The following is a 139,085-nucleotide window of genomic DNA, read 5'->3' on the forward strand; positions in this document are numbered from 1 at the left end:
CTCTCTCTCTCTCTCTCTCCCTCTCTCTCTCTCTCTTTCTCAAAATAAATAAACATTAACAAAATCAACAAGCAAAAATCAGTTGCGTTTCTAGCACACCAACAATGAGCTGTCTGAAAAAGATTATGAAAACAATTCCCTTTGCAATTGCATCAAAAAGAATAAAATAATTAAAAACTAGCTTAACCACAGAGGCAAAAGACTGAAAACTACAAAATACTGCTGGAAGAAAGTAAAGAAGACACAAATTAATGGAGAGACATTCTGTGTTCATGGGCTGGAAGACTTGGTATTGTTAAGATGTTAGTACCACCCAAACCAAACTACAGATTCCGTGCAATCCTATAAAAAATCCCAATGGTATTTTTTTATAGAAAGAGAAAAATCCATCCTAAAATTCATATGGCATCTCAAAGAATTTCAAATAACCAAAACAATCTTGAAAAAGAAGAATAAAGTTGGAAGACTCATACTTCCTGATTTCAAAACTTTTTACAAAGCAAAAATAATCAAAAAAGTGTGATGCTGGCATAAAGACAGACATATAGGCCAAAGGAATAGGATAGAGAGCCCAGAAATAAGCTCCCGCAGATGTAGTTAAATGATTTTTGACAAGAGTGCCAAGACCATTCAATGGGGAAAAGGACAGTCTTTTCAACAAATGATGCCGGGAGACCTGGATCTCCTCACACAAAAGAATGAAGTTGGACCCTTACCTCACACCACATACAAAAATTAACTTGAGGTGCCTGGGTGGCTCAGTCGGCTAAGTGTCCAACTCTTGGTTTCAGCTCAGGTCATGATCTCACGGTTTCAAAGTTTGCGCCCCACATGGGGCTCTGCACTGACAGTGAAGAGCCTGCTTGGGATTCTCTCTCCCCCCACCTCTGTCCTGTGCTCACTCTCTCTCTCTCTCTCTCTCTCTCAAAATAAATAAACTTAAAAAAAATTAACTCAAAATGGATCAAAGACCTAAACGTAAGGGCTGAACCTATAAAACTCTTAGAGGAAACATAGGGGGGAAGCTTTATGACATTGGATTTGGCAATGATTTCTTAGATATTACTGTAAAAGCACAGACAACAGAAGACAACAAATTTGCCCTACAACAAATTTTAAAACTTTTTTTACATCCAAGGACACAATCAACAGAGTGAAAGGCAACCCATGAAAATGGGAGAAAACATTTGCAAATCATACATGTGATAAAGGGTTAGTATCCAGAATATACAAACAACTCCTATAATTCAACAGCAAAAAATAAACAACCCAGTTCAAAACTGGGCAATGGATGAGAATAGGCATATTCAAGTGGAAATTCAATAGCAGTCTCCAAAGAAGATACACAAATGGTCAATAAGTACATGTAAAAATGCTCAACGTCACTAATCATTAGGGAAGTGCAAAATAAAACGACAAATGAGATACCACTTCACGCTCATAGGATGGCCACTATCCCCCAAAAAGAAAAAAACAAAACAAAACAGGAAATAAAATGTGTCCGTGTGGATGTGGCAATTGAAACACTTGTGCACTGTTAGAGGGGATGTAAAAGGGGGTATGATGTTGCTATGGAAAACAGTATGGTGGTTCTTCGAAAGAATTAAATATAGAATTGCCATAGGATCCAGCAATCCCACCTCTGCATATGTGCCCAAAAGAATCGAAAACAGGATCTTGAAGAGATCTTTGTATACCCACATTCCTAGCAGCGTTATTCCCAAGAGCCAAAAGGTGGAGTCAACTCAAGTGTCCATCAACGAATGAATGAATTAAGCAAAACGTGGCGCATCCATACAATGGAATATTGTCCAGCCTTAAAAAGGAGGGAGTATCAGGCACCTGCTACAGCATGAATAAACCTACAGGACATTATGCTGAGTAAAATAAGCGAATCACAAAGGGACAAGTACTGGATGATTTCTATCCGGCCCGCATGCAATGGAGAAGGAGCCGTTTCTGAAATAAAAAGTGGGAAGTGTACTGAGTATAAAATAATGACAATCCCCACAGATCCAAGGGGACTGCGACCAAATGGCAAGCACCCACAGGACCTCAACAGACCTCCCTACTGGGGCCCAGTCTCACTCCCACCCTCATCGTCCTGAGCAGACTCTGCCCAGGACTAAACTCATGGGCTGTGTGGCCCCCACGGCAGCCATGTTTGAACCACCCAGCTCGGACCTGACTTGGGTTCAGAACAGAGCATAGGACAGACTCAGCAGACATTTCCCCAGACGGTGGAATACGACCAAGAAAGAATCTATTGTCTTCCGGGCACCTGACCCTGTTGGTTCATGGAAATCTAACAGCTCTAGGGGCCACCGCTGTGAGTGGAAAAGTGGAAAGCAGAGAAGTCTAATTGCTAGGAAACAGGAGGGAAGGAGATGCCTGGAGAAAAGGCACAGGAAGGGGAAACAGTACCTTCCAGGCTTCTGGGCAGCTTTCCACTCCGGTGCTTTCCAGGAGTCCGGCTGCTTTCTGGCCTCGGGTTCCATGAGGTACTGCTGAGTTCATGGGATGAATTCCTTTCTTGTAAGCTACCTGAAGTTGATTTCTCTTACAAAATCACAAATAATATAGATTAATGGGGATTTCAGGGTGTCGATCAGGAAGGAAGGCTGTTCTTTGTTGTTGTTGTTTTTTAATGTTTATTTACTTTTGAGAGAGAGAGAGCAAGTGGGGAGGAACGGGGAGGCGGGGGACACAGAATCCAAAGCAGGCTCCAGGCTCTGAGCTGTCAGCACAGAGCCTGACGATGCAGGTGGTGACTCACAAGTGGTGAGATCATGACCTGAGCTGAAGTTGACACTCAACCAACTGAGCCACCCGGGCGCCCCTGCAATGGTCAAGGCTTTAGGTTCTTTAGAAGCAGGGCCTCCCACATCCCCTGTGACATCAGCCGGAACACGAGGCCCCAGGCTTGGGACAATGGTCTAGAACACCAAGTTACAGCTTAAGGGGAAAACATCGGTCTGAGACATCTGGTACAAGGGGATATTCCTGGGAGGAGAGCACCCAGAGTCTGCTCATCCTGAGGACTAAATTCTGTAGACATTCTCCCCCTAGTTCCATCTCAAGGGAACCAAATAAGCTGGGCTCTCCAGAGCGATCCCAACTTCAAATGTGCCACCGATATCCGACCCTGTGTCAACATTTTTGGTGAAGAAATATGGTCACCATAAATCTATCCCAAGAGGCTTCCAAAGGCTTTTCAAAGACGTCTCTCTCGGGGCGCCTGGGCGGCTCAGTCGGTTAAGCGTCCAACTTCAGTTCAGGTCACAATCTCGAGATTTGTGAGTTCGAGCCCTGTGTTGGGCTCTGTGCTGACAGCTCAGAGCCTGGAGCCTGTTTCAGATTCTGTGTCTCCCTCTCTCTGCCCCTCCCCCTCTCTCAAAAATAAATATTAAAATTTTTTTTTTTAAAGACATCTCTCTCAAGTACATAGTACTGCTTACCCCCCAGAGAAAGGACCTGGTGATCAGAAGATTCTGGGTGGCAGGTATTTCACAAGGACCAGAGACCTAGTGCTGCTGTTAGTTTTGAAGCCAGAAAGCACCTTCTGTATTGGGCTAACTTTTTATATAATATAAGTACACAGGAAGAGGATGTACCTTGGATATTGTACGTTAAGCTAGGCAAACCGACAGTGACAGTGAGAGGGTAAACAACTGAACAGATCGTGAAGCTTCCATGAATGATAATGTTCAGAGTTACCAAAGGCCTTCCAGTGAGCACACTTGAAGGTTGCCCCTACATTAGGCTTCTAAAATCAAAGCATTTTTTTCTTCTAAGAAGGTTTTTCCAGAAAGCTTCTCCACCCCCTGCCCCCAACTTCCACCAACCCCCAATCTCATTCTCTCTGTAACAGGTGCCCCACCTGCCCAGATACTCAAGCCAAAACCCAATCACTCCCACTCCCTCCCTTCTCTTAGCCCTCCCCTCTCTCGACTACTCACAAATCCGCAGAAGTACCTTCCAGATGTCAATTCTACCTCCTAAAGTTTACAAGGTTTAGAATCGAGCCACTACACCCTTGGACAAGGGTGACAGTAATTTTAAAGCAGTTGAAATGTATCATTTTTATGCCGCTTAATTTATCAGAGAAGCTCAGAGTCCCCTGTCCTCACGTTCTCCGGGCAGTTGCCGCCTCATTTCCGTGAGCCCCTCAGGAGAGACGCAAAGGACTGGCCTGATGGGTCATAGACAGTCACTCAGCAAACTTCGTGGAAATAGTGTTTTCAAAATGGAGTGTTTGCTGTTTGTGGGTTCGAGCCCCATGTCAGGCTCTGTGCTGACAGCGCGGAGCCTGGAGCCTGCTTCGGATTCTGTGTCTCCCTCTCTCTCTGCCCCTCTCCCACTCATGCTCTCTCTCTCTCTCTCAAAAATAAACATTACAAAAATAAAATGAAATGAAGTGAAATGAAATAAAATAAAATAAAATAAAATAAAATGGAGAGTAATATGGAGGAAAAATCCTATTCCCAAGTCACTGCTCAGACAGTCTAGAACATTACCTCCTCAGGACACTGTTTAGAAACTATAAAAATGGATATCTCAGAGCCTGTCTATTTGGATGTCTGTCTGGTCTTCTAAATGGGGGATGGAGACTTGGCACAAGTCTTGGCCGCTTCCATGCTGGTCTCCAGTGCAACATGTGTGACCCATCAGAGAGAACGATGAACTCATGGCCAAGGGTATAATGAGTGTGGAAATAGGAGTTTTGGATTTGGAGACCCCATTCCCATGGGGAGGGTTTTCTCTGAGGTGTGCTGACAAGTGAACCTGTTTATAAAAGTCCTGTTTCTGAGTATCAAAAAGAGATGCCTAGAGGCGCCTGGGTGGCTCAGTCAGTTAAACGTTCGACTTCGGCTCGGGTCATGATCTGACAGTTCATGAGTTCGAGCCCCGCGTCGGGCTCTGTGCTGACAGCTCAGAGCCTGGAGCCTGCTTCAGTTTCTGTGTCTTCCTCTCTCTCTGTCTCTCCCCTGCTCGTGTTCTGTCTATCTCTCTCTCTCTCAAAAATAAATAAACATTAAAAAATATTTAAAAAAAAAAGATATCTATCTTTTGAAATACCCAAGAATTGCTGACCTTGGGGGCTGTCTCCTCTTCTTAGGCTGAATCTGTACTGAAGAGATTTTTATTGATTGGTATGTTTTGCTTACAAATGTTTTAGATGCTTTTTTTGTAAGGCGCATAAATCCAAGCAGCATGAAATTGCTCTCATAGGACTGATACATAAAGTAAAATGTTCACGTCCACTTGTACGGAAGTAACCCGTCATTTTTAAGGCTCTGCTGGAATTCTCTTCCAGAAAAAAAAACACATTTTTTTATGTTTATTTATTTACTTTAGAGAGAGAGAGAGAGAGAGAGCAAGCATGAGCAAGGAAGGGGCAGAGAGAGAGAAAGAAAGAATCCCAAGCAGGGCCCACACTGTGAACGCAGAGCCTAACTCGGGGCTTGAACCCATGAACTGTGAGGTCATGACCTGAGCTGAAATCAAGAGTCGGACGCTTAACTGACTGAGCCACCCAGGCGCCCCTAAAAACACATGCTTCTTTGGAAGCTGGTTTAGTTCCTGGAAAATAACTGATGTATAACACAGGATTCCTTTGTTCAAGGTCAAAAAAGAGCCTTTGAAGATGTCTCACCCCTTGAAGCCCATGGGCTTAGTTCTGTCCCATTGGCGTGGTGTCTTCTCCGAGGTCTGAACAGTCCTAATTGTTGCTCTTTGGGAAACTTGACTCCCTGGAGGTGAGGAGACACGGTCTCCTCTCTCTGATGTAGGAAAGGGCCACCAGGATAAAGCACCTGCTGGGCTGGAGGCCAGCTCTGGGAGAACTTGAGAAATGCAGTGGGAGAAGACCTTGAAGGGAGGGTCCAGCTACATGGTCTGGCTATGGGGAAGGGCAGATAAAGTTAGCGTGGGGCCGGGAGGGGCCGGGACCCACCTCAGCGGGGCTCAGAGCCTGAAATGGGAAGGCAGAAACTTGGGCTGCCTTGGCATCCGGTACAGCCCTAGGGTCTGGAACAACACTCACAATATGTTATGAGACACAAAACGCATCCGGTGGATGAATGAATGGAGCGTTTGCCTATAGCACAAGCACCCTGCTTTAGGAGAAACTCCTAAATATAATGCCCCATTCAAAGCAGCGCTGATGTCACTCGAGGCTTACTTCCTCCTGCTCTGAGCAGACTGCTAGCTCAGTTTGTCTGAGGTAGTCAGCATCAAACGGGCTAACGTTAGTTGCTAAGCCTCAGAGGTTTCCCCCTTTTACGAGACCACTTCCTGACCAGGAAGCTTTCAGTGTTTCATAATTGTCCAAATGTTTCCATTTGGAAACGCCTCTAAAGTAAAGGGCGTTACAAGGGTGTGATGTTTCTGGAAGCTTCCCACAACCTTCCCACCTCCAGGTGTTCAGCAGCTCCTCTGCCTGTAGTTAACCAACAAACGTGACGGGACGTTTGTACCTTGAGAGGCTTCAGTGACGGGTCGTCCGTGCCCCATCTTCATGACAGCGACCTCATTCAGATCCTACCACCCCCAGAGTCTGTACAGAACTCGAGACAAGAAGAAAGAAAGGTAGTGAAGAAGGCAGAGGAGAGAACGAAACTGAGGAAGGTAAAACCCACAGAGGAGAAAGCTGGCTTCATTTTCTGGAAAGACTCTCACACAGGAGTTAGAAGAATCCATTCTTGACCCGATTCATCTGACTGACAGAGGCTAGCCAGATTCATTTAGTTTGATTAGTACAACATGCAACTACGCCAGCTGTGAACAGGACTTCAAGCCTCAGGATGAAGCCATGTCGTCCAGGGTCCCGGATGCAACCAGGGGAACGAATCCCATCAACCGTCAGGGATTTCTACCTAAGAAAGCAGGCGGCTCTCTCCTGAAGTTTCTGTATTGACTGTTCTTGGCCCGAGGGTATTAATCCGGGCTTGACAGAATCCCGTAGCAACCTCAGACACCGTCTTAGGCTGCAAGGAAGAAGGCCAGGGAGATTCCACCATCCAGACCAACCCGGCCAGTGAGCTGAGGCTGCCCTGAATGTTTTCGAGAGCCGAGGAAGTATCACTGATCACTAGTTGATCAGCTTGTCCCTGATCAACTAAAATCAGGGACAAATGTCATATCATCCCATCAGGACTCAAACCCAGATCAAGACCACCATCTCCCAAAGAAAGCGGCTTTCCCGGTTTATCAAGACCCCACGGGGACGGCTCTGGCCCCCACAGATCTATGCTTCTCTGTCCCCCTGGCTGCGGTCCTTGTGGTCTCTGTGAAGGACCAAGACTTTCCCTTGGTCAAGGCCAACGACCAACTCTCAGCTACATCCTGCTCACCTCCCTTTTCCTGTGTTTCCCCTGTTCCTTATTCTTCACTGCCCTCCCAACAAAAGCACCTGCACACTTCATCTGTGCTGGATGCAGTAAGGGCTCTGTCACTGCCTTCTACGGTGTCCAGGGATATCTAGGCTCCGTGGCCCCGGGGAGCACCGCCGGGGCTCTCCTGGCCAGGAGTCTGCCTGACCCCGTCAATGAAGCCAAGTTCAAGCATGCCGGTGCCCCGCAATGTCTGGGTCACCTCCCTCCTCGTCGATCACAGCACCAAGGGGAAGGTCAACGGGGCCATGGAGATCCTTTCTGTCTTGGCCTCCAGCGCAGAGCTACTAGGCTGCCTCTTTGCCCCCGAGGGCTTCCTTATTAATTTCTTCCTAGCTCTGGTAAGAACACCCTGCAAGAGGTCCCAAGGAGGATGATCACCTGTTAAACGAACAGAGAATTTCACATAGAAGTGTTAACCAGGGTGTGTGTTTTCTATTGCTGCTATAGCAAGCTATCGCAAGTTTAGTGGCTAACAACAGCACACATTCATCATCTTTCAGTTCCGAAGGTTAGAAATCTGACACAGAGGTCATTGGGCTGTGCTCCTTTCTGGAAGCTCTATAGGGCTGAACCCATTTCTTTGCCTCTTGCAGCCTCTACAGGTTTTCGGTCCCGCCCCCTATCTCTCAGGCCACTCCCCCTCGTCACAGCTCCCTCTGATCTTCTGTTTCCGACTGCCGCTTTTAAGGACCCTTGTGATGAAGATGGGGCCCACCCAGAGAACCCAGGATAGTCTCCCCATCGCAAGTCCTTAACGTAATCACGTCTACAGAGTCCCTTGTGCCATGTAAGGCGACTTATTCAAGGCCCTGGGGATTAGGTCATGGATATCTTTGGGGGACAATTATTCTGCCCACCACACCCAGCAACTGAAGCACTGAAAAGGCAAAACAAGAGTTCTCCAACAATTACAGAAAGCCGCCCCTCTCCCTAGGGCTGGAGGAGGAAAGGAAAGAGGCTAAAAATATTAAAACTTGGAAGCCCGGGAGGGGGGCAGGAACGCAGAACTCTGACAAAGGGGTGCATCTCAGCTGGCGGCGGAGTTCGTAAGGGGGCTCGGCAAACTGGTTCTGTAAGTGCTGGGAAACCCCCAGCTGCACACACCGCCCCCGTCCCCAGGCAAAGGCAACGGTACCAACCTAGATGCTGAACACCCAGTTCTGCTTCCTGCGTTGCTCTATACGATTGCCTCCCTTTTATCCTCATTGATGATCGACTTCCATGTACGTAGGGATATGAAGCTTCCCTTCTTAATAAATGCCAGTGTTTAAAAAGAAGCATATAGGGAGGCTCCTGGGGGGCTCCGTCGGTTGAGCGTTCGACTCTTGATTTCGGCTCAGATCATGATCCCAGGGTGATAGGATCGAGCCCTGCATCAGGCTCCAAGCCCAGCTTGGAGCCTGCTTAAGATTCTCTCTCTCTCTCTCTCTCTCTCTCTGCTTCTGCCCCTCTCCCTTGCTCACATTCTCTCTCTAAAATAAAAAAAAAATTTTAAAAGTCAGATGCTACTCATGCAATGAGAAAAAACTTTTTTTTTTAAATGAAGCATATAAAAGTGTTTTTAATTAAATGATGAATAGTGGATAATGGCGAAAGGACTGTTCCGTTCATCTGTTGTCACATTAAAAAGACACCCCCAAACCGTGGCTTGAAACACCAGCGCTGTTTGGTTCTCTCATGAATCTGGGGCCCACTGGCTAGGCCAGGCAGCTGTTGTTTGTAGGGGGGTCTCCTAAGGTTCCAGTGAGAGGGCGGCCAAGGCTGCAGTCACCCCAGAAGTGTTCTCATTCACGTGCTCAGGGTCTGGGCTGGGAGACCCAAACAACCAGATCCCCGATGAGCTGGCTCCACTGGGCGTCCACCTCTCTCTCTGTCTGCTGTCCCTACACGGTCTCCCCACATGGCCGCTCAGGGTGGCAGACTTCTCTCTCTGTGGTGAAATGCTCCCAGCATGGATGTCCAGGGGAACTGGCAGAGGCCACGTGAGCTTCTGGATCCCAGCCTCACAAGGCTGGTGGCCTCTGTCCCACTGCATCGTCAAAGGCCAAGGTTTAAGGGCAGGGGTTTTTGCCTCCGCATCTCGATGGGAAGAGGGAGAAAGAACTGGTGGGTGTTTGACAACCATCATGGGGACAGAGGACAACATCGTAGGAGGGTGAAAATCGGGAAATGTGGGAAAAGGCCCCCACGGGTTTTGCAAGGCTTTCTCCCCTTGGGTTTGCCTGACTTCTCCTTGATTCGGTTCCCAGTTCTCCACATTCTGGGAAAGCCGGGCCCTTCCCCACTTCCCGGCCTCTGTCCCTGCCTTTCCTTCTGCCAGGCGTGCCAACCCCCCGCCTGGCAAATTCATCCCTCGAGTTCCAGTTCCACGGTGCCATCTGCCAGGACGCAGCCCTCCCTTCCTGCCCTGACCACGAAGACTGTGAGTGCCTCCTGGGCTCCTTCTCCTGCAGCGAGCAGGACCCCACGCAGGACGGGACACAAAGAGCCGCCCAATCACCGATGCCCCCCTTCCTCGGAGGCAACGGCAAGGTTCAGTGTGCAAGCACAGGGTTGGTCTCAGCTCAGAGGCTGGCACCTGCGTTTATCCCTGAGGATGCCTGGGGCCTGGGACTGACCCTTGGCCACACCCGAATGAAATGCACGAACTCGTGATTAAGAGGGTCCTACACTGGTGTCAGAGACAGACCAGAGGCTGCCGGTAAACAGCCTGTCTGCACCATTTACAGAGCGGGCACCAACTGATGGGCTTTTTTGGGTTTTGAGAGAGAGAGCATGTGTGAGTGGGGGAGAGGGGCAGAGGGAGGGAGACAATCTTAACCAGGCTCCACACCCAGTGTGGACCCGACGCAGGGCTCAGGCCCTATGACCCTGGGGTCATGACCCGAGCTCGTATCAAGAGTCAGATGCTCAAGCGACTGAGCCACCCAGGCGCCCCCACCAACTGACAGTTTGCACCTGGTTCCTCTTACGTTCTTTTGGTTCCTGAAACTGAGCCTGGTGCGGCCGTATGACCAGCAGGGTGTAGAAGGTCCCTTTGGATGAAGCAGTGGCCCCGAGACCTGGGTCTCAGAGAGGTCCCGTGTGCATTGCTGGTCCCCTGCTCTCTTCTCCCACCACTCGTCTCCTGAGGACTGCAGATGTGGGGGGTGGCAGGGGAGCGCTTGCCTCTGAAGGCAGGCCTGGAAGTGACAGTTGGAAGACTGGGTAAGACGAGCAGGACTGCTAGCCCTTCCCCACACACAGACCCAGGCCCCTCCCCGACCCGGGCATAGCCGCCCCAGCTCAGGACACACAGAGGAAGAGCCTCAATGCTGCCCTGGGCAGACCAGCCTCTGCAGGTCCTTTCCAGCCAGCAGAGCAAGGGAGGGGGTCACTGTCCCCAGGGAAAATCCAGGGCAGGACTCATCTGTCCCCAGCCACCAGCAGCCTTCACCCAAGGGTACTCCAAGCGCTCTGGCTAACTCTGTGTCCCCCCCACCCCTGCACTGCCCAGCAAGCGTCACAGGACTGCTTGGCCCGGGGGTGAGGGGGGCAGCTGAATACTCCCTTAGACCCCCCTTCCCCTTCACAGCCTCTCCCTGTTCTCTGCCCCCGGGGTTCTGATTTGCTGATGAGTCAGGGCTGAGAGATCTCCTGTTTGGCAAACCTCAGATGTGAATTTCAGATAGATACGAGGCTTCAAACCCTCCTTACCAACCCCCGCCCCTGGCGCCGGGGGAGAGAGCCCAGACACCGGCGGGCCGCTCCCCAACACAGGGGACCAGCGGGTCTTACTTACTTCCACCGGTTTGGAGTCCCAGCCACGCTCAATGAATGTTTCTGTTTAAAACCGCAACAGGACGCTGCAGGGGCCGGGCCGTAGCCCCCAGCCTCAGGTGGGTCATGAATACTGTACTTAGTGACTCCAGCCCCGTTCTGCAAACTGAGCCCTTCTCTCTAGCGGCACCAGCACCACATCTGGAAGGGGTCGCTGCCCGGGCACCTTCACGGCGCCAGACCCCCAGCCTCACCTCTTGCCCACTCTTCCCTTCCTTCCCCGGATGGCAGAACAGTGGTCTTGCACAGTGAGGGTTCTTAGAGACAGCAAACAAGACCCAGTCTGGGGAGGGACTGGGCCACGGTCACAGGGACACCAAGGCCTTGGCAGCCTGGCCCCCACCCCTGGTTCCGGCCCACAGCAAGAGTCAAAGCCAGAGCTCACGTCCACACAACCCTGGGCGAGGCCAACCAGTAAAGTCCTGACCTGGACCAGGACCCTGAACTGACCTGAACCTGACATTTCCTCTCACTCTAACCTTAACTTGAACTCCAACCTTGACCCTTATTCTAATCTGACACTGACCTTGCTTCTGACCTTAACCCTAACCCCTGACACTGACCTTGACTCTAACCCTGAACTTACCCCTTCCCCAGTGGCCACAGGAGGGCAGTCCCTGCCCCTCACTGGTCCCATGGTGGGTGGCCATCCCTCTGGGAGAGACGACAGCTGAGGCCACGAGGCTCACTTAGGTCCCCGCTCAGGGAGGGCTGGCCTCCCTTCAGCATTGCTAAGGCTTCTCCAGCAGCCCCACGCCCCTCTGGCTGCCCCCCACACTCTCCCTCCAGCCTTGTCCAAGGCTGCAGTGGGCAAGGGGTTTGTCTGGGCCGTGCCCTGGCTCCCAGCACCCTTGGGGGCGATCAGAATAGAGGCCTAGTCAGAACTGGCATCCCTCTAGATGCCTGGCAGCTCCCATTCTCAGTAGCTGTGGACTCGGCTTCTCCCCCTTCCTCTACTCCCTGTCATTGGTCCCTTTCTGGGAGGACAGCTGGCCCTTCTCACCTGAAGAGGGCTGGGGCCTTGTTGGCCACGTCCCAGATTGTAGCCTGTGCAGGGAACGGGGCTGGCATCCAAGAGGCCCCTGGTGAGGCTCGCTGACTGAGGGAGGGAGGCGGGGGGCTTCGTGGGGCCCCTCTGTGCCCTGACCGATCACCAGCCACAACTGGTCAACAGGTGTAACCTGGCCGCCTCGTGACATTTCCTGCTGTGGGAGCGCAACACCCGCAACAGATTAGCGCCCAGAGACAACCTGCTGGACCGGCCACATTGCTGCCGGGTGTGGTGCCCCGGGGACAGGAACCTGAGCCCCAAACAGAGAGGGCGTTGTCTTTTCCCCCCTTTCTCTGAGGGTTTGGCAACAACTTCCCGGCTGCTCCTGGCCTGAGCGTGGCCAGCCCTCCGTTCCACGTGGGTCCCTGCCTGTGCTGGTCACACCCGAGGGGCTTCTGTTTTCACAGATGCCACCCCGGCCAGTCTTGAATGCGGACCCGGCCCGGGGCTGGGGTCCTTCACAGTCCAACCTTTCCCAAGTCCACCTGTTTCCACCCTCACGCTCACTGCCATCGCTGCCGGCCGAGGGAGAGGCGGAGGGCATTGCTGCACCTGGAGATCGAGGGCGGGGGAGCAGGCACCCACCGTCAGGCACCAGTAACACGACTGGGCCAGGGAGCGGGCCCTGGAGCGGGGCCGGGGGGCTCATTCCTTGGGACATGAGGGCCTCACGTGAGCTGGGCCTGTGAGGACGGAGCAGCTGGGACCCAGGGGACCGGAGGAGGGCGCGTGTGGGGCACAGAATGACGAGGGGCGGGAGCTGGAGAGCAGGCGGGGAGGAAGGGAAATGCGGGTGCAGGAAGCAGGAGTTGAGGGGCACCATGGGAGGCCGCATGTAGGCCCAGGGCTGCCGTGGAAGGGAGGGGGAGGTCAGGCTGTGACTCCAACGCGTCTGCTCACTGAGAGGTCATTTAATCTCTCGGGTGTCTCTCAGCCCCAAACCCAGGCCCCCGGGGACAGGGCTGGTGCGGCCCCGTGCAGCCTGTCAGAAAGCCGCCTGCAGGTGTCAAGGAACGGGGCCCCCTTGGGCTCGCAGCTCTCCGGCACAGGGGACCATGAGGTCCTGGTGGCCAACCTGACCTCCCGAGACGTAGGACCCTGCAGCCAAAGGGGCTCCCGCAGCAGCTGGGAGAGGTCCTCACTGGGGTCCCCACAGGTGACCCGTCTCCATCAGCCTCCCGAGGCGCCCACGAGGCAGGCGGGCTGCCCAGTTCCAAGCGTCTCTTATGCGAATGCAGCACTGACCTCGGCTGGCAATGTCCTCACTGTCTCGGGTTTTGGCTGCCACAGCGCGGCCGCCCTCGGCCTCTCCCGTCCCTGCCCAGAGGCTCCAGCTCCGCTGGTACTGGGCAAGGCCCGGCCACAGGGCGGGTGGAGGGGTCCTGGTGAATCGGAGCTACAGTGAGAGTTCTCGGATCCTGACGGAGGCCAGGTGGTGTGGGGGGCTGGAGGGAGCTTGGGGGGGCAGCCTCTGGGGTGAGGCTGCAGGCGTCCTACCACTCAGGGCCACCTTGAGGCAAAAGCGTGTTCTACTCGTCAAGGGACAAGAAGGAGCTGGTCACCGTTGAGAGGATTAAATAGCAGTGGCAGCGTCCTGGGTAAGCTCGAAGGCCCACGGCATCCGGATATCCTCACTCTTCCTGCCCTCCATCCTCTCAGGGTCTGTGGGTGCCCCCAGCCACCACCAGCCCCCCACCCTGAGACTCCTGGGGGGCTTCCGCCTGGGGCTCAGGAGTGGCTGGGCTTTCTGAGAGCCTCCCTCACCGGCCTCGAGGTCAGTGGTCATTTACGGAGAACACACCTGGAGCCAAGGACGGTGACCTGAGTTGCTCACGATCCAGGGCACGGTGGCAGGGCGGCTGTGGCGGCCGGGCCCAGCTCTCCCTCCAGGGCTACATCCCTGCATAAATCCACCCTCTCCCCATGCTTCGCCCCTGGACTTCTTCAGATCAGTCACCCCGCCTATTGTCACACGTCTCCTGTGACAGGGCAGGGGGGGCCCCCGCAGGTCGCCAGGTGGAAGCCCCTCGATGTGGGGAGAAGAAACCGAGGCCAGGCAGGGGTGAGGCTGCCCCAAGACGGAGCTCCCGTGTCTCTCAGTCCCACATGGAAACCATTGTGGGAACAAAGTCCTCCCCTCCCCAAGGCCCCTGAGACCCCCTGTCCTCCCCCTGCACCTGCAGGGTCTTGAGCCTGGACAGAGCACAGATGGCCCCATGCCACTGCTGTCCCCCTGCACACGGGCCCGTGGGCTGCAGGCGTGTGGCTCTTAGGACCTTGCCGGAGGCCACCCAGCAGGTCAGGGTGGACTGGGGTTTGTCCAGCCCCGCAGCCCAGAAAGACCAGCTCAGTCCCGGGGCAGAGTCGGGAACGAGGCAGGACCCTAGGAGGCCACCCCTGGACAAAAGGCCTCGTGAAAAGCGGCCTCACTAGCAACGTAGAGCCTCTGACCAGGAAACAGGGAACACCACCGACGATGATGTGAGAATCTCAGCCCGGCAGCCTAAAAAGTCAAACTTCCAGGACTCCGGGATCCAGCAAGACGGGCGGAAGGCCCGTCACAGACCATCTAGTCCACTGGTAAACAGACGGCGACGCCGAGGCCCCGCGAGGTCCGTGTGGGAGCCAGGCTCGGGCAGCAAAAAGGCCGGTGAGCCGCTGCAGGTCAGGGAGGTCATCCAACACCGACCTAGGGGCAGGGCGAGGGGGAGGGGGAGCCCCCCCGCTCCGGGCCCACGCGTGTCACCCTCGCCCTCGGCCCACTGCAGGCAGCAGCAGCGTCTCCCTGGAAGAAACTAACTGCCCCTCCCCTCCGGGAACCGCCTCCAGGGGCCCCTCCTGTCCTCCGCTCTGTGGGCGACGAGGGCCAGGCTGGACCATGGCGGCCCCTCTCAGCTCTGCGGTCGGCTCGGGAGCGGCCGGGCTACCAGGGCCGTCTGGAGTCCCCGCGGCCGGGAAAGCGGTGCAGCCTCATATCTTCCTTCTGGATGTGCTCGTAACAGGACTGGCCGGAAAGAGGCGAGGCTGAGGGGGGAGCTGGCCTGCCGGCCCCCAGCCCCACACAAACACGGCCCAACACCAGGGAGCACAGCCGCCTCCCGGGCCGGGAGCACCATGTCTCCAGCTCAGCCCCCAGCCACAGTCTGCAAGGAAGTGGGGCCTCCCTCTCCCGGTCCGCTCAGGGATGCAGCCTGGAACATGCCCAGGGTCCCGGGGCCCCAGGGGTGGGGTGAACTGCGGGGCCTCCCCGCCCTCAACAAGGGCAGGCCTGGAGGCTCGGTGAGGCCCGCCCCGCAGAAGCACACACGAGCAGTGAATTTGGGTTCATCCCCACTATGCACTTGGGTCTGTCCCACCAACCAGGGTATTTTGGCCCCAGTCCACCACCTCTGTCCCTCACCTCCAGGGCCGTGAGTAAGAAGTCATACAGGCCTCCCGTGTGGATGGGGTCCATCATGTCACGGATCAGGTGGATCTCGGCTCCCAGGTGCTGGATTCTGGAGGCATCCACCCCCGCAGTGAGAGGGAGAAGGGGCCCATCAGGGGCAGGCACCACGCGGCTGGGCAAGGAGCCCTGGCCTGGGTGGCTGGACACCTGGGAGGTGGTCCCCGCTCTGCTCCCCATCCGGGACCCGAGGCGGGCCTCTCTGGGCCTCCGCCTCCCGCTTTGTACCAAGAAAAGCTGTGCTCAGAAACCCTGATGTTGAAGGCTTCAGCCTGTGTCCTGGCTGGGGGCCGGGCAGGGTGGGAAGGGATCGTCCTGCAGCCCCCCCACCCCAGCTCCCGGCCTGGCCCGGGGCTCACCGGGCACGTGACACCACGTAGATGAGCAGCGGCAGCAGGTCGTCCATGGGCAGCTTGTGCTCCTGGCCCAGCACCCGCGACACGGTGGCCTCAATTTCCCCGTATGTCCTCTCCAGCACCTCCAGCTTCTCGCGGGGGTCCACCGTGGTGCTGCGGCAGGGTAGCGGGCTCCAGATTGAGGCCCCCGGGTTCAGTCCCCACCAGGGGCCCCATCACTCCCGCCTCTGGTCCCCCACCCTCCCCAGGGCGCAGACTCACATGATCTTCTGCAGACACTCAGTGGCTGACAGGAAGCACTTGTCCCTGACCAGGGAGAGTCTCTGCATGGTGGGGGGCGGGGAGCGCAGGTTGGATGAGGCCACGGTCCGCCCCCCAGCTCCGTCCCTCTGGCCCTCCCGGGGCTGGAGCTCTTGCTGCCCACCTTTCCCCATCACTGGCTCCAGCACAGCCCCGCCCAGAAGCTCGAGTGACCCAGGGTAAGTCACAGCTCCACCGTGAGCCTCAGTCTACTCAACTGTGAAGTGGGATAAATGGTCTCCAGGCGGTTGGGGGGACCAAAATGGATAGAGAAGATAATTATTCCAATAGCCGATAGTCACTGGGTCCCTATGGGTACCTATTTCGGTGGCCCCCGGACCCAAGGGCTTGTTGAAACACAAAGAGGCCTGAGCAAACCGTGAGGGGCCCAGCTCAGGGTTCAGGCCTCCCCCCTACCTGGGGCAGCTAACGGACCCACCTTCTCACCTGATTGGTTGTCAGCGTGAGGTCCTTGAGGGGCCACAGGTGCCTGAAATTAAACAAGTATGACACAGAGCCTCTGCCAGGAGGAGGGGGCAGGGTCTGAGGTCAGAGGGCAACCCCCCCATATACCGTGTCCCGTAGCAGGACTGAGCGCAGGGAAGGGGTCCGCAATGGCACCTTGGAGCTCCCGCATGGAGACCAAGGCAAGGGAGGCTGGGACAGATCCCTGGAGAAGACGGCCCCCCCAAAACTTGGATAGGGGTGAGGGGCAGCGCTGTGGGCCAAGGGACCCTATGAGTGAAGTCCCAGGGGTTGGGCCAGACAGAGAATGACAGCAGAAGAGACTGTTCTGGAGGCTCGGTGAGCCAGTGCAGGCTGGTGAACAGGGAGGGATGTGGGTGCCATGCAGTGCAGCACAGGGCAAGGACTTGGGGAAACAATGGAGCAGGGAGGCCAGCATGGAGGAAGCAGCACAGAGGCAGCAGCAAGAGTTGGGGAGGAAGGAAGCTTGGGAAGCGGTTGGCAACCAGGTGTCTGGGCTGGTGACCAGTCAGATGCAGGAGACATTCACGATGAAAGGGGAAACAGGGTTTTGGAGGGGGTGGGTGGGAAACACCATCGCGGTGTGACAAGGGAGACCAGGTGTGGAAGGAGAGGTCCCATGCCCCCCATTGGGCAGGCGGTCACTCATAGTATCGACGGATGAGAAGGGGCACTGAGGGTAGAAGGGACCTGCTCCCAGAACAGTCCTCAGTTTCCCCTTGAGGATCTCCCTTCCCCCCACTCTCAGTCCAGCTACTGGGAGCAGGACGCCTGCCCCAGCCCCAGTGGCAGATATTGAGGCAGGCTGGCCGCTGTGGGCCACAGCCAGCATTTAGGGGCAGGCTCCAGACCCCAGCCAAGCCAGTGAGGGACAGCTCCCGGCTGGAGCCGGGAAGGTGACACCAGCTCCCTGGGGCACAGTGCGGGGACTGAGCTGGTAGAGTATAAACCTTGAATGGCTGGTACCCTGTGTTTCACCATAAATGGGAGCCAGAGATACATCAAAAGAGACGGTGTTTCCCTTCACCGTGAGGTTAAATAGCTAGATCCAGCCACACCTGAAACCCGCCACACCAGCATAATCCTAGAACTTCATGGGCACTCGAGCCAATTACCACCACCCCCTTTTTTGCTAGACAATTTCAACTGCATTTCGTATCCTGTGTTCATGGGGGCCCTGGCAAACATGGCAAGGAGGGAAGGCTTACTTCTGCACGTCCAGGAACTCAAGCAGCTTGGTGTCGGGGAAGAGGCTCAGGTGGGCAATGCCCTGGCTGTAGAGACCGTCCTCCGTCTCATGGAGAAGCAGGTAGAGCGTGAAGAGCTCCGAGTAGAAGCTGGGCAGTATAAGGGGCAGCACCAATCCGTGCACCTGCACGTCCCTGAGTGAAAGTGGCCAGGACAGGTTGGGGCCAGCAGGGTGGGAGCCTAGGGGGTAGGGACCGCTACTTGGGCTGCCCCTCAAAAAGCCCACAGAGCCCCTTGTCCCCCGACAAAGTGTCCCCGCCCCCTCCATTCTCTAGAAAGCCCTTCCTCAGTCTGTTCTTGGTCATTCCTTCATTCGGTTGAAATCTGGGGCCTCCTGATTCTCTCATTTGACTCACAACCAAAATGGCAAGTGGGGTGGGATTTGATCCCCATTTGACTGAAAGCAAAACCCGGGCCCTGGACAGACAAGGGACTTGCGGCAAAGCACTCAGCCGTCATTCCAGGCTAGACCAGTTCTGCCGCCTGGTTTTCTAGGCTTTCTAGGACTCCAGAGGGGAAGTTCTACCCAACATCTAGCCCCGTTTCCCACGCATCCTGCAGTGGGATCTCTCAGCCTGAAACCTAAAGGCAGGAACGGGAAGGTGTGGTCTTGGGGGACTAGGGAGACAGGCTTAATGACGAAACTCCCACTCTGCACGACCTCGGGCTCAGCCCCTGCCAGGCCTGTCTCCCCATCTGTGTGCAGGGAGGAGGGTGCCCGGGGCAGCTGCTCACCCCCTGCACACCCGAGAGATGAGCCTGGGATGGCACGTCCCGAACAAAGATGCATTTGATGCATTGTGGCGGGGCCTCCTCCCAGGTCGCTCAAGGAGCAGAGGTCGTGGGTCATTCTGATCTTCGTGGTCAATGAACAATGCGTGGTCGATAGCATGAGCCCCGAGATTCCCCCAGAAGCCCCCTCTCCCCCTATCCTCCGAAGGAGGCTCCAGAGGCTTCCCTGGACCTAGCCCCAGGGGAGCAATCACCTTGTCTCTGTATCTTCGTCTTCCTCTGGAGCCTGGCCCTTGCGCTGTAAGGCCACCTGCAGCAGACCCCTGCAAACCAACGAGAGGGAGAGCTGGGCTGCCACCTCCCACGGAACCCGAGTCCCCAAAGGACAGGGCAGCGGGCTCTGCATCCGCCCCCACCACCAGAGCCGTGGAGCGTGAGGCCCAGAGCCCCGGCTCCCAAGCCTCTGCAGTTAGGAAGCTGGGAATACAGGGCGTCAGCCTGACAGCGCTGGAACCCCACAAGAGAAGGAACTACAGCATCTAGGGCCCCCATCTGTGACGTTAGATGGGGTCTGAGTCCAGAGTCAGGCTCAGCCTGCAGGGGGTTGGAGCTCCCCTGGGGTCAGGGGTCAGCTCAGGGCCCGTCGAGGCTCCGACTCTGGCTCCAGGAAGTCCGTGCTATAATCTCCCTGCCTTCTAAGCCCTTTGCTCGGCCTCCGGCTCTTTCTCAATCCAGAGGCACCGTTCCTGCCCAGGGGGCTAGGCAGAGCACCTGACATCCGGGAAGAGCAGAGCTCTACCTCTACAGGGCTGTGGCTGTCCCCAACAGGCCACCGAGCTCACCTGTAGGCGGCCCAGAGTTCCCGGGCATGCTGCTTCACCTCCTCCTGGGCCAGCGCCTGCAGGTGCTTGTTGGCCCCGATGCCGGCATACGTGGCCTGGAAGGTCAGCATCAGCGTCCGGAGCAGCTTTCCCAGGGGGTGCAGCGAGTTGCTCAGAGCCTGGCAGGTGCAAAGGCAACAAAGGGGTGACCGGGGCCAGGGGCTGGAGCCCCGACAAGACTCCCAAGACTGCTCCCGTTTCACAGATGAGAACACTGAGGCCCCCTGAGCAGAAAGGGTCCCCGGGCTGGCCCCTCAGGCCAGCACCAGGGGCAGTGAGGAGGCCCCCTCCCCACAGGCCCCCCTGCCCGAGGGCCCTCACCTTCCTGAGGCACTGCCGCAGGGCTCTGGGCTCCCGGTGCTGCAGCAGCTCGTCCAGGACGTCTTCCATTCTGCCCGCGCGGTCCTCGGGCTGGGTCCTGGGGCACCGCGCACACACATCTCTCACCCACACCTGGGTCCTGGCCTGCCCCCTCCAGGAAGCCTTCCTCCCCAGCCCACGCGGGAGTCCCACAGACCCCCAACCCCGGCCCTCCGGATGCCCCGCTGGGCACACGCGTGCCTACACTCACGCACACGCCCGCGCCTCACCTCTCGCAGCACAGGTACTCCTGGGACTTGCGAAGCTCCCTCGAGTTCTGCACGTGGAAGCCCAGCAGGGCCTCCTGCAAGTCCCCAGGGCAGCCGGCGCTAACGAAGTCCCGGAAGGGGCCGTAGACGCCCTGCCAGCGGCTCTCCGCGGGGAAGGCGCCCACACCTAGCTGCCTGTGATGGAGGTGGTGGAGGGTGGGAGGCAGGGATTGGAGCTGCGGTGGGCAGGACCCCGTCCGGGCCCTCGGGGAGAGGGGGATGTCCCACCTGGCCTAGAGTCGGAGCCCAGGAACAGGGGGGCGGACTGGGAGGGCTGACCTCCAAGGCTCCAGGGAAAGAAAGGAGAGGCAGAGAGAGGGACAGAAAGAATCTGCTCCCCGGTGGAGAAGAGAGAAAGGGACACACAGGGCCCTGGAAAGGAGACAGAAAGATCTGAAGAGCTGGAGGCCAAGTCCAGACAGCAAGGTCTGGCCCTAAGAGCTAACGGGCCCAAAGTCCAGGATCCCCCTGCCTTGAGACCCCGCTCTCCCTCCCACCCCACCTGGTTCCTTCCTGAGCTCCGTCTTATCTCGGCCAACGGGCCCGGGGGTCTGGCTGCATGTGCCCCGTGGAGCGCTGCACTCCCACATCACGCTCACAGATTTGCCTACACCTGCACCCCACCCAGGCTTGGTCAGGCCTCTGGGGTTTGCTGTCTACTCCCAGGTCCTGCTGTCAGGGAGAAGAAGCAAGCAAAGAGGAAGGGTCTAGTAATCAACTCTTCTCCCCCCACCCCCCCACATCTGAAATGCTGTGATCCGTACCTTGACAGACACAGCAAGAGTCGCCACTTGAACTACGGTTCCCCAAGGAAGAACTCTGTCTCCATGGGAAGAAGTCTATCCTCTTCTCAAATACCCCATGAGAGTGACAATAAGTCCACTTAGCAAGTTTCCTTCTTCACCTTGGCTACCAGGGAACTCAGAGCCAGGTTCATGCTCAGCCAAAACCACTGTGAGGCCTATTTGTATGTTTCTTTCCTTGAAGTCCAACTCGCACTTTTATTTTCCATTTTATTCTTGTCTACGTGTGTTATTTCACAAACTGTCTTGTACCCTTCCCAGAAAAAAAGCAGGGTGGAAGCAAAGCCTGTGCCTAATATTTTTCTCCGGTTTTGTGGTGTACGAAGTTAGGCCATAGCCCTTGATTCCAAGAGTCTCTGACTTGAGGGCTGTGTGACCTGGGCCCTCGGAACTGAATAAAGAACGAAGAGAATGTACAGAAAAGGCCCTCTGACGAGACCTGAGCCCTTGGGGTGGAAACAGACACACACAGACACACCCAGTCAGGCTCCAGAATGCACGGGCCGGGCGGCCAGGCTCTTACCTCTTACGGGTGCCACTTGGTTCTGGCGGGAGGGCGGCCGTGTCCAGCAGGCCCTGGGTATGCAGCCCTCCTCCTGGCCCGCTGCCAAAAGAGCCCTCCAGGGTGAAGCCATTGGGGAAGGTGATCTTGCCCTGCAGCCAGGGAAGGAGACAAGGTCTGTCCGTCCAGCTGCCTTCCCATCCAGTCATGACAGGCCTCCTGCTTGTCCATCCTGGGTCACAGAGGCTAGCCTCTGGTGGGTGGCCTTCCCACCATCCGTTCACTCTGCCCCACCCTGAGGGGCTCCTAATCCCCTCACCTTAGAAGCCCTGACCTAGAGCCGTGCCAACGGCCCAAAGGGTCACCTCAGGTGGGAGACTGGCAGGGAGAGAGAAAGGGACTCTCAGGTCACAGCAGGGGAGCCACTACTGTGGGACTTGGTGGCGGGGGACAGGGGGAGGAGGTAAGTCCAGAAGTAGGAAGAGGCCTCGGCAAGGCCTGAGGGCCTGCTGGCCCTCGGAGGGACAGTCCCTTCCTCATGAGTGTCCCATTCATAGCACTCGGGGCCCACCCATTAGATGCCTTAGTGCCCTCCAGTCACCAGGAGACTGAAACAGCCCCACATTCCCAAAGGCCCAAGCAGGGACCCAACTGCCTTCTTCTGGGTCAGCCCAGGCAGGAACATTCTGAAGGACACTAACTCCAAGGCGCCAATGCTGGTGGAGGGGGTGGATTCCCAACGAGGGGCCTGTAGGGAGACACGGCCAGGCCACCAGCACCCTGTGCACCAAGGCAAACCCACCTGTCCCCTCTTGACTCTGACCAGGGTTCGAAGTCCACTTCCACGGCAGGGGGTCACTGTGCCCACCCTCTGGACGCAGTGGACATGGGAGAGGCACCTCCCTACCTTCACCCACCGCCCACACCCTCAGCCCTGGGTCCAAGTGGGGAGATTACAGGCTCCAGCCAAGGCTTGACCAGGAGGGGATAGGTCTCAGTGGCCCTCACCTTCCCCACAAGGGTCAGGTCCCTGGTGAAGGTGCCCTCATACAAGGAGTCATCTTCAGAGAGGAGGATCCCTGGGCCCTAGGGAAGGAAGCCGGAGAGAGTCAAAGCAGTCAGTTAGGAAGGGCCAGGAGATGGGGCCCGGGGAGGGGCCAGCAGGAGGAGAGGAGGCAGGCGTCAACCCGGGTCCTGAGCCCTGTCACACCTCCCAAGACCGTGCCTAGGTGGGATGCCAGCCCTTGGCCTGCTAAGCCCTGAGCACCCGTTCCATGGACCTCATCCCTGGGTTATCCTGAATGATTCCCTGGGACCTGGCTCCTCCTTTCCAGTGGCTTCTCTCAGCAGGCCTCCTGGGTGACCTCCCTTCCCCACCCACAGTTCAAGAAGCCCTGGGCTTCTCCTCACCCATCCCCACTTCCCTATCACTGACCCAGGGGGCACAGTGGAACCAACCAGGCTTCCTTGTGGCATTGGCCGCCAGGAAGCTCAGAGCCAAACAGGATCCAATTTGTGTCCTATCTGAATCTATTTTGTGTCCATTCTTATCTTATTGTCCCCCTTCAATCCTTTCCCCATAAACAAATGCACAAGCCATAATAACAGTAACAGTCACCAGGCCAGACATGGAGCAGGGCACCTGGCAGGGTGTGAGTGAGGCAGGAGGCAAGGGCTGGTGTGCCCGGGCTCAGGAGACCTGGTGACACTAGGCAGGTTTTCTGACTTCTCTGAGCCTCACATCTGTCAGTCATACACTGGGGACGATGACATGATCCGTGGGACTACGGGGAGGATCCCACGAGATCGTGCTGGGAGGCTGAACCCAGAGCTGAGTATCCAGTTAGGAGTCTATCAATGTCAGTTGCAGTGACTGTTGGCATCATCCTCACCATGCACTTCATTCTTGCTGATTACACTGTGCTTACAGTAAGTAGTTAACCTGAGGTGCTGATGGGGAAACCAAGACGGGAGGGGCAGGGACTCGGCCAAGGCCAGGGTAAGTGGCAGGTAGAATCCTGCTGAGGTTCTGTCTCCCTCTAGCACCTAGGAACCCAGCTTCCGCCCCATCCAGCGCCGTCCAGCCTCTGCTTAGCATCCGGACCCTCAGAGCCGGGGGTTCAGCCCCAGTGCAGGGAAAGGGTGGCTCAGGATACACGCGGGTCACCCCACTCACCACCATCTTGTCCGCCTGGAAGGTGCCCTGGTAGCAGACACCTGCCTGGGTGACCATGACCCCTGGGCCATGGCGCTGGTCAGCCTGCCACATGCCAATATAGCGCTCACCCCTGGGGGAGGAGCCAGAGTTGGATCAGAGTCGTTCCTGGGCACTTTTAAGCTGGCAGGGCTGGGGTCAGGGGGTGAGGGTGGTGAGCGGATAAGGAGCAGTGATATCGCCTGAATCTACTCAACTCAGACATGGGGCAAGTGAGGTCAGGACCTCCAAGAGAAACAGAAAATGGGGGAGGGAGGGAGCCTGCCTGCGGGGCAGGGCGGGGGGGGGGGTATCCTGGCAGGCTTCCTGGGGCGAGGTGGCAGGAAGGATGATGGAATGCAGAGCCATGGAGGTAGGAGCCTACAACAGGTACGACAGGTACAAGGGGACAGTCAGTGGTCTAGGAAGCTGGTCTAGGAGGGACACGCAGGCAGCACGGCAGGGGTGAGGTCAGAGAGACAGGCAAGCCTCAAATACAAGGCCAAGGACCCCGGGCTTCCTCTCACAGCCCAGAGGGCCTGGACGGGCTGTGATCCCTACACGGGACTAGACTGGGGGGTCAGAAAGTCCTCCTGGACAGCGCGAGGAGGGGCCAGTCTGGGAGGCTCCTTAATCAAGGAGGTCAGGGCTCCCTCATCCTGAGCCTCAGCAACAACCAAGGCCACGGAAAGGAAGTGAGTGACTTCAGAGAGACTCTGAGGGGGCAAACGGACGGGATGCACTGACCACAGGACCCACGCCCTGCTCAGTCTGGTGTGTGGGGGTCTCCTGAGCCCCCTGACCCTGCGGGGGGCGGCCGTGGAACGCTCACCTGTCACCATCCTCCTCGATGCCGTAGCCGCTCTTCTGGCCCCTCTCCCAGTGGCCCGTGTACTTGCAGGGCTGCGGGGCCTGTGGGGGGCTCTCAAGGACCCCGAATCCGTGCCGCAGGCCCGCCTGGAAGTAGCCTTTGTACACCTCGTCAGTGCTGTACCTGCAGAGGGTCACCAACAGCTGGCCCTGCCTCCCGGAGCTCGGCCCAGGGGACGTGCCCGCCCCAAGAGCCCCCCTTGCCATGGCGCCGAGGGTCACTTACTCACAGATGCCGTAGCCACACATGCTGCCTTCCCACCAGTGGCACTTGTAACAGTCAAACTTGTCCTCGGAGGCCTGGGGCACCAGGCGGATGCCGAAGCTGTCAGTGTGGGTGCGTGGGGGGGGCGGTCAGCACCAGGCTACCACCTTGACCAGGACACCCCGTGACACCCCTCCCTGCCACCAGAAGCGTCCCCGCCTCCAAGGGGCCTTCTCAGACAATGAGGAGAATCGCCCAGGTGCTCAGCCATCTTTTCTTCCCAAGGGCCACTCTGAGGACGCCTCCCCCTGTCCCGCCCCCCTGTGCATCCTGGGAGCACCTTCCGGTCCTGACCACTCTTTCCATGACCCACCCCTCCTCGGGGCTTTGGTTTCCCGAAGCGCAATAAGGGGAACTGGACCAAATGGCCTTAAGTTCCTGCTTGAGGTTCGGGGATTTAGGATGGGGCCAGGCTGGTGACGGTGGCGGGAGTGAAAACCACTCCCCCGCCCGCCACATTCTCCCGCATCAGCCCCAGCCTTACCCGTGCTCCAGGCCCTGGCAAAAATTCCCCACGTGATTCCGGCCATCTGGCCACTTCAGGGTGCCCCTGGAAGACAGTTGAAGGGCACACACATCAGGCCCACTCGACCCGTCCTTCAACACGCACACAGCCCCCAGCTGACCTCCACCACAGACACTCTCAGAGCCCTAGCTCCCCCCAGACTGGTATTCCCTGCCCCCACCCAGCCCTTCTCTCTGAGCTCCATGACCCGCAGGGGGCTCTCAGTCCTTCTCGACTCCTGGCACAACTAGCCCAGCAGCCTCAGGCACACTCACCACACCCCACAGGGAAAGCTCTGGAAACATCCAGGTTCCCTTTTTCCCTTGACCAACAGGAAGCTCAGAGCTAAACTTCAAGCTTAAGTCAAGCGCTAGCCAGTGGCTTCTAGCATCCTCCTCCCCTCTTCTGACACGGCATTGTTTTTTCTGTTGTTTTTTTTTGTTGTTCATTTGCTTCCTCAAGTCCTTTCTGGAAGCAGGCAAGGTATCAGAAACTAACGTGCTTATAAGCATAACCTTGGCAAGTCCCTTCTGCTTTCGGGGCCCTGGCTTTTCCAGCTGGAACATAGGGTGGGGCCACAGGGTCTTGAAAAGCCCACCTCCCTGTGACTGAAGCCAGACTCACGCTATAACCTGCCCTGAGGCCTTGGGTAGGTCATGCCAGCCTCTGGGCCTCCAGAACGGGTGATGACACTCGCCCAGGGGGGTCTTGTAAGGGCTGGGGGAGGCCAGGTATCTGCAAACCATTTCCCCCACCAGACGGTGCTACGTGAATATGAGCATTATTCTCCCCCCGCTTCCCGAGAACAGTCACTGCAGCCCTGCAGGCCAGCCGCCTGAAGCCTGTCCCACGCCTTCTGGGGTCATCACCCTCACCGAGACTCTACATGGCACAGACCTACTATGGGCCAGGTCCTGTCCAATAGAGCTTAAGAGAGACCGGGGGACAAACAGGCTTGACCAACTGATTCGGAGTAACAGCCTTTGGTTCGTGCCCTCGGGTGATTAGGTCCATGTGGGTCCCATCTGTCCTCAGACTCCCACAACGACCCCTGCCTCGCTCGGCCCGGAGCTCCGGTCACTCACTTGCCATGGGGCCTGCCCCGGCACCACTCGCCCTCGTAGGTGGCCTGGCAGAGCCGACCCTCGGCGCGGAAGGTGTATGCCACGCAGCGGCAGGTGGGGGGCTCGGGGGACTCCAGGCCCGCCCCCAGCATGGGGAAGTCCTTCTTCCCCCGCAGGGCCTGGCACACAGCCTGAGTCACCTTCCACTGCCAGACCATCTGGTGGGGACAGGGGAAACACAGGATAGGTCACTGCTGTGGAGGCAGCCCCTCTAGGAAGCTCCAGATAGTACCCCCGCCACGCCCCTCCCCTTCTGTTCTGTCGTCTGGGGGAAAAGCCAACTAACGGCTCCATGCTGCTCTCTAGGCCCTGCATCAGACCTCATGTGCGGTTTCGGTGCCTGCCGGGGGAGCCAGACAGAGCCGCGGGGCAGGCACCCGCAAAGGCCCCAATCCCGGCTTCACAGGGCCAAGTACCCTGTTCTCCACGGCACTCTGAGGCCCGACCCGGGCTGACCGCCGACTCGCTGTGGCCATGGTCCCAGAGCCTCCGGGGGGGGGGGGGTACACCTGTGCCCTCCCCCTGCCCTCCTGCTGCCTTCCCTCACTCCTCTGGCCCCACCCCACCCCGATTCACAACCCACCCACACTCACCTGGCCCTGGGGGTCCTTGGAGCAAAAGGAGAGCTCTTCCTCAGGTGTGAGGAGATCAAACGTGCACCTAGACAGATGGAGGTGACGAGTAGGCCCCAGCTCCGTTCCGGAGGGTGTTCCGGGAGGCCCAAGCCCTGGGGTGCGGGCGGTGTCAGGTGGGTGGAGGGAGAGAAGGCCTGGGGTGTGATTGGAGGGGGCCGCTCACCCGTCCTGCCCAGGATCCACCCACACCAGCTTCAGATCAAAGGTGTGGACGCTGTGGCCCTGGAAGGAGATGGGGCACTGGTGTCACCCAGGGCCCAGACCAGACGCTCCCCTCCTGCTCTGGGCCAGTCGTGCTCCAGGCACCAACCTGCTGCCACGCGGCCGGGCGTCCCCAGGCTACTCAGTCCGGCTCACCCAGCCTGCTCCCCATCTCCCTTCCCATCCAAGGGCCTGGCTGGGAACCCTGGAGCAGCCCCTCCCTCGCCTCCGGCTCCATCCATGACCCTGTGCTGCTCCTTCTATCTGGAACGCCATCCCTGCTCGGAGAGTTGACCCACGCCCCTTCCTCTACAAGATTGCATGCAGCGACCTCCTGCCTGACCTAGGTCACTGCCTCACCGCCACAGGGGGAGGAGGCACCAGGCCCAGGCCCGAAGGGCAGGAGGAGTGTGCCAGACACAGGCAGGGACAAGAGTGGGCCTGGTACAGGACATGCAAAGGTCCAGAGGTAGGAAAGGGCACAGAGCATTGAAGTATCTCATCGGTGTACCTGGGGCACAGAGTGGAGAGGAGCTCAAAGTGAACCAGATTTCAGGAGATACAGGTTTAGACAGGGCAAGTAGCAGCCCCCCCCTCCCCCCAGGCCTCGGCCTCCCAGTCTGCAGGGGAGCCCCAGCCTGGCATTCTGAGGGGACAGAGAAGACAGCGCTATGGCTATCACAAGGGCCATATGACTTCAAGGGTGGGGGATACTACAGGCCAGGAAACAATCCCAAACCCGAGCCCTGGCTCCCCCCGGACTTCTGCAACGTCCAGAGCCCAGGCCCTGGTTCTTTTTTTTTTTTTTTTTAATTTTTTTTTCAACGTTTATTTATTTTGGGGACAGAGAGAGACAGAGCATGAACGGGGGAGGGGCAGAGAGAGAGGGAGACACAGAATCGGAAACAGGCTCCAGGCTCTGAGCCCACGGCACAGAGCCGTAGGGGGGCTCGAACTCACGCGAGATCACTCGAGATCTCGCGAGATCGTGAACTCCCGGACCGCGAGATCGTGACCTGGCTGAAGTCGGACGCTCAACCGACTGCGCCACCCAGGCGCCCCCAGGCCCTGGTTCTACACAGTACTTTTTTCTAGAAGCCTCTTGTGTGCCCGGATCCATCCAGCCCTCCTCAGTCACCAAGGGCCACCCCTGACCTCCCATCTGGGGCTCCCCTCCTAAGTAAGGAAGAGAAAGAACCAAGAGTTGTCCGGCACCTGCTGAAGACCAACTCACTCACAAGTGTCCCGTTTTCCAGATGAGGAAACCGAGGTACAGATGGTTAGCAGCGATGGCAGCCGGGACTGAGATGCGCTTCGCGCGGCCTTGCCCGATAGCTCACCCTGCTCCAGGGATGGCGGGGCCTGCCGCCCCCCACCCCCAGCAATGACTGCCTCTCGGCCCCCATCACCTCCCCAAGTTCTCGCCCCCCACTCCTTTCTCAGCCAGGCCCCCGACCCCCGCTACGGCCCCAGGACCTCTGGTCAGCCCCACCCCAACCTGCAGCAAGACCAGGGCATCATCGAAGAGCAGCACGCGCTCCGCCCGTAGCGGGGTGACCGTCACAGGTATGTCCTGGCTGTCTTGCAGGAGTCTGCGAGCAGGGGTGCAGAGCACATCCTGGGGAGGAGGGCGGGGAGGCACAGGGCTCAGGCGCCCCTGTCCCCGACTCTAACCATCTCCCGGAGGCCCCCAGCTCTGTGACGACAGTGGGGCTCCAAGGTCTGGAGGGGGTGGGGGCAGCAAACTTGTCTCAGAGCTTCGCTTTGAGGCCCGTCCCACCTCGAGCCACGGCCCCCGCCGAGCCCCCCACAACACTCACCGGGGCTCTGCGGTCCCTGCCTCTCGCTGGCGATTCTTGTCCCCTTTCTCTGTTCCCCTAATTCTCTACACTGGGTCCCAGGCCTGCCACACCCTCTCAGGGCACAGGGGGCTCCCCCGCCGACCCCGGTAGGGGCAGTGCGTGCCACAGTGGGTGGTGACATGAGGACGTGATCGCCGGGTGGCGTCTCAGGACAGAGTCAGTTCTGACTGCTTTTCCCCAGAGCCGGTTCACGGCCTGGCCCAGGAGGCACTCAGCAAGTGCCTGAGGACGGCTAGACACACGGACCTCACAGCCACCTGGTCCCTGCCTGATAAGAGTCCCCTTTCCTGACCCGCCCTGAGGCCTCAAACTCACTCTCAGCCGGCTGCTCAGGGCGTGCCAGAGGGCCTGCGTGGCGGTGGCCTGGTCCAGCGCCTGCCTCATGAAGGACTCTAGGTTCCCAAAGAGGGTGGCCGCGTGCACCACCAGCTCCCGAGTGGGGTGACGCTGCAAGGACACAGAGCAGCTGGTGAGTGGGGGACGGGGGTGGGGGGGGCCTGTCAGAACCTTCCGCCACCCTGTGATGGTTGCCCCGGCCCTGGCCTGGCCCCAGCTGGTCAGAAGGTTTGGATCTAAGCCAAAGTTTGTCCTTTTCTCCCTGCCAGCCCTTCCTTGAGGGAGAGGCCAGCATGAAGGTGCTTCCAGAGGACCACTGGGTGACACCCCCCCCCCCCAAAGCTGGACCTGGGCCAGGTGTCCGCACACCCAGTACATGATTCTCCATCTGCTTCCCGGGTCTCCGCTGGCTCCACTACAGCAGGGCCATGTACCTCAGACATGCCAGGGCAAGGCCATGTCCCTGCGAACCCCCCAGAACAGGGCCACGTCCCCAAAAGCATGGCTGTGTCTTTCTCAAGCCAGGGTTCCTGAGTCAGATGGGTCCCCTGAGCCAGGACCGTTCCTCTTCCTCCCCCGGCGTCCCTACAAGTGACAGGCCTATTGAGCAGCACCTGGTCGCCCGACCTCCCTGCTACCTACCTCCCCAATGGTGTCCCCGAGGCTCAGCAGGAGGAGCAGGTACTGCTGCACGTGATGGGCGAGCGGCTGGCGGAGCGCCTGGACCAGCGTTGTGCCCACGGAGGCCTCTGAGCTCACGCCCGACAGGAGCTGCCGCAGCGCCTTCCGCTGGCCCCGCCAGTACTCGCTGAGTGGAGGAAGGGCCACACGCCGCCTTCATCCCCCTCCTACGTTCTGTCCCTGCCACCATCCCCCACCCAAACCCAGCTAATGCCCCCAGATCTCAGGAGCAGTCCCAGACCCCAAACCGCTCTCATTATCACACGAACACGGTCGCCTGATTGGAGGAGATTCAACAACAATATCTCGGGGTGAAGGGATCATCGAGGACAACCATCCACCCTGAACAGGACGGCCCCTCCTTCCCCTTCCCAGGGTCGGCCTTGGCTAGTGGATATCTGGATTTGGCTCACAGCCTCCATAGACTTCCCCCCCGCCTTCCGGTGTGGATCAGCGTGGAATTGTTAGAACCAGGAGTGTTCGGGATGAGTCATGGGCTGTGACACGGGCTGCTGTGGCCATGGGACTTCCCCAGCCTTCCCTCCCGGACACCCCCACCGACTCAGAGCCCCCACCCCACCCCCATCCCCGCAGCACCCTGTGCTCACCTCCTCTTCTTTGCTGCCTTCTGAAAGGCCTGCACCACCACGCAGCTAGTGTAGGCTTCGATGTACCTACAGACAGCACAGGAGACACCCTGCAGGCCCAGCCCACGGCCTCAGACCCAAGCCCCTGCCCTTCCGGGGTCCTCGGACCCCACTCACCGAGTCCCCGCAGCCCTGGCCCAACCAGGTAATTCTAACTCAGTCTTTCCTCCCTGGGAGGCCCCAAGGCTCAGGTCTGGGGTGTCTGTGATTGTGCCAGGCTAAGGCCCCAGGCCCTGAGGCTGACCCACCCCAGACCGAACCCAAACCTAAACCTGACCCGGGGAGCCCTAGGCCCAGGGCGATCCCCCGCCTTCCTCGCCGCCGTACTCTACGTGCACCCGTAGAACGCGGTCGGCGCCGCACAACAACAGCAGGGATTCCAGCCCGACGGAGTCCTGGTGGCACAGCCTCCTCCTCAGCGAGTGCAGGCTCTCCTCCGTCACCTCCCAGAGCTGCTGGGAGCTCCTGTGTAGCTGCTGCAAGAGCCGCAGGCACTCTCTGCCCTGGGGGTCCGAGGGCTCTGGAGGAGGGGGGGCGGGGCAACCACGCTGTGAGGGGGCGGGGCCTCTCCGCCTCGAGGGGAGGGGCCCCCACAGCCCAGGAGCCTCGGCCAGGGTTCTGCATCCTCCTCGGGGTCTTTGGCTCTGGATAGGAAGCTGATGTGGCCCCCTGGAACTCAGCAGGGACAGGCAGCCGGAGAGCCGGGCAGCACCCTTGAGGAGTAAGTGGGGCACATGTCCACCCCCCCACTAAGCAGGGACACCACGCACACTAACTCCCCCGAGTCTCTGGACTTCCTGGGGTCTGGGATGCGGGGTCTGTAAGGTCCTATGGTCCCCTCCCTCTCACAGATGAGTGGACAGAGCCCCTCAGTGGAAGGCACCTGACCAAGGTCACTTCACAAGTGAGACCCAAACTGGAAGTAAAAACTCAGCATCCTGCTTTCCAGCCGTGCCCTGGGTGAGAGCAGGCTGAGAATCCAGGCAGAGCATCAGGCCTGTGCCCTGGAAGAGGTGGGACTTTGACTCTATGTACAGCTGAGTCTGGGCTAGGGGTCCGTGGCCTGGCCCCTTGGGGTCCCTTTGAGAAGGGAGCAGCCAGTGACCAGAGGCGGAGCCCCAGTCCCGTGTGTCCCCACTCCCGTCTGAGGCTGAGCAGGCTGTGCGTGCCTCGAACAGTCTAACGAGCTAGGTCCCGGGGTCCCAGGATGGTTCCTGCGTCCCCCGCCCTCCCACTGCAGAGCTGAGACTCACCAGCCGTGAGCAGGGGCTGGAGGACGAGGCTGTTGATGCGGGCGAGGGTGGAGGAGAAGACCTCCTCCAGCCGCAGCAGGGCCTCCTCCTCAGGGCTGCACATGGCCAGAATGCTGGACTCGGGGCCTGCGAATGGGGCACAGACCAGAGAGAGGGCGCCAGGGAGAGCACGGTCAGTGCCACGCTCTCAGCCCACGTGCCCGGGACTGCCCACAACAGAACGGAGTGGTGAGCCCGGGGCCGCCTCAGAGGGGAACGCCCAGACCAACCACTGACCCCTGCCCTGCTCTGCACCTGGGCCCAGCAGAGGGGACCTGATGGAGAGGCAGTGAGGGCTCAGAACTGCCTAGGGAAACACCTCTTTTTAGCCCAAAAGGCAGGTGCTCCTCAAGCCCAGTTCTGGCCTGCTCATTCCCCTGCTCAAACATCCACCATGGCTCCCAAGGTTCAGAGTAATATCTAGTGGTGCTCTGACCTAGCTCCCCCTCCACAGAGTCTCTGGAAACAAGGACACACTGTCAGAGGAACCCAGCTTTTTTCTCAAGGCCATGGCTCAGGCCATGCAGATGGACACAGTGAGAGCAAAGGATCATGGGCACAGTGAGAGCAAAGGATCATGGGTACAGTGAGAGCAAAGGATCACGGGCATGAGGGCCCAGGCTCTGCGCGTGGCCCACCAAGAGTGGCCTACGTGGCCAGTGGAGGAGTTATGGAGGATCTCAGGGCAAGGGAGCGTGGTAGGACCCAACATCAGACTTGGGGAGATGGATGTGGTGACAGCTGGAGAGGAGACAGGGCCCAGCAGTGGCAGAGTGAGGTCAGCAGGGGTGAGAGCCAGACCTTCCGTGCCCCTCAACCTGGCTGACCCTGCTGTGCCCAGAGGAAAGAGGTAGGGGTTATGGGGGCGGGCAGGTGGGCTTGAGTCTTTGGACTCCCCACCATGGAGTGAGGAACGCACCAAGCAGGCAGAGATCCCCTGAGAATGTGGCTTTCTGACGAGAGGGAGGGTCAGCAAGGGGCCTGGGCTCCAACCCACCCCCACAGCCAGGCCGCAGCCTCCAAACAGACACAGCACTCTCCCACCAGAGCCAGGTGCCCTCACCGAGCAAACTTCATCTGCCCGAAGGACCAGACCACACATCTCAGGGTCTCTTAGCCTGAGACCCTCAGACTGCCTGTCCCTGGCTCTGACACTCAGAGGCTCTGCCGTAAGCTGACCTAGGTGGGGTGGGAGATATCATCGGGATCGCCGGAATGGGCAGGTGACACAGGTGGAGCCCCAGCACCCTTTCCAGGCCCCTGACAAAACCTACAACTCCCAGGGAACAGGCTCTGGGGCAGCAGGGCGGGTGTCCCAGAACTCTGGCCAAGGGCCCAGGCCCCGGCATTCCTGCCCCACCTTTCCTGCTGCTGCTGCTTCAGGAGGGCGAGGCCTTGGGAGGGACCGACAGGAAGGGGAAGCGGCCAGCTGCCCAGCTGTGGCCTGCTCTGTGGGCCCCTGTGGCAGCCCCAGTACCTCCCCCCACCCCACCTGGGGCAGAGGGACAGGTGGCTCCACGTCAACTCAGGCAGATCCACAGAGCTCAGCTGAGGGGCCAGGGGTACAGCAAGTGGGGCCCGCCCCCCCCCCCAACCCTCCCCCATAGCTGCAGAAACTGACAGAAGGGAAAGGCCCTTTGGGGGGTGGGGGTGACCTTTCCATCCTCAGTTGGCAGCCAGTCAGTAGGGGGTGTGAACTGAGAGGTGAGGACACTGGCTAAATAAAGGTGGAGGAAGAAGGTGCAGCCAGGACAGGAGGTGTGGACTAGGAACCAGATCAGGGCGAGTGGGGACCTGCAGTCAGTAGCTCGAGGCCGAGGGGCCCTTAACACCAGGCATCCCCCACACTCACACTGACCTGGGGTCCACCCCAGCCACGTTGCACCCCAGATAGAGCTCTCTGCCCCTCTCCACCTCAGGCGTCCCCCGCCCTTCGCTGGGGGGCTGGCAGCTACCCTTACCCTGGACCCATGGCCCATACCTCAGCTGCTCCCACAGGACCCCCTGCCAACCCCCTACCCACTGCTCAGTCCTGGCCATGCTTGTCCAGAGCCCTGCTCCCCTCTGGGCTTCAGTCACCTCCTCTGTGAAATAGGGGTGCGTTTAGATCAGAGCTTTCAAACTATGTGAGTCCTCCTTAGAAATGATAAACTGGTGTGGGGAGTTGCTCTGGGTGCAGAGACCTGGTCCTCAGCCTCCTTCACCGCTCAAAGCAGCCTAGGGACCCTCCGGATGAGTCTTACAGACCCAGACTGGCATTTACTCCAGGACCCTTCCAGATCTGTGGCTCCAAAGGGATGTCTACCTCTAAGGAACTGAGGTACACTGCTCAGAGAAAAGGCCAGAAGTTAAGCATGGCTGGCGAAGCAGTGGTGGGGAAGGCTGCGGCTGAGGTTGGGGATCTGGTCTGGTGGTGCCCAGGGTCCCCACTCTCCGGCTAGAGAGCTTGGGCCTTCATCCTGGAGGCAACCAAGAGAGTGAGAGCAGGGAGCAGACCACGCACGAGTATGCAGGAGTGTGTGTGTTTGGGGGTAGGGGGAGGTGCTGAGCCATAACGTGAGAGGGACCCAGCAGGAGTAACCCCTGCTCAAACCCTTCACACCCCTAACCCACCGGGCTCTGGTCACGAGTATGGCCTCCATACCCTCTCCCTCCACCCAGTTCTAAAGTTCCTTAGTGTTAGGCTGCACATGAAGTACCTATGGAGAAACTGAGGCCGAGGAAGGCAAGAGAGGGGCTGAGACGCTATCTGTAGAGCATGTCTGTAGAGCATGTGCAGGGCTCAGACCCAGGCCTCTGGCTGCCGGTCCTGCCAGGTCACCTGAGTGAGGTGGTTCAGAAAGGCTGGGCGACTTGCCTCAGGGCACACAGCAAGTTCCCAGCAGGACCCAGCCTCCTACCTCCTCAGGCAGCCTTGGTGCTCACTGTGGGGCAGGGTGAGGACAGAACTGGCTAGTCTTGGCGTGCCCAGGTGAGTCAGCTGCCCTTCCCCTGTCGATCTAACCAGCCGCCAGACCTGCTGTCTCCCCTGCATTCCTGGCCTCTCTCCACGCCTGGTCGCTCTCAGGCAGGGTCACCGAAGCCTCCCTTGCCCTCTCCAAGACCTGCCCCCCCCCCCCCCCCGGCCCCCTCAGGCCCCTAGGCCACACCCTGTCATGGCACCCACTCTGGTATTTCCTGGTGTGGACAAGCAAGGAAGTTTTGCTTGCTCTGGACGTCTTTTTCCTGGGCTGCCCCAGAGTCCCCTAAAACAGCCCAGTGGTAGACACAGGACAGAGGAACTGCCCCAGGGTGGGGGTGCTCAACTGTCACAGCTGACCCCTCAGTCTCCACTTTGGCTTCTCCCCCCAGCACTCCTTCTTGGGCTCTCCATGCCTCTAAGCTTCTTGTCCTATACGCCCCCACCCCCAACCCTTCTCAGTCTCTGACAGCTTCCCTGCCCCTCCCTGCCTGGCACACGCACAGTCACTGGAGTTTCCCAAACATGGGATCCTGTCCCAGCCACCAGGCATTGCCCATGCCGGTCTCACTGCAGGCGTCACCTCCTCCTGGCAGTCTCTCAGGCTGGATGGGGTCCGGGGGCGGCCCTCGCACCCCAGCCCGGGACCGATCCCCTGCGCGGTGCACGAACCCCGGGCGCTATCTCTGCGCTGCCCGTAAATCCGAGCCGGGTAACCGCGGGGCAGGGAGAACGAGGCTGAAAGGCCGAAGGGCCCTGGCACGGGGCGGGGAATGGGGAACGGGGCCGGTGCCTTGGGACAAACTCAGACGGCCCCCATGTGAGCGCCGCCTGGGACCGAGGAGCCGTGGAGGGACGGCGACGCGGCGGCCCGAGGGGGCGCTAGGCGAAAGTCCCACCTGGAGTGAGGGGCAAGCGGGAGCACAGGAGCCCGCCCACAGACGCGCGACCTCCGCCCCGCCCTTACCTGCGCGGTGCCGGTGCCCAGAGCGGGGAGCGTCGCCGCGGCCGCTGGCTCCCCGCCGCCCGCACGCCGCCCCCTCCCCGCTGCCCCGGAGCCCGCCACGCCCACTGCCCCGCCCCTCGCCACGCCCCCACCGCCGGCCCCGCCCACCCCGGGTTGTTGCTCGAGGAAGCTGGGGCGTGAGCCGACCGACCCGCCTAGCGATCTACGCGACCCCCGCACCCCCGCCCGAGGTCTAGTCCTGAGGCCTTCCCTGGAGACCTCCGGGTCCGAAGGCTTCTGGGACCCAGTGGGAGAGGGAGGTAGGGGCCTGACCCCTCCGCCGCCTTAAACACACACACTCACTCACTCAGGCCCAGGCTCGCCTAGCTTCCCAGGAAGGGCTCCCAGGACCGCCCGGCAGTGTCCGGGAAGCGGCCTGGCTTCTTCGTCCTGGCGGGGCCTTCCCGGGCATCCGCCCCTATTCTGACCGCTCTGGGCCTGGGTGCAACCCCATGACCTCCTCCACCCGCACCGAATCCCAGAGGCCAGCACAAGCGCAGCGCTGGGTGGGCTCGAGAAATGTACCGAAAGTGGGGTAAACCGAGGCTGCCCCGCACCCCCTTGGGCCAGATGTGTATGGCCAGCGACCATTTCTTTCTGTGTGACCTTGAGGAAGTCCCCCTGCCCCCACTCCTGGTTCTCATCATGGCCCAGTAGAGCATGCAGCCTGCGCTTGTCTGCTCCAGGGCCTGTGACCTTGGAAAGGGTGGCGGAAGCCTAGTCCCAGGAGGGGGGCGGGGAGGACAATGGTTCAGCCTGTAACAAAGGATCCCGCTGTCTGCTGCCTGGTCCCCCTCCAGCCACCATGCCTATGCCCCCCCCCCATCACTTCCCGCAGTACACGGGTTCCAGAGGATGACTGGAGTCATCTCCCCTTTCAGGGTTGACAACACTGAGACCAACAGGCCCCATACGGACAGTGGAAGGGCAAAAAAGGTACCCCACCAACCCCATACTCAAATCTGAGGGGGTGGAAGTCATGCCCCACCCTGCCAGGCTGAAGAAAGATCCCCAGTGGAGGGGGCACATGGCAGTTCAAGGGGATCCTTCTCAGATGAGCAGGGTCTTGGTGGGTCTGTGGGTCCTCTGGCACGTGGGTGTGGTCAAGCAAGGGGTTTCTGGGGCTTGGGGGGAAGGGTCAAGGGCCATGGAGATATGGCCACATAGAGAGAGCAAGGTTGTCCAGGAGGGTGTGGCGAGCAAGGCAGGCAGGACAGAGCCCTGAGCAGGAGGAAGCAGATTCAGTGAGTGGTGTCTCTGCAGCAGCCCATCCCCTCTTCGGGCCTCAGTGTCCTCATCTGTACCTACAGCTGAGGGAGGGCAGCGCTGGCTGGGCTCAAGCAGGAAGGGAAGGGCCCCCTCAGCTTCCTCCCCACAGCCCAGCCTTCCTGTTCGGCCATATCTAGGGGAATCAGAAAGCTGGGGCACATCTTCCCTTACCCACCCCCCCCACCGAACCCTAGAGTGGGTGACCTCACCAGCATTGCCAAGCCCAGTTTTACTATCTGCCAAGTGGGGCAAGACCTGCCAGGCCTCGCTCCCTCTCTCTCTCTGCCAGGGCCAAGTAATCTGTAGTCCCCTAGTAGTGCCCAAAGGACAGCCTCCACTGGGTCCACCCGCCCACACAGCCAAGGGCCCTTGCCCAATCCCACCGCAGATGTGCACACACACACCCACCCCACTCTCGCATGCCACAGTCCACAGGAATGTGCGGCGTGTACATTTACTTGTGCCACACAGACCCATCTACTATGAACACACTGGCAGGACTTCCAAGTTGCACAGCCCAGGAGGCAGCCCTGTACGTGGGCACGGGCAGACGCTGTGCACATCCACATGGACACGGACTTACATACTGCTCCATGGAACACACACTAAGACTCACAGACACACAGAGAGGCAAGTGCAGAGTGTGCATGCACTCCTGTGCACACCAGAGCCTGGGACACGAGCGCATGCTTCTGTATACACAGGTCTCACCAGGCCCGGCCCAGCCCCAGAGCTATTCTGGGCCAGGCCTGGGGCCAACAAGGTCAGAGATTGCCAGCTCCCAGCAGGCCCCAGCCACCGTGTCTCAGGCCTAGACAGCCCAGCCCCCACTCTCAGCCCAGGCCAAGTCCAAGATGTCCTGGATCCCAGCCTGGCTCCGTGGCTGGGAAGATACCTACTCCCGACCCTATGCTTCCCCAGAGCTGAGCCTTGAGCCCTGGCATTTCTGGCTCCAGGAGAGAAGTGTTCACAGGTTCCCCTGGCCACTGTCGACTGCACTGCCCATGGCTTCCAATCCAGCGGTCCTAGAGACTGGACTGGGCCCCTACAGGAAACCCACAGGAGCTAAAAATAGCACCCGAGGGACAAACAGGGTTCCACAGGCCAAGCATTCATGCCACCATGCATGGAGGGGACACTGTCTTCCAGGGGAACGAGGCTGGGGAATCTGGGCACCTAGAGCTCTGCCACCCCAGACCTGATGGGCCTTACTGGTAGTAGGGTGCAGGAGAAATCAGGGGCCTCATAAGAAATAGAAAAAGTGGGGCACCTGGGTGGCTCCGTCTATTGAGCATCCGACTTTGGCTCAGGTCACGATCTCACAGTTGGTGAGTTTGAGCCCCGCATTGGGCTCTGTGCTGACAGCTCAGAGCCTGGAGCCTGCTTCGGATGCTGTGTCTCCCTCTCTCTCTGCCCTTCCCCTGCTCACGCTCTTCTCTCTCTCAAAAATAAACAAACATGAAAAAATCAAAAAAAAAAAAAAAAGAAATAGAAAAAGTACTGGACAGGGGACAGAGGCCTGGGTTAGGGGCCACAGACTGAGTTTGAGGCCTCAGTTCCTGTGTGACCTTATGCAGGGCACAACCCCTCTCTGGCCCTCAATTCCTCATAAGTCCACAGAGGAGAGGAAGAAAAGCCTTCGAAGATGGAAAGGGCTTTAGCTTCAAGGATGTTTCGCTCACCGTAGTGTTTCACCTTTTGGAGAATTGGAAAAAACACCAATGTTTGACAACAGGGAATTGAGACAATACCCACAACAATCATAACGACTAGCATTTCCTGAAGGCTTGTGATGCACAGATGCTGTGGTACCATAGTTATACCCACTTTACAGATGAGGGATTGAAGCTCAGAGAGGTTCAATCTGAGGTCTGAAAGCTGTCGATGTGATCATGCCCCAGGAGTCTTAGTGTTAAGCTTCAGTACCTTTAGAAGTTATAAAGTTTAAAGCCACAAATCTATAGGAAATCTAATTTGAAAGTTTCATTTCTTAAAATTTCTTCGTGCTCATTTAGTTTTGTGAATTGGGGATAATAACTTCAGTTTTGTTCAGTCAACTTTCACCGCCTTCAGAGAGCGAAAAAGGAAATTTAAATCATTTTTCCTAGCAGGGAAAGCTAGCGACTCAGCACTCCATAATCCTTAGTTCAATATAATCCTCCTAACAGCCCTTTGATGAAAGTCTTGCCCTCTCCATTCCGTAGACGAGAAGTTCAAAGCAGAGAGGGGTAACAGCTTGCCCACGGCCACTGTCAGGCCCACTAACCTCAGCCCAGTCCAGCCAAGGCCTCTCTGACCCTGTGTCCCAAGGGTGACCTCTCTGGCTGGTCAGTGCGGCTTTCCCTAGCCTGGCCCATGACAGAGGCATGAGGAAGCAGAAGCTTCAGCAAGTCATCTGGGCTTTAATAGAATCCCTGTTTGCCTGGCTGGGGCAAGCCTGGGGAGGATGGGGTGGCCCAGCCCACTGAGACCCCAGACTTTGCCACTTACTGTTGAGGATCCCTCAGGCCAGCTGTCCTTTGCCAGTGGCTCTCTTGTTTCCCTGCCCGCCTGTGATCTCCCACCCCTGTCACCTGTGGGTGTCCATGGCTGGCCCTCTGCTCTCTGCTGTAGCTCTCACCTTGGCCCTTGCCCATCTGCTGCACCTCCAGGCAGGAGCCCTACGAGGCTCTGAATCTACAGGGTCCGGAAGGAAGGAAGGAAGGAAGGAAGGAAGGAAGGAAGGAAGAAGGAAAGAAGGAAGGAAGAAAGGGAGGGAGGGTGGGAAGAAGGAAGGGAGGGAGGGAGGAGGGAGGGAGGAAGGAGAGGAGGAAGGAGAGAGGGAGGAAGGCAGGGAAGAAGGAAGGGAGGGAGGGAGGGGTGGAAGAAGTGAGAGAAAGGATGGACCAGAGGAGTCTCCCCACCCCAGACCACCCTCCTCCTCCTCCTCCTCCTCCTCCTCTTCATCCTCCTCCAAAGCCCTCTGTGTCTCCACAGCTTCTCAGACCCTCCATTGCTCCATCCCTGGGTTGTCAAGGCTGATCCTGGGGTCAGGACCAGAGTACATGTGGGCCAGGTTCAGGGCGAGGCCAGGATCATGGCTCAGACTGGAGTAAGAATTGGGGATCAGACTGGGGCAGAGGCTCAAGGTCGGCCAGAGTCAGAAAATGGTCCTCCAGCCCTTCCAGGGGGAGTCGTCCCAGTCCCGTGGGGCAGCAGGTGCTGGCTTCTTCAGGAACCTTCCATAGCACCGGGAACTAGCAACTCTGACCATACCATCCCCTGGTCCCCATCCCCCACTCTAGCTCTGGTGTCCAGAGTGACCAGAGCCATTTCTGGGCAGGAAGCCAGCCCAGGACATCCCTGAGCGCCTGTCACTATGGCAACCTGCCTGCCATACCGTCCCCCCACCCCCCACCCCCACCCCCACCGCCAGCCTGGGTCCAGCAGGGTTTTTCAAATTCAGAACGTCAGACTGGGAAGGGCCTCCCAGATCGGCAGATTCTAACTCCTCCCCTTGCCCCAGATGGAGAAACTGAGGCCCAAGTCGGGCAGGGGAGCCGGGGCCTGTTCAAGGACCTGACCCCAGCCTGTCACTCTCACTCCTCTCTGCCTGGCTGGATCGGGTTAGGGGAGGGAGACCTGGACTCGGATCCACCGGGAGGGGGGCGGGCCCTCCATCCGCGGTGATGTGGGGGCGGGAGGCAGGGAACCAGACACCGACGATGAATAAATGATGCCCACTCGCGGCCTGCGACCAGATCGTCACCGCGAGCGCCGGCTGCCTGGCGGGGCAGTCACCGGGCCAACCGCGCCCGGCCCCCCGCGTCGCTGGCTCCCCCCACCTGCGGCCTCGCCCGCCCGGAGCCGCGGGGCGCGAAGATGGCCGGGCAGCGGCGAGGCGCGGGGCCCCTGTGGGCGCTGGGCGGCGTCGCGCTGGGGGTCTGCCTCGCGGGGGTCGCCGGGCAGCTGGTGGAGGTGAGGCGGGGCGGCGCGAGGGGCTCGGGGAGGCTGTGGCCGCGTGGCAGAGGGCTGGGGACGCCCTTCTGCCTTGGGAGCTGCCTTTTTCCCTGCCTCCTGCCCTCGGGGACCTGGATTAATGGGGTGACACAGCCCTCCCCCGAGGGCTTCCAGGCTCCGGGGGGGGGGGGGGGAGACTCAGCCCCCAATCTTAGGGTCCCTGGTCTAATGGGAGGGCACAGCCCCTGACTTCAGGAACATTAGTCGGGTGGGGGAGACTCACCCTGATGGTAAGGATTCCAGGTCTGACTGGGGATACAGCCTTGCTCAGTCGCTGGGGGACACAGCCCTTATCCTCTTGGCTTTGCCCTAATGAGGGCGGGGTGTGGGGGGGTGTAGGGAGAGGCATGATCTTTGGTTTCAGTGACCTCTATCTAGTCTGATAGGGGAGATCTAGTCCCTGATCCTAGGGTCTGCCAGAGGAAAGAGCTTCTGCCTCCAGAGATCCTTCAGGGTCCCCTGACTAATGGGGGAGACATAGCCTTAGGAAACAGGTGAGGGCTTTCCAAGCTGGAGGGTAGGGGCAGGAAGAGGAGGAGACCCTTTACAGAGCAGCCGCGTGTTGAGTTCATCTCCATGTGGAGCACTTGGCCCTGGAGGGGAGAGGCAGGCAGGCCAGGACCCAGGGATTCACTCAGGGGTCTTACTTGGTCCTGGTGATAACGGAGAGTTGGCAAAGGTCTCTGAGCAGGGGAGAGTCGTGATGGGTCCTGGTGTGGAAGGAGGAGGGTAAGTTGGGAGAGGGCGCACGGCTGAGAGAACTGCGGGGAGCTGCCGTGCCGCCCAGCAAGAGGGAAGGAGGACAGCCGGGGGGGTTCGGGAGCTCAGCTGGGGCCAGGCAGGAGGGAAGGCAAGAGTCGGGGCCACCTGCGGCCCCCCTGGCCCCTCCGTACCCCATTCTTGCTGAGCTGAGCAGGGGAGCCAAAGAGGCAGACCAGACCCAGAATTCTGAAACACGAGGCCGGAGGGAGAAGGCCCAAGAGGCAGGGCCAGGGAGGAGTGGGGGTTAGAGCCTGTGCAGGCAGAAGCAGAGAGGAGAGGCCAGAGAGACAGAAAGGCAGGAGTCAGCAAGGTGCCCAGGAGAGCCCTCGGGGGCAGGTGCCAGCAGACAGGATGGAGAGGGAGGACAGAGCCTTATCCTGAGGGTCTAAGAAGACACAGCCCTGAACCTGAGGGTCCGAGGGACATGAAGACAGAGCCCTATACGCCGATACTAGCCTGTCCCTGCTGCAGACCAGGGGGTGTGATCAAAATGCTGGGCTGGAGTCGGATGTCAGCTCCAGTGTCCCTGTAAGGGGAGCCAGGCTGGCTTGAGCCCCGCAGAGTGTACCTGGGCCCCTTAGTGGCTGCCCTGAGGCCTCCGGGGCAGAGCTGAGCTGGCCTGGGTGTGGCAGAAGGCTGAGGGTGGGTGTTGCATCACTTCTGAGCCAAGGACTCTTCCCCTCAGCCCCCAGGAGCACATCTTCTCCCGGCTCGTCAAGGAAAATTGCATTTGGAGTCCATCCGCCTGCCATCTGCCTACAGCCTGAGCAAGGGCCTGGCTGAGCCCAGGGGACCCAGGGAAGCACCAGAGAGATGGGGAGGGCTGAGTCCACGGTACCACCCACCACGATCCCTACAGCCATCATCCTCCATCTGATGGAGGCCGGAGCTCCCAAGCTTTAGAGTTCAGACCCCCCAGCAGTGCCCACCACGAGGAGGTGCCCCACTCTTACGTGTCACCCTCTACCTGAGATCCCTGTCAGGGAGAGATCGTAAGCTCAATTCCACCCAGAACAAGGCTGGAACAAGGTGTCCGAAGTGGGCTCTCAGCTTCCCCGGGCTCAGAATCCAAGATCTCTTCTCTGGACCTCGGAGTCTTCCAGCCACACAGCCCAGCCAGGCCAGACACACTGAGCCTTAGGACCCCGGCCCTGACTCTACAGACATATGTCTGACCACACGCTCGTACTCCAACCACACGTGTGCCCTGTACCCACAACTATGTGCCCAAACCCTATGTGCTCCAACCCACACACACGTGCCCTGAACCCCCAGATGTGCCTGACCCCACACACATGTGTCTGACCCTGCAAACGGATCCAGGCCCCTGGGAGGATGCTGAGGAGGGTTATCTTCTTGTCAATTTTCCCACTCTACTTGGGTAGAGAGAGCTTCCCAGAGAACCTTGGAACCACCCCACGTTTAAGTTACAGATGGAGAAACTGAGGCCTAGAGGAAAGGAAACTCCCACCCCAGTTTACCCTGGTTAAGAGAAAAAAGCTGAGGAATCATGTATCGGTCCCAAGCACAGAGATGCCCTGTGTTACCTGGGACAGGTTGCCGATCCTCTCTGAGTGTCCCCAAACATGCCGAAGGGTGGTGTGCATTAGATGAGGAACTTGTGGTAGGTGCCAATCCATGCTCATGTACCAGGGGAAAGACTGGACGGATGGTTGAGTTGTGAGTTGCCTTTCCTTCCCAGAGAGCCAGAAAGGACTCCTCAGGTCGGTCCATATTCAGTTAATCAGGAGACAATGAATTCCATAGATGCCCCAGGGTCCTCTCTCCCTCTAAACGCTAACCGCCTCCCCCTCCATCCCTCAGCCAAACTTGGTGACAGAGATAGGGTCATATCCCTCTCGGCCCCTTAGGTCAGGGAGAGGTCCTGCCTAGACCCACCAGGATAGGGCTATGTCCCCCAGGGCAGGGCCTTGTTCCCCTAGACCCCCAGGGCAGGGCTGTGTCCCCTCAGTACCCCAGGGCAGGGCCGTGTCCCTAGACACCCAGGGCAGGGCTGTGTCCCACTGGGAAGGTGGGAGGTGGCCTGCTAAGCTCTGCACAGGCTTGTTCCAGTCATGCTTATAGCTTTCGGCCTCTAGGTGTCGCTGCCTCATTGCAGACAATTTATCTGGTCCTGTCCCAGGAGACTCTGGCCTATCCTTCTGGTCAGAAGAGGTGACTCTGGCAGGATAGTTGACTGTTGAGGTCATCTGGTGGGGGTCCTGGCCAGACAGCCGAGCCACGGGCCCTGAGTCCAGCTCCACAACCCACCCCACACCGAGGGTGCTTGAGAGCAAAGTCCCCCAGGGCAGCACAGGCCTTGCCTTGTCTCTGGCCTTGGTCCTGAGACCCCATCTGCCTGTGGGGCCCAGGACTGGAGCAGGAGGAGACCAGCAGGCTGCCGGAAGGGGCCTTGAACCTCATTGGGACAAGCCATCCACCTTTGCCCCTTCAGGCCTTGGTGTCCTCAAGCATCCCAAGTACCCTTGTACCCCAGGTCCCTGGCTCCATGGTTCTGGAGCTGCTTTCTTCCCTTGCTCTAAATCCGGAACTTCCCAAGGTCTAGGACGTTGACTGTGAATGTCGAAGACTCTAGATTCTAGGAGATTCCGAAACACTTGCGCTGAGTCCTTGCTGAAACCTGGGCCTCTCTCGGCCCAGCCCCAGCCCCCGGCCTCTGCCTGGCTCATTCTTCTCTCTCCTGACCTGCAGCCCAGCACGGCCCCGCCCAAGCCCAAGCCGCCCCCATTGACCAAGGAGACCGTGGTGTTCTGGGACATGCGCCTCTGGCACGTGGTGGGCATCTTCTCGCTCTTCGTGTTGTCCATCAGTGAGTAGCTGCTCCCCGCCCTCTCCCACCCCACGCCACCCCCTGCACCCCACCCCCGGCACCACCCCCAGGGGCTCAGAGCAGCAATTCCGGGCAGTACAAGCAGGCCAGTCGCCCGCAGGAGGCCCACTGTGGTTTCTGGCACCTCCTGATCTACACAAAGTCCCTGTGGAGGGCTGACAGGCTGGTGGTGACCTGAAGTATTCTGCCCAACTGGGACACAGCCACATGGCAATTACGGTAATTACAGGGGACTCCACTGAACCAGGATGAGGACGTGTCATTTTTCCCTATCGCTGGCCTCCTGATGCTTCTCCTGCTGTTTGGCCAGGCTTAAAGGGCCCACACCCAGAAGCCCCAGCAAGGCCATCCTTGGCCGCAGCCCAGCCTGGAGGCTCCCCAGACACCCGGCAGATGTGGCTCCCAGGCTGCAAACCCTGCCTTGTCAGATCCCATCCCCGTGGAACGACTCACACCCACCTCCATTAAGAGCAAAGGACCCCTTCCTCTCCTGGGACTGAGTTGCTTGACTCCAGCTCGCAACAGAGATGGGCTTGGCGTGCCCCTTTCGGCCCTTCCAGAGCAGGGGTCTGGAGTTGGAGAAAGAGGGCAGAGAAATGTCGGTGGATAGGGAGACCACCAGGGTGCAAAGCAGAGTCTGACGAAGGTTCCTACACATCAGAGGTTTGGGGGAGACGCAGGCAACGAAGGGACAGAAAACCCCCTCGCCCTGCACAAGCTTCACGGAGGAGGGTCCTCTCCACTGCGGATGCATGCGGAGACGCATGCGGTTTGGCTGGGTAGGCTGCCCCCCAAGAATTCCAGGCAGAGGGCATGGTGCGGGCAGAGCAGGGACGGAATGGCCTCCACACAAGGTCTCAGGTGACCCCTAGAGGACTTTTACTGCGTGCCCCCCAGGTCGGATAAGTTCGAGCTGGAGCTGGCTCAGGATGAGGTCCCCTGGAGGGCAGCGCCACAGCAGAGGGCCCACCCAGATGTGAGGACTCCGAGGGAGACAGGGACATCTGATTTGCATCTGTTTCTCCCGGCACCAGAAAGGCCCTCCTTGTGGGAAAGTCTCCACGCACACCCCCACCACCATTTCTTCATGGCTGGGGTGGGAGCAGGATCTGAGCAAGGGGCTGCATTTCATTCCTAGCCAAGGTGAGAATCAGTCAGGCGTCTTTCTGGAGGCCCTACTGACACACCGTTGTGGCTACAGCCCCAGCCCAGGTGCTCAGAGAGGAAATCGTGCCCCCCAGCCCGCAGCACCAAGAGCATCTGCCCATAAGGAGCAGTTCAGGGTGCGTGTCCAGGGAGCAGCTCCGGGGCACTCCACGGAGCAGGGGTGAAGGCACTGAGGGGCCTCTAAACACAGAACGGCCTCTCCAGACTCTGCTGGGCCCCGGACAGTGGAGGTGCCCAGGGCCACACAAGCAAGTTGCAATGACAGACCTGAAGAGAGGCTTGGACATGAAGCATGCAGACCAGCCCCTACTCCTCACCCTGCTTCCTAGGAAAGAGGAAGGGAGAGTAAGGGAGAGTCCCAAAGTCTTCTGAGCAGCAGGGCACCACTTGTTACCTTCCCTGCAGGGCTCCATGCAGGGCCCTGGGGAGTAGGGATGGCATCTCCCGGAGAGGAAACCTCTTTCCTGCTTTCCCGGCTGCTTGGGCCCAGAACCTCATGCAGAGGGGCTGGGGTTGGGTGGGGGGTGCCTCTGGAGGTCCTTCCAGCCTGGGGACTCACATTCCAAGCCCCTGCCTGGGTCCTGGGACTCGATCCAAAACACGTTGTTTTTTTCCCTTCGTTGAAGAGAAGTGACCGGGCCAGGCTGGGTGGGGCAGGCAAGGGGCGGTGTGTGGGCCCTGCTCCAGCTGCCAATGGCTGAGCTCCCTGCAAAGCTGAGGCCTCATAGAGCCTGGGACCAGCCTCTGTGGAGAACCTGAGTAAGCACGGTCAGAGGATGTGCCTGGTGGGGTGGCTGGAAGAGACGGCCCAAGCCGGTAGGACTAGGGCCATAGGCCTACACACAAGGGTCTGGAGAAGACCAGAACCCAGCTCTCCGGATAAGAAAGGTTTGCCGTTTACCCCTGGACAGCAAGGTACCGACCTACTGCGGGGTACTCGTGCAGCCCCCCAGAGTGCCCGGATGCTGTTAGCTCCCCCTACCCACCCATTCGGGAGTCTAGTTCTGTCCTCAGCAGCAAAGGCTTTGAGGCCATCTCATGCATGCATGCATTCCTTCCTTCCTTCCTTGTTTTTCATTCTGTGAACCTGGGGGAGACTTAGCGGGGCCACGATATTTGGCTGAAAGAGTCACACCAGTTGACTCCAAAGGGTGCTCCAGCCCTGGCTACATTGGTCTGATGCATCTTCCCTAAAATAGGCCTGGCTTGTCCCGCTTGGCCGTCCTGCCCCCAGGAGTCTGCCAGGAAGTTATGTCTTGTCATCTGATTTATAATAGGAAGCAGCCCCGTCCCCTCCCCTGAGGCTGGGGCCAAGGTGGTCAGACTGTGGGGCCTTAGAAAAATAAACTCAGTCCAGCCGGGCCCTGGCAGCCCAGCACTGCCCTGCCCATCACCAGACAGTCCAGCTTCGTTCCCTGGCCCAGCTCGCGTGGGCACAGCTGCCCTGAGCCGGAAAACCGCTCCCGGAATAACTGTGGGAGGTGAACGCCCCAGGGCAGGGTCTGTGCCCTCTCGTGGGGTCTCGTGGGCTCTCACGGCCAAGAGGAGCTCAGGCTTGTCCTCAGGGGGGCTGAGGAGGACACAGCTACGTCCTCCAGTGTCTGAGGTCCTCTCAGGAGCCTGGGGAGGAAAACCTAGGAATTACTAGGAGCCGAGAGACCTGGGTGGGAACACAGGACAGCCTCCAGGTAGCTGTAGCGTGAGTCACCGTGCAGTCCTCTGCCCTGCCCTCCAGGGGCCTCAGTCGAGTCAGAAACTGAGACCAGTGACATGATTTAGGATCCAGGGCAAAACGAAAGTATGAGACCCCTTGTTCACAAATTGCTAAGAACATTGACGGCAGAGCATTAAGCCAAGCGCGAGGCCCTTCCAAGAGCGGGCCCCCGTGTGAAGCCAGTCCTGCTCTGGAAACTGCTGAGCTGACCTCGGAAATCCCAGAGCCCACAGGGGTTCTGTCCAAACACAGAGCCTTCTGCCAGAGTCTCTTGGGTGAGACACATTTAGGTAGATGAAGGCAGGTCTGCAATGTGGGCACCATTCCTGGGGCGTCTGAGCTCCAGCCTCGGCCAGGCCTGCTCTGTCGTCCCTACAGTTATCACTCTGTGCTGTGTCTTCAACTGCCGCGTGCCACGGACCCGGAAGGAGATCGAAGCCCGGTACCTGCAGCGAAAGGCAGCCAAGATGTACACGGACAAACTGGAGACTGTGCCGCCCCTCAACGAGCTCACAGAAATCCCGGGAGGTGAGCAGACCGGGGAGGGGCCCCCAGCTGCACCACCGCCTGTCCCTGCCGAGCCAGCCAGACCCTCAGTCCTGCCACCAAGAGTGGCCCTGCTCCCCGCCTCTGCCCCAAACCTGTCCCTGGAGGCCAGAGCACAGAAATGGGCCCGAGTGAGAGAGACCCAGAGGCAAGTAACACCCGGAGCTCTTCTGCAGGCAGGAGAAGTTCGGTAGGAAGGAAGAAGTGAAGGGCTGGATGTGGGAGGCTCTGGTGGGGGCCCTAGGACCCTGCCTCACTCCGCTACCTGCCTTTCCTCTACCCCACAGAGGAGAAGAAGAAGAAGAAGAAGGATAGTGTGGACACAGTGGCCATCAAGGTAGAGGAGGATGAAAAGAATGAAGCCAAGAAGAAGAAAGGAGAAAAATGAGAAGGGCTTCCTGGAGGTGGCAGCTGGGGCTGGATAGCCCTGGGGCTCAAGTCCAGGCCAGGGTCCAGGCATCTCGGACTCCAAGCTCACACATGGACCACAGAGGTTGCAGAACACCCTCTTCTCAGCTCCGACAGGGTGGCTGAGGCCCCATCGTTACGGCCCGTCAGGGGCAGAGACAGGACTGCCTCAGGTGTCCTGCCTCCCGGCATGGACTCAGCCCCTGTCGCCTCACCCATGTGGCTGTTCAGCCAACGTGGTCTCTGGCCACTGTCGCCCTGCAGATCCAGATCACACCCACCCGGACGTGCCTCTGTCCCTTCCGTCAGGAACAGCAGTGGCTCTACAGGGTTGACGGGAAGCAGTTTCCTCTCTCCGAAGGGGATGGCCAAACTGGATGGGCTGCAGTGTGAGGCCATGCCCAGAACAGCCACAAGGAGGCAGAGGGTGTCTGGGGGAAGCTTCAGCTCTCAGACCTGGCTAGACAGCAGCCCTGGTGGCCAGAAAACTGTTCTAGGCCCCGTGGGGGTGCTGGCCAGGATGGTGAACAGAGAGGCCCAGAGGCAGGGGCTCCAGCCCAGCAGATACCCTGTGCCGAGCAACTGCAATGGAGTGGAGGCTGCTGGGGGCCTGAGCGGAAGGCCTGGGGGCTCAGGGCTGGGAGCCGCAGGGCTGGGTCAGGGGTGCAGAAGGCTGAGACCAGCAGGCCAAAGGGAGAGGGGAAGAAAGCTGGTACTTGGGCCCCATCTTGGGGATCCAGGGAATCAAGAAGCCCAGGGGAGGCTTGGGCCGTGCTGGCGGTCCCTTCTCTGTGGTGGCGGTGGGGAGGGGGTGTCAGGGCCCTAGGGGATCATCGCAGAGGGCAGTCAGGGGCCGGCCACCCCCCGGCTTGTGAAACAGAACAGCACACAGCTTCCTCCTCTACCATCTCAGCTCTCATGCCTCAAAACATCACTGCTGTCCCGAAGGGGAAGGCCCAAATACCACCTAGAGACTGAATCTTTGGGGACGGGACACTCAGAGGGGTTTCCAGATGGCAGCGAACCTCTGCTGAGGCGCTCAGGTCTGAGCCTGGAAACCAGAGGCTCCTGAGCTGGGGAAGCTGCTGGAAAATCTCTCACTGCCTCGGCAGCCTGCAGACACTTGTAAATAAAGCTGAGTGCCTTCTCGTACCCGAGTGACCTGAGATGACCCCTCAGGATGCCCTATCCCTGAAGCATTTATGTGGAGGGTGACGTGGCAGTGACGGGTGGCACGGGCCAAGCTGAAGCTCCCTCCCCTGACTATTCTCCCAGCCTGAGTTAGGATGAGCTGGAGGAAGAGGTGGCGGCCGAGAGAGGCAGAGGGACAGCCGCAGCCAGCTGGGCATTAAAATGGGGGAGGAAGCCGCCCGCTCTCCGCTCCCCTCCCCTCCACTTTGTGGCTTTCAGTAGGCCTTCCGTGGCCTGAGCCTTGTGCTGGGGACACGGAGGAGTCAAATCTGGATTCTGACCTACAGCTGGATCACTGTTCTACAAGAAGACACGAGTCTACAGGCAGACACGAGTCACGGAGCAGCGAGGGGGCAGAGAAACTGCAGAGGACCCGCTGTGGGCGCTGAGAGCTCAGTCCGCCAGGCAGGAACCCTGACTCTGCCCTCAGGGTCCAGCCTTACGGGCTTCTCATACAGCAGGTTCAGGCTGTGGCAAAGGTCATTAGACCCATACAGGCCTGGGCCCTCCTGTGTGGCCCAGGCAACAGAGGCCCAGAGGAGCAGGGGCCACTTGAAGTCAAACAGAGAACCAGCTGGTAAAGCCTCGGGGGTCCAGGCCTGAGCTCCATCTGCCCTGCCAGCTGCTCCCTGGCCTCTGCCCCGGGGCCTCTGCTGCTCTTTTATGGACAGGCATGGCTGCTGGCGGATAATGTCTGGTCCCAGTGGGCACCTGCCCCAGTCTCTAGGCAGGGGGCGGGGCTGGACGATCAGAGTTCACTACGGTGCTTCAGGGCAATGACAGGGTGTGTTCCAGCCACCAAAGTCAAGGAAAGTATCACAGAAAAGAACACACTCGCCTGCGAGGCCCAGACAGAGCTGCACCTTTACCCCAGCCTCACTCTGTGTCCTGGCAGCCCAGCTTGAGCCCGGACAGAACATTCTAGGCCATCCATCACCCCAGTATCGTCCCTATACATTCCCACCTTCTGCGAGAGCCACCCCAAACCTAGAGATGGAGGCAGACCCGGGGGGAGGGGGGGGCTCTGCGCTTTTCAATAGAGACGGTCTGGAGTCCCCCCATCAAACCCCCGTCTGGCTTGCTCACCTCCCACTCGAGCGCACCCAGGAAGGAGGAGGCTTGTGGAAGAAAAGTGTTTAATTGAGCACCTCATCTCTGCCCCACTTTGCGGGGCTGGGAGAGCTACACCTGCAGCATTCCGGGCTCAGAGAGGGAGGACGGCACCCCCCGGGGACGGCACGAGGGTGTCAGAGGGCAACGAGGAGGCTGAGGGGCAGCGCTAGCACCAGGAGCAGGGCCCTGGACGGGGCTGGCAGGGCCTGCCCATTGACGCGTGCCCAGATCCAGTGACGGTAGGAGGTGACCTGTAGGTAGATGGGCGGGGCCTTGCTCTTTTCGCAACCCGGGCCCCAGCTCACCAGTCCCACCAGGTACCACGTGGTGTCCACAGGACAGACCAGGGGCTCACCGCTTATCTCCTGTGGGGAGGGGTGGCGGAACAAAAAGGGTCAGGGGAGCCGGGTGTGGCTGGAGGGAGACCTGCCCCAGCTCAAGGACAAGCAGGGACCTCGCAGCACATCTCTCCCACAGCCCCCCACCACCCTGCCCGGGGGGTGCCCTCGAGATCCAGACTCAGGAGACGCTCCCTCAGAGGGCTTCATCTCCCCTCTCTCATGCCAGGTCCCGACCCCCGTCTTCCTACTGCCCCCCCCTTCTCTCTCACCCCTCCCTCCGTGCTCCTGTCCCTTCCCCTTCCAGCCCCGCTGCCCTGCACCCCAGCACCCCTCCTGGCCATGCACCCTTGGAGGTGAGGGAGCACGAAGAGGAGCACTCACATAGCAGAAGTGTTCCCTGTCGGAGTCCTCGGCACAAACCATCTGGGAGTCCACGATCTGGACCATAGAGGGGACTTTGGAAAACTTGTGGTAGAACTGGTTGCATTTTTTGTTGCTCAGGATGGTGACCTCCTTCTCCTGAATGGTCCGGAACTGGGGCCACATGCCTGTGGGGCAGGCACCCCCCCCAGCTCAGGCTTGGTGCTCTCACGGCTGCAAGCCTGGCGGCCCTCCTCCCTGCTCCTGGCCACTCTTCCAACCTCTCAAACGGCCCCCCGTGGACAGCTTGGAACAGGCTGCCCTCAGTCTGGCCTTGCTGGGTCTGCTCTCACCCCTGCAGAGTCCAGTCCACGGGGTCCGTTCCTGCCTCAGCGGCTTGGCTTCTGACCCTTCTGCTCCCAAGGGCCGGTCCAACTCTCCGCTTTGCTCAAGCCCTCCCCAAAGGCCTCTTCTGCCCTCACTAGCCCAGACCCCCCTCTGTGGGCCCCAGGCACTGTGTGCTTCTCTCTCGACTCCTCCTCCTCCCCCTCCTCCCTCTCACCAGTGTGTCTTTGTCTCTAGCCAGGAGCCCCTGGGGGACAGACTTCCAACCATCCCCAGCCGTTCCCCAGACAGGCCACGGCAGGAAAGACAAACAGCCACCCCCACCCCCAGGGTGGAGCTGCTCTTTTTAGGCAAGTTGGCTCGGTGAAGCCACAGGCAAGAGCACCTCTCTTGTGAAAAAGAGGAGCTCCCTAAATGGACTGGGCACTCGTCAGACTCCTAAAGAAATGCCCCCTGGGGGGGCCTGGGATGACAGGCTGCTCTTTGGGCCTTGCTCCATCCCTTGGGGGGACAAAGGGATTGAGGCCCACTGGGGGCAGGAGGCAGCCACACGTGGATTCTGAGTGACTCCCAGCCTTTGGGTGCGGACTGCCCTTAACCAACCATGTGAGGCGTCGGGGGATCTTTTTACAGAACCTCATTCATGGCACTTCAAGATGTCCTGCTTTAAGTCCTGATGTCCTACGACTGCGTGCAGTCAGCAAGATATTACTCTCCACTCCCTCTGCCTTCAAGGAAGTCCTGTTTACATGCCCCGGCCTGGGGCAGGGGGTTCATGGGCACTCTGGGGCCTCTAAGGTCTGAACGGTCACGGCGCACTCACTGCCGAGACCCCCAAGGGGAAGGAGATGAGAGCCGGACAAGAAGATGTCTCAGACCCGGGCCTGCACCTGGGTCCTCTCCCACACGCTCCCCACCCACCCAGTCTGGGGAGGCTCTGACTCACCATCAACCCTGGGGAGTCCCCAGCCTGTCACAGTGCAGACAGAGTGATCCTTCACCTGGAAGTCCAAGTTAGGCAGGCAGATGGGCCAGACGTACGCGTTGTACTTGAGTGCCCATGCAAGCTTGACAAGGGCAATGTTGTTGGCCTGGCCCACCCAGGACCAGTACCGATGAGACTGGTACCTCTCGTTCACGATGACCTGGAGTGCCGGGACGTCGGCGGTAGTCTGAGATATCTGGTCAATCCTTGGGCTCCCCGCCCGCACTGAATAGATAAAATCATTCCTGGGAGAACCATGAGGGGGGTCTGTCATCAACTCCAGGCACCCCACCCCCGCCCCCACCCCCCTGTTGTACTCTGAGCAAACCCAGGCAGGCCACCCACCTGCTTCAAGCCCCCCGGGCCTTTCTCTCATGACAGATGTGGACAGGGCCCTGCGCACAGACCGTGTGGTCCAGCTTTCACAACAACCCTTGACTTTGTGGAGAGGAAAACCGAGGCTCAGAGGAGCCCAGCAAACAGCTCAAGGCTACACAGCTAGGAAGTGGCAGAGCTGGGATGTGGACCATTTTTCTCTGGTTCCAAACTCTGGACTCTCTGTCTGGCAGCCCGTGCTGGGCCCTGGAAGTGACAGGGGCCCAATACACTCAATCAAGACAAGCATCCGTGGCCTCGCCCTCCAGCCTCCTTTCCCGGCATGCCCCTGAAGTCTCCACCTCGGCCTTCAGGCGTGGAGCACGCTTTTCCGTGGTCAGCCCTCGAAGCCAGCACGGATGTTGCATCTGGGCTGCTGCCCTGGCCCCCTGGAACATGTGCAGCCCCCTCTCTTGTCCCCACACTGCCCAGACTCCCCTGTCTTCTCATCTGTGTTTCCTGGCACCCCAAGAGGAGTGATGTGTCCCCTCCCTGCCCCCAGCACCCAGGCCGGGGCCTGGCTCCAGAGGAACGTCAAAGGCTTTGAGTCGAACAGAGGAAGGAATGGGTAAGTAAAGCAAAGGGTGTGAAACAAAAGAATTGGGAGCTCCTTTCTGTGGACAGGAGGAAGGAGGCCTGCTCTACGGCTTCCAAGCCCCCCCCGCCCCGTCCTATCTGTGGCATGACGGCTCAGGACAGGGGAGCCAGGTGAGGGGAGCAAGCACCCGGCTTGAATCCAGAAGGAATCTGCAGGACTCAGCCTCCACCTGCTAAGAGCTGAAGTGGGACTGAGGCTGGGCCCGTGGGGTTCTGCAGAGGCCACAGTTGCTGCCGAGGGACAAGCTGCCAGGAATGACTGGGCCCCAGTGGCTCCAGACGCCTTTCTACCCACCAACCTAGGTCCCGACTCACCGGATCAGGCAGTGGGCCACGGTCAGCACCCACTGGGAGGCAATGAGGGTGCCTGCACAGATATGTGTGCCATTGGCCCGCACACTGACCATCCACGGCCACCGTCGAGCCATGGCCTCTGGGTCCCTGAGGGTGGGGTCTTCCTCGAAGGAGGAGCCGCAGGCTGAGGAGGAAGGTGAGAGTTTGATGCAGGATGGGACCTTCCAGCCCCATCGCAAGTCGCCTTCCCACCCCTCCCCTCAGCCCGATTTCCCGCCTCTCGGGCTGCTGGCCCACGCTCATGCGGTGATTCTCTTTCCCCACTGGTCACCCTGTTATGATGCTGTCCACGTGAGGACTGAGGTCTGCAGTCTCCAAAGGGCCTCCGTGCTCCCCAAGTAATCCCTCTCTCTGGTCCCAGGCCCCAGGGCATTCCCAGCCACCAGCCTGGTGCAGCACTGGCCCCTTTGTCCTGGCCGAGAAGCCCCTGAGCTCTGGCCAGAACCTCCAGAAACTCATCCATGTTTCCATCTGGCTCCCCCTACTTTGGCCAAAGCAGACCCCTCTCCCTCCTCTGGGAACCCCTCCTGTGATTCAGTGAGGAAAACAAACCAGACGACCCAAGAGAAAAAGGAGCCACGTGCACGAACAGACACATCCCGAGGAGGGAACCCCAGCAGCCAGCCAACACAGAAGCTGTTCAGCCCTGTGAGTCCTCAGGGAAACGCAGACTTGCATCACAGTGAGGTTCCCCTCCACCCCACCTGCCAGGCCAACTCCAGGGTCCCTGACACCATGTATTGGTGAGGATTACCGCCCCCCACCGCTCACCCCCCACTGGAGCGAGTGTCAGCGCGTGCAGCCACTTTGGAAAAAGTTTTCAAACTGAAGATGCACATCTCCGACCTCACAGCAGCCCCCCTCCAGGGTTTTTCCAGGGAGATTCGTGGATTGTGAGATGAGGGTGCATGGGCCAGGACCAGCGTTTGCCAAGGCTAACATAGGAGAGGGGAGGTCTGCACGCACTGGGTCCTGTGTGAGAGCCTTTCTGTGGCAGCTAAACTGTGCGCGTGGAGTTCCAGGATAAAGAGTGATTCCGCGGGTCTCTGTTCAACATGCTGGAGAGCCACTGCTGCAAGGCTCCCACCCCAAGGCTCCCTGAAACCTATCCTGGAGATCCCCTAAGTCCTTGGCTGGAAGCCTGGGTCAGTTCAGGGACGTAGGGACATGCAGCCCGCCGCAGGCTCCGCCAACTTTCCTGGCCTCCTACCTCACCAGGATGGGGTCCTGGCCCACGGTAGATGCTCAATGAACCCTTGGAAAAGGAACGTCTCTTCCCACTCCTCCCTGCCCCTTCCTCCTCCGCGCCCTCCATCCCCAGGGGTCAGAGGTCCTCAAGACTGCCCCGCACCCTCCTCCCCCGGGGAGTCCATGGTACTCACTGGGAAATAAGCTGATGCCTTCTTTAGAAACAGGGCTGGTCTGGAGGGTCAAGGGCGGCGACAGGACGGTGGGGGCCTGGCGGGGAAGGCGAGGCCCGCCTGAGGGGCAGGTGGCAGTGGGTACACAGGGGACGCCAGGGTCGGCCAGAGCAGGCTTGGAGGGTGTCCGGGGAGTCTGGTCCGCCAGGCGGCCTGCGGAAGGACGCAGAGGGGTCAGACGAGGCCGGGTGAGGGCCCGGGGGAGGGGGACGGGGAGCGGGACGGGGCTTACCAGAGGGCCTCAGCAGCAGCAGCACCAGCAGCAGCAGCAGCACAACGGCAGAGGCCCTGCGGCCCTGGGGGCCCTGCCTGCGGGCCCGCGTCCTGCACTGACGCTCCATCGGGAGTAGCCGCTTCTGCGCCACGGTGCTCGTCTCGCGACGGCGCCCCCAGTCGGCCTCCCGCGCAGGCGTCTGCTGCGTGGGGAATGCGGGCGCCCCCCAGTGGCCACCCTCGGTGGCGCTCCCCGTGTCCGCCCGGCCCGCGGGTGCCCCCTACTGATTGGCCTCCCTTCCACCCGCACTGTGTCAGGGCCCCAGGGCGCGAGCTGCTGCTGGCGCCGCGGGGCCACGCGCTTTCTGGAGTCCCTCGGGCTACCCGCAGTCAGTTCCTGCACCTCCTCCCTCCTGCAGCCCACTTGCCCTGCTGGGGCCTGCTTCCACCCTTCCCCTGGTGACATGAGACCCGGCCCCTGGGGCTGGCCTCCAGGGTCTTCAAGTGGCCCGCCTGCCCCTTAGCCTGCTGACTACTGTAGGGCTTTGCCCCCGGGGCACTGCAATTGATCAGATGGAAAGGTTTTCAGGAATGATTTTTTGAAGATTAAAATTTTAAGCAGCAACCCCCCCCCCCCCCCCCCCCCGACCATTCAGCAAATGCTCTTCTCTTATAGATCCATCCGCTTCGGAAAGACGCACAGGAGGTAGGTGAGGTTTCTCCTCAGAGAAAGAGTGATGGTAACCAGCAGAGCCTCTGGGAGCAGAAGGCCACTTGAAGGTGGGTTGGAATTTGGGGAACATTTTGATGGCTCCGTGACACAGACAGATAACACAATTAAAAAGTGTCGTGATGAAATCCTATGGGGGGCTTAAAACTGTTGGGAAATTCTAGGTGACAGTGAAAGCAAGTCAGGACATTCTAACTTTTGCCAGGACCCGCTGTCTTGGGGGACACTCAGGCTGGCCGTTCAGTGCCCCAATCTCTGCGAAGACAGAAAATCACACCCGCTACGCTTTTGGCGCCCAAAGGGCAAGGGTTCTGAACCTGAGGCCCACCGGGTCTGAGCCGACCCCACGCCTACCTCCGCACGGAGGCAGGGCTCTGGCTCCCTGGGGCGTTGATGGAGGTCACTGAGGCGGCCTGGGAGCTCAGGGTGCAGTCACCTCACACGATTCATCTCAGCAAGTACTCTGCCTCTCTGCCTTGCTACCCCCCCCCCCCCCCCCCCCCCCCCCCCCCCCCCCCCCCCCCCCCCCCCCCCCCCCCCCCCCCCCCCCCCCCCCCCGTCACCATCCGCCTCTGCCAGGGAGGGAAGAGGAACCGGTCAGCTTCTGTAGACCCTTAGGGGGATCTGAAGGGTTGGGAGAGGCTCACAGGTTCTGGAACAAAGTCCATAAATGCAGATCTGGTCATTGTGAGTTTCTTGGGAAGAGGCCAAATTCTCTTAGGAAGGCCCGAGGGAGACTCTTGTCAGAGGCCCCAGGGAGGGCCATGGGGACCCGGGGAGTTGCTGAGGTGGTGACAGGATTAAGCAGGGCTTAGGGGTCACAGAGTCCCACCCCAAAGTTGGCAGAAGGGGAGAGCGCAGCCCCGAGGGGGGAAACATGGCCAGCACAAAGCACAAGTAAGCCCCTCAGGAAAGGCTCCCCTTGAGAGGACAGACAGGCCCCCTGGGGCTGCGGAGGCTCCGGAGGGTTCTGGCCACAGTCAAGAAGAAAGATGATGATTTCTGTGGCGCAAAACTCAAGAGCATCTTCATTGAACAACTCTGAACACAGCAGCTCTTGGACCCTCCCCCAAGGACGCTCTGCCCTGATGTCACGTGTCCCCTGGGTCTCCACGTCTCCTGAGGGCAGACGGAGGGAGGAAGAAGTGGCCTCCGGGCGGGCCTGCCCTGGAAACACCGCTCACAGGAGCCACATGGAGCCCAAGGACACCAGCAGGATGTGGCCAGTGACTGGGCTCAGGAAGGCAGCGCTGGCCCTGCTGATGAACCTCACGTCACTGATATGCTTCTGGATCCAGTAGGTGAAGTGGGGGGTGCTGGTATAGATGCTTGGGAAGCGTCGCTGGTTGCAGCGAAAGCTCCAGCTCACCACCCCCACCTGGATCCAGGAGTTGTTCACCTGACACACGAGGGGGCTGCCAGAGTTAGCCTGTGGAGGGGAGGGGGGAGACGTGAGGGAGGCGGCAGGAAGGGAGAGCCTCGCTGCAGGCCCTGCCGAAATTCACACCTTCCTGGGCCATAGGCTTAGCATGAGCTGCGTTAGGCAAGTGCTGTCCCTGGTCACATGGCTATGAGCCTGCTCTGTGGCACAGAAGCTCGGCACCGGAGCCCTGGCTCAGGACCACACTGGCCTCTCTCTCCCTTCTCCTGCGACCTCTCTGACTAGAACCCCTGGGTCCTCTACCTCTGTCCTTCCTTAACTCGTGGGAGGCCTCCAAGGTGTTGCCCTTGACCACCTTCTTTCCTATACTCCTGCTTGCAGAGTGAGCGGTTTGAAATGCAAACCAGCCCTCTCCTTGTTGTGCAAAGCATTCTAAAGTTGATATGGAAGGACACTGGGCCATGAATTCCATGACAGGTCTGAAAAAAAAGAGCAAATTGGAGAGTCCGGCTGGTGGTAGATTTGACCTAGCAGAGAGTTAGATATATTTCAAAGCTGTGATTACAGAAACTGGCACTGGCATAAAAATAGCAAAATTGACCAATCATGCAATGGAGAGCCAACCTGATGTCTGCATGTGAGGAGATGTGGCACATGTTCCAGAAAGTTCTGGGAAAGGTGGTCTTGGGTCCTGCCTGCCATAACAAAACCTCAGAGGAATTAAAACCCTCAATGTGAAAAGTTAAAAAGGTAAAGCTCATTAAAAACATGTAGGATCATGACTTTGACTTAAGATGAAGCATATGGTTTTTTTAAATTTTTTTTAACATTTATTCATTTTTGAGAGTGAAAGAGACAGAGCATGAGTGGGGGAGGGGCAGAGAGAGAGGGAGACAAGGAATCCGAAGCAGGCTCTAGGCTCTGAGCTGTTGGCACAGAGCCCGACGCGGGCTCGAACTCACGGACCGTGAGATCATGACCTAAGCCAAAGTCGGACGCTTAACCGACTGAGCCACCCGGCACCCCGAAGCATATGTTTTAAAACAAAACTCGGGGCGCCTGGGTGGCTCAGTCGGTTAAGCATCTGACTTCGGCTCAAGTCATGATCTCACGGTCCGTGAGTTCGAGCCCTGCGTCGGGCTCTGTGCCGACAGCTCAGAGCCTGGAGCCTGCTTCAGATTCTGTGTCTCCCTCTCTCTCTGCCCCTCCCCCACTCATTCTCTCTCTCTCTCTCTCTCTCTCTCTCTCTCTCTCTCAAAAATAAACATTTTTTTAAAAATTACATAAGACTCAAAACCCACAAACTTGAAGAAGGGAGATGTGTTGGGCTTAAGTACATCAAATTTATGACTGTTCAGTGAAGGACGCCATATCTCATTGAAGATAGATGATGAATTAAGATAGGGCATTTATTCCGTCTAAAACCAACTAGAGGTCAATATTTAGTATATGTAAGGACACCCTGAACAGTAACAAACAGAGAAAGAGACTTGGGAGACTTCTGGGGAAGGTGATGGGAGTAGGAGGATCCTGGGCTCACCTCGTCCCACGGATACACCTAGAGAACACCCACATCAGAGTAAATAAACCAGAAAATGACCCAAAGCCTGGCAGAACAGACTCCCCACAGCTAAATGCAGAGAAAAGGTCACCTTGAAGAGGGTAGGAAGGGTGGACAGCCAATCAGGAGCCAAACTGACCTGCAATACTGTCTATGGGAGGAAGGGATGCCACAGGTGCAGGGCAGGGAGAGGAGCAGACCCCACACCAGGCACCCCAGGCATAGGGGATCCCCACTGGGAAAATGAGTCATCCTCATACATTTGGCTTTGAAAACTAGAGGGGCCTAACTTTGTTGGTTCTTACAAGCGGTAGAGCTTAATAGAACCTTAAAAATCAGTGGCTCAGCTCTGGGAGAGCCAGAGGGTAATAGGAAACTGAGTCTTTGCTCTTAAAGAGATGGCATAACAAACAGCCAGGGAGATACAGCACAGAAGGAGCAGCTTAAAAAACACCTAGGGTATATGAAAAGGAGACGTACTTACTAATCTCAGAGTGTGTGCTGGAGGGGCAGGGATCTTTGGGAGACTTCTCCAGGAACAAAAGGGCTGGCAGGTGCCGCCTGCCTCTCCTGCCCCCCAGCCTAGATATACGGACACCTGCAGGAACCAGCTCATTGAGAACACTCTCCACCTAGTTTGCAAACTAGGTGCAAACCCCTGCATTCACCCCTGCATTCTCCTGTGGACACGCCCCCTCTATCCCAGCTGGCCTCAGCAGTTGTCCCAGGCAGCCACAGCTCATCCTCCTGCAGTGACGAGCACAGGCCTTGCCGGCATTGGGCACCCCACACCACATTCTCCTATAGACACACTCCCTCCAACACGCCCTTGGCAGGAGATAATCCAAAGCAGTGCCACAGCCTAGCAGGGTCCCAGTACCACTCCAAGGTGACTCCTGCCCCAGGGAGAGGGGAAGATAACCACACATACCAGTCCATCAGCGGTCCCAGCAGTGGACTGAGGGCAGACATCTGATCTGACAGCAGGCCCCACCCACTGATGAAAGTTTTCAGGGGATGACACAGGGAAAATACCCAGCGATTCAGTGCTACCACAGTTCTTGCAAACGCCTGGACTGACTCAACTCAAGCTGAATTCAGGCAGCCCCAGACTGACCCACTAACAACGCAGAGACCAAACCCTACCCACAACAGGCAAAGAGGGCCATTGCAGGTGACCGGACTGAAGGCAAACATGGCTCAGCCACAACAGTAGAGTGCACACAACACACATAGGGGACACCCCTGAAGTGCCAGGTTCTGGTGAACAGGGGATATTGCAATGCAGGGCACAACAGGACCTCTTCTTCATAAGTTTGCTACTTTCAAGAACAGGAGACACAGCTGACTTTCCTAACACAAAGAAACAGACACAGAGAGTTAGACAAAATGAGGAAACAGAGGAATATGTCCCAAGTGAAAGAACAGGAGGACAAAATCACAGCAAGGGAGCTACACAAAATAGAGATAATATGTCTGATAGAGAATTCAAAGTAATGGTCATAAAGATACTCATTGGACTTGACAAAAGATTGGAGGACCCCAGTGACCCCCTCAACAAAGAGACAGAAAACAAAAAGGAATCCATCAGAGATTAAAAAAAAACTCAAATAAATGAAATTAAAAATACATTAGAGGGAATTAATAGTAGACTAGAGGAAGCAGAAGAATGGATCAGTGACCTGGAGTACAGAATTATGGAAAGCAATCAAGCTGAACAGGAGAAAGAAAAATACAAGTGGCCAACAGACACATGAAAAGATGCTCAACATCACTCATCATCAGGGAAATACAAATCAAAACCACATTAAGATACCACCTCACACCAGTCAGAGTGGCTAAAGTTAACAACTCAGGAAACAACAGATGGTGATGAGGATGTGGAGAAAATGGAACCCTCTTGCATTGTTGGTGGGCATGCAAACTGGTGCAGTCACTCTGGAAAACAGTGTGGAGGTTCCTCAAAAAATTAAAAATAGAATTACCCTACAACCCAACGATAGCACCACTAGGAATCTATCCAAAGGATACAGGAATGCTGATTCACAGGGGAACATGCACCCCAATGTTTATAGCAGCGCTATCAACAATAGCCAAATTATGGAAAGAGCCCAAATGTCCATCAACTAATGAATATGTGGTATCGGGGCCCCTGGGTGGCTCAGTCGGTTGAGCAACCAACTTCGGCTCAGGTCATGATCACGTGGATCATGAGTTCAAGCCCCATGTCAGGCTCTGTGCTGACAGCTCAAAGCCTGGAGCCTGCTTCGGATTCTGTGTCTCCCTCTCTCTCTGCCCGTTCCCTGCTCGTGCACTGTCTCTATACCTCTCAAAAATAAGTAAACATTAAAAAAAAGATGTGGTATATACATACAATGGACTACCACTAGGCAATGAAAAAGAATTAAATCTTGCCGTTTGCAACATCATGAATGGAACTGGAGGGTGTTATGCTAAGTGAAATAAGTCAGTCAGAGAAAGACAAATATCATATGATTTCACTCACATGTGGAAGTTGAGAAACTTAACAGAAGACCATGGAGGACGGGAAAGAAAAAAACAGTTACCAACAGAGAGGGAGGCAAACCATCAGAGACTCTTAAATGGAGAACAAACTGAAGGTTGATGGGGGTGGACCACCAAGCCAGCCCTATACGAAATGTTAAAGGGGATGCTTTAAGTGGAAAGGAAAGACCATAAGCGGGAGTAAGAAAAGTAGGAACCACAAAAGCAGTAAAAACTATATCTATAAAAATCAGTCAAGGGACTCACAAAATAAAAGGATGTAAAGTCTGACACCATCTACCTAAAATGTGGGGTGCTAGCGGGGAGAAGAAGAAAGAATGGGTTCAAACTTAGGTAACCATCAACTTCATATAGACTGCTATATGCAGAAGATGTTACATACAACTCTAATGGCAAACACACATCAAAAACTGGTCATAGATATGCAAAAAACAAAAAGAAAGGAAGCCAAGTATATCTAAAAGCCAGCAAACTGTGAGAGAAGAGAGTAAGAGAAGAAAAAATCAGAGAACTACAAAAATCATAAAACAAGTTAACAAAATGGCAACACATACACAGCTACCACTAATTACTTAGAATGTAAATGGACTAAATGCTCTGTCACATTCAGTGACGGAACAGACCAAAAAAACAAGAGCCATCTGTATACTGCCTACAAGAGACTCATTTCAGATTGAAAGATGCATGCAGATTGAAAGTGAGGGGATGGGGAAGCAGTGATCATGCATATAGAATTGGGGGGAAATGGGGCACCTGGGTGGCTCAGTCAGTTGAGCGTCTGACTCTTGGTTTCGGCTCAGGTCATGATTTCATGGTTTGTGAGATTGAGCCCCATGTCAGGCTCCACGGCACTGGTGTGGAGCCTGCTTGGGATTCTCTCACTCCCTTTCTCCTGCCTGGCTTGTGCACATGCCCTCTCATGCTCTCTCTCTCTCTCTCTCAAAATAAATAAACTTAAAAAAAAGAGTTGGAAAAAAAAAGCTGAGGTAGAAAAAGAGTTGAGGGAGACACAAGAGTGTCCACTCCAGTTGCCAGCTCCCTGACAGTTTGGCAAGGCAGGGAACCCCTCATCCCCCAGGAGCACTGGAGGAGGGAGATGTGGTCGAACTTGGCAAGGTTTAAATCAAATTGATTTTTAAATCGAGACTTGTAATCAGACAGGGCGTATAGTAACTAAAAGTGACTGAAAACTGTATACTCTGCCCCAAATGATGTTTGGGGGAGGGAAGAAGCTTTGACATAGGACATGTGGAGGGGAGTGACTTGACAAAATAAAACCATTTCATGTGGATTCTCTAACAAATTGAGACTCCTCAGCAAACAAATACGGGAGGGGATATGTAGCACAATATCATTTATGCAAGTTAAAATACACATTCAGCAACACTATGCATTTTTCAGAGATGCAGACATCTTTAAAGAGATGTAAGAAAGAGATTTGAGTAGGTGCCTTTGCAGGGCAAGAATATGAAAGATGAAGGGGAAAATCGAGACACTGATAATCAAGCTAATGATAACGTGAGGGCCGTTCCCCGAGAGAGATTTACTGGACTCTGGGAGCTCAGAGAAAAAGAGAACTCAGAATAGTGGAGAGAGAGAGAAATCTCAAAAATGGACATTCTCTTACCACAATGAAATAAAACCAGAGCCCATAACAAAATGGGAACTACCCCATCAAAGGAAAAGTTAATTTTCAAAAATGTTCAAGTAAAAACAGAATTAAAATCCACAATTGTTGTGTAGGGCAAAAAGAATACCACATGTGGCAAAGTCCGGGGGATAGGGGCCTGAACTGCACACGGAAGAGTCCCAGTCTAAATATTTTTACCGAACAAGAGAGAATGAAACTAAGTTATTCATTATTATCATCAATTATGTATCCCTGCACATTCAGCTCAAGACACTTGAAAAGGAATTAATAAAGACAAAAAGGAGAACATCCATGCATTAGAAAGCAGAAAATCATAGCCTTGAGAAGTTAAATCAAGAGGTCATTCTTCAAAAACAACAAAATAGGGGGAGGGCGGGTGGCTCAGTCGGTTGAGCGTCTGACTTCGGCTCAGGTCAGGATCTCGCGGTCTGTGAGTTCGAGCCCCGCGTCGGGCTCTGTGCTGACAGCTCAGAGCCTGGAGCCTGCTTCAGATTCTGAGTCTCCCTCTCTCTCTGCCTCTCCCCTGCTCACGCTCTGACTCTCCCTCAAAAAATAAACGCTAAAAAAAATTTTTTTAAACAACAAAATTGATTAGCACCTTGTAAATCTTTCCAAGAAAAACAGAAAGAGAAGGAGATGCAAATACTTTGTGACATGAGTAGAAAAGAGGCTAGAACTGCATCCAGGGAAAGTACACTCCCTCAGAATCTGAAGAATGTAACTTCCTCTTTACGTATTTAAATTCTGGATGAAATGAGTAATTTCTAAGAAAATGCAAATCATGTAAGTCCAATAACCATGGGCAAAACAACTTGAAATACTGTCCACAAACTACCCCTCAAAGGAAAACAGGCCCACGTGGTTTCCTGGGTAACTTCTCCCCGGCATTCAAGGAGCAGGTAATTTATGTTTTTCAAATGTTCCAGAACATGGACTAATATTTTTCAAGGGAAGCGTAGGCTTGATTCTATGCCTTGATACAAGGGGTGCCTCTCTCAACACGCCTTTAAAAGGAGCCCAGGCTCACTGGAGGAAGAAGACAAAACACAAAGGCCGTGTGGGTCGTGCTGTGTGGATGGTGCCCCACGGGACACTCCCTTCCCAGGCCAGTACCCTTCCTGGGCCCTGCACCCACACTGTCCTGTGCCTGGCCCAGGGCCCAGCACGGGGTGTCTGTTGGATGAAGGAACAAATGAAACACGTTCTAAAACAAGACATTATAAATCTGAATCCGACCTATGAAGGAAAAAAAAGTACACCATGAGCGGGGAGGGCGATCCTGCACTCAGGGGACACAGATCTGAGGGACTCTGTTCATGGAGCTGACTCAGCACATCCCATCAGAGCATGGAGTCATCCTGACAGCTACAGAAAACACATTTTAGGAAGCAGGGCATTCATTTCTGGAGTAAAAATGCCATAGCGGAACAGGAAGGAGTGGCTCTCTCCCTGAAAGACGATATGCCAGATGAGCACCACGCTTCATGATCAAGTGTGAGAAGCGCGTCCAAGAAGGTCGGCAACAAGGAAAAACACAGCTCCATTCCAGGTCGTTCAGAGGAGAAGTGCCCAAGGCAATGAAAAAAGTAAGTATCGTGGAAATAAAAGAGGCAACATCATTGCTAATGGCAGCTCATAGGAATGTAGGCCTGGAAAGCCCCAGAGAGTCAACTAAAAACTCTTAGGTAGAACAGAAGAGCTCAGCTCACCCTTTTCAACAAGAGGATGAGTCTGGGGATGGAAGTGAAGAAAGTGAAAATGAAAGGAAGGTCTCATCCTGCTGAGGAGGAAGCTGAAGATGCCAATGAACTCTGGGTGTTCATATATTAATATTAAATGTCAAATATGAGCACGGAAAATGCAAGGTGACCGATAGCAGACTGAAATTGAGACATGACAAATTGCAAACCAACAGCAGAAGGGTGGAGTGGAAAATAAAATCAACCCAAAAGGCAAGGTGGGGAAACAAAACCCAACATTCTTTTTGGTAAATGGATTAAAGGATATTCTCCCAGATGTACCAACAAAAACAGCATCCAGGTTTATGCTGTTGAACAAGAAACAAACTTAAAATGGCATATGGGATGCTGGGTGGCTCAGTCGGTTGAGCATCCAACTCTATTTTATTTTTATTTTTTTTAATGTTGATTTATTTTTTTTTTAATTTTTTTTTCAACGTTTATTTATTTTTGGGACAGAGAGAGACAGAGCATGAATGGGCGAGGGGCAGAGAGAGAGGGAGACACAGAATCGGAAACAGGCTCCAGGCTCTGAGCCATCAGCCCAGAGCCCGACGCGGGGCTCGAACTCACGGACCGCGAGATCGTGACCTGGCTGAAGTCGGACGCTCAACCGACTGCGCCACCCAGGCGCCCCTAATGTTGATTTATTTTTGAAGAGAGAGAGAGAGAGAGAGAGATGGAGCATGAACGGGGGAGGGGCAGAGAGAGAGGGAGACACAGAATCTGTGTCAGCACAGAGCCCGAGAGCCCGATGCGGGGCTTGAACTCACAAACCGTGAGATCGTGACCTGAGCCGAAGTTGGATGCTTAACTGACTGAGCTACCCAGGCGCCCCAAGGGTGTGCGACTCTTGATCTCAGGGTTGTGAGTTGGAGCCCCACAGTGAGTATAGAGACCACTTAAAAATAAAACCTTAAAAAAAAAAAAGAAAGAAAAAAGAAATGCCCCCTTTATTATATCCTACATTCCCATCTTGTTTTGGTCTGTTTCTGCCTCTTGCAGTCTCATTCCTTTGCCAACACCACTCTTAAATTATTGTAGCTTTTGAATTCTTGTTTTTCTTTTGTACGTGGTAAGGCAAGTCCTCCTTCATTATCCTCCTTTTAAAGAATTTGCCTGGCTGCTCTCCCACGTTCATTCCAACTGAACAATTTTAGAATAATGTCAAAAAGAAAATCATGTGGCAATGTTGGTGGAAATTAATAGATTAACTTAGGGAAAATAGACTATTTTGTTCTATTTCTTTCTGTCTAGAGCGAGGGGTTTACAGCTTTCTCCATATAGTTACTGCCTGATGCTGCTTAAGTATATGCTTATGTGTTTTGTATCTCTGCTGTGAGCAATATGTTTTCTTTCATTATATTTTCTGCTTAAATATATATACATTTATATATACATATTTATATATATACATTATATATATTTCTATATATTTATGTATACACATACTATATATATATGTATATATATACACAAGGTAAATATATTATAAGGTAATATATATATACACAATATATATGTATATGTATATACAAATACATGTATATATATACAAGGTAAATATATATATATTTAAATATATATATTTACAATATGTATATATACAAGGTAAATATATATATTTACAAATGTGTGTGTGTGTGTGTGTATATATATATATAGTGTGTGTGTGTGTGTGTGTGTGTGTATATGTGTGTGTGTATGTATTTACCTTGTAACAATCATACTTTCTGGATCTAGTTGATTCTCTTTAATTTTGTAGGTCCAGAGACCATCATCTATAAACAGTAATCAATTTACCTCCTTCTTTTCAACATGTGTACTTCTTATTTTTCTTGTCTACTACAGTGTAAGAATTATATTTCAGAACAATTAGTCTGTCTTCCAGGAAACACTGTGCCTTTTTTTTTTTTTTAATTTTTTTTTCAATGTTTTTTATTTATTTTTGGGACAGAGAGAGACAGAGCATGAACGGGCGAGGGGCAGAGAGAGAGGGAGACACAGAATCGGAAACAGGCTCCAGGCTCTGAGCCGTCAGCCCAGAGCCTGACGCGGGGCTCAAACTCCCGGACCGCGAGATCGTGACCTGGCTAAAGTCGGATGCTTAACAGACTGCGCCACCCAGGCGTCCCTGTGCCTTTTTTTTAAAAAGGAACTTTGTTTTACATTTTAGAGAGAGAGAGCAAGTGCGAGCCAGGGAGAAGGGCAGAGGGAGAAAGAGAATTCCAGGCAAGCTCCACACTCAGGGCTCAATGCAGGGCCTGATACAGGGCTCAATCCCACGACCCTGAGCTGAAATCAAGAGTTGGATGCTCGGGGCACCTGGGTGGCTCAATCAGTTGAGCATCTGACTTCGGCTCAGGTCATGATCTCATGGTTTGTGAGTTCGAGACCCACATGGGCCTCTTAGGCTCTGTGCTGACACAGATTCTGTGTCTCCCTCTCTCTCTGCCCCTCCCTGCTCACGCTCTGTCCCCCATTCACGCTCTGTCTCCTTTTCTCTCTCAAAAATAAATACGCATTAAAAATTAAAAAATAAAAAAAATAGTCGCACACTCTTCTGAGCCTGCCAGGCTCCCCTAAAGGGGGCATTTCTATTCATTGCCCCAAAACACATTCAAAGCATTCAATAAAAGATAATTTACATAACTGGCTATATTTGGAGAAAAATAAAATGGATGCCTTCTCTCGACCTTCCAGATGAAACAAAATTAAAATATTTAAAGAAAAGAACTGAGAACATGTATGAGTGAATAATTTATCTTAGGGTGGGAAAGGTACTTCTAGGCCTAGCACAAAAATCACTATCATAAGGGTAATAATGATAAAATTTTAAATGACTCTACGGAAAAAAAAATCCACACTGAAAAAAGGCAAATGATGGGCAAATAGGGCAAAATATTGTGAACCATGTTATAAATGGTTAAAATTTCCAGTTCCCAAAGTTTTTAATAACTTTTTTATTTTGAAATAATTTGAGACTCACAGAGAAGTTGCAAGTATAATATTTTTACCCAGATTTACTAATTGTTCATGTTGTACCATATTTGTTTTATAATCTTTCCCCATACGTGTATGTGTATATGTATGTGTGCGTGTGTGTGTGTGTGTGTGTGTAGATACACATATATATATACACCATTTTAAATTAAGTTGAAAAGACATGATGCTCCTTCCTGATAATTACTACAGCATATAATATCCAGAGTGTTGACAAATCAATAAAAACAAAAGTAGTTTAATAGAACATCATGAGCCAATGGCAGGGAAAAGTGTAAATGGTACACTGAACACAGCAAGCATCTTGATCTAGACTCCCTCTGTCATTTTACAATTGATTTAGAAGGTGAGTTCTTTCTCTGACCCTGGGTAAACACTTGGGCAGAACCAGAAGGTTTTGCTCCCTGTGATTAATGTAATCATAGGCGCTATGAGGACACTGTCACATAAACATATCTCCGTTCAGAAATCAGAATATGCGTTCCCACACAACAATTACAACGCCAGACTTGATTTAAAGTAAGAACTTTTCCCCACTGCTGTCTAAGGCTTTTGGACGCCTGGGAAGGAGGAAGCCAGATCCGCTCCCCTCTCCCCCCGTCCCTTCCTGTTCCTTCCCTTCAGCAACCGCTCCAACCCCATCTTGCTAACCTGTTTCCTGAACCTGCCAAAGTTAAAGCTGGAGGGTGGGGAAGCAAGAAAACCAGCTTATCCCCCAGGTACTTCCTGCTCTCTGGGTCTTGAGCAGATTGACAGCTGACTCTGCCCCTGAGTGGGCACATATCACAGTCCCTGATCTTGTTGAAACCCCTCCCAGGAGATCTGACACCCCACCCCCATCCCTTAAAGGGGGAAGGGTGAGCACACAGGAGCAGCTCTTTCCAGAGAAATCCTCCTCATAAAATCACCTCCCACTCTACTCTCTTGACCCTTTGGTATGTACACATAGTGGAATGTCACACAACTATCTTTGAACCCTGATACATACTGTATTTTGATGACTTCACTGAAACTGCCTATTTTAATATCCTGTTGCACCGGCAATTTACAAAATTGCTCGATTTCATGAAATTAAAGCAAAAATAAATGTTTTAGTCTCCCAGAGGAACAAAAGTTAAAATAAAAATAATGCCTAATGCTGATGATGACGTAGAGAAAAGGGCACTCATATACTGTTGGTATTAGTGTAAATGGGTCAAAATATTTGAGGAGGCTAATTTGTATCTCTTAAAATGTTAAATGTGCATACAACTGCTCTTGTAATTACACTTCTAAAAATTTATTTTAGAGAAATACTTGAACAAATGTGCAAAGATCTATGAACAAAGATTTTTACTCTAGCATGGCAGAAAAATATTGAAATGAGTTCAGATGTCTATCAGTAGAATGGTTAAATAGATCATGACACAGCAATATGAAAGAATTACTATTCAGTATTCAACGAGAATGGAAGGCATTTATATAGATAGTCCAAGACAGTCCAAGATCTATTTCAAGTGAAAGTAAAAAAGTTGAATAAAATTATAATACAATCTTTCATTAAAAATAAAAACTAGAGGGGGCGCCTGGGTGGCGCAGTCGGTTAAGCGTCCGACTTCAGCCAGGTCACAATCTCGCAGTCCGTGAGTTCGAGTCCCGCGTCGGGCTCTGGGCTGATGGCTCAGAGCCTGGAGCCTGTTTCCGATTCTATGTCTCCCTCTCTCTCGATTCTGTGTCTCCCTCTCTGTCTGCCCCTCGCCCGTTCATGCTCTGTCTCTCTCTGTCCCAAAAATAATAAACGTTGAAAAAAAAATTAAAAATAAATAAAAATAAAAATAAAAACTAGAGGGGCGCCTGGGTGGCTCAGTTGGCTAAGCGTCCAGCTTCGTTCGGGTCATGATCTCACGGTTTGTGGGTTTGAGTCCTGTGTTGGCCTCTGTGCTTACAGCTCAGAGCCTGGAGCCTACTTCAGATTCTGTGCGTGTGCGTGTGTGTGTGTGTGTGTGTGTGTGTGTGTCTTTGCCCCTCCCCCGCTTGCTCTCTGTCTCTGTCTCTCTCAAAAATAAATATTTAAAAAGTTAGAAATAAATAAAAACTAGAAAACAACCCTAAAACTTATTTAGGGTTTCATATATGTATAGAAAAGAAATGTTAAGGATAGAAGCTAAATAACTTAGGGTGGAAATTTCTGGAGAGTTTGATTATAGGAGAGTCTCATTTTCTAATTTTTGCATTTATGTACTACTTTTTAAAGGCAATGCATCCATTTCCTTTCAAATCACACTCTATGTATATATTCTTAAGTAAGGTAGTGATAATTGAATTCACAACAGTACAGAATTTAAGAGATGAAACCAACGTTTAGTTAAAAGATAAGTTTTGGGCACCTGAGTGGCTCAGTTAAGCGTCTAACTCTCGATTTCGGCTCAGGTCATGATCATAAGATCAAGTCCCGTGCCAGGCTCTGCACAGGCAGTGTGGAGCCTACTTGGGATTCTCTCTCTCCCTCTCTGTCCCTTTCTCTCGGAGCCTACTTGGGATTCTCTCTCTCCCTCTCTGTCCCTTTCTCTCTCTCTCTCTCTCTCTCTCTCTCTCAAGATAAATAAAATTTTTTTTAAAAAGATGATTTTAGGGGCGCCTGGGTGGCGCAGTTGGTTAAGCGTCCGACTTCAGCCAGGTCACGATCTCGTGGTCCGTGAGTTCGAGCCCCGCGTCAGGCTCTGGGCTGATGGCTCAGAGCCTGGAGCCTGTTTCCGATTCTGTGTCTCCCTCTCTCTCTGCCCCTCCCCCGTTCATGCTCTGTCTCTCTCTGTCCCAAAAATAAATAAACGTTGAAAAAAAAAATTTTTAAAAAAATAAAAATAAATAAAAATAAAAAAAATAAAAAGATGATTTTATGGTTTTAAATACTTCAAATGCAAAACTAGAAAGGGTAAATCCTTTTGTCCAAGAAGACAGAAAAAGAAAACTAAATCAAGCCCAAAGGAAGCAGAAGAAAAATTAATAAAAATAGACAATAATGAAATAAATGTTTAAAACTTAACTGCATACCAGACTGCCAGGCAAGTTACAACATATTCCATATAACTGGTATCGCCATAGAGCCTATTTTATGACCACACAGAAATTGGGTTGGAAATCATTAACAAAACAAATAAGTACACATGTATTTGAAAATCAAAAAACACACTTCTAAATAAGTCATGGGTCAAAATGAAATAAGAATGGGAATTATAGAAAATATTTAGAGCCGGATAACAGTAAAAATGCTACATATTAAAATATGTGGCATTAGGCTAAAGCATTTGCTAAGAGGGGAATTTGTAGCCTTAAATACTTTTATTAGAAAAGAAAAAAGTAAGGGGCGCCTGGGTGGCTCCGTCAGTTAAGTGTGAGGCTCTTGATTTTGGCTCAGGTCATGGTCTCAAGGTCTGTGAGTTCGAGCCCGGCATAGGGCTCCATGCTGACAGTGCAGAGTCAGCTTGGGATTCTCTCTCTCCTTCTCTCTCTGCCCCTCCCCCACTCACACGTGCTCTCTTTCTCTCAAAATAAGCTTTAAAAGAAAATTAAAAAGTCCAAAACTACATTGGATGTCTTCTTTATCTATTCATCTATGGATGGACACTTGGGCTGCTTCCGTATCTCGGCTATTGTAAATAATGCTGCAATAAACATAGGGAGGCATATGTCTTTTCAAATTAGTGTTTTCACTATCTTCAGATAAATGCCCAGCAGGAGAATTAATGAATCATAGAGTAGCTCTATTTTTAACTTCTTGAGGAAACTCCATACTTATTTCCACAGTGGCTGCACCAGTTTGCATTCCCACCAATGGTGCAAGAGGGTTCCGCTTTCTCCACATCCTTGCCAACACCTGTTGTTTCTTATGTTGTTGATTTTAGCCATTCTGACACGTGTGAGGCAGTATCTCATCGTGGTTTTGACTTGTATTTCCCTGATGATGAGTGATGTTGAGCATCTTTCATGTGTCTGTTAGCCATCTGTATGTCTTCTTTGGAAAAAAATGTCTATTCAGGTCTTCTGCTCATTTTTTAAATCAGACTGAGTTTTTTGGAGGGTTTTTTTGGGGTGGGTTTTTGGTTTTGGTTTTTGGTGTTGAGTTGTAGGAGTTCTTTACATATTTTGGATACCAACCCTTTCTCAAAAATATCATTTGCAAATACCTTCTCACATTCAGTAGGTTGCCTTATCGTTTTGTTGATGGTTTCCTTTGCTGTGAGAAGCTTTTTTAGTTTGATGTAGTCCCAAGTGCCTTAATTTTGTTTTGCTTTTGTTGGCTTTGCCTGAGGGGGCAGATTGAACAACAATTGCTAAGACTGATGTGCAAGAGTTTACTGCCTATGTTTTCTTTTAGGAGTTTTATGGCTTGGGGTCTTACCTTTAGATCTTGAATCCATTTGGGGCTCATTTTTGTGTATGTTGTAAGAAAGTGGTCAAGTTTCATTCTTTTGCATGTAGCTGTTTGGTTTTCCCAACATTATTTATTGAAGGGACAGTCTTCCCCATGGTATATTCTTGCCTCCTTTGATTAACTATTGATTTGTATCTATTTTTGTTTCAGTACCATATTCTTTTGATTACTCTAGCTTTGTAGTATAGCCTGAAATCTGGGATTGTGATACCTCCAGTTTTTTCTTCTTTCTCAAGACTGCTTTGTCCATTCTGGATCTTTTGTGGTTTTATACAAATTTTAGTATTTTTTATTCTAATTCTGCAAAAATTACTATTGGTATTTTGATAGGGATTGCATCAGATCTGTAGATTGCTTTGGATAGTATGGACATTTTAATGATTAATTCTCCCAGTCCATGAGCATGGTATATCTTTCCATTTATTTGTGTTATTTTCAGTTTCTTTCATCAGTGTCTTATAGTTTTCAGAGTACAAGTCTTTTACCTTTGGTTAAATCTATTCCTAGGTATTTTATTCTTTTTGATGCAATGATAAATGGAGCTGTTCTCTTAATTGCCTTCTGCTACTTCATTTTTAGTGTATAGAAATGCAACATATTTCTTTATATTTTGTATCCTGTAACTTTACTGAATTTCTTTACTAGCTCTAATAGTTTTTTGATGGAGTCTTTAGGAGTTTCTATATGTAGTATCATATCATCTGCATACAGTGACAGTTTTACTTTTTCCTTACTAGTTTGGATGCCTTTTATTTCTTTTGTTTGATTGCTGTGGCTAATCTTCAGTACTCTGTTGCATAAAAGCAGCAAGATAAAGTAAAAACCAGGTGAAATTTTAAAAAATAAAAAATAAATAAATTGGCAAGTGAACATCCTTGTCATTCCTGACCTTAGAGGAAAAGCTTTCTGCTTCTCACCACTGAGTATGATGTGCTGTGGGTTTGTCATATATGGTCTCTATTATGTTAAGGCATCTTCCCTCTATACACACTTTGCTAAGAGTTTTTACCATGAATGGATGTTGAATTTTGGCAAATGCTTTTTCTACATCTGTTGAGATGATCATATGATTTTTATCCTCCATTCATTAATGTGGTATATCATGTTGATTGATTTGCAGATACTGAACCATGTTTGCATCCCTGGAACAAATCCACTTGATCAGGTGAATGATCCTTTTCCTGTATTATTGAATTCAGTTTGCTAATATTTTGTTGAGGATTTTTGCTTCTATTTTCATCAGGGCTATTGGTCTGTAATTTTCTTTTTTTATAGTGTCTTTGTCTGGTTTTAGTATCAGGGTAGTGCTGGCCTTGTAGAATAAATTTGGAACCGTTCTTTCCTCCTCAACTTTTTGGAATACTTTAAGAAAGATAGGTATTAACTCTTCTTTAAATGTTTGATAGAATTCATCTGTGAAGCCATCTGGTTCTGGACTTTTGTTTGTTGGGAGTTTTTTGATTACTGATTCACTTTCACTACTAGTAATCAGGCTGTTCCAATTTTTTTTTTCTTCCTGACTCATTCTTGGAAGATTGTATGTTTCTAGGAATTTATCCATTTTCTTTGTATTTCTGTGGTGTTGGTTGAACTTCTCTTTCATTTCTGATTTTATTTGAGTCTTCTCTTATTTCCTTGATAAGTCCAGCTAAAGTTTATCAATTTTACATTTTCAAAGAGCCAGCTCTTAGTTTCATTGATCTTTTCTATTGTTTCTTCAGTCTCTGTTTTATTTTTATCACTCCAATATTTATTATTTCCTTCTACTTTGTTCTTATTCCTTCCTTTGTTCTTATTCTCGTTCCTTCAGGTGTAAAATTAGATCGTCTCGGATTTTGTTTCTTGATGTAGGCCTGCATTACTATAAACTTCCCTCTTAGAACTGCTTTTTAAAGCATTCCCAATTTTGTTTATTTTTTTTTGGAAAAACTGCTCATTACTTTCAGTGTTATGTTATTTATTCTGGTCTCTATTTATTTCTGATTTTTTTATCTCCTTCCTCTACTAAATCTCAGCTGTTTCTTCTTTTTCTGGTTCCTTGTGATGTAATGTTGTTTATTTGAACTTTTCCTCTTTATACGAGCATTTATAGCATAACTTTTACTCTAACATCTGCTTCTGCTGCATCCCATAGGTTTTGGAATATTGTATTTTCCTTTCTTTTGAGACATATTTTAATTTGCCATTTTATTTCTTATTTGGCCCATTGCTTGTGCAGTAGTGTGTTAATATTTACATATTAAATATTTAATATACACATTGTAGATTTTCCAGCTTCGTTTTACCGTTGTTTATCTTTAGTTTTATACCACTGTGGTTGGAAACTATCCTTGGTATGATTTCAGTCTTCTTAAATTTGTAATATTTATTATGTCTCTTTTTGTGGGATTCAACCAGAGGATTCTTCTATGTGTACTTGAGGAAAATGTGTATTCTATTTTTGTTGGGTGGAATGTTTTATATTTATCTTTTAGAACCATATATTCTGAAATATGCTTCAAGTAGAAAAAATGTTCTTGTTGGAAAAAAGTGGTAACTTTAACTGAGGGTATTCATTTAAAATAAAACATGTCAGAGGGGAGGTGGGTGGGGGGTGGGTGGAACAGATAAAGGGGATTAAGAGTACACTTATCATAATGAGCACTGAGTCATGATGTATGAAATGGTTGAATCACTATATTGTACACCTGAAACTAATATAACACTGTATGTTAACTATACTGGAATTAAAATTAAACACTTAATAAATTTTTTAAAAAACTGCTTTTGCTGCATCTCAAAGATTTTGAACCATTGTATTTCCATTTTCATTTGTCTCGAGGTATTTTTTAATTTCCTCTTTGATTTCTTCATTGACCTGTTATTTATTTGGTAGCGTGTTGTTTAGCCTCCACGTTTCTGTTTTCTCCAGTTCTGGTTTTGTTTTTTTTTTCTTTTGTCACTGATCTCTAGTTTCATACTGTTGTGGTCAGAAAAGATGCTTGATAGGGTTTCAGTCTTCTTGAATTCACTGAAACTTGCTTTGTGGCCTAACATGTGATCAAGCTCTCCTGGAGAATGTTGTATGTGCACATGAAAAGGAAGTGTATGCTGCCGTCTTTTGTTTTTTGATGGAATGTTCCATATATATTTTTTTTCTGTGTATTAAGTCCATCTGGTCTTGACTTCAATAAAATCTAAACTGCTGCTCAGCAAAGGACAGTGTAAACATAATGAAAAGATAAATTAAAAAACCGGGACAAGATATTGGCCATATACACAAGGAACACAGAACCAAGATCCAAAATATAAAATACAATAAAAAGAAAAAGGCAAACAATAGAAAATGTGCAGAACAGCTGAGTAAGTGATTCATAGAAGAAGAATCACGAATGGAGAATGCACACAGGAAGCGACGCATAGCTGCACTGGTCACTGGGGACACACGCTGCAACCACAACGGGATACTATTGCTCTGTTTCTCATCTAACAGGATGGAAAACGTTTTATAGTCTGACAATACGAAAAATGTTGCCAACAATATGGAACAGAATTCTCAAACACTGATGTAAGAATATGGATTAACACGATCCCTTTGGAAAACAACTGGCAAAAACAATTTTAATTTTTTTAATGTTTTATTTATTTTTTTGAGAGAGACAGGGACAGAATGCAAGTAGGTTAAGGGCAGAGAGAGAGGGAGACACAGAATCCAAAGCAGGCTCCAGGCTCCGAGCTGTCAGCACAGAGCCTGATGCGGGGCTTGAACCCACAAGCCGTGAGATCATGACCTGAGCCGAAGTCAGACACTCAGCCGACTGAGCCACTCAGGCGCCCCTTAATATTTTTTTTCTATGGAGAGAGAGAGAGCAGGGAATGGGCAGAGAGAGAGAGAGAGAGAGGGAATCCCAAGCAGGCTCCATGCTGTCAGCGCAGAGCCTGATGTGGGGATCGAACTCATGAACCATGAGATCATGATCTGAGCTGAATCAAGAGTCAGATGCTCCACCAACTGAGCCCTCCAGCGCCCCAGCAAAAACTATTAAAGATGAAGGCATGCACAGCCTATGACCCTCCAGTTCCCTGCAGGACACATCCTGTCGAGAAATTCTGGAACACGTAAATAGGGAGATGTGTGTGAGAATATTCAGAGCAGCGGTTTGTGATATGAAAAAAACCCTGAAAACCACCTCAATGCTATAAACAATAGAGTGTATAAATTGTGACATGGTCACAAGAGAATATCCTAGCTCGAGAGGTCAATTAATGAATGAGAGCTGCACTTTTCAATAGGGATAAATCTCAAAAACAATATTGAACCGAAGATGCAAGAGACAGACACACGCTTACGGAACGATGCCATTTATGAAAACCAGTTCTGCCAGCACCGGGCCCCCATCTGGGCATGTGACTGATGTTCAGAAATGTCCAAGAGACCTGAAGAGCATTGCCATTATTACCATTATTGTGGACAGGCACAAGGAGTTTTTCCACCCTATTTTACAGACTTGGAAACTGAAGGCCGAGGAAAGGAGACCTTCCTCAGGTCACCGAGTGCCGTGTGAGAAGGAAGACGCGATCCCTGAAAGTCCCCTGCCTCCCCTGGGCCACACACCCCGCACCTGACAAGAGTCCATGCCCAATTCTGAGGAGGCACACAGCATGTCCTTCCCAATGAACTTCTTCTCTCTCTTCAAGAAGAGAAACTGGTACTGCTGACGGCAGATACCGTTGCTAACGATCCTGACAGCCACCTCCTGAAGACTGTAGGGGCTACTTGAGGTTTCTGAAGAGACAGAGAGAGAGACAGAGAGAGACAGAGAGATCCTGCCTCATCATCCCTTCAACTATTTGACACATCTCCGTCCTGAAGTTGTCCACATTCACCAGGGTTGTGAGACAGGGCTACTGTCCCGGGATGGTGATTTATAAAGGCCCCATCCCACAGCCTGACTTTTGAAACACCCAAACTCCTTAGAAAGACCAAGCAAAAGCCGCCCAGGGGGCTCAGAGCAGCATCTAAGCCCTGAATGAGGACCAGGAGAGACTACTGCAATAGTTCAGGTTTCAACAAGGGTGAAACCCTGCTCCACGGCTACCTGCCAAGGTGTCAAGACCCAGGAGCCCAAAATGTGCCATCCCCTGGAGGGCAGGATCCCACAAACACTCCTCTATTCTAGGACTCTAGGGTGGCACCAACCAGGGATTATTGGTGCCTTGAGGTAACAAGTATGTATGATGGCTGTCCAGTGCCTCAACACTTCCTGAGATCATGGCCCATGTGCCATGTAGACAGCGAATCCCATTAATGGTCCAGGATTAATTTCCCTGCCATGCTGCAAGGTGAGGGGTTGGCACTGGATTTAACTCTGGGAACTGAGGCCCACATAGCCCATGCGTGTCCTTTACACTAGAGCACTACAGATCTCTTCCTATCAGCAAAGGTCAGGATAGTGTGTAGCGTGCGTAAGTGCTCGGGAATGTTCGCTGAGGGACTGAACGAGTGAAGAAGGGAATGAACAAACGAGCCCACGTCAGAGCTGTGTTCCGAAGAGGCTGCAGTCTTGGGACCTCTGCCTGCCTTTACTCACCTTGTTCATTTTTATGTCCCCACCCGATCACCCAGCACATGGTCCCGAGCGAGAGCTTGAATTTGGTGTTGGGTAGGCAGACAGGCTGGATGAGGGGGGACCAGGAGATGGGGTCCCTGAGCTTCAGGAGGGCAATGTCCTGGGATAGGAGGTTGTGGAAATCCTCGTGGATCACGATGCGAGTGAGCAGGAGCCAAGTGCCGTTTTCTGAGACCTGCTGGACTCCCACCCTCACGGAGTACTTTTTGGGGTCCTTGGATCTACAGGGCCATAGGGAGGAGGCAGATTGCCAGCAGTGAGGCCATACGTGGTTGCAGACACACAGACTGAGCACAGGGTAACCCAGCCAGGCCCCTACTCCCAGATCCCCAGATCTACTGGGCACCACCCCCCACGCCAGAAAGCAAAGCCCCTGGGAACGGCTGGCCACCCCGACTGACCTCTCTAGGCAGTGCGCGGCCGTGAGGACCTACTGATGGTGGATGAGGGAGCCGCTGCAGATGTACGCGCCCAGAAACAGGATGCTCACCTGCCATGGCCACTTGCCTACCTCTACCAGCTTCCCCTTCACCATCTTGCAGGCGATGTTGGTGTGACCACAGGCCTGGAACCAGGGCTCTAAGGAAAAAGGTAGAAAGGGGGCCATGCCAGGCCCGTGCAGACTCTCAAGACCACTGCACACGGCAGCAGACTATCGAGGAAGAGAGAGCCACATTCTGGCCACCACACATGTGGGGAAGGGCTTCGCATACTGCCCTGCAAATGACAAAGGCCTAGAGGCAGCAGATGCCCCACATGTTAAAGCAGTCCCCCACACAATGGGAACTGGACGGCCACCACCCCCAGGGTTTCTCTCTGCCCGCTCGTTTACACAAGCAGATGGCTAGGGGAGTGAAGGAGGAGACTCATCCGAGGAGCGAGTGGCCAGTCAAGGGATAAGTGATGGGGCACGAGTGAGCAGGACGGCTTACGGCTGTGGTCAGAAAGCAATGGACAGTGATGTCGCCTGGTACAACTCCAGCGCCTGCCTTCGCAGGTCACCTCCCCGAGGTGTGCTCTCTGTGACCATATGAGAAAGTGAGTAGAGATGCTTGTCAACCCCCTCCTTGCCCCGCCCCACCCCCAACAGCAGGAGTGGGAGAAGAGGGAGCTGCGCTGAACTGGTTTAAGACTGAGATCTTGAACTGGGCCATCTCGGACTGGTATTTAATAACTGAACATCGAGGACAGGAGAGGGAGAGATTCTGCAGCAAAGGTTGGAGACCAAGATTAAAGACAAATAAAAAGGGTTTCTTGGATCTAGCCTGCTGTCAAGGTTGGACTGGCCAACAAGCTGCTAACATGCAGTCACAGATCCTCATGGAGGCAAAGCTAGACATGTGTTTACGACGTCAGAAGCTGGCATGATTCCAGAAAGTCTGTTTCCCTCAGCAGCTCAGTGTGCAATGCCAAGCAGGGCATCAGGGACTCAGCAGCAGTAACCAAGGCCTGTCCTTGCCTGGGGAGGGTCCATGACGGCGGTGGAGGGGTCCACTGATAAACAGACAAGGTTAATAGCCTATGATGACCCCAACACATTAGTGGAAACATCTGGTGTGCCCTGCCTCACAGAAACCACACACACACACACACACACACACACACACACACATTGATGTTTTGGCTCATTCTGCTATGTCCCAGGGCTCCTGGTACCATCAGGTGTAGATGGTCAGCTCCCTTGCCACAGACTTCCACGGCTAAATACCTTTACCCTCAACCAGGGTCTTCCCCACGGGCCCCCACATCTCCACTGAGTTTTGTCCTGCCTTGCTTTCTCAAGGCTCCACTCTTGCCCATGTCCCTATCCAATGGCTTGCTGTCCTATTTTCCATTTCCCCCCAAGGGGGAGCCGCATTTCCAGCTCTTCTCACATGCTGTGGTAGGTCCGTGGCTACCTTGTGATTCGGATTACAGCCTGCCCCGATGGGGGCTGTTCCACTTTGGGAGGGAATTGGAGTTCCAACGGCTTGCCCTCTCCTTTCTCACAAAGCTGAGGGCCCCATGGAGCCAGGGTCCTGCAGAATGAGCCTCACCACCTAAAAACTGACAGTCCTAGGGGGCGGGGTTGGGCTTCGCCGCCACACTCCGCACCCTCAGTGTGTTCCCCAGGCTCGGGGAACAACACTCCTCAGAGCTCACATCCAAAACACAGACTCCCCACCTCCTTACAAAGGATTTGCAGGATTCAGCCTGGAGATGCCAGCACCAAGGACAGCGGTTCAGTCAGAGGGGAGCCATGATGGATTGTTTGGGGGTGTGAGGTGTCACAGATCAACCTCGCCATAGACACGGCATCACCATCACACACACAGGGAACACTCAGTGGCTACAGTCTACTGAAAACCAGTATTGAACCCTGGCTCCACAAGCCACCTAAGTCCCCTGGGCCTTGGTTTCCCATTGTGAAATGGAGACACTGGTAAAGGCCACCTCACAGGGTGTTGAGACCTTACAGAGGGTGAACAGTCACTCATACCTCACACATTGTCATCCTAAGTCCTGGTTCTCCTAGATTGCACCTCCCAAACAAGCTCATCTGATCCCCGTCTGTTAGCTTGTTCCCCGATTTCTAACAAGACTCTTCCCTCGTGTTCATGGTCACCCTTGCCAACTGGAAGTGCTTCGACACTATCTGGGCCCCTAAGTTGGTACACTGTGCAGTCTGGTGAGGATGTACCCATCAGGATATGGGCAAATTCAGGAAGGAGGACAGAACCCAGGCAAAGACACCCCCTCCCCTGCCCCTCTCCCATGTCCCAAAAGCCCTACCTTCTGAAAAGAGGGAATTTCCAAGTTTGGCAGAAGAAAATGGAGATGTGAGGCTCTGAAGATCTCCTGGACCACATGCCATGGTTAGCAGGTGCCTGACCTACACTGGCCCTCATAATAGGATGTGGGGGCAGGGTGGGGCAGAGCATCTCTACTGTGTGAGAATTCTAGAACTCACGGTTTGTTTATTCACGGTAGCAGGGACTGGGTCTCTGCCCCAGGGTTTGGGGCTCACTCAGCTAGGGCAGCGGCAGGATCCTGAGAAGGAGACAGTGTGGTCATGACAAGGTCCCGCTGGGGCCACAATGGAGGCTGCTGCTAGGCACCTCCCTGGAATGATGCCTCTGGTACCCTGAGCCCATGACAGCACCTGCCATCTGGCCCACAACAGTACCCCCCCGGCTCAGCCTTGGTCTTGATGCTGCCCCTCTATGCCCAATCCTGAGCCCATGACAGCACCTGTGGACCCCAGTGCCCAGTCCAATCTCCTTCATGAAACCCTCTTCAGGGCACCCGGGAGGTGTGGAAACTGAGGCACTGAGAAGGAGATGGCTAGTTCCTGCTGTGGGTGACTGAATAGAACTGGAGCTTTCCTTTTTCCCACAGGTTCTGCATTTTCAAGAAAACAGCTCCTGGGTAGAGGGAGGCCCAGTGTTTGGGGCCGTGGAACGTGGCTTTCTAAGAGGAAGCAGCTTGTAAGCCTGGGTCTTCATGAGTCATCAGAATAAATGACTTGGGTCCCCTTCCCACCACCCCACTGAGGTCCCTCCCCAGGGCTCCCATGCTCCTCACACTGTCCTTTAGGACCACTCCCTTCTGCCACACCCCATCACCACTGCTGCCGAGGACTCAGGGTAACGAAGCTGCTCCCAACACTGCTGGGGGAGGGGGATGGTCCAGGCCACTGTTGTCGCCACTCTGGGATCATTCAGTAAAGCAAAGTATGTGCCCCACAACCTGCATGTCCCCTTCTGCTTGTGTGCCCTCCAAACAGGCATGCACAGATACAGCAGGAAAGATCCAAGAGACGGCTCACGGCAGTGCTGCTGGATAGAGCCCCAACCGGAAGCTACCCGACAGCCATCAAAGGTGGGATGGAAGGGGCGCCTGGGTGGCTCAGTCAGTTAAGCACCTGACAGTTCGTGGGTTCGAGCCCCATGTCAGGTCCCATGTGCTGACAGCTCAGAGCCTGGAGCCTGCTTCCCATTCTGTGTCTCCCTCTCTCTCTGCCCCTCCCTGCTTGCTCATGCTCTCTCAAAAATAAATAAACGTCAAAAACAATTTTGTTAATTAAAAAAAAAAGGCGGGATGGAGGCTCACAATTACCCAAACGAAAGCGGACCACCACACGCAGCAACACGGCCAATCCCATCAACGTACTGCTGAGGGAAAGAAGCCGGACACAAAAAGGTACATACTGTATGAAACCAAAAACAGAGACACATGGCAGAAAATCAAGGAAATGATTATCCCTACAATCAGATTTACCCTAGGGGGAAACAGGGAGTAGGAGGGAGAGAGGGGGAAAAAAGAAGAAAGGAAGAAAAGAAAATCCAGAGAAGAAAAACCCTATCTACTCTTCTGCCTTTGTGGAAAATAATACTCTGGGGGGATCAATCAATGAAACAAAATAAGACAGTTCAATGAAGACCATCATATCTATCATCATTACCAATGTGAATACAACCCTCTACTTTTAAAAGTAAAAAATTTTACAATGGGTAGGAAAAAAGTCTACTCATGTGCTACTTATCAGGGACCCACCTAAAACATACTGACACGAAGCAGCTGAAAGCAAAAAGATAGGCAAAATATAGTGAGTATATACAAGTGAAAATAGAAATGGCAATGTCTATCTCTAGAAATGTGATTCGGGGGGTGCCTGGGTGGCTCAGTCAGTTAAGCATCTGACTCTCGATCTCAGCTCAGGTCTTGATCTCAAGGTTGTGAGTTCAAGCCCCACGTTGGGCTCCACACTGGGCGTGAAGCTAAGAAAGGAGGAAAGGCAGGAGGAAGGAAAGAAGGAAAGAAAGAAACAAACAAATGTGATTCAGGTCAAAAGCTTCAAACAGAAAAAGAAAGTTACTTTGTGTTGGGAAAAGATGAAAATGCCAATGACTACATAACACCATAGAGTTCTGTCCACTGATCACATTGCATCAAACCTAGAAAGCAAAGTCAATCAGCGATATGTGACAAACTGAAAAACCTCACCTGTAGGGACAGTGTTCTCCAGTTCCGTCTTTGGGGGATGGAATTTCTATAAAAATCAACCGCACACTAGACTACTGAGAACATCACAATAACTTCCCTAAAAGCTGAACAGTTTGGGCCACACTTTTATACCATGATGCAATCAATGAAACAAAGATTTAATAACAAGAGTGAGCAACTTATCTGAAGTTTTTAAAAATAAACTTAGTTAACTTATTTTGAAGAAATAACATTCTATAAACTCTTTAGAAAAATGTTAGTAATTAGAGCAATGCGTTAAAAACTTACTAGGTGTGTTCAAAGCAAATCCACAATCTTAAAGGTATTTATTATTGAATAACAAAGAATGGAAGTGAATTAAATGCTCAAACCAAGAAACTACAAAAGGTCTAAAATAAATCCAAGGAAAACCTTTAGGAAACATACACAAAACATAAAATTATATATCCCCTCATCAGTTAGAACAGCAGAGTTAGGAAGGGTTTCTATGATCCAGATCTTTGAAAAAGCAAATACCATCAAAGGCAAATTTTATATGGATAGGGTATAAGCCACCATAATGGTACAGTGAACATGTACTTTGCTCTCTTAGCAACATAGCTTTGAAAGAGAAAGCAAGAATTGCTAGAACTGAAAAAGAAGTCTTTTTTTTTATGTTTATTTATTTTTGACAAAGAGAGAGACAGAGCATGAGCGGGGGAGGGGCAGAGAGAGAGGGAGACACAGAATCCGAAGCAGGCTCCAGGCTCCGAGCTGTCAGCACAGAGCCCAACGCGCGGCTCGAACTCATGGACCGCGAGATCATGACCTGAGCCAAAGTCGGCGGCTCAACCGACTGAGCCACCCAGGCGCCCCTAAGGAAATCTTAACTCTTGTGGTAAACCTCTCAGAAATCAACTGATTAGATAGACATAAGATATCTGAAGTGTTGAGAGGACCTGAATAATATGATCAACAAACCTGATTCAAGCAGTTATGGCTAGAACTTTGTTTCAAAAGACACAATGCTTTCATTTCAAACACACATGAACCACTCACTAAAAACTGACCAAATACTAGGCACAAATAAAACCCCAATAAGTTCCAAAACACAACAGTAATTAAATCCACATTGTGATATAAGTTTTAATAGCGGAGAAGAAAGGAAGTCCCCATCCTCCCCCAAACAATCCATCAGGAAATTAAAGAGCACCCTTCTATGTACACCTTGCATTAAATAAGAAGTATAGCATGAGGTTTAGCAACGATATTTACTGATAAGTTTTGCCTAATTGTTCCCTGTGTAATCCCCAGTTATAACAAACCATCACTTTTTCAGATTAATGGGATATGGTGGAAAATCTGGGTTGCAAAATATTTTGAAATAAATTCTATACAAAAAATAATCATTCTTTTTAAAGTTTATTTATCTATTTATTTTGAGCAGGGAGGTGCAGAGAGAGGGGGAGAGCGAGTTTCCCAAACTGGTTCCACGCTCAGCACGGAGCCTGCCACGGAGCTCGATCTCACAAACCGTAAGACCATGACCTGAGCCAAAACCAAGAGTCGGATGCTCAACTGAATGAGCCCCCCAAGCGCCCTAAGAATTACTTCCACATAAAAGAAGAAATATGCTACAACTGCACGAAACAAACATTACATAATAAAGTTTGGATAAAATCTTCCTTAAAAATGTATGTCGCGTGAAATCAGAAACAATATAGAAATGAATCAATGAGGTCAGTACCTACCAAATCCTGTGAAATATGGTCAAAGTGAGAGTCAGAGGAGATTTCACACAGTTAAGTGAAAATATCAGAAATCAAAGAAGTCTGTAATAACTGACTAAGCACACTACTGAAGAGGTTAGAAAAAGGACAGTAAAATAAGTCCCCCAAGAGTAGACGGTTAGAATTACTAAAGCTAAAAGAGCTTTAATGAAATAAAAAGCGGCAGCAGATTTGAGCACTAAAACCCAAAGTTAGTGTGTACCATTCAGGAGTCCCCAAATAAGAGGCTTAAAATTTGTCTCCTCTCCTCATTGGTGGTGGCTTCATCCTGAGTTGGTTCCTTTGTTGAAAATCAGTTTGCCAGGTGATGTACAGAAGTGCCAAATCACTATATCGCACACCTAAAACTAATATTACACTGTATGCTAACTCACTGCAATTTAAATTAAAACTTAAAAAAAAATGGTTGTCAACAGCCCACATCCTTCTGCTTCCTCATCCACATTCACAGAAAGAGTGTGCATGCCCCTCTTCTAACCATGCCTTACGCTGGCTGGGTGACCCAACTGGGGTCAGGTGGCGGGGGCACTGCACTATGCTAACTCGATCAGACCAATGAGCCGCTCCTTCTGGGAGCTGGGAGTGTGACAGCTTTCCCCTAAAGAACATGAGCAGCACAGCAGAGGGGGTGGGCCGCTGACCAGGACGTGGGGTAATATGAGGGTCGGATGGATACCATGAAGCTAAGTAATAAGGTATGCCAGATGGATTTCTAAAAACACCTACGAAACACAATAAGCTGGCAATTGTAATCTTTAAGTATTAAGAAAAGGTCAAGAGTACATATATAAATGTTAGAAATGGGAAAGAAGCCATTGGTTCAAATTTTATACATCAGTTTGAAATGTAAGAATCTAAGCTAAAAAAAAAAAGAATCTAAGCTAAAGTAAGTGATTATACTAAAATTTATGCAAAAGGAAATGAGAAACCCAACTCAGCCAATGACTATACAAGATAGGTTTTAAAGAGTCAAAGATTCGTTTGTCCTTTAAAAAGCTATTAGGCCCAGTGAGTTTTATGTGCACAATTTATCAGACCTAAGGAATAGATAATGCTGCTGTTACAGACACTTCTCTGGGACATAGGAAAATACCAGAAAGCTTCTCAGCATGTTTTAAGAGGCTAGCACAGCAATGACACCAAACTTGAAGAAACAGTACAACAGAAAGGAAAGGTGTAGACCAATCCAACATTGGGGAAGAACTTCTAAACCAGATTCCAGCAAATTGAACTCACAATGTGTTATGGAATTTACCTAAGAAATCTACTAAGATCTGGTAATGAATTTCATTATGAGAACAAATTAAATAAGAGAAACCATATAATCATCTTAATAGTTCATTACTGCATCCGCAGGGCCCCAAACAGTGCCGGACACAGAGAAGTCTCTGTGAAACAGACTAACTAGTAACTATCTGTGAAACAGACCAAGACTGAGATACACACATATCCCGCACCCCCCACATCGCGGCTATTTCACACTGTGTTGAGGGTCACAGGCAGAGATGATGAAATAAATGGTACAATTTTCAAAAAGGACAAGACGTAGCTGTCACCATTTTAGGTAATTTGATTAGACAAAAATAAGGCGAAAGAAATCAACTGAGAAACTGTTGAATTCAGTCAGTTTGGCAAGATGACCAGGAAATCAAGATCACTATTTTTTTTTTTTTTAATCAACAGCTTTAGGGGCACCTGGGTGGTTCAGTCCATTAAGCGTCTGACTCTTGATTTCAGCTCAGGCCATGATTTTGCAGTTCACAAGTTTGAGCCCCACATCAGGCTCTGTGCTGACAGTGCAGAACCTGCTTGGAATTCTATCGGTGCAGAACCTGCTTGGGATTCTATCTCCCTTCCTCTCTGCCCCTCCCCCACTTTCTCTCTCTCTCTCTCTCTCAAAAAAAAAAAAAAAAAACTTTAAATAAGTAAATAAATAAATAAATGGCTTTAAAATAACATATAAAGTTTGAAAAAAATAAGGGCGCCTGGGTGGCTCGGTCAGTTAAGCCTCCAACTCTTGATTTTGGCTCAGGTCACAATTTCACAGTCCATGAGTTCGAGCCTTGCATCAGGCTCTGCACTGACAGTGAGAAGCCTGCTTGGGAGTCTCTCTCTTCTTCTCTCTGTCCCTCCCCTGCTCATGAGCATGCTCACTCTCTCTCTCTCTCTCTCTCAAATATTTTTTTAAAATATATAATGGGAAAAGATATCACCCACAGTAATACACATAACCAAAATTTGTAAAAACCAAACTCAGTATGTTTCCAGACATCCTGGAGTAGAAGAGCTGAATGAATGGAGACATATACCACATCCCTGGTTAGGAACTCAACATTGTGAAAATGATAGTTCTCCCAGTATTAGCCTGTGTGTTTAATTTCGATTCAAATACCAACAGCACCTCTAATGGAAATTGACAAACTGATCGTAAAGTTCACACGGAAGATAAACTGTAGATTAGGCAGTATTTTTTTTTTTTAAAAGGGGGAGCTTTTGCTACCATTTCACAAAACATAACATAAAGCTATTTGAAACAGTACAGCACTACCCTAGGGACAAACAGATCACTGGGAAAATAACAGAGGTTTCAAAAACATACCATGAATAGATTAAGACTTCCTTATTGTGAATGCAGATTTTCAAATCAGCAGGGAAAAGACAGACTCTACAAGAAATAGTATCAATGGAACTGGCTCTCCAGTTGGAAACAGAGTCAGAACCCCACCTCACACCACACATAAACAGAAATTTCAAACGGATTACAGAGTTATACACACAAAAAAATAAATTTATCAAAATAATAGGAGAAATATGGGAAGACAGCTCTTATAATCTAGAGATGGAGAAGGCCACCTTCAGCTAGGTGCAAAATCCATAAAGAAGTAAAGACTGACAGATTTGACTCCATAATAATTTTAAAGGTCTTTATGGAAAAATTCCATAATTCCATCTACTCCACATATTTCCAGAAGACAAGACAATATTTGTAAAATAACTGAGCAGGGCTCAGTATTCAGAAAAGACAAACCCTTTCATAAGAAAAAAAAAAGCAACCCAATCTTAAAAATAGGCCAAGTATATGAGTAGAGGATTTACTAGAGAAAAAGTATATCTTTTTATGAGCAAACACATGCAAAGATATTTTTCCAATCAAGAAAATCCAAATTAAAACAGCAATGATACAGGCACCTGGGTGGCTCAGTTGGCTGAGCGTCCGACTTCGGTTCATGATCTCACAGCTCGTGAGTTCAAGCCCCACGTCGGGCTCTGTGCTGACAGCTCAGAGCCTGGAGCCTGCTTCGGATTCTGTGTCTCCCTCTCTCTCTCTCTCCCCCTCCCCCACTCATGCCATGTCTCTCTCTGTCACTCAAAAGTAAATAAACTTTTTAAGAATTTTTTTTAAATAAAAAAGGCAGCAATGATACAACTTTCTATCATTGGATGGGCACATTTTTAGAAGGTTAATAATATCCATTTTTGGCAAGAGGGGAAATATTCACCCTCCTGTACTGTAGGTATGAATGTAAACAGGCTCAGCTTTGGGGAGGAATACATCTGGTAGTACTCATCCAAAATTATTAAATTTGTGTTTCCTTTGATGACCATCCTCCCCTCAGCCCCTCGGGAAGACAGCTGCAGAAATGTTTCAGAGTGTACCGTCCCCCACCCCCCACCACGCACATGCACACGCAGGAGGGTGTTAATGGCAGCACCACCCTCATGCTGACAAGTCAGGACAGCCTAAAATTTGGTGCTGGTTAAATAACGTATGTCACACCCGCGCAGAACCCAGGCAGGAATGTAACATTATGAATAGCCCTAGGTATTGACATAGAAAGTGTTTTAAGGTGTGTAATTTTTTAGTGTAGGCTATTAATAATACGTATATAAGATCTCGTTTATTTTTTAAAAATCATAAAGACATTTTATTGAAGGATGCCAGCAGAAATTACTCCTGGGAAAGGCAGCGGCATGGGTGGCTGAGAGGGGGGATTCTTTATATGTATTTCTGAACACTTTCAGTAAATCACAATAAGAATGTATTCAGATATTACTTGTAAACAATCTTTAAAGAAATTTTTAAAATCAAAAAAAAACATGTAACCCTAACCCTAACCTTAATCCTAAATTTTTATAATCAGTTTTTAGTGCCATTTTTAAAAAAAGAAAGCAAGCTATATTTGGAGCACTTTATGTGGGTCCTTCCTACTGTCAGCCTACAGGGCATGCTTCGGCTGCCCCCTTCCAGCCGGCCCACTTTACAGATGAGGAAACTGAGGCCTGAGGCCCAGGCCCTTTCCCTATGGCCCTGGACTAGTGATATAGCAAAAACCATCAGCCTCCACTCTGGGGAGTCTGCTGGCAGAATGAATTCTAGGAGGCCCTGCCCTCCCACCCACCCTAACCTCCCAGGGTCGCCCAGAAAAAAAGAACAGAGCCAGCTCACATTTGCACAAATTTAATCCCGGCTATCCTGGTCCCCAATTCCAGAGCTCTTCTAGGCCACACGTCCCTTTTCCTGGTCACCCAAGGCCTAGTCATCCACCGCATCCCTCCCCATGGGGAGGCCAAAGCAGGGCCCCATCCTCCCGGGGGCCACTCTCCCCACCTTGACTCTTGTTGAATACCGACACAGGAACTGGGTCTAACCTTGACCTGGACCCATAAAGCACAGGCAAAGCAGGGAGAAGAGAGAAGAGAGATCAGGGGCCCATCTGGGGCTGCAGCAGCCAGAACAGGAGTAGAAGCCAGGCAGAGGTCTGGGGGCCTGAGGGAGCCCCATTACTTATTTGCTGCTTGATCCATTTGCTGTATTTGGTGACACGGGTGTACACGCCAGGATTCTGTGCTTTGGCACAAGCCTTCTCCCAGGACAACACCCCAGCTAGAATCCATTTGCCCTCGACTTCACAAGCCAACGGACCCCCAGAATCCCCCTAGGCAAAGAGAGAGGAACAATGGAAGCCCTGGGCCCCGTGGGGACCCAGGACCCCAGAGGACCCAGAATGCCCACCCTGAGTTCTGCCTGGAAGATTCTTTCGCTCCTTGAGGTCCTCACTACATGGGGCCCTCCTCCTTCAGCTCCTCAGTTGTGGACCCATCCCAGGGTTATCAGGCAAAGTCAAAGTCACAGGGGATGGGAGCAGAGCATTGCCTGGTGATGCTGACAGAGAGGGAAAAGCCCAGCAAACCCCTCCCCAGGAACTTCCCCTGCCCCCACCCTGGGAGTCACTGCCAAGAGAAGAGCTGCCAGAACCGCCCAGAAACTCACAGAGCACAAGTTTTCTCCATAATTGGTGGCACAGATCATGTTCCCCAGGACAAGGGGGACAAGGTGGGGGATGAGGGACTTCTTGCGGTAAATCCGGTTGCACCTCTTGTTGTCCATGATAAACACCTCAGCTTCCCGCAGCTCTGGGGTCAGCGTGGAGTTGGCTGTGGAGGAGCCCAGTGGGGTGAGAAAGAACTTCTCACTCCACTCAGCCCTGGCCTCTCCCCAGTGTCCTATCACCTCCATTTCTGACACTCGGCCAAGCCACATCCCTTCACACCCCCGTGCCCGCCTTCACCTGTCTGTCTCCCTGCAGCACGGACCATGTCTGGCAAGCCCCTCACCCTCTGAGGCTTTCAGGATCCCTCTCTCTGGGCAGCAGCTGCTTCTGAACCGAGCAGGCCACAATCCAAGTTTCAATGCAACCACTCGCAGCTGGAGACCCCAGCCCCATACTGCTTCTCTCCAGCCTCTGAGCTTGGCACCGGCTGTGCCCTCTGTCACCTGATTAACAGTCGCTCCTCCTTCAGGCTTCTCAGATGCTCCTCCCAGATCCCTCCTGGCTGGATCTCGAGATCACCTGACCAAGTCTTGGCCTCCTTCCTTGCCAGCCTGTGCCCCCACCCCCACCCTCTGTTATGACGCCCCGCAGGTAGGGCTCGTGTTCCCAGCGCAAGGGGGCTGGGGTGCGCCAGACGCTCGAGGCTCGTCAGGTGAATGAATGAGTGAGTGAGTACATTTATGATTCCCTGACTCCGAGCTTCTGTAAGACACAGAAGATCGTGCCCAGCGCAGGCGTCGCTAGACCTGCGTTAGTGCCCACAGCAAGCCCAGTGGTGTAAACCGTGAGGACCCTCCTAACACATCCAAACAACTGCCCAGAGGTGGCAGCCACAAGCTTCCTGAGAGGCACCGTGAAAGGGTCTAGCAGCCGAGGGCCCCGAAGGAAGGCAGCACGCCCTCTGTGGTTCCACACCCCACCCTCAACCCATCGTGCTCACCTGAGAAGCGCTGTTTCGCCTGGCCCCAGCCAGTCACCCAGCACTGCGTCCCAACCTTCAGGTTGTAGCTGGCCTCCGGGAGGCAGATGGGCTGCACGTACTTGCCGAAGATGGCCGGAGTCTGAAGCTGGAGAAGGGCAATATCACCCATGATGAAGGTCCGGCCCCAGTACTTGGGGTGCATGATGATGTCCTTCACGGGGATCGAGACGCCCTTCGGGAAGTCCACGGGCTTCAGCTTGGGGGTGCCGAGAATCACGGAGTACTCTTTGGTGCTACGGGAGACACACGGCCTCGGCCAGTCGACGTCAGGTTTCCAAACAACGCAGTGCTCCTACCTCCGCCGAAGACCCTCTCCCTCAGCAGAAGCCCTGCCCGATGTGCTCTGCTCTTTCCATCTTGCTAATCCAGCCTGGAGGCCGTCAGGGCCAGGGATGCTGCTGCCTCCTCATTCCCTGTTCAAGTTGATTCAAGCTGGCCTCATCTATGTATGGTGTATGCAAGCGTGCAAGTGTTGCTATACGTGTATGTTCTTGTGTGCATGGGGGGGGGTGTCTGAGGACTGGGGGGTGGGCAGGGGAGTGTATGCTGGGTTTTCCTGTCACCTTGCTCAGGATGCAGTCATGGCTGCTTTGGGCTCCTGCCTCAACTCAGCCCCTGGTGCCCTGTGAGACTCTGAGCAGGGCTCTTCCCCATTCCAGATATCCCTTCCTACTCCCCCTTCACCTCCCAACTCCCACATTGTTTCACAGAGGAAATGAGGAGGATGGGCTGGGCCCACGGCAGCCCTGGGTCTCCAGGCCGTGGACACAGGGGCCACACTCACCCTTGGATGCAGTGGGCAGCAGTCACCACCCAGCTGAGATCAATGAGGGCCCCTCCACATATGTGTTCATTTTCCAGCCGGAGGCTCACCTCCCAGGGCCAATGTCGGGTCATGTCCAGATCTTCCGACCACCAGGGTCTGCCACAAACTTCAGGAACAAGTGTGCCGGGGAGACACGGTGACCACATATTGGAGAATGAGGATACCCGAGACCGAGATGCCCCCCCCCAACACACCCTGGGACAATTTGCACAAAGCTGTGAATTCAGGGTCTTGTTCTCATTTCAAAGATGGGGAGACAGGGTGAGAGAAAGGCACTGTGCTAGACAAAACAATGACAATGACAGAGATAAAAGGCTTCAAGCCAGAGACATAAAGACATCACAGGAGAGAGAGAGATACTGAGACAACAGGGAGAGATTAGCTGGGAACCTCAAAACAAGAGAGAAGCATAGAAAATGCCCCAGGACAAGAAATACATTCTCTTGGATCTGGGAGAAGTCCTGAGGCCATGTTCCTAAAAGGCCATAAGCTTGCTGTATCTCTCAGATGCAAAAGGCCTCTGCCCCCACACTACTCAGAGCTAAGAAAAGCTCCTGACTTCTGTGTCAGAAATCTGTACACAGGCCATTCGAGAAAGAGCCTCCACATGGAGCCCACGGAGCCCCCCCCCACAGCTTACGCGGCCTCAGTTTACACGTCCTTCCAACAATCAAGTTGTACGACTGTATGAGTGAACGCAGACGCAAAAATTATAAATAAAATATTACTCAACGCTGTATTTTGAAAAAAATGCCCCACAATCATGTAGTGATTGTCTCGGGAGTGCAAGGGTGGTCCCACAACGGAAGAGCCCTTAGTGTATTCTCCACATAAACAGTTCTTTTTCTCTCAAGAGAAGGATCCCATGCTTTCCTCAGTAGACACAGAAAAAGACATTTGAAAAACTCAACACATACTAATGACTAAAAAAAAAAAAAAAAAAACCCCAAAAACCACCTGTTACTTAGCAAAGTAGGAACGGAAAGGAAATCCTTAACAAAGGTTAGAGGCCACAAACCTATAGCAAACACCATGCAACATTAAGGAACACACAAAACGACACTATACTGTCAGAAGCCAGGAATGATGGTACTTTGTGGGCAGAGGGCAGGAGAATCACCGAGAGGGTAGAAGGGAGCTTTTGGCTCCTGGCATTGTTCTACTTTCTGACCAAGGCAGGTGATACACTTTAGACTCTAATAAAGGACACTGAAAATGATCGGCATAAACAGGGAGCCAGCCCTTGTTTTTACATAAACAACTAGACATTTCAGATGTCATTCTTCCCAAAGGTAATCTATAAAGTCATTTTCCAAGTTAGAATTTTAGGAAACTTTACACTCTACAACTGACATAGAAAAACAAAGGTCCATGAATAGCTCAGTCTCTGAGAGAGTGGAACATAAAGGGACACTTGTCCTAGCAGATATCTAGACACACACCAAAACCATAATAACAAAAACAGTGTGGTATTGACAAGGACTGACAGATGGAAGCAATGGAAAAGAACAGAGAGCCTGAGGTTGTTCTGGGAACATAGGAATTTAATGTAAATAAAGGAGCCACCACCATCGGTGGGTGGAAGATGCATGGTGAGTAGACGGTGCTGGGAAAACTGACTCACTATAAAGAAAATAAGAAAAACAAAGCTGGATTCTTTCCTACCAGCACTCGAAGACCTAAAAAGTGAAAATGTAAAGTTAATGATGAACTGTGTGACATGGGGCGGGAAAGGGCTCCTTAAACAAAACTTCAAAACACAGTCCACAGGGGCGCCTGGGTGGCTCAGTCGGTCAAGCATCCGACTTTGGCTCAGGTCGTGATCTCACGGTTCATAGGTTTGAGCCCCACGTCGGGCTCTCTGCTGTCAGTGCAGAGCCCGCTTCAGATTCTCTGTCTCCCTTCTCCCTCTGCCTCTCCCTGGCTCGCACTCTGTCTCTCTCTCTCAAAAATAAATCAACATTTTTTAAAAATCCATAAAGCATCAAACTGATTACTTTGATTAATCAAGTTAATGACAGACTGGGAGGCAATATTTGCAATTATCTAAAATCAGCCCAAGACTTTCATTAGGAACATACAGGGAACTCTAGGAAATCAACAAGAAAAAAAGAACAACAGACAATATGCCAAGGATAAGGGCGATTTATTAGAAGAAGAAACTCGAGAGGCCAAAAGCACATTGAGGCATGCTGAAACTCCTTAATAATGAGAAAAATGTCAATTAAATCAAGAAGCCATTTTTCATCTGTTAGATGGGCAAAAACAGATAAAAGCTGCATCTAGTAAGTCTGTTCACAAATGGCTGATAGGAATGCAGAGGGCTGACCAAATGAGATTACGGACAATAGATAAAAGTATGGTATCCATGTAAATGTATGAAGTTGATAAGTGGTTGATAAGTAATAAGTTGATAAGTTGATACTACAGCTACATAAAGAAATATTCTTAGAAAATACACACCTACGTATTTAGAGACAAGGAGTCACGGTGTATGTTACCCTCAACTGATTCTGAAAAAATGATGCGTGTGTTCCTTGACCTATTTGTATTCGCACAGTGTTCCATAAGTTGGAGGAAACAGAAAGGGATCTAGAGAAACACCACTGAACGTAAGTTAAAAATACATGCACGCAAAACCACAACGTGTATTTTGACGAGACTACGCACAAGCAGAGATACGCACTGGACATACAGGAAAGGCTGGAAGGACGGGGAGGGGAGGATGGCAGTGGGGCATGGACAGAAGCAGGAAGAGGTAACTTAATCAACTGAACAATTCGTAACAAATCAGGGAGGACCCGTGACCACAGAAGGCCTTGAACAGCAGGAGCAACCCACCATCCCCGCCATCCCTGCCGTCTAAGGAAAAAGGCCCTTCGGAAAGCAGACAGGTCAGACTAAATTCCAGCTTCCCACACACCCAGAAACACCATCTGTGTGACCCTCTTCAGAACACACCCTCCCAGGAGCTGAGGTTTTCCTGGCGCAGGGGCTCACCCTCCCCACCTGGTATGGAATTGTTTTCTTTATAACCTGGAGGAGAAAAGGGGGAACAGAAACGAAGGAAGAGGTCATGAATCGGTTAATTTGTTCATTCGCCAAATATTCCCTCCCCTCTCATTCCATTCCCAGCCTGGAGCCCGAGGCCAGGGAGGGGACAGAGCGTATCCAACAGATACCGGCTGTATGTGCCCTCTAGGAACACCCTGTCCAGCAGGGGAGACAGGAGTAAACACACACAGTCGCCCGTGTGCGATCAGTGCAGGGACCAGGTCACAGGTGTCAGGGGAGCCCAGAAGAAGCGGTGGACAAGGACGCTTCTGAGAAGAAGGGTGATTGTGCCAGGTCTTAAAGATGAAAAGAAGGTAAAACAGAAAAGTGACAATGACATTCCGTGCGAAAGAAACACCACGGTGTGTGCCAGAGCCTCCAGAGGATAAAGGACAAGGCTCTATGATGACAAGAAATGATGCCATTGGAGGAAAGTCGGGGTCAGTCACGGAGGCGGGGAGGCTCAGAAGCCAGGGCGAGAAGCAAAGAGACCCTCTGGGAGGAGGGAGGCCAGAGGAAGGGTGACATGGTCAGGCTTCTATTGTGAAGAGGAAGTAGGAAGATGACCGACCAGGCGGTGAGATCCCACCAGAGGCTCCGCAGGACACAGGCAAGAAAAGAGGCGGTCTAAATGAGGAAGTGGCAGCGAGAACACGCATGGAGAGCTGGATGTGGGGTGCGGGCAGATGGCTAGGTCTTGGGTAACCCCTACTTTCGGATTTTAGGGAACAACGCCTCCTATCCACCGAGTGGAGGAGAACAGAATAAGAGAACCCAGTTTGTGGTCAGATGAGAGCCTCAGCTTTGGACCCCAAGGAGTTGGGAGCAAGGGAGTTACCCTGAGGCAGAGAAGAATCAGGAGTTATGGCTGGAGAAACCAAGGGACTGGAAAAAGTGAAAACGGAGGAAGTGGTAGAAAAGTCAGGGACAAGGGCAGAGGCATGGCCGGAAAGGCTACGGATTACGGGAGAAGGGAGGAAGCAGTGAAGGCAGCACCAAGTGGAAACTGTTACTTGGAGAAACCTGGCAGTGAGGGGAAGGCGCGGGGAGAGGCAGCTCAGCAGACAGGGAGGGAGAGGTTGGAGACCTCCAAGAAAATGACCGAGCAGCGCAGCGCGGGTCCAGAGCAGGGTCAGCATCCTGACCTTGAACAGGAGGTGTATCTCTGATTGATAAAGAAAGGGGGGGGGGCTGAATAGTGGGGTTCGGAGGGGCCCCTGGGGGCTGGAGGCACTCAAGGAGGACAGCACCTGGGGGCCTGCGTCTTCGGAGGACAAGAGGGGCGCCAACGGGAGGAGTGGGCCGGGGGCAGAAGAGGGGGACGTGGCATCCCGGTTTCAGCGCACGGAGACCACACGCCTCTGGCCTGCAGCGCCTGCGCAGCGGCCTGGGGTCGGGGAGGCCAGACCACGCCCGGGAGGGCGGCTCAGTCTCGGCCACCAGGCCCTCGTGGACTGGGGAGGAAGTGGCTGCGCATCGGGAGAGAGGAAATGCAGGGGGTTCTCCGCCCTGCAGGTCCCCAGGAGGCGGCAGGGCGGGTGGCACCTGAGGGAGGCCAGGGCGGCCGGAGGCTGGCGCCATCCTGAGGGGTGGCGGTGGAGGGCGGGTGACCGTGGGGAGGCTGGGTCCACAGAGTCCCAGGTAGCCAAAGAGGGGGCCAGGCCGAGGGGCCGCCCTCAGGGGGGGGGGGTGCTGGGAGGGGCAGAGCGGGGACTGGGGAGGGGGAGGCGGCAGAGGACACGCGGACACACTGAACGCACGGCCGCGGAGGAGGCGCGGCCTCACCCGAGTTCAGCAGCGGCAGCAGCAGCAGCAGCAGCAGGAGGAGGCGGCGGTTCAGGCCCCAAGGCCCCGAGGCTCCGGCGCAGCTGAGCGGCAGCGAGGCGGCCATGAGGCCCGGGAGGTGCCACCTGCAGGCCCAGGCACGCGGCGCCGCGAGTCCCGACACGTGAGGGCGCCCGTGACGCACGAGGGCGCCCCCAGCACGTGACGGGGGTCCAGTCACGTGATGGGCCCCCCAGCACGTGACAACGCGCCAAGCCTTGCCCGACGCCCACGGGCGCGTTTCCGGCACCTGCGCTGGCACACCTCGTGCCTCTTCCTCGAAAATGACCTCGGAGCCCCTGATCTGTGATTGCCCCCCGGCTGGCCAAGCCCAAGAAAACACTCCCAATTGCTTTAAGCTGGTGACAGCGTCCCCCCCAGTCTGGGTAGTGAAGGCCCGCCCGAATTCCCAGGACCTGTGAGGCCACCTGGTCGCCCAGCCTCTGACCGCACCCTTGGTCCCCTCCCCGGGCTCGGTGCATTCGAAAGGCTGACAATTTATATTGATTTGAGAGTCTGAAAAGATACAGAAAGCACAAGAAAGGAACATTAAGGCTAGGCAACCCGGGAAGGCGTCTTTAGGAAAGTGGCATTTGAGCTGGACCTATGACTGGAACAAGGACTCTTGGGGAAGTCGTGAGAAGGAAATACATGCCTCCTCTTCCACAGACCCCCAAGGGGATGGTCTTGAAAGAGATGATGGCATATACCGGGCCTTGGGCCTTCACAGAGCATTTTTCCAGAAGGATATGGTCTCTGCATCCGCTGGGTGTGACAGAGATTGGGACCTGACCACCAAGATTCCACCTTCTCTTGTCTAGTTGGGGGATGAGGGGAGGGGTCCAGCTCCGGGGACCACATTCCCCTGCCTGGTATCTAAGGGGGTCCACATAATGAGTTCCCATGACTAGCAGGTGAGTAGAAGTGATGTGTGTCACTTACATGTCAAGGCAGTCAAGAGGGGGCTGCCTTCTCTCCTGCTGTTAATGACAGCAGCGTTCTCCAGAGCAGCAGAGGCAGTGCTTGGAACTTGTTAGAGATGTCATTCTCAGGCCCCACCCCACACCTACAGGACTACAAACTCTAGGAGTGGAACCAGCGATCTGCATTTTAACAAGCTCTCTGGGGAAATCTGATGCAGTTAAAGCATGAACCACAGGGCTGAGTGGAGCCTTAAGATGGGGGAAAAGATACCTGCCGACCAAGAACACTTGATTAGGATGTTTTAGGAAGAAGAAGTTAAATTTATTGGGTTAACCCATTTATATTCAGTGGCTTCTTAAAGCCGATGGTTCAATACTTATTAATAAGCTCGGTCCCAACCCCAGCCTTCCTCCCACAACATACAGGATTGACACGGACTGCCCTCTGAGCCCACGGATATATGGGATCTAAAACATTGACCCCTGGAAGGACAGGGGACAGGAGACTGGGAGGAGCTGATCAGAAGCCAGACACAGACAGAGAGATGCTGGGACACCGGACCAGAGAATAAGGGTAATGAACCAGTGCCTCCCACACCGAATCTCCCTTGCCTTCCTCCCTCTGAGAGTACAAATGCTTGTTAATAAAATGGGCAGCGATAGCAGCAAGTGGAAGAAGCAGAAGAGAAGGAGTATTTCTCATGCTCTAACTTCATTCCTGCTTCCAGTTTTGGTCTCTTGTGATCCTCTCTTCTGAGCTCCAGGGGCTGGTAATTAAGCTACAAAGCTCCGGGCAAACATACTGAGTCCGGGGAGCAGGACCCAGCGAGCTAAAACCATGCAGAGGACTCCCACCCGAGCAGGTGGGGACTTAAGGCTCCCTCAAGGGCTCCATGAAAACCACGAATAGTTTCTTTGCCACATGGGAAACCAGTTTCTCTACAGAGTATGTCATAGGCAACCCCACAACGTTCAGGAGACCGGAACTTCAGAACAAATAAGAATGCACCGCAAATGTTTATTCATTGACATCTAAGATCTCCACACTCCTTAATGTCTCCGCACGACTTGGGGTGAGCCTGGACGTGGCCACTAGGTACTCAAGAAAGGGGACCCCATCGCGGGGCTGCCCCAGCAGGATCCAGGTGGATCCGCACTGGGTAGGGGGAACTTCGCCCAGTCCCAGACACCTGGGTCGGATGCGGAACCCCCAGGCCTCAGACCTCAGCAGGGCCGTGGTGACACCGCCTGGCTCTCTCTGCACAATCACCAAGCTCACTGTCAGGTGAAAGCCTGAGACCACAGCCAGGTGGAATGCTGTCTCACTGCTCATGAGGTCTCTTCTTTGGTAGAGGCTCTCCAAGGCGTCAGGGAAGCACCGGGCTCTACCTGGCAGGTCGGCTGCCTCCTTCCCGGCAGGCAGAGCACAGCCAAGGTGTGGGTGTGGCCGAGGCAGGTGACTGGGGCATCAGGCTGGGACACTTTCAGGGCTCCGGGCTTACTGCCACTCTCTACTGGGTAGCTCTCTACAGGGTCAGTGGATCCCAACCAGCATTGGAGGAAAGGGCAATGAGGAGGGGGGGAGGTTGGAGGACAGGTCCAGTGTGAAGAGTCGGAAACAGGAGGGGAGTGGGCAAGGGTGATCATGGGGCCACCAGGATGCCCAGGGGCAGCACCAGGCACAGAAGTATGAAGAAGTCTGCTGAGTCCCAAGAGCAAGCCTGACTCAAGTGATCGATGACCCAGTCCCTATAGAAACTAACTTCTGTATAAACTGCAGGAAAATTTCTGCGACCACAGCCAATGTCCCAGCTCACAATCCCCACCTGGGCCCATGTTTCATTAAATTCACAGACCAGGGGGCCTCCAGAATCTCCCTGGAGAAAGAGAAAAAAACAAAACAAAACAAAACACAGGGATGGAAGAGAATCAACATCAGAACTGGCTTAAGATTACACTGCAGGGCCCGGGGAGATGGGCACGCATGGGGCTTCCCCACGACCTCCCCTGAGCCTGCACCAGCCCTTGGCTTCTGGGAACGTTTGAGAGTCGAAAGCTAAGTGAAACGTTTAACATCCTCTGAGAAATCCTCCTCCTTCCCAGGTGCTCAGGGATGTACAGCCAGTAGGCCCCAGTACAGCAACAGTGCTGGTAATATATTGAATTCTCTTTGAATACCCCTATTCCTCAACTGACCCTGAGCACCCCCATGATCCTCTCCAAGCCTCCCATGACCCAGCCACCAAAGGGGCATCTCCTGGCACAGCCTCCGGAGTCCTCCTCCAGCTCTAAGGTTGGTGTCTATTCTGATTGCTCGGTCCTGGGCCTCAAAGGATGTGAAATATTTTGAGTATCGACCCTGCGTGGGGGGGGATCCCATAATCCTCACCTCGAACCTGAAATTCCCCGACCTTAAACCCACGTATCCAACACCATGCATGGATCACTTCCCTGTGTCCAGACAGTCTCAGACATCCCATATACCCCCCACCTCACCCAGAGCACCGCACGTCCTTCCCAGATCTGCTCTGGTGGCCCCGCACCAACCAGCTCAGACAGAAACAGACAGCCCTCCTAACCTCTCCCTCGTCCCCTCCCTCAACGGCACTCAGTCACCCAGAGCTCATGATTCAATGTCAGACACACCTTCTTCACCCCCTCATCCTCCCACGTCCCGCTCAGGACTCAGCACCATCGCCTAGATGATGGAAACAAATGTCTAGCCCACAGTCCTGCCCAGACGGCGTCTAGAAATTTGGACCAGCACCCCAGGCCACGCATACTCTGACTCCAACCCTCTTCTCTGGCCACATTTGCCACCTCATTTGGTCCAGACCTGGAAAACATTCCCTAAACGTGACACATTCCCTGGGACCTCTGAGCTGCTCCACATGCTGATCCCTCTCCCTACAATGCTGTTCTCTTTCCAGGAAACCCAAACACTCATCCTCTAGGAGTCCTGCAAGCAGCCACGGGGGAACCTGGAGCTGACATCTTTGGACCTCACCTCATCTGTATAATCGCTACGATGTCTATGCCGCGGGGTCATGATATGGGTTCACAGAGCTAGTGGGGGTCAGTGCCCACACTGGCTCACACCGTAAGTGCCACAGAGGAGGAACTCAATTAAAGGGACTTCTGTTATTAGCGTTACCTGCCCCAGCTTCCCCACACCGTGGCAGCGCCCCCAGGCCAGCAAGGGCTGCTCCCCTTTGATGGAACAGGCCAGGCCAGCTCAGGGGAGCCACGAGGGAGGAGGAGGCTGTGCCGCTTGCGAATGAGGAAACTGGGAGGGGACGTGCTCACTGCAGGGGCCACAGTGGAGCCATGAACTGACCTTACAGATACCCTTCTTCTCTGCTCGATAGGCACAGGTCATCCCTTTTCTCACCATGCTGCGAAACATTCCTAACTGTGTCTGCAATATCCAGTTGCATTTCTTGTGGTGAAGAATGTGTTGCTCCGTCTCCTGAAGTCAGGGTCTGCATGAGTGGAGAGAGCCCCCCCAAACCCGCTCTGGCTCTGGCTCGGGGCGCTCACACTCAGTGCCTCCTCAGAGGACGTTGGGGCAGTAGGTACTGTCCCATGGCCACAGCAGGTACTTTCTCGGAGGGACAGCTCGTCCCCCTAGAGTTGAAATCCGTGCTGGAAAGAACCCATCATCTCTGGTACCCGGGCCCCGGAGCCTCCGGGTGCTAACATTCCAACCCATTCTTAACGCAGTTCGGATACTATCCCGGCAGTATGTCCTCCTGGGAAAGAACCAGCCTCCCTGTCCCTCCCTCTAGCTTGTGGGCCACCCCCAGGGCACCAGGGTGCCCCCTCAGCTCCCCCCCACCCCATCAGTCTCACCTCCTTCTTCCAGTCGGCCCCAGCCAGTCACCCAGCACTCCGTCCCGGTTTCTGCTTGGAAAGACTTCTCAGGGAGGCACACAGGCTGGATGTAGGAGGAGTAATTCACAGCAAAGGCCAGCAGAGCGAGGGCAATGTCGTGTCTCAAAGTTGTATCATCAAAAAAGCGGTGGCAAACGATGTCTTCAACTGGAACCACCAGTGTCATTTTGGAATTAGGATATAACGATTTGTCTCCCAGCCGTACTGTATATTCCTCATGGCTGTGGGAAGATGCCCTTCGTGTCGATCCCCTCCCACACCTTCCAGGTTCTTCCCAGCCTGGCCCTTGTCTCCTAAGCCAGCCGTCAGGCACCGGCCTGCCTGCAAACCACACCCCGGCCCCAGACCCTAACCGCTGTCTCCAGTGGTTCTCCAAAGGAGGTCCCAACACTACCAGAGCAGCGTGTGGGAACTTGGAGGAAAGGCTAATTCCCAGGGCCTCATTCCAGGCTGAATAAAAAGTAGGGGGCTGGGACTTCCTTTCCAGACGAGGAAGAGGAAGCTCAGGGAGGGGGACAAGACTGGCTCCAGGTCACAGAGCCTGACCAGGGGTCCCAAGCGCGGGGCCCGGACACTCACCCAGTGACGCAGTGGGCAGCGGTCAGCACCCACCGGCTGGCAATGAGGGAGCCTCCGCATATGTGTTTGTTATTGATCTGCAGGCTCACCTGCCAGGGCCACTTCCTCCTGGGGGCCGGCATTCCCCCAACTGTCCTCATAGACCTGTGGCCGCATCCTGGTTGGCTCACTAAAGAGAAGGGACTGGATGGGGCACCCGGGTGGCTCAGTTGGTTAAGGTGTCCAACTTCAGCTCAGGTCATGATCTCACAGTTTGTAGGTTCGAGCTCCACATCGGGCTCTGTGCTGACAGCTCAGAGCCTGGAGCCTGCTTGGGATTCTGTGTCTCCTCCTCTCTCTGCCCCTCCTCCACTCATGCTCTGTCTCTCTCTCTTTCTCTCTCTCAAAAATAAACAAACATTAAAAAGAGAGAGAGAGAGAGAGAGAAAGTACCGGAGGTGCAGCCGTTGTCCCCTACCACCCCCTCCGGATGCCCCCAGGGGCAGAGCCAGGTTTCCTCTCAAACCCTCCAAGATAGACTGTGACCCCGCGGTCTACCCACCCAAGCAGCATTCCCTTCTGGCCTCCCAGGCAGGCCTGTGCCGACCTGTACAGAAGCAGTACCTTGAGGAGAGAACGTTTGGGATCCAGTGGTCTGGGTGGACTCTGAGGCCTCTCCCACTGTGAGTGTTGGAGGCCCAGGGGTTGCAGTGGATACTGTCATCGAGGATTCCAGGAGCCCTGGAGGCGACGGCGTCTCTGGGCTTCCTGAGGTCAACGCAGGACCCTGGCTAGGGCGGTAATCCTTACCTGGGGAAGACCAGTGACACAGGAGCTGGGCTGAGCGCACCCCTAGCCTACCCTTGCCCCCTTCGTCTACTCTTCCCCACCCCCCCACCCCCGCACCCTCACCACGACCCCTCCCCGCCAGCAGCCCAGCCCCCTCTCCGCCTGCTCGCTGCCTGCCGCCGATTGGCCCCACCGAGCAGAGGGTGGAGGAGCAGGAGGCAGAGCTGGAGGCCCAGGAAGCCCCCGCAGGACGCCATGGGATCGCTGGTGCCCGCAGCCCTGTCGCGCGCCCCCTCGCGGCGGCCCGCGGCCCTGCCCTCGCGTTGGCCGGACCCGGGTCCCCCCTCTAGAAAATGATCCTCCTATTTAAAAGGAAATCATGATGTTGGTGATGATGTGGTGAAAAGGGAACCCTCTTGCACTGTTGGTGGGAATGCAAACTGGTGCAGCCCCTCTGGAAACAGTATGGAGGTTCCTCAAAAAGTTAAAAACAGAATTAGCCTACGACCCAGCAATTGCACTATTAGGTATTTACCCAAAGGATACAAAAATGCTGATTTGAAGGGGTATATGCACCCAATGTTTATGTCAGTATTACCAACAATAGCCAAACTATGGAAAGAGCCCAAATGTCCATCAACTGGTGAAAGGATAAAGAAAATATGGTGTGTGTGTGTGTGTGTGTATATATATATATAATATGTATATAATATACATATATATGTATGTATACACACACAATGCACAATGGAGTATTACTCAGTGATTAAAAAGAAAGAAATCTTGCCATTTGCAACGACGTAGATGGAGCTAGAGTATATTATACTAAGCAAAATAAGTCAGAGAAAGACAGAGACCATATGATTTCACTCATATATGGAATTTAAGAAACAAAGCAGATGAACATAGGGGAAGGGGAAAAAAGAGAGAGAAGCAAACTATAAGAGACTCTTAACTATAGAGAACAAACTGAGGGTTGATGGAGGGGGGTGGGTGGGGGATGGGCGAGATGGGTGACGGGCATTAAGGGGGACACTTGTAATGAGCACTAGGTGTTGTACGTAAGTGATGAATCACTAAATTCTACTCCTGAAACCAATTTTACTATATATGTTAACTAACTAACATTTAAATAAAAACTTGAAACTGAAAAAAAAGGAAATCATGACAGAAGTAATGACAATTTAAAGATCACTACCGATGAAAGCACTACATATGAAATCACATATGATCCAGCTGTAGTTCTAGAAAGTAATTTATAGCTTTGACCATATTATAAAATAAAGAGGACTGATAACAAAGGAGCTAAATAGGCGACTCAGAAAGTGAAAATGATCAATGGAGTAAAAATCAAAGACAGGATTTGGGAGAAAGAAAGGAAAAACGGGAAATAACAGCAGAAGTCAATAGAGACAAAATTATGAACATGAACACAATCAGAATTTTGTTCTCTGAAAAGCTTAAGAAGAGACATTCTGTTAAGACTGAATAAGATAAAAGAATGAAAAATATGGAATAAAGGACAGATAGGGGCACCTGGGTGGCTCAGCCGGTTAAGCATCTGACTCTTGGTTTGGGCTCAGGTCATGATCTTGTGGTTCATGAGTTTGAGCCCTGCATCGGGCTGTGCACTGCCCCTCCCCTGCTCGCTCTATCTCTCTGTCTCAAAATAAATAAACTTTAAAAAAGATATGACAGATATTTATTTTAATTATAGAAGAATATTATTAAACACATGTGCTCACTTGTCCTTCTGGCCGAGACAGACTAATAGGGATTGCCCTTCCCATGTAAACAACCAAAGATGCGCAAAAAGTATGGAACAGCAGTTTTCAAGACACTGGACACCAGGCCACAAAGGGTAGGGCTGATAGATGGAAACTAAATGGGGTGAGTCCTATGATGACCAATGCTTGCAGCCTTGAGAGAGTTTCCAGGCTGTAGCTCAGAAAAGGAGAACCTAGGCAGAGCTCTACAGACCCCCTCAGGGGAGCAAGTGAAGCTGGGGGCCAGGGGACCCCCCAGGCAGCTACGTACTGAGGCAGGGGAGGGGAGAGAACTCTGGAGATCTGCAGAGTTCCTCACTTGAGTATTCCCTGGTGTACTGAGCAGGGCATGGGGGGGGGGGGGGGCTACCTGTGGCCAGAGAAATAACCACTTGAAAGGATCAGAAGTAACAATGGCTGGTGTTCGCATGGGGACACAAATAGTGCCTGTTTCCATCAGCCAGACTGGAAAAACCCAGGACTCACAGACCACTGGATAGCATATTCAGGAAGGTCTTGCCTCAACAACAGGAAATACTAGTTCCTAGACTGATGTTACAGTCCTGTCTAACAATTTTTTTTTTTTGAGAGAGAGAGAGAGAGAGAGAGGGCACAAGTGAGCAAGGGGCAGAGACAGAAGGAAAGAATCCCATAAGGGGCAGAGAGAGAGAGAGAGAGAGAGAGAGAGAGAGAGAGATGCAGGGCTCAAGCTCACCCGAAGTGGGACTCAAACTCACGAACTATGAGATCATGACCTGAACTTAAGTCAGATGCTTAACCAACTGAGCCACCCAGGCACTGTCTGTCTAACAAATCTTTAAAGCAAGCCCCGAAAATATCAATTTCCAAGTAATTTTACTGCATCCCAAATAAAGCTCAAGAATATTTCTAGGAGGGACGCCTGGGTGGCTCAGTCAATTGGGCATCTGACTCTTGCTTTCGGCTCAGGTCATGATCTCATGGTTCATAGGATCGAGCTCCTCGTCTGGCTCCTCTGTGCTGACAGAGTGGGGCCTGCTTGAGAGTCTTACTCTCGCTCTGCCCCTCCCCTGCTCACTCACTCTCTCTCTCTCTCTCTCTCTCAAAAATTAAAAATTTTTTAAATAAATAAAAATAAAAATAAACAGAACAATGTGGGCTGTGCCCTAATACATGTGTCATTGCACTCCCAAAAGGAAGGTGCTGGACAGCAGAGACAAAAATATTTAAAGAAACACTGGCCAAACATTTTCCACATTTAATAGAAATTATTACCCTAGAGATCCAAGAAGCTCAATGAACACCAAAGAAACAAGAATGAAACTGGACAGGGGCGCCTGCGTGGCTCAGTCAGTTAAGCGTCTGACTCTTGATTTCGGCTCAGGTCATGATGTCACGGTGCATGAGATCGAGCCCCAAGTCAGGCTCTGCACTGACAGCACAGAGCCTGCTTTGGGGATTCACTCTTCCTCTCTCTCTGCCTCTCCCCCCGCTCATTCTTTCTCTCAAAATGAACTAAATTAAAAAAAAAAAATTTTTTTAAACCCAGAACAAAACTAGACAGAAGTACGTCTTAATCAAATGGCTCGAAACCCGTGATAATATTAAGGAAAAGGAACAACGGGAGGGGTGACACATCTCATCAGAAATAACACAGGGATGAGGTCGAGACGGCTGTATGCCTTCTCGTTTCAGCTCCTAGTGTACATACCTGTCCTGTTCCCAATCTGTCAAGCGCCACATTTTTTCTTTCAATTTTGTGTTATTTCGCTGGTGATTTTGCTGTTTAAGATGACATATCGCTTAGGGCTGCCGAGGGTTGCTAAGGACTCCACGCTGTGAGGCGCACGGCAGAGAGAACAGATGTTAGGTAAGCTTCTTGGGGGCATGATTTCCACTTCTGCTGGCCATGAGCTCGATGATAACAAATCAATGGAGTATATTAAATAAGATGCCTTCAACCAGAAACAATCAGAAAATAAAGTTATATATTGACCACCTGATGAAAATGTTGTGAAACGAGGTTCCCAGGAATCTGCTCCTGTATGTCTCTGAGAAGTTGTTCGGTATTTGCTAATTCGTGGCTGCTTCACAGAACGTAAAAACCGCACACACACACACACACACACACACAAAAGCAAAACGGTTATTTTTAGCAACTGGGTTTGGGGGTGGTTGGTCACACAGCCACAGAGGACCGAAACACTTCTTGCAACTCAGACTGTCCCGTCTCAGCCAGGCCACGTGTGTCGGATGGGGCTCCCCTGAGACAGAAGTGAAAGCGAGGGTCTGTTGAGGGGCACTCTCGGGAGATAAAGCTCTAAGGGAGCAAGGGAGGCGGAACTGGGCAAGGGGAGGAGCTGAGCTATGATACCCAGCTGAGGTTTCAGCTGATCCTACAAGAAGCCCTTCTAAGTTGTCCCCAAGTGAGGCAAAAAGTCTGGGCCTTTCCAGGGGCACCTGGGTGGCTCAGTTGGTTAAGCATCTGACTTCAGCTCAGGTCATGATCTCGTGATCCGGGAGTTTGAGCGCCGCATCAGGCTCTGTGCTGACAGTTCAGAGCCCGGAGCCTGCATCGGATTCTGTGTCTCCCTCTTTCTCTGACCCTCCCCCACTCACGCTCTGTCTCTCTCTCTCTCAAAAATAAACATTAAAAATTAAAAAAAAAAAAAAAAAGTCTGGGCCTTTCTGTCCCCACATGTCAGTCATCCGGCACGGGCTGCACCGTGAAAGGATGTAATCTTGATTGAGTGGGTCTGTTCCTGCAGCTGAGTGCAGCTTCAGTGAGGGGCGCAGACATGAGTCAGTATTTTCAGGAGCCGGGGAATGATGTGCTTTCTCTGCAAGTGGGATTTAGCGGGAACCCCACATGTCCCTACAAGTCACCTCTTCCGGTTGGCTCCTGAGTCCTTTTGACAGGATTCTGATTGTTTGGATAGCTTCCTATCTGGTGTGATATGACATTTTTATCTCCCCTTACACATTTCCTGCTCCACACCTGGAGATTTTTCACACCTGGTCTCAGTGGGAAACTGTATTTCAACACTGCAGTCTGAGCACTAGGAACATTCATTGCTCTATATCACTTGCTTCTTATGACTGGAAACCCCAGCGTTTTTTGCTTTGTTTCTTTTCTCTTTAAAGTTTAATATTTGGGGGAGAACTTGCCTGCACGTCAACCTCCTCCTTCGCCTGTGTCACTGGTCTCTTTCAAAGGGTGGTTTGGTCCGGCCACCACGCCCCTGACCTAAGGGTCTTCCTACCGTCCAGCTCTTCCCTCCCACCTGCGGTCCCCATCTTATCTGTAGCCACAGCCCCGTGCCTGCCCCACAAAACGTATTCTGCAAATATTGGTTGGACAGAATGGCTATCACTTGGAGTTGATGTCCTGCTGCCTGGGAGCCTCTGCCTGGCTTTTCTGGCAGCCAGAGTTTCATCCTCAGGAAACCAGGCCGCTTGACTGAATTCCTGTCTCTGTCCCTGCCCCCAGTAGGAAACACATTCTAATGTCACATGCTACAGGACACCCCATCTGGACCACAAACTTCCCAGAGCTTGGGAACTTTTCCTACAGCCAGGGCTGTGACTCCTGCCTGTCACTCATTTACCAAGTATTTCCTGAAGTCTTGCTCTGTTCCAAGCCTAGAACTGGAGGGTGGAAGGTAGAGGATGAGTGGGCAGAGTCCCCTGACCTTGAGGACCTAAATGTCCCCAGTGGAAGCAAGAGTAAGGAACGGACACGAGACCGCCAGGAGCCTAGAAGAAAGCACATTTCACAACCCAGGGGGAGTGCACAGGGGAGGTTCTGGGGAGGACTGAATGCCTGTGCTGGGTCTTAACCACAGAGGAGGAAGAGAGAAGGAAACGAAGCCCGAGCGATGTGCCTCGCAGGGAACATCACAGGAAAGGACAAGTTGGCTTGAAGGAAAGCTGTAAGTCAGAGTGGGATGTAGCAGGACTCGGAGCCCCAGGTCTGCCCGCGTGTGCATGTCCGTGAAAGGACAGTAGTAGCATTAACGGAGTTTAGCTGGACCCAGCTGGGGTTTGCAAAGCAGTGTCCCACCCTGGCCTCCCTCCGGCAGCAGCGGGGACTATCACAGACTGCCCGCTGAGGTCCATGGTTACTGGGAGCTCTAGCACTGGCCACGGAAGGAACGGTGGGCAAGAGACAGAGGCTGGGGGTGATCAGCAGCCAGTCCAGAGGACTACGGGACACTTGGTCTGGTGACTGGGTAAAGAAGCTGTACACACACACACACACACACACACACACACACAGCCAGGCCTTCCCACCCACCCTCCCCTTGTGGGAACTCAGCTCTTTGGGCTCAAAGTGTCTTGACACCCAGCCCCTGGTGTCTCCTCAAGGCATGCCTGGTATGGGGCAGCACAGAGAGGTACGAGGGTGTGTGAGTGTGTCCAGCTCCAATCTCCATTCTCTTGCTCCCCCTGCTTCTGACCCAGAGGCCGCTGAACTCAACAACACTTCCGGCCACAGAGATGCTGATGGCTCTAATAGGAGGGCATTGATGAGACTTAGATCAAGGTAGGCGAATTCCTCACCTCTGGATCTTCTAGACCCCATGGAACTGCTTTCCAAGCTACACTGGAAACTAGTTCTCTACAGAGCATGTCATAGGCAACCCCACAACGTTCAGGAGACCGGAACTTCAGAACAAATAAGAATGCACCGCAAATGTTTATTCATTGACATCTAAGATCTCCACACTCCTTAATGTCTCCGCACGACTTGGGGTGAGCCTGGACGTGGCCACTGGGTACTCAAGAAAGGGGGCCCCATCGCGGGGCTGCCCCAGCAGGATCCAGGTGGATCCGCACTGGGTGGGGGGGAACTTTGCCCAGTCCCAGACACCTGGGTCGGATGCGGAACCCCCAGGCCTCAGACCTCAGCAGGGCCGTGGTGATACCGCCTGGCTCTCTCTGCACAATCACCAAGCTCACTGTCAGGTGAAAGCCTGAGACCACAGCCAGGTGGAATGCTGTCTCACTGCTCATGAGGTCTCTTCTTTGGTAGAGGCTCTCCAAGGCGTCAGGGAAGCACCGGGCTCCAGCTGGCAGGTCGGCTGCCTCCTTCCCGGCAGGCAGAGCACAGCCAAGGTGTGGGTGTGGCCGAGGCAGGTGACTGGGGCATCAGGCTGGGACACTTTCAGGGCTCTGGGCTTACTGCCACTCTCTACTGGGTAGCTCTCTACGGGGTCAGTGGATCCCAACCAGCATTGGAGGAAAGGGCAATGAGGAGGAGGGGCCTCGTGTGAGAGTCAGAAACAGGAGGGGAGTGGGCGGGGGTGATCACGGGGCCACCAGGATGCCCAGGGGCAGCACCACGCACAGAAGTATGAAGAAGTCTGCTGAGTCCCAACAGCAAGCCTGACTCAAGCGATCAATGACCCAGTCCTTGTAGAAACTAACTTCTGTATAAACTCCGGGAAAATTTCTGCGACCACAGCCAAAGCCCCAGCTCACAATCCCCACCTGGACCCATGTTTCATTAAATTCACAGGCCATGGGGCCCCCAGAATCTCCCTGGAGAAAGAGGAGAAAAAAAAAAAAACAGGAATGAAACAAATCAGTATCAGAACTGGCTGATTACACTGCAGGGCCTGGGGAGACGGGCACGCATGGGGTTTCCCTGGGCTTCCACCAGCCCTAGGTTTCTGGGGATATCAGATCGGAGAGTTGAAAACGTGAGCAAACAAAATGCATATACACACTCAAAAAATCATGTACAAAGAACGGAATATAAGCCAAGGAAATGGACACACTCTGAGGTAATCATAACTAATGAAGTCTTCACCCAAGTATTGCCTGTCACATTAGAAGGGGTTCAAAACATGTGACTGGCATTACTGGTATTTTCTGCCTGAATCGCCCGTCCTCTCCCAGCTCCCTGCGGGCAGCGCAGGTCCTACTGAAGGATCCAGTCGGGCCAGCCTGGCCTTGGCAGTGTGTCCCCTGGAACCCCCTTGACTTGAATGAAGGGTGACCGGAGGGGCTGGCTGGTGGATAACACGGGCCCCACTGCCCGTGAAAGAGGAAACTGTGGCGGAACAAGATGCTAAGATAGCGAGGGCCCGTGAACTGACCTGGCAGGTGTCCTTTCCTCGGGAACTGTAACCACAGACAGCCCCTTTTTTCACCAAGTCACTACCACTTTCCATCTGTTCCTTGAGTGCCCGATTGCACTCCTCGTAACGTACAACGTTTAGCTTGGCCTCCTGAAGTTGTTCCGGAGCATCTTCGGGTTTATCTATAGAGAAGATTTAGGAGTTGGTGGATCTGCCTAGCAGGCCAAAACCAGAGCCCCGGGTGTCCATTCTCGGTCTCCATACGGTATGTTCACATACAGACACCCCCCGCGACAGTGAATACTGTCCCCATTTGCCACTGGAGGAAAAGAGGCCCAAAGTGGACATGGGGAGGGGAGGAGGTGAGAATCAAAACGAAGACAGGAGGGGCGCCTGGGTGGCTCAGTCGGTTGAGCGGCCGACTTCGGCTCAGGTCATGATCTCACGGTCCGTGAGTTCGAGCCCCGCGTCGGGCCCTATGCTGACAGCTCAGAGCCTGGAGCCTGCTTCAGAGTCTGTGTCTCCTTCTCTCTCTGCCTCTCCCCTGCTCACACTCTGTCTCTCTCTCAAAAATAAACGTTAAAAACATTTTTTTTTTTCTAATGGAGATAGGAGGAGGAAGAACAGATCAGGAGAGAAAGAGGCCTTACCAGCCATGAGAAATCAAAACCAAATGTCTGTCACTCAGGATGCTTAGTAAGAGTGGCAGTTGTCCCGTGCATCAGCGAAGTGACTTTCCTTTGGAGCAGGACCATAAACTCTTGGACAGGTAGTGCCCCAAAGGTACTGAATCCAAACTCTCCCCAGGGACAGGAGGCCCTACCAGCCTCACCAGGAGTTAGTTCTCGCGTCTCTTTTCACTCACAGGAAGCCCTCCATCCACCATCACCCAAGCTGGCTTGGGACAGCTCCCATTAGCAGACAGATCAACACCCCCTGGGCTAAAGTCCACCCCAGAGAGAATCCACCTTACTTGTCACCCAAGACCCCAGGTCCTGAGATACTAATCGAAATCTGTAACAACATCAATCGCTCCCTACCAGCATTCTGCGGCCTCCTCCCTTACCCTCTTGCTAGAAAATGGCCTCCCCGCCTCCCCCTTTAGCTCATAGGCCAACCACGGGGCACCAGGCAGCCTCTCGCCTGGCCTGAGCTTAGAGTCTTGCTCCATCTCACCTGTTTCTTTTCGTTTTCCCCATCCAGTCACCCAGCACTCCATACCAGCTTCCACCATGAACATCTTTTCAGGGAGGCACACGGGCTGGATGTGCGAGGAAAAATTCACAGGGAACTCCAGCAGGATGAGGGCAATGTCATTCTCAATGCTTCCAACAGGATTGTAATATTTGTGAATAACGATGTCCCGGACCGGCACCTGGATGGCCATCCTGGAGGTATGGTTCACGTGGACGTCTCCCATCTTCACGGTGTATTCCACGTGGCTGCAGAGAGATCCCAGAAGGTCGACACCCCCCTTCCGCATCTTCTGGGCCTTCCCAGCCTGGCCCTATCTCCATCAAACCACTTCCCTCCCTCCAAACCGGGTCCCATCCCCGGACCCGTGGCCAATCCATCCAGTGGTGCTCCAAGGCGGGTTCGCCGGTGATGCATCAGCATCACCCGGGAACTTGTTAGAGATGCGGATTCTCAGATCGCATTTCTGATCTACTGCATCAGAGACACTGGGGGGGGTAGAGGAAGTGGGGACAGGCTATCTGTGTTTTAACAAGCTCTGCAGGTGTTTCCATGCTCATTAAAGCGTGAGACCACTAATCTGGCCAAATTGGTTTCCTACACTCCACTCTTCTTAAGTATTCCCCCTTGCCGGTCTTTGCCCAGACACTGCCTCTCAGCTGGCATCTTGCCCCTTTCTTGCCACTTGGCTTGAAGACTAATCGGCACAAGCTTTGAACCTGATTTGGGGTCTTGCCTTTTCAGGCTATCAAGGGCCCTGCCATCACTTACCTCTGCCTGCAGTCTGAAGAGCAGGGACTATGACCCCCTTCTTCAGATGAGGAAGAGGAAGCTCAGGGAGGGGGACAAGACGGGCTACAGGTCACAGGGCCTGCTGAACAGGAGCCTAAGCCCAGAACCCCAGACACTCACCCAAGTATGCAGTGGGCAGCGGTCAGCACCCACCGGCTGGCAATGAGGGAGCCTCCGCACGTGTGTTTATCCTTGATCTGCAGGCTCACCTGCCACGGCCACTTCCTCTCTGGGGCGGGTATTCCACCAACTATCCTCATAGACCTGTGGCCACATCCTGGAGCAGATCAAGGAAGGGAGGGGACTGAAAGTAAAGCCATGACAGCCCCACCAGCAGAGCCGGATAATCCTCAGAAGTCTCAGAACCCTCAAAGCAAGGTCATGTCCCCTCAGAACCCCCCACCCCCCCGAGCAGCTCTGTATCCCCCCAAGACAATGGCCACGTCCCCTCCGAGCTCAAGGGCAGGGTTGGGACCACTCAGAGCCTCTCCTCCCCTGAGAAAAACCATCTTCGTGTGAGACCCTCCCCTAGAGCAGAGTCCCATCCCCCTGGGCCCAGGCCAGTTCTCCGCGGCAGGGCCTGGCCCGAAACATCACCTGCAGGAAACAGCGACTTTGCTGCTGGCTGAGGAATGGCCGCAGCCCTGTAGGAACCAGGGTCAACGGGGGTGACCGCCGCCACCTGTGGGGAAGCGGCAGCCTCTTGGGGCACGGGGGTCTCAGAAGATCCCGCAACCCTCGACACGCTCTCGCGGCGGTCCTCGCGGCCGCCCCCCGAGAGGGACGGGGAGGGTGGGGACGGCGCCGACCCGCCCTGCGCCCCACCGAGCCGCGGCTGGAAGAGCAGGAGCCAGAGCAAGAGGCCGAGGGAACCACCACCCGGGGACGCCATGGGCCCGCCGGCGCCGCGCCTCTCGCAGCTCCCCCTCGCGGCGGCTGGCGGCCCTGCCCTCGCGTTGGCGGGAAACTGCGTTCCGCGGAGATCAGGGTCCCGCCGCGCCCGCTGGGTGGCCTGACGGGTGGCGCAGGCCGCGGAGTCGTGACTCGGGGAGGCTTTTCGTCCCGACTTTGCGAGCCTCCCGGGCACTTGGTGCCCGGGCCTTGGGCCCGGCACAGGGTGCCACCGCTGACCCCGCAGCCACGCACCCGCAGCCCCGCGCCCGGCGTGCAGCGCGCCTCGCCGCTCCTCCTCCCCCGCCGGTTCACGTGAGGTCAAGATCAGGACTGCTCCGCGGACACGGACACGCTGCCCTCAACGGCACCCACCACCGCCTTAGAGATGGCAGTGCCACCTTTTAAAAATCAACCTCCACCTAGGGGCGCCTGGGTGGCTCAGTCGGCTGGTCGTCCGACTCCGGCTCAGGTCATGATCTCACAGTTGGTGGGTTCGAGCCCCCGCCCGTCGGGCTCTGTGCCGACAGCTCAGAGCCTGGAGCCTGCTTCAGATTCTGTGTCTCCTCCTCTCTCTGCCCCTCCCATGCTCATGCTCTGTCTCGCTCTGTCTCTCAATAAAAAATAAACGTTAAAACAAAAATTTTAAAATCAACCTCCACCTGAACGGAGCCGTTAGCGCAGGGCAAATGCAAACCACGATGAGATATCACAACACACCACACCAGCAGACTGGCTAAAATAACAGACCTTGACAACCCCGATTTGTCAACAAATCTTGACACGGGTGCAGAGGTACACTCAGACATTGTGGTAAGAATGTAAAAATATTACAGCCACTCTGGAAAACAGACACTGGCAGTTTCTTATAAAACAAAATGTGCAATTACCATACGACCCAGTAATTGCATTCCTGGGCACTTACCCCAGAGAAATGAAGCTGTATTACACACACACACACCTATAGGAATGTTTTTAGTAGCTTTATTTTTAATAGCCAACATCTGGAAACAACCCTGTAATAGACAGAATACGGGCAACCCAAAGATGTCGGGGTTCTAATCCCCGGAACCTGTGAATACGTTACCTTATGTGGCAAAAGGACAGTGATTAAATGAAAACTCCTGAGCGGGGAGATTATCCCAGAGTGCACACATAAGAGTGGCCGCAATGCTCTGTAGTTCCTCCTATGAAGAAACGAAGTCAGGCTGTAGTAGCCTATCACTTGGGCTGTGTGACCCAGCAAGCCCCATCGAGCCAGTTTGCTGGTAAGATTAAAATGCGGTAAGGAGGTAAGGAGTCTCTGCTCTGTCCTAATTACAGAGAGACAGTATAGACTCCCACAGTACTGGAACGAGACCATACTGTCTGCAGCAAAGAAATTGTGAAATTGTACATTCTTTGAAAAGCAACTCCCGGCACGCCACCGCACCCTAGAAAGAAACTAACGGCCAGACCATGGGACATGAAGTGACTGAGAGTCCCATGCCTCCTCTCATAATGTAGATATTTAGCCAGACTCACCGAGTCATAAACTCAGCCAGACAAAGCAATTCATCATTCAATGGACATGATATATGTGGAGTTGGGTCATGATAGGTCTGGAAGACAACAAGTAAATTGCACAAAAGCAATGGCCTAGACCTTCATATCACCTACTTGTATTGAATTAAAGCTTCTCTCTCAGTTCATACCCATAGCTTTATAAGGGGTGTCCTATCACCAGCTGATGAAAGAGTAAAAACCTGGGCCTCCCTCACAGATGGGCTCAAAATTTTGGTGCCAGCTGAAAACAGACCGCTGTTGCACTAGAACCTCATTCAGGAGTGGCCCTGAATGGCAGTGATGAGGAGAAATCCTGTGCATAGGGCTTCAAATAGTGCACTTGGTCATCAGCTTGCTGCAAAAGGAGAAGTGGCCCGAATAAGAATATAAATGGGCCCCTGAACAACGATGAATGGCTTGTCTGGTTGGTCAGGGGCTTAGAAAGGCCAAAACTCCACAATTTGGGAAAGACGTACCTGGATGCACCTGTGGCAGTGGAAACCACTGAGCCCACCAGTGAGTATCGACTGCCAAGGAGCCACTCAACGGCCAAGTGGATAAGATGACGCCTCCGCTGGAGATCGGCTAACACTTGCCCTTGTCAACCTCCACGCTTGCAGTGTCCAATAACAGAGTATTTGTGTTGGCAAGATTGGAGGATATTCGTCCACCCAATAAAACAACATGGGGTTCCTCTTACCAAAGCCGATGTAGCTCCTACTGCTGCTGGATGTCCAACCTGTCAGCATCAAAGGTCAATGCCAACCCTTGAAATTCAATTTCAGCCTTGAGATTTGCTACATCCCTAAAGGAGACCAAGCAGCTATTCGGTAGCAAGATTATTATATCCATGTATTTGCACCCTGGGGGGCTAGCGGTTCGCCCTTTCAAGACTCTGTGGGGCAGTATGTGAGGGGGGATCCCATGATGATAACTCGACGCTCCATGAGTCACTGACAGTGTGCTGAACAGGCATTCTAGGCAGACAACGCTTTCCAGCTTTCCGATACTTAAATACTTTTCTGACAACAGTAGTGGTAATATAAGTAATTGTGATTTTTGATATTGTGTCATGAAATGTGTCAACAGCGAACCAATATTTTCTGATGATTTTACAAAATTATGGTTGAAAGATCCATTCGAAGTGAAAGACCATTCGATCTTTTCTTAAATTTTTTTTCACGTTTATTTTTCGAGAGAGAGAGGGAGACAGAGCGCGAGAGGGAGAGGGGCAGAGAGAGGCAGAGACACAGAATCTGAAGCAGGCTCCAGGCTCTGAGCTGTCAGCACAGAGCCCGGCATGGGGCTCGAACTCATAAACTGCGAGATCATGACCTGAGCCGAAGTTGGACACTTAACCGACTTAGCCACCCATATGCCCCAATTTTGTTTTTTTTATTTATTTTGAGAGAGAGAGAGAGAGAGAGAGAGAGAGAGAGAGAGAGAGAAAAGCACAGGTGGGGGAGGGGCAGAGAGAGAAGGAGAGAGAGTTACAAGCAGGCTCTGCAATGCCAGTGCAGAGCCCGACGCGGGCCTTGAACTAACCATGAGATCACGACCTGAGCCAAAGTCAGTCGCTCAACCAACTCAGCCACCCAGGCTCCACAAGACTAGTTGATTTTAACGTAACGAGTACAAAAAGTTCAAAAAGTTGCATGTTCTACGCTGCCATAAATTTAAAAATGGGAAGAAGTCTTTAATGCTCCCTAATAAAGCTTTTTCGGGCCCACCTCATTTCTTTGCACAGACCAGTTTCCATCTGATATCATTTTCCTTCAACCTGAAGAACTGAAAATTTCTTGAAGTCCAGGAAGGAATTCTCTCAGCTTTGGTTTTTAGAAGTCTTTACTGCAATTTTATTTTTGGAAGGTATTTTCATCTGATGTAGAATGCTACACTGACTGACTTACTTTCAGATTTGAAGATGATCCTCTCTCTACTATCTTCTGACTCTCATTGTTTCTGAAGTGCAGTCTGCAATCATTCTTACTTTATTTTTAAGTAATCTCTACGCCCAGTGTGGGGCTCAAACCCCCAACCCTGAGATCAACAGTCACATGCTCCACTGACTCGGCCAGCCACGTGCCCCAATCATTCTTATCTCTGTTCCTCTGTAAGTAATACGTCTTTTCCCTCCTGCTTTTAAACTCTATCCCTAGGTTTTGAATAGCAATTCAATTATTATGCTTGGCAGTGTGGTTTTCTTTGCGTTGGCTTGGGCTCCACTGTGCTTCCTGAATCTGTGACTTCTAGTTTTTAATCAATTTGGAAAATTTGTCGGCAACTATTGTTTCAAATTTTCTTGAAGAATAGCATTTCTTCAGGTATTTCTGCTCCCAGTTTTCCTCCACCTTCTGTACTCCAATTTCCTCACATAAGACCATTTGATATCCCAAAGGTCAACTCATCATGGTCTGATAACTGGTTTCAATCTTTTTTTATCTGTGCTTCAGCATGAATAGCTAATACTGTTGTGCCTTCAATTTCACTAATATTTCCTTCTGCCTCCCAGGCATGGGTCTAGTAATTTTTAATGAACACTGAAGGCTATTAATGTTACGTTGCTGACTATTTGAATTGTATTTTCCTTCTTTAAGGAATGTTGAAATTTGGCAGGCAGCTAAATTACTTTCAGCCCACGTTGGTCCGTTTGAAGCCGGTTTTTAAACTTTGTAGGATGAGTCTAGAGTAGCCTTTATCCTAGGATTACCTTAGCCTTAATACTAAGGTGTGAGCCTTGTGGGGTACCTCCTGATGGCCTGAGTATTCAGCGAGGTCCTTTCTCCGGGTGGATGAAGCTTGACCCTCCCAGCACTGTGTGAACTCTGTGAGTTGGTCCTCTTTTAGCTCCCTGGCAGTTGTTCTTTGCCCAGCCTTCTGGAAATTTAACCTGTGTATGTGTAGATTAGTATTCAGCCAAAGACTGAAAGGGATTGTTCTGCAGATTCCTGGAAGTTGTTTCTTGGCATATCTCCATCCTACACAGCAGGGATCAGCAACCTTTCTCTGTAAAAGACAGTAAATATTTGAGACCTTGCAGGCCACATGTGGACTCTGCCACATGTTTTTTTTCCCCCTTGGGGGGGGGGGGGCGAGGGAGAAAGAGAATCCCAAGCTGGCTCCACCCCCAGGGCAGAGCCCAACGCAGGGCTTGATCTCACAATCGTGAGATCATGACCTGAGCCGAAATCAAGAGTCAAACGCTTAACCGACAGAGCGGTTCTTTTTTTTAAAAGCAACTCTTTAAAAATGTGAACATCATTCTTAGCCCTGTACAAAAACTGGCTATTGTGGAATTGGCCCACGAAGCGTAGTATGATAACATCTGCTCTACGGTATTGTGACCTGCAAACTCCAGATGCCTCGCCTTCCTGAGTTCCAATCTGTCCTCTTAACTTAGTGGTGCCATCGCGTTCTGTTTGGGTTCCCTTCCCCGTGCCTTCTGAAAACTGCCTGTGCTTAGGAAGCCAGGACCCTCGTTCCCCTTCTCTCTGGGGTCGTAGTCCTAGGCTGTCCTGCAATGCTAACTCTTAACAAGTCTACTTTTCCAAAAAAGCGGAACAACCGGTTTTCCATGCATAGTATTGGCATATTTTCACTTTTGATGATGACGAGTAACTCTGCTTCATTGTGTGTCTTTTGAATGAGCTGTGTCACCAGAATGAGTAATGACCTTGGATGTCAATGATTCGTGTGGAAATGTATTCATTTTTATTTCTTGGTTCATAATGCAAGTTCTCAAACTCATTTCGCCAAACGACACCTCCTACCATCAGTTTATGGCTCTTCCTGTTACTCTACACGACACTTACTGCCACAGTTCTGTCTTTTCCCACATGGCGGGCATAAAATTATACCTTGTTATGGTTTTCATTTGCATTTCCCTGGAGTATATTCTCATATCTTTTCTGGCCATTTGTGCTTTCTTTCTGTAAAATGTTTGTAACGTCTACCCAATTTTATATTTGGGTTGCTTTTGAAGTATTTCTCATTTAGCTTTTTTTTTTTTTTTTTTTTTACGTGCTCTCCTTTGTGGGTAATGTGTGTTCCAAATATCATCTATCACGATTTGCCTTTTCACTTTATTACATCTTTTTTTATTACATCTTTTGAAGAGCAAAACTTCTTAGTTCTAACGTAGTCAGAAATAGCAATCTTTTCCTTTATCATGCATGTTTTTTGTGTCTGGTTTTAAAAAGCCTTCCCTATCCTGAGGTCTTAAAGGCATCATCCTTTATTTTCCCCTAAGATTTCGAAGTTTTGTTTTTCATGTTTCATCTTGTATCCACATTTTTTTAAATCTGTAGCGTGAGGTAGGAATTCAATTTCATTTATTTTCCATTTAAATTTTTTTTAACATTATTCAGTTTTGAGAGACAGAGACAGAGTATGAGTGTATGAGGGGCAGAGAGAGAGGGAGACACAGAATCCAAAATAGGCTCCAGGCTCCGAGCTGTCAGCACAGAGCCCGATGCAGGGCCTGAACTCACGGACTAAGAGATCATGACCTGAGCGGAAGTCGGACGCTTAACGGACTGAGCCACCCACGTGTCCCACGTTATACTTTTATTCAACAATCTTACCAAATTATATTTTCAATTTTAATAATCTGTAGATTCTTTGGGGGTTTCCTATATTGACAACCAGGTCGTGTACAAATAATTGTATTTTTTGTGCAGTGGATATGTCCTCCTTGTTCTTCTTGATACATTCTCTCATTTTGTTGGGGTTGGTCCTGTCTTGATTTAAAAAAGAAAAAAGAAAAAAAAAAGCCTACAAACTAGAAATTATTATTGTTTTACACAGCCATGATTTTAGGTATTTGTTATTACTTGTTTCTTTTATTTTTTTTTTAACGTTTATTTATTATTGAGAGACAGAGAGACGGAGCATGAGCAGGGGAGGGGCAGAGAGAGGAGGGGACACAGAATCAGAAGCAAGCTCCAGGCTCTGAGCTGTCAGCACAGAGCCCGACGTGGGGCTCGAACTCACAAACCGCGAGATCATGACCTGAGCTGAAGTCGGACGCTCAACCAACTGAGCCACGCAGGCGCCCCAATTACTTATTTCTTTACTCACTGTATTTGTTTGGGTACAGGCTAAAGTGTGTTAACAGAGCTATCTCAAAAAAAAAGTTTATTTCTTACTTAATAGTCCAAATCGAGCCCTGATCGAGGTCTGCCACCCTTAACATGGGCTCATATCTCTGAGTCCAAGATGGCACCTCCACCTTTCTATCTTCCCTTTAGAAAGGGACAGGGCCAAAATGCATACCCGTGTCCCTTTGAAGGGCATCCCCAACAGCACACTACTACTTACATCTAATGGAACATAACTTAAATACATGGGCACCCTAAGCTTCAAGGGAAGCCGAGAAAGGCACTTTTTAAGTGGGTATCAACCCAGATTGCTTGGGATCCATTTTACCTGTTTGGTGTACCTATCTCCCAGCTACTCTGGGCACTGCTGCTAGAAATTCATAGGAGCTTCTTAGGAGGCTTGCCCTTGAGCACATGGAGCCACATTACAAAAGGTGACGAGGAGTTGCATTCTTACCTCCCTACCTCCCTACCTCCCATCCCTCCGGTCAGCCTGTGGCCAATGACATGGTGTTGCAGGGCACAAAAGCCCAGTCTCCCTTGCCTTAGGTCTGGATGGATTCTGTAATGTACGCAGACTCCAGGATCATGCTGAGCCTAGACTTCACCTCTAATCACGTTCTTATTAAACTCCTTTGCCTTTCCTATCTGGCTTCCCTTACGTCCATACAGGTTCTTCCTGAAAATAACTCTCTTAATAGGTTACTTGAACATGGATCCCTGTCCCGGAATCTGCTCATGGAGAAACGACCCAGCGAATGCTGGAGCTGGCTCACGAAAGCCGATTGCAAATCGTCGGGACTTTTATGAGCTGGCTTTCAAACATGGTCATTATTAAAGTTTTAATTATAAAAGCTGTCATTAAAGAAATTACACTCAAAACAGAGGTAGTAAATACTCAAAATTCATTACTTCCTAGTTATTTTCCTGTGTTTTATTATTACCTGTGCTCTTGAGGTTAGGTCTACTGTAGCTGTTACGGTAGAACTCCTTTATAACGGTGGACATCTCTTCCCAACTCCAGATTCAGTAATGTCATGTTGGTGTCTCGAAATCAGCCATGGTGGAAGCATTTACACCGTGGATATCTGCAAATGTTATACATCAGGGTTTTCCCCCCTACAGAGCTGCTTGTTAAATATTTGCAGGCACAACACCAGAATGACCTAAGACATCAGGCCATTGCGTAAGACATGTATTATGGAAGAGGAAGAGAATGCACGTCGGAGCCAAACTAGAATGTGTCACATTAACCTATTTTTTAACTGAGGAAAAATCTGCATATGGTGAAATACGTAGACCTTAAGTGCACAATCTAATGTTTTAATAAATATACAGATCCATATAACTACCACCTCAATCAAGCTATATACGATTTCAAAACCCCAGAAGGTGCATTTGGGCCCTCTTCAAGTCCATCATCAGCAACTACCGATCACCTGCTGTGCCTGTTTGGTCTTCATATAAATGGAATCAAAACTCTTGTATTCGTTGGGTCTGGCTTCTTTCACTCAACATAATGTTTTTGAATTTCCATCCATGTTCTTGGGTCTATCAGCAGTTTATTCTTTTTGATTGCCAAGCAGTATTTCATTGATTAGCATTCATCTGTTGATAGACACTTGAATTGTTTCCAGATTCTGGCTATTATCAATAAAAGATGCTATGAACATTCATATGTAAGTCTTTGAGTGGACTTTCTGTTATTTTCCTATTTTCTATTTTCTTCCTATTTTCTTTCTGTGGCTTCCATTTTCACTTTCTTAATGGTGTCGTTCAGTGTCTTTCAAAGAGCAGAATATAATCATTTTGATGAAATCCAATCATTGATTTTCTTGTATAGTGCATGCTTTTTGTGTCCTATATAAAGAATCTTTGCCAACTCAAAGGTCACAAAGACTTTTCTTCTAAGTTTTCTCTAGAAGTTTCTCTAGATGTAGGTTTTACATTTAGTTCTATAATCCATTTTCAGTTAATTTTTACATACAATGCAAAGTTAGGATTGAGGCTTTTTTTTTTCCTTGAATAGGAATGTCCTATTTTTCCCGTATCACTTACTAAAAAGACTATCTTTCCTACAGTGAATTGCCTTGGCAATTTTGTTGAAATCAATTGACCATATATGCAGAGATCTATTTCTAGACTCTATCCTGCTCCACTGATTTATATGTCTGCCCCCTCATGCCAATGCCACACTGTCTTGATTATTACACTTTTATAGTAAGTCTTAAAGTACAGTAGCTCTTTGTTTTGATTATTCTACATCCTTTACTTTTCCATACGCAGATTAGAACCAGCTTGTCAATTTCTACACAAAGCTCCACCTTGAAAAACGTGAACAAATTAGGAGGTGTAATGCTACCAAATTTCATGACTACCTATAAAAGCTACAGTAATTAGAACACGGAAAAGTTGGGGAAAGAATATACAAATGACAAAAAGGGGGTACCTGGATGGCTCAGTTGGTTAAGCATCCGACTCTTGATTTCAGCTCAGGTCATGATCACAAGATCAGCCCTGAGTAGGGCTCCATGCTGACAGTGCAGAGGCTGACTGGGACTCTCTCTCTCCCCTCTTCTCTGCCCCTCCCCTGCACACGCACACACACACACACACACTCTCTCTCTCTCTCTCTCTCGAAATAAAAAAATTTTTATAAATTTAAAAAAGAATAAACAGATAAGGAACTGAATAGAGAATCCATAAATAGATGCACATATACACTGTCAATTAATTTTTGGTGAAGTACCAATGCAAATCAATGTGAAAATAAATGTATTTTCAAGAAATGGTACTGGAAGTGGATAAACATTAAAGATATGGAAAAATATACTTGGATCCTTCTCCCATACCATGCCCCCAAATGAATTTGTAGAGCACAAACATAAATGTAAAAGCTAAAAGTATAAAGCTTAGGGAAGAAAAAAATAGAAGAAAAATCTTCACAGCCCCCAGCTAAAAAGTGAAAAAAAGCAAGTGACAGACTTAGGATTCTATTCAGAACATAAGAAGACTACTTATAAATGAGCAATAAAAAAAAATAATAAGCATCCTAATTAAAAATGGGCAAAAGATGGGGCGCCTGGGTGGCGCAGTCGGTTGAGCGTCCGACTTCAGCCAGGTCACGATCTCGCGGTCCGTGAGTTCGAGCCCCGCGTCGGGCTCTGGGCTGATGGCTCAGAGCCTGGAGCCTGTTTCCCATTCTGTGTCTCCCTCTCTCTCTGCCCCTCCCCTGTTCATGCTCTGTCTCTCTCTGTCCCAAAAATAAATAAACGTTGAAAAAAAAAAAATGGGCAAAAGAGGGGCACCTGGGTGGCTCAGTCGGTTAAGCCTCTGACTTCGGCTCAGGTCATGATCTCACGGTTCGTGCGTTAGAGCCCCGCGTCGGGCTCTGTGCTGACAGCTCATAGCCTGAAGCCTGCTTCGGATTCTGTGTCTCCCTCTCTCTCTGACCCTCCCCCATTCATGCTCTCTCTGTGTCTCAAAAATAAATAAACATTAAAAAAAATAAATAAATAAAAATTTAAAAAAATGGGCAAAAGAATTGAAAACATACTTCACAAAAGAAGATACGCAGATAACCAATAGCACATGAAAAGGTGCTCAATATCATTAGTTACAGGGAAACACAAATTAAAACCCCAGTGAGATACCACTTCATACCCATTAGAATTGGGCAAATAAAAACACCGAGGACGGGTGAAGATGTGGACCAACCTGAACTCTCCTTTGTTGCTGGGACTAGCGTAAAACGGTACAACCAATTTGGAAAAGTCTTTGGAATTTCCAATAACGTTAACCATACATCGATTTTATGAGTCAGCAGTTCCGCTCCTAGGTTTCTTCCCAAATGAAGTGAAAGTGTATAGATACAAAAAAGTCTTACATTAGAATGTTTACTAGCAGCTTCATTCATAGTAGCCCCAGACTGGCAACAACCCAAATGTCCACCAACAGGAGAATAAACCAACTGTGGAATATTCATGCAAGAATATTACTATTCACCAATAAAAAGGAATGAACTAACGGTACATGTAGCAACATGAATGAATCTCAAAAACAACACGTGGAAGGTAAGAAACCAGACACAAAAGAGCATTGACTATATTATTCCATCAATATGAGGTCTAATGACATGCAAATAATCTGATGATAATCAGAATGGTGGTTATCTCTGGGAGGGGCTGATTAGAAAGGGACACATAAGAGAGCATTCTGGATTAAAACAAACGTTCTCAATCATGATTTGGAGATGTTGGCATGGGGTATACCTCTCTTAAAACTCATAGAATTGGGGCGCCTGGATGGCTCAGTCGGTTGAGCGTCCGACTTCAGCTCAGGTCACCATCTCACGGTTCGTGGGTTCCAGCCCCGGGTCGGGCTCTGTGCTGACAGCTCCGAGCCTGGAACCTGCTTCAGATTCTGTCTCCAGCTCTCTCTGCCCCTCCCCCACTCACGCTCTGCCTCCTCCCCCCCCCCCCCCCCGCCCCGCCTTTCTCTCTCTCAAATGTAAAAAATAAACATTAAAAAAACTCATAGAATTTTATACTGCAGGGTGTACATTTTACTATAAATTATACCTCAATAAATAACAATACGGAAGTACATTAAGAGATAACAGTCATTCATCAACATAAGCTTTTAACCTTATCAATTTTAAAAACTGAATAGAGAAGGAAGCAATGGTGTATATAGTCAAGTAGGAATTAGAAAGAATTCTTTCTAAATAAATGACTTCAAAAGCTTATATTCATAAAAATCCAGAAATAAAACTCCAGATGATACCAACTGAATTAGTTAGAATGAGGCTTTTATACGAGTAACTGAGACTGAAGATAATAATGGCTTAATTTAAAAAAAAAAAAAAGAGGGGCGCCTGGGTGGCGCAGTTGGTTAAGCGTCCGACTTCAGCTCAGGTCACCATCTCGCGGTCCGTGAGTTCGAGCCCCACGTCGGGCTCTGGGCTGATGGCTCAGAGCCTGGAGCCTGTTTCCGATTCTGTGTCTCCCTCTCTCTCTGCCCCTCCCCCGTTCATGCTCTGTCTCTCTCTGTCCCAAAAATAAATAAATGTTGAAAAAAAAATTAAAAAAAAAAAAAAAGAGTATTTCTCTGTTGCATAAAGAGCTGTGAGGGCAGAGCAACAAACTCCAAGGAGCCAAGTTCCTTCTAAATTCCTGTTCTGTGCCCTTAGCATTGGTCCTTCTGTCCCATATCACCCGCACAAGCTCTGGTCACCGTGCACACACTGCAGCCAGGAGAGAGCAAAGAGATCTGAAGGGGCTTGTCCTCCACGTAAGGACATTTCCCACAAATCCCACCCAGCACTTCTGTTTATATTTTATTGGCCAGGACTTAGTGCCACACGAGCTTAGGCACACAGAACTTAGTGTCTCCCTTAGTGGAAGGCTTGGAAACACAGGCTTTATTAAGGGATGAGAGGTGTCAGAGGAGAATTATCAGTCTTTACCCCAGTCCGCTTCTTTATCCACCTAAATAGTCACCTGGCACTTTCTTCTCACATGCAAAATGCTCTAATCCCCTCCTAAAAGAAAGGAACTTCAAAGTTTCAAGAACAGGGAAGGAAATCTGGAGCAGGGAAGTGCTCTGCATCTCTGCATCCGGACAAAGAGCTGCTCTTGGGACCACAGATAATGCAGGACGTGAGCCAGCAGAGACCCAGGAAGCATTCAACCTGTCCTCTCGCTGACTCTTCACAGGCCAAGGGAACCTGGTGCTCAAGGCTCTACATAACTCCAGGGGAAGCAGCACAAACAGGCAGAAAATAAGGGTTGCAGACTGGGTGCAGTGCCCTGACCTTTCTCTCGCTTCCACTCTCTCTCACTTCCTCCTCCCTAGAAGCAACAGCCAGCAAATTCAACTACAAAGGTCCCTGCAGAGCTGCTGGCGGCCATGAGGGGCACAGCAGCAGGACCCAAGAGCTAGAACCATCTGTCAAACTCGAGTCGAGGGCCACCCCCCCTCTCCCTCTAGGGTTTAAAAAGCATCGTGTGGGTGCCTGGGTGGCTCAGTCGGTTGAGCATCCGACTTCAGCTCAGGTATTGATTTTGCAGTCCATGAGTTCGAACCCCACGTCGGGCTCTGTGCTGACAGCTCATAGCCTGGGGCCCACTTTGCATTCTGTGTCCCCCTCTCTCTCTGCCTCTCCTGTTTTAAATTTTTTTTTAATGTTTATTTATTTTTGAGAGAGAGACATAGAAGGCAAGCAGGGGAGGAGCAGAAAGGGAAACACAGAATCTGAAACAGGCTCCAGGCTCTGAGCTGTCAGCACAGAGCCCAATGTGGGGCTTGAACTCAAAAACTGCAAGATCATGACCTGAGCCGAAGTCGGACATTCAAACCGACTGAGCCATCCAGGCACCCCTAAAGAAATGCTTTAAAGCAACATCAACACACTCCTAAGTTAAATGTGAGATAACTTCTCAGTGTCCCCCACAGCCCAGACCAGGAGATGTACAGAACACAAAAGCAACTCTTCAAACATTTATTCAGTTGACATCTAAGATTTCCACACTCAGTGCCTCCACACAACTTGGGGTGAGCCTGGATGTGGCCACTGGATACTCAAGAAAGGGGGCCCCATCGCGGGGCTGCCCCAGCAGGATCCAGGTGGATCCGCACTGGGTAGGGGGGAACTTCGCCCAGTCCCAGACACCTGGGTCGGATGCGGAACCCCCAGGCCTCAGACCTCAGCAGGGCCGTGGTGATACCGCCTGGCTCTCTCTGCACAATCACCAAGCTCACTGTCAGGTGAAAGCCTGAGACCACAGCCAGGTGGAATGCTGTCTCACTGCTCATGAGGTCTCTTCTTTGGTAGAGGCTCTCCAAGGCGTCAGGGAAGCACCGGGCTCCAGCTGGCAGGTCGGCTGCCTCCTTCCCGGCAGGCAGAGCACAGCCAAGGTGTGGGTGTGGCTGAGGCAGGTGACTGGGGCATCAGGCTGGGACACTTTCAGGGCTCCGGGCTTACTGCCACTCTCTACTGGGTAGCTCTCTACGGGGTCAGTGGATCCCAACCAGCATTGGAGGAAAGGGCAATGAGGAGGGGGGGGAGGTTGGAGGACAGGCCTCCCTGTCAGAAACAGGAGGGGAGTGGGCGGGGGTGATCACGGGGCCACGAGGATGCCCAGGGGCAGCACCAGGCACAGAAGTGGAATGAGGAACACCACTGGATACAAAGAGGCAGCCCGGTTTATCACTTCAACTATCCACTTAGAGTAGGCAGCAATGTCTGTATAAACTCCAGGCACATTTCCACGACCACAGCCTAAGCCCCAGCTCACGAGTCCCACCTGGACCCATGTGTCCTTAAATTTACAGACCAAAGGGCCCCCAGAGTCTCCCTGTAGAAAGAGAAAGAAACAAACAGGCATGCAAGGCCATCCAAGTCAGAGCAGGCTCACTGCCCTGCAAGGCACCAGGGACTCAGGCACATGGGGAAGTTCCCCCAGGCACCTATCAGGCCCAGCTTTCTGCAAATATGAGAACTAAGAACTGAAAAGTTAATGGGCAGGGGCACCTTGGATGGCTCCATCGGTGGAGCATACAACTCTTGATCTTGGAGTTGTAAGTTCAAGCCCCATGCTGGGTGTAGAGATTACTTAAAAATAAAAACCTTTTTGAAAAAAATAGAAAAGTTAATGGGAAAACTTTAATATCCTCAGGAGGATATTTTAACCGGTCACTGCCCAAACCACAGTGGCTGTGAAAACATTTGGAATATCACCTCTTCTTGGCAGCCCCCTCAATCCATCTATCTAGCTAACAGTTTCTCTAGGACTCCTAACCCATATAGCCAGCTGCCTCCATATTGGAAGATCCCCTCCCAGACATCCCGTATACCCCCCACCTCACCCAGAGCACCGCACGTCCTTCCCAGACCCGCTCGGATGGCCCCGCACCAACCAGCTCAGACAGAAACAGACAGCCCTCCTAACCTCTCCCGAGCCCCCTCCCTCAACAGCACTCAGTTACCCAAGATTCAACGTCGGACACACCTCCTTCACCCCCTCATCCCCCCACGTCCCGCTCGGGACTCAGCACCATCGCCTAGATGATGGAAACAAACGTCTAGCCCACAGTCCTGCCCAGACGGCGTCTAGAAACTTGGACCAGCACTCCAGGCCACACGTACTCTGACTCCAACCCTCTTCTCTTCTCTGGCCACATTTGCCACCTCATTTGGTCCAGACCTGGAAAACGTTCCCTTAAATGTGACACGTTCCCTGGGACCTCTGAGCTGCTCCACATGCTGATCCCTCTCCCTACAATGCTGTTCTCTTTCCAAGAAACCCAAACACTCATCCTCTAGGAGTCCTGCAAGCACCCACGGGGGAACCTGGAGCTGATATCTTTGGACCTCACCTCATCTGTATAATCGCTACAATGTCTATGCCGCGGCGTCATGATCTGGGTTCACAGAGCTAGTGGGGGTCAACACCCACACTGGCTCACACCGTAAGTGCCACAGAGGAGGAACTCAATCAAAGGGACTTCTGTTATTAGCGTTACCTGCCCCAGCCTCCCCACACCGTGGCAGTGCCCCCAGGCCAGCAAGGACTGCTCCCCTCTGAAGAAACAGGTCAGGCCAGCTCAGGGGAGTCACAAGGGAGGAGGAGGCCGTGCCACTTGCGAATGAGGAAACTGGGAGGGAACAACCTCGCTACAGAGGTAGGAAAGCGTCCGTGAACTTACCTGACATGAATCCTTTCCTGCGCCTTTATAGCCACAGAGCATTCCTTCCAGTACGACATCCCTAGTTGTTTTCATGGCTTTCTGAATCATCTCATTACATTTTTCATGGTGGATGATGTCTTGGTCGACCTCATGGAGAACAGAGGTAATAAGGTCGCCACCTACCAGTAAAGAAACTCAGCAGTGGGTGGTTGTGCGCAGGTGGACAGTAAGCCCCGAAGCACCTAGAACCCCCTTTGAGAAAGGCAGGGCGGTGGGTATCGTCCCCGTTAGACTCTGGAGGAAACTGAGGCCCAAAGTTGACACGGGGATTAAAAGGAGGTAAGAACTAAAACCAAGACAGGATAAAGAAGAACCGATCTGGACAGGAAGAGGCAAGGCCTTACCAGCCTGAGAAATGATCATCAGGCATCTGTTACCCTGAGTATCAGTGGTAATCGTGACAGGTATTCCGTGCATCAGTAACGTATCTTTACTTTTGAGCAGGATCACAGACTCTCGAATGTGCCCCAGGGTTACCAGTCCAGACTCTTCCCAGAGATGGGGGCCCTATAGCCTCAGCAACAGCGACCTTCTGGCTCTGCCTGTACTCAAAAGGACAGGAAGCTCCCTAACCACCAACATACTTTCAGAGAGGGACAGCTCTGGCTGGCAAACCACTCCTCACCTGCTGAGCAGAAAGCCACCCTGAATAGAATTCCATAGCATCTGGCTCGGTCCCCAGGGAACCTAAAAAAAAAAAAAAAACCCAAGCCAGCCAGGCATGGTCCCTCACGAATCTCCATAAAGAGATTTCACCCCTGTATTTCTTCTCCTGAGAGTAGCTCCAGTTCCCGGGACCGGTGCCTTTCCTAAATGGCTACCATGAAATACTTGTGTTGCAACAAAAGTCCTCAATCAGTGTCCTCAAGCCAATCAGGAACCATCACCCTGGCTGCTGCTAAACCGCTGTCCCCTCACCCCTCTGCCAGGCCGTCTGCTTCCCTGTCCCTCTCTTTAGCCTGTTTGCCTAATGCAGGGCTAAAGCTGTCTCCCTCTTCCTGGGTCGGCTTCCTGCCTCACAGTCTCACCATATTCTTCTTTTCTGCCCCAACCGGTCACCCAGCACGTGGTCCCAGCTTCCACCCGGAAAGTCTTCTGAGGGATGCATATAGGCTGGATGGTCATGGTGAAGTTTACAGGGTAGAGGAGCTGGAGAAGGGCAAGGTCCTTTTGAATGGTTCCAACTACTGACAGCTGAGGGTGGACAATGATGTCTCGGACGGGGACCACCACACTTGTGATTTCTTTATAGACACTCCGATCTCCCATCTTGACATTGTAGTGGAAACGGCTGTGGGAGAGAAGAAGATGTGCCCCCTCAGAGAGACCCCAGGAAGCATCCCGTGTGCCTTTTCCACACATGGCAGATGTTTCCCAATATGGTCCCAACCTCCCTCACCACTCTCTCCACTGGCCCAACACCAGGAATCCCTCCTTACCGACTCTCAAAACTGGTCTGCTCATCCAAACGATTGGTTTTGTTCTCGGAATTAGTATTCCTGGTAACCACACTCCCAGCGCAGACCCCGCCCATTTTTAAGTGGGTGTGCTTTGGCTGCGTTGGGTTGGGCTTGGGTTCTGCCAACTCGCCAGGGCAACAGAACCTACTAGGTATTTGAGGAGAGCAGGACTGGCTTCAAAACTCTCAAGTCTCAGGGTGCCTGGGTGGGTCGGTCTGTTGAGCATCCGATTCTTGATTTCAGCTCAGGTCTTGATCCTAAGGGGGGTGGGATTATCCCCCTCCCCCCTCCCCCCCCCCCTCCCCTTCACTGCCCAGGGTTCTGCGCTGAGCGTTGAGTCTGCTTGGGATTCTCTCCACCTCCCCCCAACTGCCCCTCTCCCCCCTAGTGCACTCTCTTTCTAAAATAAAATTTAAAAAAAAAACCCAAACCTCTCAAGTCTCCACTTGTCACTCACTCCTCACCTTAAAATACAGTGGCCTGCAGTCAGTACCCACTGCTGTGTGATGAGGGAACCTCCGCACACGTGCTTGCCTCTGATCCTCACGCTCACCTGCCAGGGCCACTTCCCGTCTTCAGCCTCCTGTCCTCCCAAGATTTTCGCATTTACCTGGCCACACCCTGGGGTAAGAACAGCGCAGGGGGAAGAACCTCAGAGAAACAGGCCCTGCTCCCCAGGCTTCCCAGCAAAGGCCCAGGTGCCCCTTGGACACGTGAGAAGGCCACGGCCTCCTTGACTCCAGGACGGTGTTATGACGTCCCCAGGCCACGTACCCGCGAGGCCGAGTGGCATCCCGCTCAGACTCCACAAGCGGTGCTGCATTCCTCAGACCACCCCCCCGGGGGGTGGGGGGGCGGGGAGGTGGAGGGACCCTGGCTCCCCCACACTCCCCGAGAGCACTGGTTCCCACTCTGGTGCCTCAGCCACCTGCCCAGGGCCCCCAACGCCAAGTGTCACCTGGGATCAATCCCACCAACTGGGACACTGGGGCAGATTCTTGGGGCTCGGGGGTGGTAGACGGTCCCGCAACCCTCCACACGGTGGCATCAGGGTCCTCGTGGCCGCCTCCCAAGGGCGAAGGGGAGAGTGGGGACGGCGTCAACCTGCCCCGCCCCCCACTGAGCTGCGGCTGGAGGAGCAGGAGCCAGAGTAGGAGGCCCGGGGAGCCGCCAGTGGGGGACACCATGAGCCGGCTGGTACGGCGCCCCCTCGCGGCTCCCCTCGCGGAGGCAGGTGGACGGGTCTGCGCATGCGCGCGAGCAACGGAACTAGAGCTCCCGGATTGGGGGCCCCACTGGCGTGCCAAACGTCGCGCACTGGGTTCCACCGGGGCCCTCTCTCCACTCCGCGACCTGCCTTTCAGGGCGCAAGTTAAAGCCTACTGTAGCTGGAGGAAGAGAACATAAAACAACTTCTACCCCTAAGGAAGGAGCCAGATCAGACTCTCTCGCCTATGCTGGGAGAGAGTCAAGATCACTGAGAAGGCCTCGTCTCTGAGAGCCAAGAATATAGCACCTGCCAGACGGTGAGGCGCTGAGCCAGAAAAACAAAGAATGCCCCACCTCCTCCCTCCCCTACTAGACTAGCAAGTGTCCAGGAACAAGTAACCGCAGTTTACTGCTAAAGGAGGGGTAAAAGTGTGGAAAGACGCCCTCTTTGTCACATAAGCACAGAGAAGACTGTCCCGAGTGTGGAACAGACACGGAGAAACAATCCAACAAATCAACCACCACTCTAAGCAAAAAATAACAGAAGAATTTCAAGCCTGGTACACATGGAGGGTAACCATACAACAAAACTGGGCATGACTGTCTCAATACACTCTACTAAAGAAAAGACGTGACCATTTCATTTTTTGCTTTTTAATATTTTTATTTATCTTTGAAGGAGAGAGACAGACAGAGCATGAGCGGGGGAGGAGCAAAGAGAGAAGGAGACACAGAATCCGAAGCAGGCTGCAGGGTCTGAGCTGTCAGCACAGGCCCGATGCGGGTCTCGAACTCATGAACCCTGAGATCATGACCTGAGCTGAAGTCGGTCACTTAACCGACCGAGCCACCCAGGTGCCCCAAGACATGGCCATTTCTGAGCACAGTGTTTACTTAAGTCTCTGTTCGCCTACACAAAATGACTAGTTTTAACAAAAAATGATGAGACACTCAATGAAAAGAAAACTAACAACATGGTGTCAAGAGACAAAGCAACCAACAGAACTAGATGCAGATATGACATGAGGTTTGGAACTACCACACAGGGAATCTTAAATACTCTGATGAACATATTTGAAGACTCTAGTTCAGAGGTCAATAAATGTTTTCTATAAAGAGCCAAAGAGCAAATATTTTAGGATTTTGAGATACAACTGAGGATATTATGTAGGCTTTTCTATAAAAAGAAGAAACTTTTTCCATAAAAATATAGTAATAATCGGGGCACCTGGGTGGCTCTCAGTCGGTTGAGTGTCTGACTTCGGCTCAGGTCATGATCTCACAGTTCATGGGCTCAGGTCATGATCTCACAGTTCATGAGTTCGAGCCCCATGTCAGGCTCTGTGCTGACAGCTCAGGGCCTGGAGCCTGCTTCGGATTCTGTGTCTCCCTCTCTCTCTGCTCCTCCCCTGCTCACACTCTGTCTCTCTCTCAAAAATAAATAAAGATTAAAAAAATTTTTTTAATTAAAAAAATATGTAGTAATAATAGTAATTGGGTATAATATTTTATCATACAAATCTACCAGTGAGAAGAATGAGATTATTTGGGGGGAGAATAACAATTTACCTAACTGGGTTTAAAATTAGTGTTATCCAAAAATAAACTCAAAATGGATGAAAGACCTAAATGTGAGACAGGAAACCACCAAAACCCTAGAGGAGAAAGAAGGCAACAACTTCTTTGAGTTCAGCCACAGCAATTTCTTATTTGACACATCTCCAAAGGCAACAGAATTAAAAGCAAAAATGAACTATTGAGACCTCATTAAGATAAAAAGCTTCTGCACTGCAAAGGAAACAATCAACAAAACTAAAAGGCAACCAATGGAATGGGAAAAGATATTTGCAAATGACATATCAGATAAAGGGCTAGTATCCAAAATCCACAAAGAACTTAGCAAACTCAACACCCAAGAAACAAATAATCCAGTGAAGAAATGGGCAGAAGACATGAATAGACACTTTTCCAAAGAAGACATCCAGATGGCCAATAGACCCATGAAAAGATGTTCAAACGTCACTCTTCATCAGGGGAATACGAATCAAAGCCACATTGAGATACCACCTCACACGGATCAAAGTGGCTAAAATGAACAGATTAGGAAACTACAGAGCCTGGCAAGGATGTAGAGAAACGGGAACCCTTTTGCACCATTGGTGGGAATGCAAACTGGTGCAGCCACTCTGGAAAACAGTGTGGAGGTTCCCCGAAAAATTAAAAATAGAACTATCCTACGACCCAGCAACAGCATTACTAGGAATTTCCCAAGGGATACAGGAGTGGTGATACATAGGGGCATGTGTACCCCAATGTTTACAGCAGTGCTTTCAACAATAGCCGAATTATGGAAACAGCCTAAATGCCCATTAACTGATGAATGGATAAAGAAGATGTGGTTTATATCTACCATGGGATACTACTTGGCAATGAGAAAGAATGAAATCATGCTGTTTGCAGGATCGTGGATGGAGCTGGAAGGTATTATGCTGAGTGAACTAAGTCAGTCAGAGAAGGACAGATATCATATGTTTTCACTCATATGTGGATCTTGAGGAACTTACCAGAAGACCATGGGGGAAGGGAAGGGGAAAAAATAGTTACAAACAGAGAGGGAAGGAGGCAAGCCACAAGAAACTCTTAAATACAGAGAACAAACTGAGGGTGGATGGGGGGGGGGGGATGGGCATTGAGGAGGGCACTTGTTGGGATGAGCACTGGTTATTGTATGCAAGCCAATTTAACAATAAATTATATTCATAAAATAACAAAATAAAAAAAAACTAGTGTTCTCTATCATCAAAATCAATTGCATATTTCTGTTAATGGTGATCTATAATATTTTATGCATTTAATTTTTAAAATGGCTTTTCATGCAGCGTTGCCAAATGCTGATATTAATCCATGAACCTATAGCTTCAAGCATATTCTTCCCTTGGAAGGCTTTAATGAGCTATTTTAAGTTTTTCTCTTGATGCTTGCCTTTCATCATGTCATTACATCGCAAATTAATCACTTCACTGGAGTTGAGGTGCAAGCCCCTCGACTTTACAGTTAAATGGGTTTGAAATATGTAAATTTCCTTCGCGGCACTTACGCAGAGGTCCAGAAACTGCTTCTGGAATGATAGCAGAAAGCTCAGAAAATATATTCACTGCAAATTTGTGTGGGCATGCATATCTTGCTTAGTTTAACTTTGAACAGCACAAGAACTGTATAAAGCAGCTTGACATAACTTCTGATGCAAAAAACATTAGCTATCGTCCAAATGATTTGACTATAGCATAGACAGCAATAGAAAACTAATACAGGAATGAGAAAGAATAGAGAGGATACTGTTATAAGGTCCTTGCACTTCCTGAAAAGCAAATAGTATTATTTGAAAGAAGAGGGCAATTAATGAAAGATATATACTGTAAACTCTAGGGAAATCAGGAAAAACAGTTACATAACTGTCAATAAGACCACAGCAAAGATAAAATAGAATCATAAAAAATACTCCATTAATTTGGGGACGCCTGGGTGGCGCGGTCGGTTAAGCGTCCGACTTCAGCTAGGTCGCGATCTCGCGGTCCGTGCGTTCGAGCCCCGCGTCGGGCTCTGGGCTGATGGCTCGGAGCCTGGAGCCTGTTTCCGATTCTGTGTCTCCCTCTCTCTCTGCCCCTCCCCCGTTCATGCTCTGTCTCTCTCTGTCCCAAAAATAAATAAACATTGAAAAAAAAATTAAAAAAAAAAAAAGAAAAAGAAATAAACATTTAAAAAAAATTTTTTTAATAAAAACACAGCTTAAATATAAAAACAGGGAGGTTATAGGGAAAAGGATAGACTATGATATACGGTGCAAACACTAGCTAAACAAAGGAGTGGCTCTATTACCAACAGCCAAAGCCAACCTCAGAGCAAAGGATATTACCAGGGATAAGCAGAGACATTAATTACAGGTGATAAACAAAATTCTAAATGTGTATGTACCTAAATACACCTAACAACAGAGCTCAGAATTTACAGAGCAAGGAGAAAAAGACAGCCTAACCAAAATTAGAATCTGGAACTTCAACATGTCTTCCTAAAAAACTGACAGAACAAGTAGACAGAGAACTAGTAAGCATATATAAGATCTGCAAAATACTATCAATGAGTTAGACCTAATGGACATTTATAGATATTCTATCCTAGCAACAGCAGGATACACTTTTTTCCCCCAGTGTTTGTGAAACATACACCAAGAGAGACTGCATTATGGGCCATTAAAGTGGTCATAAATTTAAAGAACTCAGACTGTACAAATTACATCACGCAGATACAGATCATAACAGAAATTAGAATAACAGAAAAATGTCCTGAAAGTTGGCAAATGTTGCGAGTTTTTTAAAACTTGGAGTTTGGACTTCCAGAATGGCTTCGTGAAGAATTTGGTTGATTCTGTCTCTAGAGAAAAAGCTACTTAACTGGTGAAAGTTATTTTTTAAGAACCATGATGGCAGGTGTCTGGAAAAATCCTATGGGCATACAAAACACTGAGAAATATTTATACGAGAAAATCTACAAAACTTGCTAAGAACAGCAGGAGCCAATGGCATTTCAGCCATAACCAGCTCTCATCCCCCCTCCTTAGCTCCATTTTATGGAACTCTGCTATGAAAAAGTGGCCAAGACAACGGGATCTCCTTCTCCCCCGGCTAAGATTTCACCTCAGAAGAAGGAGGTAGCTCGTGTCTCTCCTTCCCCAAAGTCCATTTGCAGAAGCCCTGTTCTAACAGGCATGCCCAGGAGGACTGGAGCTCCCTTTCCACACTTTGCTCCTACTCCCAGGGCAGAAGGTCAACCCCAGGCACAGCAGGCTGAGAGCACTGGGGCTTCGGGTGCCCCATCCCAGCTCACTCACAGGACAGGGGTTCCACCTGGGGAAGGGCCAGTGAGAAGCCCCATGGATTCCATCTGTTTCCCAGCGCCCACTCACGGAACAGGAGTTTCACTCGAGGAGAAGCAGGCTGCCACCCCCATCCTCGGCTCTGGTGCAGCAGCAGCACAAACATTCTGCCCAGGGGGACAGGCAGGCTGCAAGGAGGGCACTGCAGCTCTGTCTGAAATAACTGAATTTATTTGGAACAGACGCAGAGAAATTCGTGCCTAAGGGAGTTGTTTAAAACATAGAGATCTTCCTGATTAGCAAGTAAGAGAGGGTTGATCGCTCCGTAACACTGGCCGCGACCAGTGAAATGGCAGACCGGCTGGAGGTTTAACAGAGAAAACTAGTTCAGAAAACTAGAAAGAAAACTAGAGAGAGCCAAAAAGACCATGCACACACCACTGTGCACAAACTATGTCTTCTAGGGAGTGAATGGACAAGGAACTCCCAAGCTACTAGTCCCTGGCTGAACATGTAGGGGAAAAGTAAATTCCCTAAGCTGTGAAAGCAGTCTCCAAGATAAACACACATATTCAACAGTAAATAGTGAAAATAAAACTGACTAAAGGCGCTTACACACGACCATTGACCAATGAGTGGCTTATGCTGATTCAGGAATCAACCCTAAAATAAGGGGGGGGGGGTGCAGGAACCTGAGCAAGGATATCTCAGAGACTGCAAAATGGAAGGGAAATAGACTTCACAGAATTATCTTACCCAAGTCACTAAACAAATAAACAAATGACCAAACAAACGACATGACCATAAGTCCGGGGTGGGGCCAGGGGGCACAGAACCAGTGTCCGGATTCGCTACAATATATTACCTGTAGTCTGCCTTTCAGTGAAAAAATTGCAAGACATGCAAAGAAATAAGAAATGCACAGGGAAAAAGGCAGATAATAAAAACTGTCCCTCAGGGGACATCTCAATTGAGATGCCAGAAAGGATTCCACAAAATGTAACACCTTTTCGTGATAAAAACATTCAGTAAACTAGGAATAGAGAGAAATGTCCTAAATATGATAAAGGCCATATATGGAAAACCTACAGTAAACATCACACTCAGTAGTGGAAGATTAAAAGCTTTCGCCTAAGATCAAGAACGAAACAAGGATGCCAACTTTCACCACTTCTATTCAACGTAGTACTGAAAGGTCTAGCCACAGCAATTAGGCAAGAAAAAGAAATAAAGGCACCCAAATTGGCAAGAAGTAAAATTATCGCTGTTCATAGATGGCATGATCTTACCATAAAGGTTTCACAAAAAAGAAGAACGTGTTAGCAATAATAAACAAATTCAGGAAAGTTGTAGGATACAAAATCAACCACAAATATCTATTCTCTAATGCATACACTAACAGTGAACAATCAAAAAGGAAATTAAGAGGGGCGCCTGGGTGGCTCGGTTGGTTAAGCATCTGACTCTTGGTTTCTGCTCAGGTCATGATCTCATGGCTTTGTGGGTTGGAGTAACGTGGAGCCTGCTTGGGATTCTCTCTCTCTCTCTCTCTCTCTCTCTCTCTCTCTCTCTCTGACACTCCCCCACTCTCTCTCTGTCTCTCTCAAAATAAACTTTTTTTAAAAATGAAATTAAGAAAACAATCCCATTTACAACA

At 52.1% G+C, this 139,085-nt stretch overlaps 7 protein-coding genes across 14 annotated transcripts; 1 reads left to right on the top strand and 6 right to left on the bottom strand.

Moving 5' to 3' along the window:
* Positions 1 to 13,163: 13,163 nt before the first annotated feature.
* ALS2CL (ALS2 C-terminal like) lies at positions 13,164 to 36,267 on the bottom strand. 2 transcript variants are annotated; one of them, XR_006298326.1, is made up of 26 exons: positions 36,188 to 36,267; positions 32,223 to 32,348; positions 31,297 to 31,489; positions 30,931 to 30,996; positions 30,284 to 30,449; positions 29,621 to 29,752; positions 28,942 to 29,061; positions 27,406 to 27,464; positions 27,201 to 27,267; positions 26,569 to 26,765; positions 25,463 to 25,528; positions 24,940 to 25,038; positions 24,676 to 24,837; positions 23,826 to 23,937; positions 22,658 to 22,735; positions 21,671 to 21,801; positions 20,306 to 20,479; positions 20,037 to 20,133; positions 19,677 to 19,834; positions 19,089 to 19,157; positions 18,063 to 18,236; positions 16,808 to 16,858; positions 16,330 to 16,391; positions 16,072 to 16,221; positions 15,668 to 15,764; positions 13,164 to 15,271 (listed from the first exon to the last, which is right to left on the bottom strand). XR_006298326.1 is itself a non-coding variant. In XM_043587238.1 (26 exons), exons 2-26 carry the CDS (start codon positions 32,323 to 32,325, stop codon positions 15,191 to 15,193), a joined length of 2,856 nt encoding a protein of 951 aa, XP_043443173.1. In that variant the 5' UTR covers positions 32,326 to 32,348; positions 36,188 to 36,267; the 3' UTR covers positions 13,164 to 15,190. The 2 variants fall into 2 exon arrangements, 1 of the variants encoding a protein (XP_043443173.1); XM_043587238.1 differs by having other exon boundaries at positions 16,816 to 16,858.
* A 4,940-nt stretch (positions 36,268 to 41,207) lies between these two features.
* Positions 41,208 to 50,094, top strand: TMIE (transmembrane inner ear). Its single transcript, XM_043587239.1, has 4 exons — positions 41,208 to 41,452; positions 44,969 to 45,086; positions 48,367 to 48,516; positions 48,822 to 50,094. The coding sequence occupies exons 1-4, from the start codon at positions 41,357 to 41,359 to the stop codon at positions 48,920 to 48,922; spliced, it is 465 nt and encodes a 154-aa protein (XP_043443174.1). The 5' UTR covers positions 41,208 to 41,356; the 3' UTR covers positions 48,923 to 50,094.
* Positions 50,095 to 51,252: 1,158 nt separating this feature from the next.
* Positions 51,253 to 56,513, bottom strand: PRSS50 (serine protease 50). The gene is made up of 6 exons (XM_043587240.1): positions 56,257 to 56,513; positions 55,986 to 56,177; positions 54,565 to 54,727; positions 53,239 to 53,522; positions 51,969 to 52,135; positions 51,253 to 51,611 (listed from the first exon to the last, which is right to left on the bottom strand). The coding sequence occupies exons 1-6, from the start codon at positions 56,363 to 56,365 to the stop codon at positions 51,381 to 51,383; spliced, it is 1,146 nt and encodes a 381-aa protein (XP_043443175.1). The 5' UTR covers positions 56,366 to 56,513; the 3' UTR covers positions 51,253 to 51,380.
* Positions 56,514 to 57,963: 1,450 nt separating this feature from the next.
* On the bottom strand, positions 57,964 to 82,742 carry LOC122487189 (putative serine protease 46). Its single transcript, XM_043587241.1, is given in 5 exon segments — positions 57,964 to 58,396; positions 77,841 to 78,004; positions 78,810 to 79,069; positions 79,250 to 79,427; positions 81,621 to 82,742. Coding segments are annotated over 5 exon segments (933 nt in total). The 5' UTR covers positions 81,703 to 82,742; the 3' UTR covers positions 57,964 to 58,147.
* Positions 82,743 to 90,046: 7,304 nt separating this feature from the next.
* On the bottom strand, positions 90,047 to 95,800 carry LOC122487193 (serine protease 45-like). Of its 2 annotated transcripts, XM_043587251.1 has the most exons (5): positions 95,754 to 95,800; positions 92,703 to 92,850; positions 91,877 to 92,151; positions 90,876 to 91,039; positions 90,047 to 90,540 (listed from the first exon to the last, which is right to left on the bottom strand). In XM_043587251.1, exons 2-5 carry the CDS (start codon positions 92,813 to 92,815, stop codon positions 90,307 to 90,309), a joined length of 786 nt encoding a protein of 261 aa, XP_043443186.1. In that variant the 5' UTR covers positions 92,816 to 92,850; positions 95,754 to 95,800; the 3' UTR covers positions 90,047 to 90,306. The 2 variants fall into 2 exon arrangements, with proteins under 2 accessions (XP_043443186.1, XP_043443185.1); XM_043587250.1 differs by lacking the exon at positions 95,754 to 95,800 and having other exon boundaries at positions 92,703 to 93,328.
* Positions 95,801 to 99,543: 3,743 nt separating this feature from the next.
* LOC122487190 (serine protease 44-like) lies at positions 99,544 to 114,958 on the bottom strand. 2 transcript variants are annotated; one of them, XM_043587244.1, is made up of 6 exons: positions 114,201 to 114,958; positions 113,724 to 113,880; positions 112,794 to 113,059; positions 111,636 to 111,799; positions 110,797 to 111,075; positions 99,544 to 100,142 (listed from the first exon to the last, which is right to left on the bottom strand). In XM_043587244.1, exons 1-5 carry the CDS (start codon positions 114,493 to 114,495, stop codon positions 110,842 to 110,844), a joined length of 1,116 nt encoding a protein of 371 aa, XP_043443179.1. In that variant the 5' UTR covers positions 114,496 to 114,958; the 3' UTR covers positions 99,544 to 100,142; positions 110,797 to 110,841. The 2 variants fall into 2 exon arrangements, with proteins under 2 accessions (XP_043443179.1, XP_043443177.1); XM_043587242.1 differs by lacking the exon at positions 99,544 to 100,142 and having other exon boundaries at positions 110,212 to 111,075.
* On the bottom strand, positions 110,212 to 133,219 carry LOC122487192 (putative serine protease 42). Of its 5 annotated transcripts, XM_043587246.1 has the most exons (6): positions 132,308 to 133,219; positions 131,814 to 131,970; positions 130,918 to 131,180; positions 129,848 to 130,008; positions 128,272 to 128,496; positions 110,212 to 110,853 (listed from the first exon to the last, which is right to left on the bottom strand). In XM_043587246.1, the coding sequence occupies exons 1-6, from the start codon at positions 132,534 to 132,536 to the stop codon at positions 110,842 to 110,844; spliced, it is 1,047 nt and encodes a 348-aa protein (XP_043443181.1). In that variant the 5' UTR covers positions 132,537 to 133,219; the 3' UTR covers positions 110,212 to 110,841. The 5 variants fall into 5 exon arrangements, with proteins under 5 accessions (XP_043443181.1, XP_043443183.1, XP_043443180.1 ...); XM_043587248.1 differs by lacking the exons at positions 110,212 to 110,853; positions 128,272 to 128,496 and adding an exon at positions 115,459 to 115,681 and having other exon boundaries at positions 132,308 to 133,218; XM_043587245.1 differs by lacking the exon at positions 110,212 to 110,853 and having other exon boundaries at positions 127,627 to 128,496; positions 132,308 to 133,216.
* Positions 133,220 to 139,085: the final 5,866 nt, after the last annotated feature.

The sequence above is a fragment of the Prionailurus bengalensis genome, chromosome A2 (assembly GCF_016509475.1).
Source record: "Prionailurus bengalensis isolate Pbe53 chromosome A2, Fcat_Pben_1.1_paternal_pri, whole genome shotgun sequence".
In the NCBI taxonomy this organism is placed as follows: Eukaryota; Metazoa; Chordata; class Mammalia; order Carnivora; family Felidae; genus Prionailurus; species Prionailurus bengalensis.

Coding starts and splice junctions, on each gene's coding strand:
- TMIE (XM_043587239.1), top strand. CDS start 41,357: ATGGCCGGGCAGCGGCGAGGCGCGGGGCCCCTGTGGGCGCTGGGCGGC. Junction 45,087..48,366: donor GCTCTTCGTGTTGTCCATCA/GTGAGTAGCTGC, acceptor TCGTCCCTACAG/TTATCACTCTGTGCTGTGTC. Junction 48,517..48,821: donor GCTCACAGAAATCCCGGGAG/GTGAGCAGACCG, acceptor TCTACCCCACAG/AGGAGAAGAAGAAGAAGAAG.
- LOC122487190 (XM_043587244.1), bottom strand. CDS start 114,495: ATGGCGTCCCCGGGTGGTGGTTCCCTCGGCCTCTTGCTCTGGCTCCTG. Junction 113,881..114,200: donor AAAGTCGCTGTTTCCTGCAG/GTGATGTTTCGG, acceptor GATCTGCTCCAG/GATGTGGCCACAGGTCTATG. Junction 111,800..112,793: donor GGGAAAACGAAAAGAAACAG/GTGAGATGGAGC, acceptor TCTTCTCTATAG/ATAAACCCGAAGATGCTCCG.
- PRSS50 (XM_043587240.1), bottom strand. CDS start 56,365: ATGGAGCGTCAGTGCAGGACGCGGGCCCGCAGGCAGGGCCCCCAGGGC. Junction 56,178..56,256: donor GCTGCTGCTGAGGCCCTCTG/GTAAGCCCCGTC, acceptor GTCCTTCCGCAG/GCCGCCTGGCGGACCAGACT. Junction 52,136..53,238: donor GGGACTCCCCAGGGTTGATG/GTGAGTCAGAGC, acceptor CCTGCCCCACAG/GCATGTGGCCCCAGTTCCGG.
- LOC122487192 (XM_043587246.1), bottom strand. CDS start 132,536: ATGGTGTCCCCCACTGGCGGCTCCCCGGGCCTCCTACTCTGGCTCCTG. Junction 131,971..132,307: donor GTTGGTGGGATTGATCCCAG/GTGACACTTGGC, acceptor TTCTTACCCCAG/GGTGTGGCCAGGTAAATGCG. Junction 128,497..129,847: donor CAGGAAAGGATTCATGTCAG/GTAAGTTCACGG, acceptor CTCTTTCTACAG/GGAGACTCTGGGGGCCCTTT.
- ALS2CL (XM_043587238.1), bottom strand. CDS start 32,325: ATGTGCAGCCCTGAGGAGGAGGCCCTGCTGCGGCTGGAGGAGGTCTTC. Junction 25,039..25,462: donor TGCCAGGGCCTGGAGCACGG/GTAAGGCTGGGG, acceptor CCACACTGACAG/CTTCGGCATCCGCCTGGTGC. Junction 19,835..20,036: donor TGCGGCAGTGCCTCAGGAAG/GTGAGGGCCCTC, acceptor TGCACCTGCCAG/GCTCTGAGCAACTCGCTGCA.
- LOC122487193 (XM_043587250.1), bottom strand. CDS start 92,890: ATGTGGTCACCGTGTCTCCCCGGCACACTTGTTCCTGAAGTTTGTGGC. Junction 92,152..92,702: donor GCTGCCCACTGCATCCAAGG/GTGAGTGTGGCC, acceptor TGTCTCCCGTAG/CACCAAAGAGTACTCCGTGA. Junction 90,541..90,875: donor ATGGAGAAAACTTGTGCTCT/GTGAGTTTCTGG, acceptor CTCTTTGCCTAG/GGGGATTCTGGGGGTCCGTT.